General features: G+C 45.1%; 1 protein-coding gene and 1 pseudogene across 1 annotated transcript; one reads left to right on the top strand and one right to left on the bottom strand.

Annotated features, from left to right (window-relative positions):
* Positions 1 to 39,694: 39,694 nt before the first annotated feature.
* Positions 39,695 to 143,877, bottom strand: LOC141051017 (uncharacterized). The gene is given in 12 exon segments (XM_073547806.1): positions 39,695 to 41,995; positions 41,997 to 43,717; positions 96,177 to 96,267; positions 97,252 to 97,349; positions 97,433 to 97,556; positions 97,641 to 97,820; positions 97,950 to 98,099; positions 111,029 to 111,126; positions 111,210 to 111,333; positions 111,417 to 111,593; positions 111,723 to 111,875; positions 143,745 to 143,877. Coding segments are annotated over 11 exon segments (2,889 nt in total). The 5' UTR covers positions 111,798 to 111,875; positions 143,745 to 143,877; the 3' UTR covers positions 39,695 to 41,944.
* LOC141051116 (COP9 signalosome complex subunit 8-like) lies at positions 66,214 to 67,272 on the top strand (annotated as a pseudogene).
* Positions 143,878 to 144,179: the final 302 nt, after the last annotated feature.

Raw genomic sequence — 144,179 nt, 5'->3', positions numbered from 1 at the left:
CTTGTTCTATTGCAAGAAGATTGTGAACACCACAGCAGGGTTTTTTATACTTTCCTTCGTTATATAAGATTTGGTTCAGGTGACCACCTAATCAGAAGCACATTAAGTAGAATGAGGTGTACTCTGGTTGGAATTCAACTGACACTGGAATGGAATGGCTGTCAGACATGTAGAGAAGCTGGTTTTTATAAAACTGCAGTGGTCTCTTAATTTTTGCAAGAGCTGTATGTATTTTTTTTTTAAACGAGAACTACAGGCTGAATTTTCTTTTCTATAATTATAAATCTTGGTGTTACATTAGTGATGAGTAATTGCACATTTGATTTGCATCAGGGTGTGTTCACACATTGCTATTTGTTGGAAAACAATCTGCAGCAAAGTCCTCACATGTAGAGCTGCACTAAATCCTTCTGATCTCACCAACAATTTCTTTTGTTCTCAACATCAACCTTTAGAAAAACAAAACCTGATCCTCGCTTATGTGACTTGGCTTTCCATGTGGCCCCTACAGTCTGATAAGTCGTCCAGGTCAAATTTGGGGCAAAACATTTTTTTTGACAATTTTTTTTTTTTTTTTTTTTTGTAAAGAGACATAAGTTGCTTTTCGTTGAGGTGCTGGTGCCCCCTCTGTCCCTTAGAGAATCTGGGAGAGGTCACATTAAATATTTTACAGAGGGGTAAAAGTTCTCCACTTACAAATTGTAAGGAGAATTTTTAGCCAAGGACAAGTACATAATTTGCAGTAACTCAAATCTAGAGTACATGGATAGGTATACATAATAGTATTGATGAGTTGAAACTGTATCTTACAAAAATGCTGTCAAGCATGAGTAGAGAGAACTTGATTTCACCGGACAACCCTCTTATCTTCCTATCTGGCACTTATCGCCTATCCTACCTGGCAGAATGCTGCACTTTTATCACTTGTTTAATTGATTAGCAGGGCATATGATTTGTCTGACCTCCATTATTGTCCTATGGGGCTCTAAAGAGATGCTGTTTATTTCCGGCAGCTAAATAGATTGCGTGGAACAATGGTCAGATCTCCAACCTGGTGCTTAATTTTGTAACCGGGATAAAAATTATCCATTTTCCCAGTGAGTGTCGGACCCGCACTGATTGTTCAGCAAGTTATCACCTATCTCATGGATCGGTAATAACTTCTTTTCACAACACAAACTCTTTGAGGCCCATAGTCACCCTATCCTTACAATTGTTTGGTTGACAGCTCTTTCCTGGCTATCACATACAGGAGTACTTAGCCAAACGTTTTTGTGCTGTCTATTAGAGAGCAGGTGTCCAGCTCCTCTGGTGGTGGCTTATTTTCAAGAACAAAAGGATCAACTACTGGAATTCCAACAAGCCAGATCCTTCCCTCCCCTGACATCCATTATCAAGGGAGAGGGGCAAGAAGACCCTATACACGTCAGGTTCTTGGCTGATCCTGCCCACTTTGGCTTCATGTGTATTTGAGCCTTGCAATCTGTATAAGGGTTCACAGCTGTCCATATACATCAGTCTGATCTCAGCATTCAGTGTATGGACTAGCCTATGCTCTCCCAACAAGAGTAAATTAATAGTTCACTAGAACAACCATCAGTTGATAAACTGTGGGAAATAAGTATTTGATCCCATTCTGATTTTGTAAGTTTGCCCACTGACAAAGACATGAACAGTCTATAATGTTAAGGGTAGGTTAATTTTAACAATGAGAGAATATCAAAAATAAAAACAGAAAATCACAAATCGCTGCCATTGAGCTACATTACAAAGAAAGTAGCACGCTACCTACACATGCGCCATTGAACCCTGTTGTGACTTTTGTCATGTCCTATAGTGGTTGTCTGTTTTAATGGGATCTTGCGCATCACAATTAGTGATTCTATTATTAGCACAGGCGCTGTGAGATTTGGCAACCACTCACATCACGTTCCGAGGTGTTCATCCATTGGAGAAATTTCTGTTCACCCGCACATGCGCAATTTACACAGCAACCAGCGACGTCATCCCATGGTGATTCTCTTATTAGCACAGGCGCCGTGAGACTTGGCAACCACTCACATCGCGTTCCGAGGTGTTCATCCATTGGAGAAATTTCTGTTCACCCGCACATGCGCAATTTACACAGCAACCAGCGACGTCATCCCATGGTGATTCTCTTATTAGCACAGGCGCCGTGAGACTTGGCAACCACTCACATCGCGTTCCGAGGTGTTCATCCATTGGAGAAATTTCTGTTCACCCACGCATGCACAATTTACATAGCAACCAGCAACGTCATCCTTTGGTGATTTTTTTTCTATTGGACATATCGGGTATAAATACGCACGCCCCTACCTATTCAGGACACGCCACCCGAAGAAGTAAGGCAAAACGCGCGTCGGGGCCAGAGGTTTTCAAATTCCTGATAGCGGCACTTTATCAGATCACATCTAAAATGTAAGAAGGGACTGGATGCCTTTCTTGAAAAGTATAATATTACAGGGTATATACACTAGTTTCCTTAATATCGTGTTGATCCAGGGAGCTAGTCTGATTGACGTATATGGAGTCGGGAAGGAATTTTTTTCCCCAATGTCAAGCTTACTGTTTGCCACATGGGGTTTTTTTGCCTTCCTCTGGATCAACATGTTAGGGCAAATTAGGATAGGATATGGGTTGAACTAGATGGACTTAAATTCTTCCTTCAACCTTAATAACTATGTTACTATGTTACATCGACACCGAGGCAATCTCTCATGCCAAATTTTGGTACTATAGGATGAATCACTTACTATCTTTATCACTAGTTTCTCTTCTATAACATGGTTAGTCCAATATATAGATTTACTTACACCATTATCAGTGACTCGAGGGCAATGTGAATAGATAGCTTTAATGTAGATAGAAAAAGCTGATAATTAAGGAGTCTTTTGTATAAAAATTGTGCGCGCTTTACCTGGCAGCAAAAGCAATACTTGAAAATTACAAGACTTGATTTTTTTCTTTATAAGTGCAGGAGCACCATCTTGTGGTGAATCAACATATTGCAGTCTTCTCAATAATGTGTATATAACTGATTGAATGCGATTAATTTTGCACTAAAACATTTTAATGGTATGAAATATAGCCATATTATTTTATGGTTAATTAAAACTGCAGTTATATCATTTTGTGATACATTTATATGGATTAATTAAATGTGATTAATTTATCCTGGCACTTATCACTTTTCTGGATACTATACACAATTAACCATCATTTTTTGGTATTTTTATAAATCAAGCAAAAACTTATAATTTTAGTATTGTCTGCCATACTAATCTCAATATCAGGATTTTATAACAAAACCTCCATTTTTCAGTAACATATTTTTTTTTCATATTAGTGATGAGCGAACTTGCTCGCCACTACTCGTTACTCGCGCGAGTATCACGGTACTCGGTGTACTCGATGAGCACCAAGCATTTCTGTGATTATTCGGCGGGAAGTCGGATCTCCACCCAGCTTTTTTGGCGGTCTTTAGAGACCCATTCACAAAAGGATTGTCTACCAGGCAATGAAATGCCGTAGCCATCTTTGTTGTGATTGGCTGGCCGCACAGCATCATCAGGGGTGTAAGAGACCGAATGCCACCCTGCATTCACCTCCGAATTTAGATAGTGTAGGGAGAGCTGCTGCCGAGAGAGGGTCAGATTTGGGGATTTATTAGTCAGTGTGGGGTCTACCATCCTAAAGTACTCCTCAATCCAGCTAAACCAACAGTCCTTCTAAGGACTAATTCTGGAGTATATAGGTTGCAGTGTTTGGTAGGCAGGGGATTGTACGTCGCTCTATACATATCAGTGCAAGGCCTGCAGGAACTGTGTGTGTGTGTATATAGATATTGCATACATCAAGAGGGTTCATTCCCTTCCTGTCTGGTGCTACCTATAGCATATACATAAAAAACAAATAAAAAACAACAATAAAAAACAAATCTGAATTGAGAAAAGTAAGTTAATGTGTATGCACAATGTAAGTGCATATTAACACATGACCATTAACCAGAGAAAACAAAGAGCAAAAAACACAAATATCCTGAACTAAAAAGTAAAAAATATACTGCAAATAATGCATAAAGGTAATAATAATAATAAGGGTATTTAGTAAACATAATTTTGATCAAAATAATGTACAAGCCATCCCGCCACGTCACGGCAACCCTTGTGGGACAGTCCTACTCTAGTATTTATAACCTTTTCACTTGCCAAGTGGCGTGAATGTGAATAAGGGTCGAGCGGCTGAACCACTAGTAACAGCTTAGGCCATGTGGTCATATGTTAATATGCACTTACATTGTGCATACACATTAACTTACTTTTCTAAATTCAGATTTGTTTTTTATTCATTGCATTGTGCATTCAGTGCATATAGGGGTGTGACCGCCCTCTTTCTGAGCTGGGAAAGCCATCCAGTCTGGCCTAAGCTGTTACTAGTGGTTCAGCCGCTCGACCCTTATTCACATTCACGCCACTTGGCAAGTGAAAAGGTTTTAAATACTAGAGTAGGACTGTCCCACAAGGGTTGCCGTGACGTGGCGGGATGGCTTGTACATTATTTTGATCAAAATTATGTTTACTAAATACCCTTATTATTATTATTATTATTATTATTATTATTATTACCTTTATGCATTATTTGCAGTACATTTTTTACTTTTTAGTTCAGGATATTTGTGTTTTTTGCTTGTTGTTTTCTATAGCATATACAGTCATGTTAAAGTTTGGGCACCCCTATTAATGTTAACCTTTTTTCTTTATAACAATTTTGGTTTTTGCAACAGCTATTTCAGTTTCATTTATCTAATAACTGATGGACTCAGTTATATTTCTGGATTCAAATGAGGTTTATTGTACTAACAGAAAATGTGCAATCTGCATTTAAACAAAATTTGACCGGTGCAAAAGTATGGGCACCCTTATCATTTTCTTGATTTGAACACTCCTAACTACTTTTTACTGACTTCCTGAAGCACTAAATTGGTTTTGTAACCTCATTGAGCTTTGAACTTCATAGCCAGGTGTATCAAATCATGAGAAAAGGTATTTAAGGTGGCCACTTGCAAGTAGTTCTCCTATGAAGAGTGTTATCATGGGCTCCTCAAAACAACTCTCAAATGATCTGAAAACAAAGATTATTCAACATAGCTTTTCAGGGGAAGGATACAAAAAGTTGTCTCAGAGATTTAACCTGTCAGTTTCCACTGTGAGGAACATAGTAAGGAAATGGAAGAACACAGGTACAGTTCTTGTTAAGCCCAGAAGTGGCAGGCCAAGAAAAATATCAGAAAGGCAGAGAAGAAGAATGGTGAGATCAGTCAAGGACAATCCACAGACCACCTCCAAAGACCTGCAGCATCATCTTGCTGCAGATGGTGTCACTGTGCATCGGTCAACAATACAGCGCACTTTGTACAAGGAGAAGCTGTATGGGAGAGTGATGCGAAAGAAGCCGTTTCTGCAAGCACGCCACAAACAGAGTCGCCTGAGGTATGCAAAAGCACATTTGGACAAGCCAGTTACATTTTGGAAGAAGGTCCTGTGGACTGATGAAACAAAGATTGAGTTGTTTGGTCATACAAAAAGGCGTTATGCATGGAGGCTAAAAAACACAGCATTCCGAGAAAAACACTTGCTACCCACAGTAAAATTTGGTGGAGGTTCCATCATGCTTTGGGGCTGTGTGGCCAATGCCGGCACCGGGAATCTTGTTAAAGTTGAGGGTCACATGGATTCAACTCAGTATCAGCAGATTCTTGACAACAATGTGCAAGAATCAGTGACGAAGTTGAAGTTACGCAGGGGATGGATATTTCAGCAAGACAATGATCAAAACACCTCTCCAAATCTACTCAGGCATTCATGCAGAGGAACAATTACAATGTTCTGGAATGGCCATCCCAGTCCCCAGACCTGAATATCATTGAACATCTGTGGGATGATTTGAAGCGGGCTGTCCATGCTCGGCGACCATCAAACTTAACTGAACTGGAATTATTTTGTAAACAGGAATGGTCACAAATACCTTCATCCAGGATCCAGGAACTCATCAATAGCTACAGGAAGCGACTAGAGGCTGTTATTTTTGCAAAAGGAGGATCTACGAAATATTAATGTCACTTTTATGTTGAGGTGCCCATACTTTTCACCGGTCAAATCTTATTTAAATGCAGATTGCACATTTTCTGTTAGTACAATAAACCTCATTTGAATCCAGAAATATAACTGAGTCCATCAGTTATTAGATATATGAAACTGAAATAGCTGTTGCAAAAACCAAAATTATTATAAAGAAAAAAGGTTAACATTAATAGGGGTGCCCAAACTTTAACATATGACTGTATTGACCATATTATCCTAGCCCCAGGTCTAATTGGCTAGGACATTTTTTTTGCCATATTAATAGAGCATATTTTATTGCACAGCAATCCAGAGCCCTTTTTTTTTTTTCTCCATTTGCTTTATGACACTGCACAATACAGCCAGATCCTTTTCCTAGCACAGCATGAAAATCCAGCAATTTTAAAGGAGTCCTAAAAATCACTTTTGAGTGCGCAGAGAAATCTTTCATTTTTATGTAGTATGGTAGAGTAGAATTTTTTTTGAGTGTCTTACACAATTTCTTGACACCATTTTGCTGAACCCCCCAAAAAATATATACAGGCCACATATTTTACAGTGTGTATATTTGTGACACGCCTCATTCATCCGTCTGCTAAAAATTTGGGCATTTTAGGCCTAAATTCTATTTTTTTTGCTGTCTGTCACTGTAGTTATGTACAGCACTATTTAGCATAAAAAAGCCTAAAATACAGGCCACAGATTTGTCAGTGAGGTATCTCCGTGCTAGCTCATATATTTGCATGCTCCAAGTTTGCCCATTTTAGGCCGGTTTTCTATTTTTTTCCTGTGTGTCACTGTAGTTATATACAGCACTATTAAGCATAAAAAAGCAAAAAACACAGGCCACAGATTTGTCAGTGTGGTATCTCCCTAACAGGCCTCATTTATCTGTGCTAAAAATTTGGCCATTTTAGGTCTACATATTATAGTGTTTTTGCAGGCTGTTAATGTACTTATTGACACAAATTTGATAAGCCAGAATACATTTTTACCTACAGTCCAGATAGGTAAAAGTGGTTTTCCCACACACGTATCACATACAAGTTCGCTCCCAATTCAGCCATTTGTAGTGAACGTGTATAATATTCTAGTCCATTTAAATGGGGAAGTGGACGTGATAGTGCATGCCGAGGCTGTGGGCAAGCTGAAATTGGGCCACCAAAAACACCCACATCTTCTCGCTGGACCTTAGTGTCCGAAGTCCTAGGGGACCACAACAAGACAGCACTATTGAAGCCCGAGCAGTGTGAAAAGGTTGTTGGATAGCGGATAATACTTCCAGTCACTTATCCACCAGCACCCTGTCTTCCACACTGTCAAGTCAGAGTAACCGTGAATCTGGACCGCATATTCCTCACCGTGATCCTCCTTTCCACCATGCTGAGTGCCCTGAGACAACTTATCCCACACTCGGACACTCCAAAGAGCTGTTCAGTTTTTCATTTGTAGATTCGTGCTTCTCTCCTGGTCCACTTGAAGCGGGGCAAGATGATATACTATGTAGCGATGCACAAATATTTGAGCAGCCACGATCACAAGAGGTGGAGGATGATGAGACACAATTGCCGGAAAGTCAGGAGGAGGACCAGGGTGCGGAAGTGGAAGATGAGGTGGTGGTGATATAGTAACTGACCCAACCTGGCAGGAGGATATGCAGAGCGAGGACAGCAGCACACAGGGGGAGGGAGGCGTAGCACCTCTTCAGGCAGGAAGCAGTGTGGTGGCTGCAGACAATGCGTGCAACCGTTCCCCGTAACACCAACATGACAGAAGTTGCCAGTCTAACTGTTAGGTATTCCCAGGTCTGGTTATTTTTTAAAGACTCTGCCGATAACCCCAAACAGGCCATTTGCAACACCTGTCATGCCAGCATTAGCAGGGATAGCAAAACTACCAGCCTTATCACCATCAGCATGATCAGGCACATGGCAGCAAAGCACCCGACTTTGTGGGCCCAAGGCTCCAGGAACAGTGTCTGCGGGTGACACTACTGCTTCTTCCACTGTTGTGCGTGCAAGCCAATCCCATGTCCATGGTGCATGTGAAGATGCCTCCTGCCCTGCACGTGCCTATGCCCACAGTCAAATAGCACCATAATCAAGCACGTCCTTGTCCCAGTGCAGCCATCAGTTGTCCATACCCCAGTCATTGGAGCATAAGCAAAAATACGCAGCCAATGCCTCACAGGCCACAGTACTTAATTTTTATCATCTGCTTGTGCTTGAAATGTTGCCTTTTAGACTCGTGGAGACGAAAGCTTTCCGCAACCTGATGGCGGCGGCCGTCCCAAGGTACTCGGTCCACTATTTCTCCCGCTGTGCTCTCCTGGCATTACACAAGCATGTGTCCCACAACATTACCCGTGCCCTCAACAATGCAGTTACTGGGAAAGTACACCTAACCACGGACATGTGGACAAGTGCTTGTGGCCAGGGATGGTACTTTTCGTTGACGACACTGTCAAAGAAATGGTTAATCTTAGTTATCTAAAGTCTAGAAAAATATCAGAAAAACAAATCTGTAACCCATGACACCATTTTAATTATCATCTGTCTACATGGTTGAATACTTCTGCCAGTGGTCAGCTCCAAATTCCCCTCTTCTATATTTGAATAATATCTAAATATGTTGAGGCCAAATGTCTTCTTGGCCAAAATGCGCTAACAGGATATGGTTCCACAGATTGTTAAATTGACCTAAGGGAAATCCCAAATCCCCACATGTTCCCATCACCTCCAATTAACTAATATCTCATAACTCAATGATATAGTTGACATATCATTATATAACTTATCTTTCTTGCCCATTATTGTATAACCTCATCTGTATTTTGCCAATTGTTACACAATATTACGGAATTGTCCATATTTGTTCATTTCCTCTTCTGATGGGCTATAAAAGATCAAGCCTGACCCCTTTAATAAAGATTTACTTGATAGACAAAAGCCACCTGTCTCTCATTTTATTTCTCCACTCCTAGGTTCCTAGGTAAGAGAAGCTCCACCTGAGGTCCACCCGAGGTTGGTGACTAGAGAAAAAAAATCCTGACGCTGACAACTTGGAGGCCCACAGCTGGATTGCATTCCCCTTTAACTATCGATTTGGACTGAAAAAGATTGCCTTGCTTTTGTCGGAGGGAGAGGAGAAAGAGGACAAGGGTAAGAGAGCATCTTTGCTCGTATCCTTTCTTGTCTCCCTCAGACAAGGTAGGTAGGTCAGTCTGTCTGGATCTTTGAATGGGAATCCCCTCGGGTGACAAAATTTAGGTTTATTTTTATCTCTCTGCATTAATCTATTTTGTTTGTTTTTGCCTATTTGTATTTGTTTATCTGACTAAAAATACTAACCATCCTAACATCCTAATTGTGTGTGCTTAATTGTTGTTGCAAAGCAAGACCGGATAGACCAAAAGTGCTGCTAAAATTTTCTCTCTCTCTTTGATAGTCTTAAAAGACTGCTGAAATTGTGTGTTTGGATTACGGGAACAATTGTGTGTGAATTGTATGTTGTATGCAGTATGTAGAATTGAAATGTTATGTTACACATGTTCCACCTTTCTCACTTTGATTGCTATTTTGGTTTTTCTTTGGTTGGTGGATTATGTCATTACATGTTTTTGTTGCTTTGCTAAGTTGCTAAGCTGTAAAAGGATAAGAAATGGTTGATTGTTTAGTGTGAATCTGCAAGAATCTGCAAGAAATAAGATTGAAGAAGTTGAAGTATTATTGAGGGTGATAAATGTCCAGTGCTCAGTGTGTTTAAAGTATAGTTATAAAAAGTTTGCAGACAGATGCGACCCCACGTTACTTGCAGTCTGAGGAAAAAAACACTGGAGGTGTTGGCTGGTGGGCAGCTATAACGTGGCGTGGATCTGTGAGAGTGTATCTTCTGACTATAAATATTCATTTTAGAGTACCTCGAGATATTCCGGCTGGTTGTGAGTTAACAGAGATATTGCAAAGATTTGGAACTGCAGGAGGTGGATATTGTCCAGTAGCATTGAGACACTTTGTGACTTTGTGATGAATACTTGAAGTATAATGTGAACGTGGAGGAGACCGAATTCCAGAGGGAGGTAAAGAACAGACTGGCGTTCTATGGCCCAAACCCTGCAGTAGAGATCATACAAGAGGTGATGGCTGATGTGCGTACTGATCTGAAGGAAAAGATGGCCGAGCGGACCAGGATAGAGCTAGCCAAGATGGAGATGGCAGAGCGGACCAAAGTGGAGCTGGCCAAGATGGAGATGGCAGAGCGGAGAGAGGAGAGTCAGCGAGCAGGGGGAGCTCTGGCCTTCGACCAGGTACCTTCAACAGTAAGCCACAAAAAGATCCAGTACAATGCCTTCCGACAGTTGGGGGAGGCAGAGGAAGACATTGATAGCTTTCTGCAGGACTTTGAGCAGCAGTGTGCCCTTCATCAAGTAAAGCCGGAGGAACGGGTTCAGATCCTGGCCAGCAAGCTGACAGGCGTCCGGGCAGCGGACGCCTTTCGCACGGTACCTGATGAGGACTGTATGGACTATGAGCGGATCAAAGAAGTGATCTTGGCCCGGTATGCACTGACACCAGAGGCCTATCGCCAAAAGTTCCGCTGACTTATAAAACACGTAACCGATACCCACGCTGAATGGGCCTGTAAATTATGGCGGTCACTGCTACAGTGGGTACAAGGGAGCCAAGCAACCACTAAGGAGGACGTCCTCCAGCTCTTCCTGTTAGAACGGTTCTTTAATGGACTAAACCCCGAGACACAGGAATGGCTTCGGGACAGGCGGCCAACAACTCTTGAGGAAGCCGCTCGTCTGGCCGATGAACATCATGATGCCAGGAGGCCGCAGTTCTCTGGATCAAAGGTGGCCACTAGGGGCCTGCTCATGGACCTGGAGGGCCCCAAACCACCGAAGATTGTAGGGGGATCAGCTAGAAACCCGGCCTACCACAGTCCCCCTGGGGCGCGATGCCACACCTGCCATCAGCTGGGCCACCTGCAAAGACAATGCCCCAACTGGACTCAGCATACCCAGTGGCCAAAGGCGGGAACAGCTACCTTCAGCCGGGCTGCTGTACACTGCTACCAAGGCGAAGCTGACCCGGCATTGGGGGCTACGACTAACCAAGGGGTGGAAGAGATGGAGGAAGTGGTGCATGAAGTAGACCCCTTGCAGGCAGCCCGGGCAGATAATCGACAACAGCATCGACAGGTCGTGTGGGTTAATGGGAAACGTATGCAGGGACTAAGAGATTCCGGAGCAACTTTGACCCTTGTGAAGCCTCATCTCGTCCGGGACCAAGAGAAGACGGACTGGACAGTGGCAGTCCGTGTAGCAGGGGGAGCCATACATCGACTACCCACTGCCAGGATTCACCTGAACTGGGGAGTCGGGGATGGCCTTGTTGAGGTCGGCTTGATGGAGGATTTGCCTGCAGACGTCTTGCTGGGAAATGACTTGGGGCCCATGTTGTCTGCATTCTCGGTGGCCCCTCTGGCTGAGACCTATCCTGTGACCACCCGGAGACAAGCTCGAGCTGCGGAGGTGGAATCACACTCAGATGAGGCCCAGGTAAGACATCCCAGCCCTGCACGTATTCCCATAGCCAGACACATTTCTTGGGCCACCCCAGATGAATTTAAGAGGGAGTTACTTGAGGATCCTTCATTGGAAGGATATCATGGGAAGGCACAGGAGGGGAGAGGAGTACTAGAAGGGGAACAGTTTGTATGGAAGCAGGGACTCCTCTACCGGATCACAGAGCAGCACCACACAGGGACGAGCCCCACTATAAAACAGCTGGTAATAATAATAATAATAATAATCTTTATTTATATAGCGCCAACATATTCCGCAGCGCTTTACAGTTGAAGTTCCCAAGCTGTAGTTCCCAAGAAGTATAGGCAGGAGCTACTGCGAATCTCTCATGATATACCCTTGGCCGGGCACTTCGGCGTCAGTCGCACCAGGCATCGTCTGACACAAAACTTCTTTTGGCCGGGGGTAACCTATGATGTTCGTCAGTACTGCCAGACCTGTGTCAGTTGTCAGCACATTGACAAGAGGGGGGACTGATGCAAGGCCAAATTACGCCCCCTCCCCATTGTGGAGGAACCATTTAGCCGAGTAGCGGTCGATCTGATTGGGCCGTTAGCCAAACCCAGTCCGTCTGGGAAAAAGTATATATTGACAGTGGTAGATTATGCCACACAGTATCCAGAGGCGGTTGCGTTACCTAACATACTGGCAGAGACGGTGGCGGCCGCCCTGCTCCAGGTTTTCTCACGGGTTGGATATCCCCGGGAGATTATCTCGGACCAGGGTACCCAGTTTACAAGAGGTGACCAACCAACTGTGGAAGCTGTGCGGCGTAAAGTCCATTAGAAGCGCCCCGTACCACCCGCAAACCAATGGGTTGTGTGAACGCTTTAACGGGACATTAAAACAGCTCATTGGGACTTTTACCAGGACCTACAGGGACTGGGAGAAATTCTTGCCACACCTCCTGTTTGCCTATCGGGAGGTGCCCCAAGAATCCACGGGGTTCTCCCCGTTCGAGCTGGTATACGGGAGACGGGTAATGGGACCCCTAGACTTAGTGCTGGAACACTGGGAAGGGGAGGGCCTCATAGAAGGGGTACCTGTTGTACCCTATGTGCTGGAATTCCGGGACCGCCTACAGGAGCTGACTCAGGCTGTACGTGAGAACATGCAGGCGACCCAGCGGCGCCAGCGCATATGGTACGATCGGAGGGCCAGAGAGCGCACCTTGGAAATAGGACAGAAGGTCCTGGTGTTAGAGCCCACTAAGCAGAATAAGTTTCAAGCTGCATGGCAGGGGCCCTACCAGGTAGTGGGGAAAATAGCCGACACAACTTATAATGTCGCCAATTGTGACGACCCCAGGGTTATCCGCATGTTCCACGTGAATATGCTGAAGCCCTACCGGGAGCGCCCTGAAGAGGTAGTGGCCATCTGTGCACCTGAAGCAGAGGATTTAGCCAGACTTCCCTTGCCGGATGTCTTAGGGGAAAGGACTCAGTCTAAAACATGGGACCAGGTACACTTGGGTGAAGACCTAGGCCCCCGGGAGAGACAGCAGGCGGAGGCGTTGTTGAGGATGTTTTCACAGAGACCGGGGTACACTCGCCTGGCACAACACAAGGTTGAGACCCAGGATCAGACCCCCCTGCGACAAAACCCCTTCCGCGTCCCTGAGTCTGTACGAGAGGGCATGCGACAAGAGATACAAGAGATGTTGCATTTAGGGGTCATTGAAGATTGAAGAATCAGATAGTCCCTGGGCATCCCCCGTAGTGTTAGTGCCCAAGAAGGATGGGACTACACGGTTCTGTGTAGACTATCGTAAGCTCAATGAGAAAACAGTGACGGATGCATACCCCATGCCGCGTGTGGATGAGTTGTTAGACCGGCTGGCGGGGGCAAAGTATTTGACTACCATCGATCTATGCAAAGGCTACTGGCAGATTCCCCTTAGTCCTGACGCTATTCCCAAGTCGGCATTTGTCACCCCGTTTGGCTTATTCCAGTTTCGAGTTATGCCATTCGGGATGAAGAATGCCTCGGCGACCTTCCAAAGGCTGGCTGACCAGCTTCTGGATGGTCTCCAGGACTATGCTTGTGCCTACCTGGACGACATCGCCATCTACAGTGCGACATGGGAAGAGCATCTAAATCACCTAGAAACAGTATTGGACAGGATCCACCAGGCCGGAATCACCCTGAACCCAAACAAGTGTCACGTGGGCAAAGCAGAGGTTCAGTATTTAGGGCATTGGGTGGGAAGTGGGAAACAGCGACCAGAACCAGCCAAGATTGAGGCCATAGCCAAATGGCCCATGCCACGCACTAAAACCCAGGTCATGGCGTTTCTAGGGCCAGCGGGGTATTACAGGAAATTCGTTCCCAATTACAGTCGCGTAGCCAAGCCCCTCACTGATTTGACCCGTAAGAACCAACCCCGCCAGGTAACCTGGACCTCAGAGTGTGAGGAAGCCTTCTGCCAACTAAAGGACGCCCTCACCAATACCCCTGTATTGGCCGCACCCGATCCAACTACACGTTTCCTTGTTCATACAGACGCTTCTATGTTTGGATTGGGGGCAGTAATGAGCCAAGTCAGGCCGGACTGCCAAGAACACCCGGTAGCTTACCTGAGTCGGAAACTACTGCCCCGTGAAGTAAGTTATGCGGCCATCGAGAAGGAGTGCCTGGCGGTAGTATGGGCACTCAAGAAGTTGCAACCATATTTGTATGGATGACAGTTTTCCCTCCTAACGGACCATAATCTGGCTTAATCGGTTCTCTGGAGACAACGCCAGATTGCTGCGGTGGAGTTTAGCCCTACAACCTCTGGACTTCACCATCCACTACAGACCCGGCAAACAAAATGGTAACACTGATGGACTAAGTCGACAAACGGAACTTGTACCAACCCCATAAACTTCGGTCATCCCCAAACCGATCCGTTGAGGATCAGACTGTGTATGCCGATCGCGTCGCTGAAAAGTGGAGCCGTGTTACAGAACCACTCAGCACCCAGAATATGTTGTGCAGTTATATGTATATATAATAGGTTCCATGTGAGATGCATGTCCCTAATGTATCAGCAGTGTCTGCCCTCCCCCCACCTTTTGTAATTCCCACAGTAAACATCCGCAGGCTCCGGCCACCTGCAGCTTTTGTAATGCATGTCTGGCCTGACGCTTGTCTATTGGCCGGCCCTCTGTATCTGTGTGATATATTCTGTGTCCTGTGAGTAAAGTGTTGTCAGACTGGAAATACATGGAGAAGCAGTGATATTTTATATGCGACCATGCACTCAGAGGAATTCCAGCCAGCGTCATTCATTCAGACTCCAGCCAACGCAGAGCGGACCTCCGAAAATATGGGGTGGTACTGAAAGAGGTACCCCAGCTTGGAAGACCCCATTACACTGGGTATTATAAACAATGATCTGAGCTGACCCATATTATACATAAACATTGGGGAGTTTTGCTATCTGATCCGGTGATAAAAAAGTTGTTGCCAAAGCACCCTTCTATGGTACCTAGAAAATCAAAAAATCTCAAGGACTTTCTAGTGCATAGTCATTATTCTGGTGCTTCGGGTGGTTCCTCTGGTTCTGAGTTAAAAGGTTTTTCCCTTGCAATTCTTGTAAGGCGTGTGGTAACCATGTAAGGAATAGGACCTTTGAAAATCAAGATGGATCCAGGGAATTTGACATTCGCAAGATGTTGACATGCACCACTAAGGGGGTAATCTACCATGCTCGTTGCCCTTGTGGGAAAATATACATAGGATTAACCACACGGGAATTAAAACTCAGAACCAGGGAACATGTAAGAGATATCGAGAAGGTGGCGACTATTGATGACTTGGAAGGGTTAAAAACTCTCCCTAGACACTTTAAACAATATCACAAGTGTGACTCCTCAGGTCTTAAGATCAAAGCTATTGACCAAGTATGTTTAGATAGAAGGGGAGGGAATCTCGGCAAGATCCTTGCACAAAAAGAGAGCCGATGGATCTATTTACTGGGTACCATGACTCCGCAGGGTTTGAATGAAACTATGGGCTTCAGTGCGTTTTTATAGATGAATTAGTCCAATTTTCGAATCATCCATTTTTAGGGATCCTGTTTTTAGTTGTGTGTTTTGTTTGTTAATAATTTTATAAAAAAAATTTTTCATTATATTCAGCCTAGAAAATAACATCAGCATGCTGCATTCTTCCGGCAAATTATTCTATGGAAGATAGGCCCATCATCTTTGAATTTTCTGGAGTTAGACAAGACTTCTCAATTTTGACTCATTTGCATAATAGTTGAATAACTGCTTGGTCTTTGAATTAATATAATCGGGCGCTGGGATAGTATATTTGGTGTTTTGAGGCACTTTTGGTATCAATTTTTTGTATATGTAATCCTTGTTATAGTATGTCACATTGATTAACCCCTTCACGACCAATGACGCCACATAGGCGTCGTGAAACCTGGTACAAATCTGACCAGTGACGCCTATGTGGCGTCATGACTTTAAAGCCCCCCTGCGGGTCGGGTGACCGAGGTCACTGAAAGGTCACCCAACCCGCAGATACAGGGTGCTTTGTAATTCACCACAGGGGGCGTGACTTTGCCCCCACGTGGCTACGATCACTCTGATTGGCTGTTAAAAGTGAAACAGCCAATCAGAGCGATAGTAATATTTCATCAATGACAATTGATGAAATATTACAATCCAGCCATGTCCGACGCTGCTGTAGTATCGGACATGGCTGGAGACACCGATTCCACCCCCCCTACCGGCGATCGCCCCCCCGCAACTGAATGACAGCGGCGATCTGCCGCCGCTGTCATCATCTGTCCCCCCTCCCATTCCCTCTGCTCCCCGCCAGCTTCCGATCCCCCCCCTCACCCCCGGTACCTCCTGAGTCCCCCCGTCCCTCCCGGTGTCCCTCGGGTCCGGATGATGGGCACCGCCATCTTGGAAGATGGCGGGCGCATGCGCAGTGCTCCCGCCCGAATCTGCCGGCTGCAGATTCCATTATTTCATTTTGATCACTTTCACAGTGATCAAAATGAAAGAAAAAGTAAATAAACCCCCCGATTATCACCCCCATAGGTAGGCACAACTAATAAAATAAAGAAAATATTTTTATTTTTATTTTTCCATGAGGGTTAGGGTTGAAAAGAGGGTTAGGGTTGGAAAGAGGGTTAGGGTTGGAAAGAGGGTTAGGGTTGGAATTAGGGTTAGGGTTGGAAAGAGGGTTAGGGTTGGAATTAGGGTTAGACTTGTGGTTAGGGTTATGGTTAGGGTTGGGATTAGGGTTACGGTTAGGGCTGTGGTTAGGGGTGTGTTGCGGTTAGGGCTGGAGTTAGAATTGAGGGGTTTCCACTGTTTAGGCACATCAGGGGGGTCTCCAAACGTGACATGGTGCAACCATTGATTCCAGCCAATTTTGCGTTCAAAAAGTTAAACGGTGCTTCCTCCCTTCCAAGCCCCGACGTGTGCCCAAACTGGTTTACCCCAACATATGGGGTATCAGCGTACTCAGGAAAAATTGCACAACAACTTTGGGGGTCTAATTTCTCCTGGTACCCTTGGGAAAATAAAAAATTGGGGGCTAAAAAAATATTTTTGTGGAAATTTGTTTTCTTTTTTTATTTTCACGTCTCTGCGTTATAAACTTCTGTGAAGCAATTGGGGGTTCAAAGTGCTCACCAGGCAACTAGATAAGTTACTTGGGAGGTCTAGTTTCCAAAATGGGGTCACTTGTGGGGGGTTTCTATTGTTTAGGCACATCAGGGGCTCTGCAAACGTAACGACGACCACAGACCATTCCATCAAAGTCTGCATTTCAAAACGCCACTACTTCCATTCCGAGTCCTTACGTGTGCCCAAACAATATTCCCCCCCCATATATGGGGCACCAGCGTACTCAGGACAAACTGTACAACAACTTTTGGGGTCCAATTTATCCTGCTACCCTTGTGAAAAAAAAAATTGCTGGCTAAAAATCATTTTTTTTGAGGAAAAAAAATATTTGTTATTTTCACGCCTCTGTGTTATAAACTTCTGTGAAGCACTTGGGGGGGTTCAAGGTGCTCACTACACATCTAGATAAGTTCCTTGGGGGGTCTAGTTTCCAAAATGGGGTCACTTGTGGGGGGGTTCCACAGTTTAGGTACATCAGGGGTTCTGCAAATGTAACATGATGCCCGCAGACCATTCCATCAAAGTCAGCATTTCATAATGATGTCACTACTTCCCTTCCGAGCCCCGACGTGTACCCAAACAGTGGTCCCCACCCACATATGAGGTATCAACGTACTCAGGACAAACCGGACAACAACTTTTGGGGTCCAATTTATCCTGCTACCCCTGTGAAAAAAAAATTGCTGGCTAAAAATCATTTTTTTTGAGGAAAAAAAAATATTTTTTATTTTTACGGCTCTGTGTTTTAAACTTCTGTGAAGCACTTGGGGGTTCAAGGTGCTCACCACACATCTAGATAAGTTCCTTGGGGGGTCTAGTCTCCAAAATGGGGTCACTTGTGGGGGGTTCCACAGTTTAGGTACATCAGTGGCTCTGCAAATGCAACATGATGCCCGCAGACCATTCCATCAAAGTCAGCATTTCAAAATGTCACTACTTCCCTTCCAAGCCCCGACGTGTGCCCAAACAGTGGTCCCCCCACACATGTGGGGTACCAGCGTACTCAGGACAAACTGGACAACAAATTTTGGGGTCTAATTTATCCTGGTACCCTTGTGAAAATAAAAAATTGCGCACTAAAAAATAATTTTTTGAGGGAAAAATTTTTTTTTTATTTTCACGGCTCTGCGTTATAAACTTTTGTGAAGCACTTGGGGGTTCAAGGTGCTCACCACACATTTAGATAAGTTCCTTATGGGGTCTAGTTTCCAAAATGGGGTCATTTGTGGGGAGCTCCAATGTTTAGGCACACAGGGGCTCTCCAAACACGACATGGTGTCCGCTAACGATTGGAAGTAATTTGCATTTCAAAAAGTCAAATGGCGCTCCTTCCCTTCTGAGCCCTGCTGTGTGCCCAAACAGTGGTTCCCCCCACATATGGGGTACCAGCGTACTCAGGACAAACTGGACAACAAGATTTGTGGTCCAATTTCTCCTGTTAGCCTTGTAAAAATTAAAAATAGTGTGCTACAAATCATTTTTGAGGAAAAAAAATTATTTTTTATTTTCACTGCTCTGTGTTATAAACTTTTGTGAAGCACTTGGGGGTTCAAAGTGCTCACCACACATCTAGATAAGTTCCTTAGGGGGTCTAGTTTCCAAAATGGGGTCATTTGTGGGGAGCTCCAATGTTTAGGTGCACAGGGGTTCTCCAAACGTGACATGGTGTCCGATAGCGATTGGAGCTAATTTTCCATTCAAAAAGTCAAATGGTGCTCCTTGCCTTCCGGGCCCTGCCGTGCACCCAAACAGTGGTTTATGACCACATTTGAGGTATCTGTGCACTCAGGAGAAATTGCTCAACAAATTTTAGGATCCATTTTATCCTGTTGCCCATGTGAAAATGAAAAAACTGAGGCTAAAAGAAAATTTTTGTGAAAAAAAAGTTATTTTTTTTACAGATCAATTTATGAAGTACCTGGGGGGTTCAAAGTGATCACTATGCATCTAGATATGTCCCTTGGGGGGTCTAGTTTCCAAAATGGGGTCACTTGTGGAGGAGCTCCAATGTTTATGCACACAGGGGCTCTCCAAACACGACATGGCAACCGCTAAATATTCCAGCATATTTTCCATTCAAAAAGTCAAATGGCGCTCCTTCCCTTCTGAGCCCTGCCATGCACCCAAACAGTGGTTTATGACCACATATGAGGTATCGGTGTACTCAGGAGAAATTGCCCAACAAATTGTAGGATCCATTTTATCCTTTTGCCCATGTGGAAATGAAAAAATTGATGCTAAAAGAAAATTTTTGTTGGAAAAATTAAAATGTCCATTTTTTCTTTCCACATTGCTTTAGTTCCTGTGAAACACCTGAAGGGTTAATAATCTTCTTGAATGTAGTTTTGAGTATCTTGAGCGGTGCAGTTTTTAGAATGGTGTCACTTTTGGGTATTTTCTGCCATATAGACCCCTCAAAGTGACTTCAAATGTGAGGTGGTCCCTAATAAAAATGGTTTTGTAAATTTTATTGTAAAAATGAGAAATCGCTGGTCAACTTTTAACCCTTATAACTTCCTAACAAAAAAAATTTTGTTTCCAAAATTGTGCTGATGTAAAGTAGACATGTGGGAAATGTTATTTAGTAACTATTTTGTGTCACATAACTCTCTGGTTTAACAGAATAAAAATTCAAAATTTGAAAATTGCAAAATTTTCTAAATTTTCACCAAATTTCTGATTTTTTGACAAATAAACGCAAAAATTATCAACCTAAATTTACCACTAACATGAAGCCCAATATGTCAGGAAAAAACAGTCTCAGAATCGCTAGGATCCGTTGAAGCATTCTTGAGTTATTACCTCATAAGGGACACTGGTCAGAATTGCAAAAAATGGCCTGGTCATTAAGATCAAAATAGGCTTGCTCATGAAGGGGTTAATATTAATGCAATTTTGTGCATAATTTGGTATTTTAGGTGTTATAAATTCATGTTATATATGACATATTGTAATTAAAAACATATCACTAAAATATGGCTATACATATCTTAATGGTATTATGTATATTTATATGATATTGCTAATGGTATTATGTATATGTATATGATATTGCTAATTTTTTATATTGCATTGAGATGTATGTATATTATTTGTAGTCACATTATCCCTTTAGCTCACAGTATATGTGATTTTATCCTTCACTGGCCGCTCTATGGAGCCTTTTTGTTGTTTGCAATTAGTGCTCATTGCAGCGATTTCAGCGCTGGGCTGTAGCGCATGTGTGGGTCATGACAACCTCATGACTTTCTGCCCCGCTCTCCATGGTAACGTACAGTGTTTACACTGGCGTTCCCAGTGCGGTGAGCAGGAAGTCTCTTGTAAGGTGGAAGAAAGGGGGCCGGCGCAGGCGCAATGTGACGCCTGTGATGCTGACATTGCGATCAGCTGTAGGGAGGTGTATTTAAAGCCGGGCATTGAAGAGAACACACATGCCCCTCATGGAGGAAGCCTATTTGGCGAAACGGCGCTGTCAGGGGTGGCTGTGGGCGCTTATCTAAGAGGCATTGCACATGTAAGTGAAGGACTTTTTTTTTTTTTTATAATGTGGTGGCTAGCAAGTGTATTGCAGTAATGGAAATTCCCCTCACCTTTCTGGACTTGCATTATGTGCTTCTTTTGTATTGCAGCATTTAAATACACATGATCTGAAACATTGCTTTTGGTACTAGAGCTTGTAGTGCTGTGGATACAATTAATTCTCATTATGTGGAGATTGGACCAGTTGAAAAAAATGTTTTAGATCTAGTGTGGATTCACAGAAATAATCTCTTGATAATATGCATCTGATATTTTGTGGTGCTAATTTAATAGCTATGAAGTTTTTTGTTCGATTTTTCCAATCTCATTGAGAAATTATTGGTATTAGTCCTGTATACAATTTGGTCCTCACAGTGTTTCTTTATATGTACCCATGGCACTAATTTATGTGTACTTACCTTGTTGAATATGAATTTTGTGAAAATTGTTATGTAATAAACATTGTTGTAATTTGATCCGGGACATCATGTCTCGTTCCATCCACCAATGCCACATTGCACCACAGACTGTTCAGGAGTTGACTGAAACTTTAATCCAGGTCTGGGAGGAGATCCCTCAGGAGAACATCCACCACCTCATCAGTAGAATGCCTAGGTGTTGTAGGGAGGCCATACAGGCACATGGAGGCCACACACTACTCAGCATCATTTTCTTGTCTTCAAGCATTTCTACTGAAATTGGATCAGCCTGTAGTTTGATTTTCCACTTTGATTTTCAGTATCCTTCCAAATCCAGACCTCCATGGGAAATTAATTTTGATTTACATTGATCATTTCTATGTTTTATTGTTCTCAATGCATGCCACTATGTAATGAATAAAGATTTGCAACTGGAATATTTCTGTCATGATCCAGGATGGGCTTTGTCTTTGCCCCGTTCTGGTCAGACAGGGGTTAATTGTTTCTGCCTCTCTCTGGCAGAGGGCAGCTATTTAATGCTCACTTGACCTAGGTCCGGTATCAGTTATACTCCTGCCCTCGGCTGAGTTAGTTGACATTGTGCATACGTGTGCCTTGTGCCTGATATCTTGCTTGTTTGGTTTTGATCCGGTTCTGTCCCTGTTACGAGTTCTGCCTGTCCCTCTTGTACTGTGCTACCTCTCTGTGTGACACTCTGCCTGTAACTTGACTATTCTCTGCTCGTCCCTCTGGTACTGCACAGCCCTCTCCGTGTACGAACCCTAGCTTGTCTGACCTGCGTTTTCCTCTACTACAGTTTCCCTGCAGTAGGTACATTATATCATCTGCAGCAGTAGGACGCTAAGCCTCGCCCCCTGCAGTCACATGATCTAGGTCCTGGGACTCCTTACTATTTTCAGTGCCGCAGGTCCTGTTTGCTTAAACCGTCACTACTGTATTGGACCCCACGCTCTCCCATAGTGGGGGTAAGTCACCCTGCTCGGCGTGGCAGTTTGCCGACGCTGACAGGGTCCTGACATTTGAGTCCTGACATTATAACAGACCGTTACCATTTTTTTTCTCTGCTCCCTTTCTCATGTGTGTGTTATGGATCCTATGCACGCTCTTTCTGAGCAGGTAAAGCACCTGACTCAGATATCTCAGAGACTCCTGGGGGAACAACTCGGCCTGGCTCAGTCTCAGCAGTTGATCGCTGACACTGTGCAGGGGGTTTTATCATCGGGGGCTCAGGATGTTACATTAATTTTCCCTGAGTCTCCGGTTGAGTTACCAGATACCTTTTCTGGAGATAAAAGGGAATTCAAAGTGTTCAAGGAGGGCTGTAAGCTGTTTTTTTCATTGAGACCACACTCTTCTGGGGATGAAAGTCAGAGAGTGGGGGTCATTATGTCTCTGTTAAGGGGAGCTCCCCAGGCTTGGGCTTTCTCCCTTCTGACCACTGCCCCTGAGCGTATGACTGTGGATGCATTTTTTGAGGCCCTGGGGCATATTTATGATGAGCCTGATCGAATGCGTATGGCTGAGGACAGGGTGATGACTGTGTGCCAGGAGAAGCACTCAGCCGAGTGGTTTTGCTCAGAGTTCAGACACTGGGCTGCTGAGGTCTGCTGGAATGATGGTGCCCTCCGGGGATTGTTCCATAGAGGCCTGTCTGAAGGATGCCTTGGCTCTCCACCCTCCGCCTGATTCCCTGGAGGACGCTATGACACAAGTCGTCCGAATGGATCGCAGGCTACGGGCCAGGGGAGTGATGCAGATTGAAACCCCGTTATTTTCCCAAGGAAAGGGAGCCAGTCCTACATTGGAAACCATGGAGATGGGAACCATCGACGTCAAGGAGAAAAAAAAGAGACAACGGCGCTTGGGAAAATGCTGTTTTCACTGTGGTGATTCCGGACATTGGAAAAAGGATTGCCCCTCCTGTCCAATGACCAGCAAGCAAGCCCGGGTGATTGTCGTGGAGATCACCCAGGCTCTCAGGTACCTTTTACTCCTTTTTCAAAAATGTTATTGCAAGTGGAACTTTGTTGTGGGAGTGTATCCACACCCACTTCTGCTTTTGTGGATTGCGGATCGTCATTGAACTTTATTGTCTCTGACTTGGTGTCCAGGTGTAAGTTAGGGACAGTTAGGCTGGAGACTCCAATCCACGTTGTTGCCATTGACAAAACACCACTGGCTAAGAATGATGTCATATTTCTTACAGAGGAGTTTCTCCTTAAAGTGAGTTCCTTGCACCAGGAACATATTTCATGCTTTGTTATGGACAACCTGCCTGCGGGACTGGTGTTGGGGTTCCCCTGGTTACAATTACATAATCCAGTGATTAATTGGGAATCTCGGGACATTGTTAAATGGGGTCCCTATTGTTCTGAAAAATGTCTTGCTACTGTGTCTGTGTCGTCCGTGGGTCTGGAAGGTATTCCGGAGTACCTAAAAGACTATATGGACGTTTTTTCCGGAAAAGAGGCTGAGGTTTTACCACCACACCGCCCATTTGATTGTGCCATTGACCTGGTTGCAGGTGTTAAATTGCCCAAGGCCTGCTTGTATAACCTTTCTGGTTCCGAATGGGCTGCTATGAAGGAATACATTTCTGAGAGTCTCCATAAGGCACACATTCGTCCTTCTTTCTCTACCGTGGCGGCAGGGTTCTTTTTCGTAAAGAAAAAAGACTGTGGTTTATGCATATGCCTCGATTTTCGAGAGTTAAATAAGATAACTGTGAGAAATACGTATCCCCTCTCACTTATTCCTGATTTGTACAACCAGTTGGCCGGAGCTAAGTGGTTTTCGAAATTAGATCTATGGGGAGCGTATAACCTTATCCGAGTCCGGGAAGGAGATGAGTGGAAAACTGCTTTTCTCACTAGTGAAGGGTTGTTTGAAAATTTGGTCATGCCTTTCGGTCTGACCAATGCGCCAGCGGTCTTCCAAAATTTCATCAATCACGTGTTCTCTGATTTTATTAGACGTTTTATGGTGGTGTATTTGGATGACATACTGATCTACTCTCCTGATAAACAGGCTCACATTGGTCATATTCGAGCAGTCCTCCAAAGGTTTCGGGAGAACCGTCTCTTTGCTAAACTAGAGAAATGGTTATTTTTTGTACAGGAACTATCTTTTCTGGGGTTCATTGTCTGCTGAGGGGTATCGCATGGATCCTAATAAGGTGCAGGCCATTGTCGATTGGGTCCAACCTTGTGATTCAAAAGCTCTGCAGCGTTTTCTAGGATTCGCCAATTATTATCGCAAATTTATAAGGGGGTTTTCACAGGTGGTTAAACCCCTCACAGACATGACTCAAAAGGGGGCCAATATCAAGAAATGGTCTGCTCCGGATCTTATTTAACTGGACCCGTCTGAACCATTTATTGTTGAGGTGGACGCCTCAGAGGTGGGGGTGGGGGCGGTATTGTCCCAGGGACCTGCCACTTTGACTAATTTGAGACCTTGCGCCTTTTTCTCGAAGAAATTCTCCCCTGCGGAGAGAAACTATGATGTTGGGAATCGAGAACTTCTGGCCGTGAAGTTGGCCTTTGAAGAATGGAGGCATTTTTTGGAGGGGGCTGTCCATCCTATAACCGTAATTACAGATCACAAGAACCTAGCTTACATTGAGTCAGCTAAAAGGTTGACTCCTAGACAGGCTAGATGGTCACTTTTTTTTCCCGATTCCACTTCTCTATCACTTTTCGGCCAGGATCCAAAAATGTCAGAGCTGATGCCTTGTCACGCAGTCTAGATCCGGTTTCCCCCCCGAACCTTCATCCTCCATTCTTCAGCCCGGGGTGGTGGTGGCAGGTATTTCTAATATGTTGGAACGGGAGATTCGGGAAGCCCAGTCTCTTGCACCTCCGGCTAAGCGGTGGATAAACTTTTCGTACCAGCTCAGTTTCGTCTCAAGGTCCTCCGGGAGTTCCATGACTCAGTTCTGGGTGGACATCCAGGGATCTCTGCTACCTGGGAGGCCATTGCTAGAATATTCTGGTGGTCTTCTTTAGCCTCTGATGTGGGGGAATATGTGTCTGCGTGTGATGTTTGTGCCTGTGCGAAAACCCCCCATAACCGGCCGGACGGAGAATTGGTACCACTGCCAATTCCTGAGAGACCATGGACTCATTTGTCCATGGATTTCATCACCAACCTACCCCCCCCTCCAAGGGTAATACCGTCGTATGGGTTGTGGTGGACAGGTTTAGTAAGCAGGCACATTTTGTACCTTTGGCAGCTCTACCTAATGCGGAAACATTGTCCAGATTGTTTGTTGAGCATGTGGTGCGGTTGCATGGGGTACCCTTGAATGTGGTGCCTGATAGAGGAGTACAATTTGTTTCCAGATTTTGGAGGGCATTTTGTAAGAGGTTGGGTATTGGTCTGTCCTTTTCATCCGCTTACCATCCAGAGCCTAATGGGCAGACCGAGCGGACCAATCAGTCTCTGGAGCAAATTCTGCGTTGCTTGACCTCAGCCCGACAGGATGATTGGTGTACTGCATTACCTTTGGCCGAGTTTGCGTTTAACAACCGCATTAACCAGTCTACGGGTGCATCTCCCTTTTTCTGCAACTATGGGTTTCATCCTCATTTCGGAGAGTTTTCCCGTTTGGACTCTGGGTGTCCTGGGGCGGATGAGACTATCCAGCGGTTGGGGGAGGTATGGCGGGAGGTCCAGAGTAACATTACGAAGGCCCAGGATAAATATGTTTTTTGCAGACAAAAAATGGTCCGTGGGGCCGGTGTTCCAGATTGGGAATAAGGTATGGTTATCTACCAAGAATATAAGGCTCAAGGTCCCCTCTGTGAAACTTGGACCTAAGTTTATTGGTCCCTATGAAATTACCGAAGCGGTTAACCCGGTGGCTTTTCGGTTGCGTCTCCCGCCATCTCTACGGATCCCCAATATTTTCCATAGGGCCCTTTTGAAACCTGTGAGGTCCTGTGGGGAGGGATCATCATCTTCCCCACCACCGGTTTTGGTAGACCGGCAGTCTGAGTACGAGGTGGAATGAATTGTTGACTCTAGGTTGGTCCGTCGTGCCCTTCAATATCTTGTACATTGGAAAGGCTACGGTCCTGAAGACCGGTCATGGGTTCCTGCTCAATCGGTTCATGCAGATCGGTTGGTCCGGGCCTTTCACACCAAGTATCCTGAGAGACCCGGGGGTCCAGTGGCCCCCCCCATTGAGAGGAGGGTACTGTCATGATCCAGGATGGGCTTTGTCTTTGGCCCGTCCTGGTCAGACAGGGGTTGTTTCTGCCTCTCTCTGGCAGAGAGCGGCTATTTAATGCTCACTTGACCTAGGTCCGGTGTCAGTTATACTCCTGCCCTCAGCTGAGTTAGTTGACCTTGTGCGCACGTGTGCCTTGTGCCTGATATCTTGCTTGTTTGGTTTTGATCCGGTTCTGTCCCTGTTACGAGTTCTGCCTGTCCCTCTTGTACTGTGCTACCTCTCTGTGTGACCCTCTGCCTGTGACTTGACTATTCTCTGCTCGTCCCTCTGGTACCGCACAGCCCTCTCCGTGTACGAACCCTCGCTTGTCTGACCTGCGTTTTCCTCTACTACAGTTTCCCTGCAGTAGGTACATTATTTCATCTGCAGCAGTAGGACGCTAAGCCTCGCCCCCTGCAGTCACATGATCTAGGTCCTGGGACTCCTTACTATTTTCAGTGCCGCAGGTCCTGTCTGCTTGAACCGTCACTACTTCATTGGACCCCACGCTCTCCCATAGTGGTGGTAAGTCACCCTGCTCGGCGTGCAGTTTGCCGACGCTGACAGGGTCCTGACATTTGAGTCCTGACAATTTCATTGTGATATCAGGATGTGGTATTGTAGTGTTCCCTTAATTTTTGTGAGCAGTGTATATTGTGACAGGGTCACTGACACTGTGAGGAGAGATATGTGTCGCAAAGATTGTTTTCTTCCATGATCTAAAGCCCATAAGTTTCTCTCCAGCATGCTATGTGATGTGATGAAGGGGTTAACCAGCCATGATAAGGGACTGGGTTTTTGGTGAGGTGAGAGTTTGGCGGGATGTCTACTCACCATATCTCCAACGCAATTGTGTGTCTGGGGAGTTAAATGTTCAGCCACTGTTTTTATCCTGTGTTGAAAGTTTGTAGAGGAAGGTTTCCAGACTGTAGCTCCAGGTGAAACTGAAGACTTATGGTGTCCTCTGCAGGTGAATCCCACCAACATATGGACTTTGCTATACTTTATCGTTTGTTTTGCCAGAAAGGCCATGTTTATTTTGTTAAACGCTACCATGGTTTATGCTGACCCCGATACGATCACAGCCAACTGCACAATAGCAATAGGAACTTATAGCTGCTGCCACCATCATAATTTATACAGGCCGATTGGACACCTGTTACAGGTAGTATATGGCTTCAGGGGTGCGGTTTACAAAGCAAAAGGAACTGAGGCATTAAACTTTATATATTTAGTACAGAAAGGTAGGCAGTGTTTATTAAAAAAATTACACAAAGATGATGCAAAATAAAAACAGAACAATACAGTATATACAGTGGGTACGGAAAGTATTCAGACCCCTTTAATTTTTTCACTTTCATTGCAGCCATTTGGTAGATTCAAAAAAGTTCATTTTATTTTTGTCATTTTTGCACACTCTGCACCCCATCGTGACCGAAAAAAAGAAAAAAGAAAATATCACATGGTCATATGTATTCAGACCCTTTGCTCAGACACTCATATTTAAGTCACATGCTGTCCATTTCCTTGTGATCCTCCTTGAGATGGTTCATTGGATTCCAGCTGTGTTTAATTAAACTGATAGGACTTGATTTGTAAAGGCACACACCTGTCTATATAAGACCTCACAACTCACAGTGCATGTCAGACCAAATGAGAATCATGAAGTCAAAGGAACTGGCCAAGGAGCTCAGAGACAGAATTGTGGCAAGGCACACATCTGTCCAAGGTTACAAATGAATTTCTGCAGTACTCAAGGTTCCTAAAAGCAGTGGCCTCCATAATCCTTAAGTGGACGAGGTTAGGGAACATCAGAAGTCTTCCCAGACCTGGCCTTCGAGCCTTGGTGAGAGAGGTAAAGAAAAACCCCAAGATCACTGTGGCTGAGCACCAGAGAGGCAGTATGGCAGAGTGGCCCGACGGAAGCCTCTCCTCAGTGTAAGACATATGAAAGCCTACATAGAGTTTGCTAAAAACACATGAAGGACTCCCAGACTATGAGAAATAAGATTCTCTGGTCTGATGAGATGAAGCTAGACCTTTTTGGTGATAATTCTAAGCGGTATGTGTGGAGAAAACCAGGCATTGCTCATCACCTGCCCAATACAATCCCAACAGTGAAACATGGTGGTGGTAGCATCATGCTATGGGGGTGTTTTTCAGCTGCAGGGACAGGAAAACTGGTTGCCATTGCAAGAAGCATGAATGGGCCAAGTACAGAGATATCCTGAATGAAAACCTCTTCTACAGTGCTCTGGACCTCAGACTTGGCCGAAGGTTCACCTTCCAACAAGACAATGACCCTAATAACACAGCTAAGATAACAAAAGGATTGTCTTCGGAACAACTATATGACCATTCTTGAATGGCCCAGCCAGAACCCTGACCTAATTGGGTATTGAGCATCTCTGGAGAGCCCTGAAAATGGCTGTCCACCAACGTTCACCATCCAACCTGACGGAACTGGAGAGGATCTGCAAGGAAGAATGGCAAGGGATCCCCAAATCCAGGTGTGAAAAACTTGTTGCATCAATCCAAAGAAGACTCATGGCTGTACTAGCTCAAAAGTGTGCTTCTACTCAATACTGAGCAAAGGGTCTGAATACTTATGACCATGTGATATTTCAGTTTTTCTTTTATAATAAATTGGCAAAAATTTCTACATTTCTGTTTTTGTTCAGTCAAGACAGGTGCAGTGTACATTAATGAGATAAAATGAACTTTTTTCAATTTACCAAATGGCTGCAATAAAAGAGTAAAAATTTAAAGGGGTGTGAATACTTTCCGTACCCACTGTACAATCACATAAAATAACAGGTATAACAATAGAAAAGTACTTTACCTGTGTCACAGAAATGATTCAGAGCTTATAAGATGTAGGTACTCCTTGGGAAAACAGGCAGAACTACAGCAAGCTGTACCTTCCAGGACTGACAAATGACCAAACCCAAACTTCAATTTTTATTAGATCAAGGTTACGCAAATATACCTCCCCTTAGTGAGCTTATATGTGGGCTGATCGTGGAATGTGCTAGGTCTTTCAAAATTTTATGAGATCCCCAACTTTCAGGATATCTTCACCCCTTGGAGGTCCAAGGTGAGAGATATCATTGTCATTTTTCCTATAACGATTTTACCTTTCTACAGAGATGAAATGGCATAAATAGGATCATCCATCTTTCCGTTATTAGGTTGGAGGTTTTGTCTGGCCTTGCGGTGATGTGAGTGAATGCATTAGGATGATGCAAAAAGATATTTCCCACAAATATCAAATCAATGCAAACCCACCCAATATTCATCACTGACCACTGGATCCAGAACATCTGAGACAATTTGAGTATGTAAAACTTACGCTTGTTGTCCAGTTCTCATCAAATCCCCTGTGGTAATTGCCCATGCATGGCAGGCGGTCCTACTTCAATGGATGTTGAAGTATCAGCTGTTTCTCACTTCTCCAGTTGCAATAAGTTATACTGCAATGTCGCGTTGACCAAAAAAACAATTCTGGCGTTTTGATTTTTTATCGCTACGCCATTTAGCGATCAGGTTAATCCTTTTTCTTTATTAATAGATCAGGTGATTCTAAACGCGGTGATACCAAATATGCACTTTTATTTTTTTCATTTTTTTTAAAAAAACAACAGGATTTTTAGTTGCTTACTGTAAAATCTGTTTCTCGGAGCCTTCATTGGGGGACACAGGAACAAAGGGTGTATGTTGCTGCCACTAGGAGGCTGACACTATGCAAATAAGAAAGTTAGCTCCTCCTCCGCAGTATACACCCCACCGTCTGGCACTCAATTACTCAGTTAGTGAGAAAGCAGTAGGAGAAGCAATAGAATATAAAGTAAACCAACATTCAACTAGAACTATATTACATAGAACAAAGTACAGAAGTTGAAAACATGGGAGGGTGCTGTGTCCCCCAATGAAGGCTCCGAGAAACAGATTTTATGGTAAGCAACTAAAAATCCTGTTTTCTCTATCGCTTCATTGGGGGACACAGGAACCATGGGACGTCCCAAAGCAGTCCCTGGGGTGGGAAACAAACTTCCATCAGGTCAGCGGACTCACCACCTCCGCCTGCAAGATACTTCTTCCTAGGCTAGCATCCGCTGAAGCGTAGGTGTGGACCTTGTAAAATTTTACAAAAGTGTGAACAGAGGACCAGGTTGCAGCTTTACAAAGCTGCATCGCAGAAGCCGTGTGGTGCACCGCCCAGGATGCGCCCACTGCCCGAGTGGAGTGAGCCTTAATCCCAGAAGGGGGCACTCTGTTCTTTATCCGGTAAGCCTCTAAGATAGCCGATCTGATCCAGCGCGCAATAGTCGCCTTGGAGGCTGACAAGCCTTTTCGAGCCCCATCTGGGATGACGAAAAGAGAGTCTGTCTTCCGGAACCCATCGGTTCTAGCCAAGTAGACCTTCATCGCCCTGACCAGGCTCCGTCTGTTCAAGAAGCGTTCCCGGGGATGAACTGGAGCCGGGCAGAAAGAAGGTAGAGCGATGTCTTCATTCAAGTGGAAAACAGATACCACCTTAGGAAGAAAGGACGGCGGAGGCCGTAGAACAACTTTATCTTGGTCAATCACTAAAAAAGGTGGTTGACAAGAAAGAGCTGCCAACTCCGAGACACGTCAGATGGAAGTAATGGCCACTAGAAAGGCCACTTTCCAAGAGAGAAGAGATAGAGAAACCTCCATGAGAGGCTCAAAGGGGGAACCTTGTAGAGCCTCTAGGACTAAATTGAGATCCCAGGGATCCACTGGAGCCCGATACGGAGGGACTGCATGGGCCGCCCCTTGTAGAAAGGTTTTTACCTGCGGCCGAGAGGATAGCGTCTTCTGGAAAAGAATTGAAAGCGCCGAAACTTGCCCCTTTAGAGAACTAAGGGTCAGACCCCCGTCCAGGCCTACCTGGAGGAATGCTAGAATAGAAGGAAGTGAGAAAGACATTGGCGGAACGCGATTGGACTCACACCAATGAGAATATGCCTTCCATGTTCTATAGTATATTTTCGAAGACGAAGGCTTCCTAGCCCGGATCATTGTGTGAATTACCCGATCTGAAAACCCTGACTTTTTCAGTACCGCGGTCTCAATGGCCACGCCGTCAAATTGAGCGACCGAGAATTGGGCTGGTAAATCGGACCCTGAGACAGCAGATCTGGTCTGTCTGAAAGTGTCCAAGGAGCATCTGCGAGAAGGTTGACGATGTCCGTGAACCAAGACCTTCTGGGCCAATCCGGCGCAATGAGGATGACTGGTACCCCTTCTGCCTTGATCTTCAACAGCTTGGGAAGAAGAGGAAGAGGAGGGAACAGATAGGGGAGCATGAACTGTGACCAAGGAATGGTCAGAGCATCGGCGCCCACCACGAGGGGATCGCGGGCCCTGGATACGAACCGTGGAACTTTCTTGTTCAGACGGGACACCATCAGATCCACGTCTGGAGTACCCCAACGAAGGCAAATCTGTTGGAAGACTTCCTGATGCAGGGACCATTCCCCTGCCGCGAGGCCTTTGTGGCTGAGAAAATCGGCGGCCTCGTTTTCCACACCCGGATTGTGTACGGCGGATATCGCTGGGACTGACATTTCTGCCCAATTAAGTATCTTGGATACCTTGGCCAATGCCGAGGAACTCCGAGTCCCTCCCTGATGGTTGATATATGCCACCGTTGTGGCACTGTCCGTCTGAATCCGGATTGGCAGACCTTTGAGCAGCTTGTCCCAATGAATCAGGGACAGGAAAAGAGCCCGCATCTCTAGGACGTTGATCGGAAGAGTCGCTTCCTGCCTTGACCAACGCCCTCTACTATGAGATGGCGAAACACTGCGCCCCAGCCCAGAAGACTGACATCTGTCGTCACCACTTGCCAATGTACCGGAAGGAACGATCGGCCCTGGGCGATAATAGGAGATGTTAGCCACCAATTGAGGGACAGCTTGACCTGAAATGAGAGTCGAATTGGAAGATCCAGTGAGGAGACAGACTTGTTCCACTGCGACAGAATGGCCCGCTGAAGCGGTCTTGAGTGGAATTGGGCGAAGGGAATCTCCTCCGACGTTGCAACCATTCTCCCTAGAACTTTCATGGCTGATCGGAGGGAAATGAGTCGGGGGCCCTGAAGCAAACGAACATCCCGCCGAAGAGTTACTCTCTTGTCGTCGGGAAGGAAGACCTTTGCCCGACGAGTGTCGAAAAGTATGCCTAGAAACACAAGGCGTTGTGTTGGAACTAGGCAGGACATTTTTGTGTTGATGATCCACCCGAATCGAGCAAGAGTGTCACAGACAATGTTCAGACTTTTGAGAGCCTGGGGCAAGGATGGAGCTTTGATGAGGATGTTGTCGAGGTACGGGAAGAGCACGAGACCTCTGATCCTCAAAATGGCCATCAACGCTGCCATGATTTTTGTAAAAACCCTGGGGGCGGTGGCGAGCCCGAACGGCAGGGCGACAAACTGAAAGTGATCCTGATGTATCGCGAAACGTAGGAATTTTTGATGACCGAGGAAGATTGGGACATGTAGATAGGCGTCTTGAATGTCTATGGAGCACAGGAATTCTTGTGCCTCCATGGACGCGATTACAGAACGAAGGGACTCCATCCTGAAATGTCGCAGACGGACCCTTTTGTTCAGTTGTTTTAAGTCCAGAATGGGCCGAACCGTGCCTCCTTTTTTCGGCACTACAAACAGGTTCGAATAGAAACCTGTGAATCGCTCTTTTTCTGGTACTGGAACAATCACTCCCGACTTGAGAAGAGAGTCGATGGCTTAAAGAAACCCGGAACCAAGGTGGGGTCTTTCGGGGGTTGGGATTCGAAGAATCGATCCCGAGGACGAGAAACAAATTCTATTTTGTATCCTGAAGATGCAACTTCCCTGACCCAAGCGTCTTCCACCGAGGCAAGCCATACGTCCCTGAAGGCAAGAAGATGGCCGCCCACCTGGGAATATGCTCCGGTGTTCTGATTCCAGTCATGCGGAGGAAGATCTTCCAGGTCTAGGTCTGGTAGATCTATCCTGGGAAGAATGAGATCGCCAGGACGGAGTGAGCCTAAAGGAGACTCTTTTCCTATCTTGGCGTGGTTGAGGCCTCTGCTGGTGGGAAGACGCATCTGCTATCGTGAAGCGACGAAAGGGTCGAAACTGACGTTTCGGTGGAGGTCGATGAGATTTTGACTGGGGAAGAAGGGAGCTTGTGCCCCCAGTGGCATCCTTAATGATCTGGTCCAGCCTATCGGCGAAAAGAGGCGATCCCTGAAACGGTAAACTGGTGAAGGACTTTGTTGACGATAAGTCCGCTTGCCAAGCCTTAAGCCAAACTGTGCGCCTAATAGCCACCAAGTTGCTTGATGTCTGAGCTGCGCAGGATGCGGCATCCAGGGAGGTCGAGACCAAATATTCGCCTGCATGCGAAATTTGGTCGGCGAGATCCGCCAGCTGCTCTGGCTGGTCTCCAGCCAAAAGGCCTTGGCGGAGGTCCTTAGCCCATTTCGCTATGGCCTTTGAAGCCCAAGTAGAAGCGAAGGCCGGGCTTAGAACAGAAGATGCCACTTCGAAGGCTGACTTAGCAAAAGATTCTATGACTCTGTCATTAGTGTCTGCTATAGATGCTCCCCCAGAAATCGGAAGGACCGTGCTGTTAGATAGTCTTGAAACCGGAGGGTCCACGGTCAGTGAAGCTGACCAGTCTGCAATGAGTTCCGGCGAGAAAGGATATAACACCCCAAGGCGTTTTCCTCTTTGAAAACGCCTGGTCGGATTTTCTCTCTCTCTCTGGAAAGAATTTTATGGAACTCCAAATGATGAGCGAAGACCTTGGAAGGTGGTTTCGACCATCTGAAAGAAACCTCCTGGTCCGCGGGTTCCGCAGGAGAATCTTTGATATTGAAGGACTGGTTAATCGCTGCAATGAGGCTCTGAACTATATCCCTCATATCAGCGATTTGGTCCGAGTCCAGCTCCAAAACATCCTCGGAGGGTCCATCCGAGAGAGTCTCGCCTGACTCAGGGGAGGAAGATCTTGATAAGTGAGGCTGTTTGGACGGACTACGGGGCGATGTGGAACGGGAAGAGGAACCGGACCGGTGCTCCCATCTGACTCTTTTGCAGCTAATATTAACAGGCTTGACCGGAGCATCCTGTGACCTGCTGGGTCCTGCAGAAGTCTGTAGTGGCAACTTATCCAGTACAGACACCAAGGTTTGGGACATCTTGGTGAGATCCGCCACAGATTGAGACAGAGAGGAAGCCCACCCTGGGATAGGGGCCTCAACCTCACTTGGGACAACCAGGGGCTCCTGGGTGGTAGGTTCAGTGGGCTTGCTGCAGTCCTGACAGAGGTGAGAGGACTGACCTGATGGAAACTTGCATTTGCAAGAAGAACATGCAAAATGATTGACTACCACAGAGGAAGCAGAGCGAATTGGTTTAGAATTAGACATTATGAGCTAACCCACTAACAGTGCCAGATGGTTAGGGGACGGAGAGCTGAGGAGGGTGTCAGTCTGCAGCGCAGAGTTACTCACGGAACCTGTGTACACAGCACGCTGAAGCAGAGATGAGCAGCTCACAGGCTGAGGAAAAACAAACTGAGGTAAAACCGCGCTCCTGAATGCTGTGGGCGGAAATCAGCTCACCAGAGAGGGGGCGGAGCTAACCGCTCTGTCAGGAGCATAAGAAAACTCCACTCCCTCCTATACTGGGAGGAGTGGGCGGGCCCCTGTGAAGCCTCTAGCCCTCAGGGAAGCGGAGGGTGGCGCCAGATGGGTGGGACTGTTCCTCAGAAGAAAAAGCCCACCTGAAAATGGGGGTGTGGCCTCGCCTCAGAACTAGGCCCGAACTGAAGCCGGGGCCTGGATTAGAAACGGCGGCCGCCGGAGAATGCGGGGCGGCGCGAAGGTCTAAAGATAACCGCAGTTTTGCTGCGCTGGCGCTGAGAACGCTAAATACAGGTAATGCCGCTTAAGGAAGCTTGCCCGTTCCCCACCGCCCAGGGGGATTACTATCATGGGAAGGAGAGAGGGGTTCAGCCTACTGATACTTACCTCCTGCAGTCCTGACTTACCCCATTTCCAGTTGCAGACCGTGTCTCCATCCACCGACAGGCCCTGGTAGGCAAGTGGGTGAGACAGAAGGCGAACACGCATACGTGTTCCTGGTCGGTAGACATATGAGGATACGGGGTGGCAGTACACGCCGTACTCAGTCTCTTTGTGGGAGTACAGATGTGACTATTCATTCTGTATACCTCCGGAACCTGTAAAGAAACGACGCACACTGAGGTAGATAAGGGTCTAATGAAAGACCCGTGTCCACCTCCTACTGACTCTAAGCTAAACTGAGTAATTGAGCGCCAGGCAGTGGGGTGCATACTGCGGAGGAGGAGCTAACTTTCTTATTTGCATAGTGTGAGCCTCCTAGTGGCAGCAGCATACACCCAAGGTTCCTGTGTCCCCCAATGAGGCGATAGAGAATTTTTTTTTAAATTTTGGCATGCTTCAATAGCCTTCATGGGAGGCTAGAAGCTGCCACTTGATCGGGTCTGCTGCATATAGGCGATGAACAGATTGCCTACATGTAGCAGAATTGCAGCATTGCCATGAGCGCTGACCACCGAGTGGTGCTCATAGCAATCTGGCATCAACAACCAAAAGAGGTCTCTATGAGACCTCTGGTTATTATGCCAACACATCGCCGACCCCCAATCACGTGACGGGGTCGGCGAGGCGGGGATTTCCGGCTCAGTGGCAAGAAGCGCTGGTTAAATGCTGCTGTCAGCGTTTGACAGCAGCATTTAACTAGTTAATAGGCGTGGGTGGATCGCGATTCCACCTGCGCCTATTGAGGGCACATGTCAGCTGTTCAAAACAGCTGACATGTCCCGGCTTTGATGCGGGCTCACCGCCACAGCACTCATCAAAGCAGGGGTACTGCCATTGGATGTACTATTGCGTCCAATGGCAGTAAGGGGGTTAATGGTTGGTAGGGGGATCAAATACTTATTTCTCACTGCAAAATGCAAATAAATTTATATAATCTACACAATGTGATTTTCTGGATTTTATTTTTAATATTCTATTGCTCAATGTTAAAATTAACCTACCTTTAACAATATAGACTGTTCATGTCTTTGTTAGTGGGCAAACTTACAAAATCAGCAAGGGATCAAATAACTATTTCCATCACTGTAATGAGCCTATGAGAAAACTTGACCAGTAAATTTGCCAGAGGTGCTCTAACTTACGATTTTTTTGGCCTTCCTGATTGTGCAGATGTATTCGGCTGAGCCAAGTTCTCACCAATCTTTACTGTACACCACAATCATTGAATTTTGGCAAAACCAAATCAAGTTGACTAGACAACTGGGCCTCCTTTCATTACAATATGTAGGCATCCCAGTACTCCAGGTTTCTCAGCAGCAGTTCAGAAAGATAAAGTCAAATTCACAGCAGCTAAGAGGAAGCTTCAAGACCAGAATATCAAATATGCCATTTATATGACGGCAAGATTCGCTTAGCTCACGGAAATGCTGTGCACCTGTTTCAGAATGCAGAAGAGGTATTTCCCTGAATGTAACACTGAAGCTTGGGGAACCATTATCCACAGAGAAAATGGCCACTGGATGAGTGGAATATACAATGGACTACTTACCATTCAATTTGTATATCTTACTGACCTCCGTTATATGACTGCACCATGCACCTGCTCTGCTATATCACCTTTGCTGTCCACAATCAATCAAGAAGAGTGCAGTGACATCATATGTGTATTTTGGAGATTTAGTTTGGAACAGAGGATGTTGCAGGACCGTCCCTTTCAAACCAGCGACCTTATTACCTTGCAGCACAAAGACATTTAAGGTGTGGGTGAGAGGGACTAGGAAAAGAAGTTAGTGGTGACATCTTTCAATATCAAGTATATGGATTTATTATCTGCTTTGGAAAATGGAACATTTAATGAACTTTGGTCTCGACCACTTAGTGCTGGACTTATCCATAACTCTGTAAAGAAGGCCTCACTCTGTATACATCTGTGTGGAAAAACTGGACCCCACCTAAACTACTACATCTAGATAGGTTTCAAAATTGGATTTCATCAGGTATTACGAGATTCAGACGTCTATAGTCCAATAATGCTTTCTGCCAGTCTCAGCAATTACAGAAGGAATAGAAGCTCCTCATAGATGATTTTATCAGTGTATTTAGATATGACAAACCTTTGATGCACCAAACAGGATTAAGAATCCATAAATGCAGTCAGACACATTGCTAAACACAATAGCAAATTCAGGGAGAACGCCAGGTATGATTTCTAGATTTTATAGAATGTCGCCATCTAAATATTTGGAAAATGATCTTCTTGTAAATATTGGTAAATGGAAAAGGGACATTGGACCCATTACTGACGACCAATGGAAAAGCATCCTTGCAGTGGTCAGATCTATATATAGTACCTAAGGGAAAGTATCAGTCTGTCACAATTAAATAATCCATAGGGGATATATGACCCCTCTGTTTCTCCACAAGGCCGGAATACATACAGAGGTCTAAGGTCCAAAGTGCTTAGTAGAAGTTGCTGATCTTATACACATGCTGCGGGATTATAAATACATTTTTTTTTAAAGTTACCATATATACTCGTGTATAAGCCAATCCGTGTGTAAGCCGACCCCCCCTAATTTTGCCACAAAAAACTGGGAAAACTTATTGACTTGCGTATAAGCCTAGGGTGGAAAATGCAGCAGCTACTGGTAAATTTCAAAAATAAAAAGATACCAATAAAAGTAAAATTAATTGAGACATCAGTAGGTTAAATGGTTTTCAATATCCATATGGAATCAGGAGCCCCATATAATGCTCCATACAGTTCATGATGGCCCCATAAGATACTACATACAAAATACACCCCGTATAATGCTGCACAAAGGTTAATAATGACCCCATATAATGCTCCATAAAGGTTATGGCCCCATAAGATGCTCCATAGATTATTCCCCCATAAAATGCTCCATAGATTATGTCCCAATAAGATGCTTCATAGATTATGCCCTCATATGCTGCCCTATAGAATATGCCCCATATGATGCTCCATACATTATGCCCTCATATGCTGCCCTATAGAATATGCCCCATATGCTGCTCCACAGAATATGCCCCCATATGCTGCTCCATAGACTATGCCCCCATATGCTGCCCCATAGAATATACCCCCATATGCTACCCCATAGAATATGCCCCATATGCTGCCCCATAGAATATACCCCCATATGCTGCCCCATAGAATATACCCCCATATGCTGCCCCATAGAAAATGCCCCCATATGCTGCTCCATAGAATATACCCCCATATGCTGCCCCATAGAATATACCCCCATATGCTACCCCATAGAATATGCCCCATATGCTGCCCCATAGAATATACCCCCATATGCTGCCCCACAGAATATACCCCCATATGCTGCCCCCATAAGATTCTCCATATATTGTGCCCCCATTTGCTGCTGCTGCAAAAAAATACTTACCTCTCCTGCTCAGGACCCAGCACCTGAAATATTCACCTGTCCCCCGATCCATCGCTGCTCACCACTGTCTGCCACGTCGTCTGTCAGTGACGTTCAGGCAGCAGATGGCACGGCACGCACTAACCATGTCACCGTGCCCTCTGCTGGCTAAACGTCACAGAGGACGCAGCTGAGAGCGGTGAGCAGCGATGGACGGGGGGACAGGTGAATATCGCCCTACTTACCCCCTTCTGGCGAGCTCTCTGCAGCCGGGTTTCTCCATGTCTCCCGTTCTGCCTTCAGGTGATACCGCTCATTACACTCATGAATATGCGCATATTCATGAGTTTAATGAGTGGTACCACGTGACCGCTGAAGGCAGGAAGGAAGACCGTGGAGAAGCGGGGTGCTGCAGACTGCGCCAGGGGTGGTATGATCTCTGACACCCCCGCTCCCCCTCCCCTGCCGACCCCCAGTGGGACTTTCAGCCCAAAAAAATGGGCTGAAAATCTCAGCTTATACACAAGTATATACGGTAAATTATTACAATTGTGTAATCATAATTAGCAGGTATGGTTGAAGACACCAGGGTATTTTTTTATTAGGGAATGTAGAATAACTGACACTGGACACAAATGGTAAAACTGCGGTAGGACATTTATTGTTTCTTGCACATTAACCCCTTTACCCCCAAGGGTGGTTTGCACGTTAATGACCAGGCCAATTTTTACAATTCTGACCACTGTCCCTTTATGAGGAAATAACTCTGGAATGCTTCCATGGATCCCGGTGATTCTGACATTGTTTTCTCGTGACATATTGTACTTCATGTTAGTGGTAAAATTTAATTCATATAACTTGCGTTTATTTGTGGGGAAAAAAGGAGAAAATTTTGAAAATTTCGCAATTTTCCAACTTTGAATTTTTATGCCCTTAAATCACAGAGATATGGCACACAAAAAACTTAAGTAACATTTCACATATATTTACTTTACATCAGCACAACTTTGGAACCTAAATTTTTTTTTGTTAAGAAGTTATAAGGGTTAAAAGTTGACCAGCGATTTCTCATTTTTACAACACCATTTTATTTTTAGGGACCACATCACATTTGAAGCCACTTTGAGGGGTCTACATGATAGAAAATACCCAAAAGTAACACCATTCTAAAATCTGCACCCCTGACAGTACTCAAAACCACATTCAAGAAGTTTATTAACCCTTCAGGACCATCACAGGAATATTTTGAATGTTTAAAAAAAATAATGAACATTTAACTTTTTTTTACAAAAAAATTACTTCAGGTCCAATTTTTTTTATTTTCCCAAGGCTAACAGGAGAAATTGGACCATAAAAGTTATTGTGCAATTTGTTTTGAGTACGCTGATACCTGATATGTGGAGGGAGAACCACTGTTTCGGCGCATGGCAGAGCTCAGAAGGGAAGGAGAGCTTTTTGATGCAAAATCAGGCACCATGTCGTGCTTGGAGAGCCCCTGATGTGCTTAAACAGTGGTTACCTCCCACAGGTGACCCAATTTTGGAAACTAGACCCCACAAGGAACTTATCTAGATAAGTGGTGAGAACTAAGAATCCCCAAGGGCTTCACAGAAGTTTATAACGTACAGCCGTAAAATTAAAAAATCATATTTTTTCCACAAACATGATCTTTTAGCCTCCAATGCTTTTATTTTCCCAAGGGTAACAGGAGAAATTAGACCCCAAAAGCTGTTGCCCAATTTGTCCTGAGTACGTTGATACCCCATATGTGGGAGAAAACTACTGTATGGTCACACGTCGGGGCTCAGAAGGGTAGCAGTGATGTTTTGGAATGTAGACTTTGATGGAGTGGTCTGCGGGTGTCATGTCGCATTTGGAGAGCCCCTGATGTGCCTAAACTGTGGAAACCCCATATGTGGGGGTAAAACATGATCTTTTAGTCCCCAATTTTTTTATTTTCCCAAGGGTAACAGGAGAAATTGGATCCCAAAAGTTGTCCAATTTGTCCCTGAGTACGCTGATACCCCATATGTGGGGGTAAACCACTGTTCGGGAGCATGGTAAAGCTTGGAAGGGAAGGAGCACCATTTGATTTTTTCAATGCAGAATTAGCTGGAATTGAGATCAGATGCCACGTTGCGTTTGGAGAGCACCTGATGTGCCTAAACAGTGGAAACCCCCCCAATTCTAACCCTAGGGATAGTACGTCAGATGGCAGAAAGGGGTTAATTGATAACATTTAGATCGATTCAGACAAACCCTCCTACAAAACATGATTAACAAAGTCATTACAACAGGACTGTATGAGAAAGTGATTTAATCTAATGGAAACACTAGAGGTAAAAATTAGAGAATTCGGGCCCCATGGCTGGATACTTCAAGCCTGGCTTCCAGTGTATTAGTAGGAGATTGGGTCTTTGTCCCTGGAGCTTTTCCATTCGGCATAAGGAAACTCACTGATCTTGTTGATACACAAAGTGTTTGAGTAATATAGATACTGACTAAATATGAGGACCTTGTCTAATATATAAGTCATTGTATAAATAACGCTGAGATTGGCAGTTAAGAAGAAGGGGGAGGAAATATTGGGTATTTTTGGAAGATTTAAGGGGAGATGTTGCAACAGCATTGTCCATATAGTGAATAAATATGTAACTGTGAAATATTCAAAGGAATATTGCATTTAATTTTTAGATAACAAATGTATATGAATAACTTCATAAGTTTTAATTCAAATGTAAGTTCTAACTTTCTTGTTTATTTGTCATTTCTCTGACTCGCTGTTGTGTTTTCTTGTAAAGTTTGTCAAAAAATATATGGTTTATACCCGTGTAAGGATTCCTTTGCAGTCAACAAAATGTAATTTTCAAGCAAAACATTTCCCACCTTTTAGGTATGATAATGGCTTTTCCCTTGGTGAGATATGTGATGTTTATCAAAAATTCCATTTGTTGGTAAAATCTTTCTCATATTCTGAACATGAAAATTGCTTCTCCCCTGTGTGAATTTTCTGATGACTTACAAGATATGAGCTATCTGCAAAACATTTCCCACATTCTAAACATGAAAATGGCTTCTCACCTGTGTGACTTCTCTTATGTCTAATAAGAATTGATTTTTCTGCAAAACATTTCTCACATTCTGAACATGAAAATGGCTTCTCCCCTGTGTGAGTTCTCTGATGTTTAACAAGATCTGATTTACGTGCATAACATTTACCACATTCTGAACATGAAAATGGCTTCTCCCCTGTGTGAGTTCTCTGATGTTTAACAAGATCTGATTTACGTGCATAACATTTACCACATTCTGAACATGAAAATGGCTTCTCCCCTGTGTGAATTCTCTGATGCTTATTAAGAGATGATTTATCTGCAAAACATTTCTCACATTCTGAACATGAAAATGGCTTCTGCCCTGTGTGAGTTCTCCGATGCTTATTAAGAGTTGATTTATCTGCAAAACATTTCTCACATTCTGAACATGAAAATGGCTTCTCCCCAGTGTGAATTTTCTCATGTTTAGAAAGTTCCGATTTATATGCAAAACATTTACCACATTCTGAACATGAACATCTCTTCTCCATTGTGTGCATTTTCTCATGTTTAAAAAGAGTTGACATATCTACAAAACTTTTCTGACATTCTGAACATGAAAATGGCTTTTTGCCTGTATGAATTTTCTGATGTCTAATAAGAGTTGATTTCTGGTTAAAATTTTTCCCACATTCACAACATAAAAACGGCTTCTCCCCTGTGTGAGTTCTCTGATGTGCAATTAGTTTTGACTTAATTGCAAAACATTTCTCACATTCTGAACATGAAAATGGCTTCTGCTCTGAGTGAGTTCTCTGATGCTTATGAAGAGATGATTTATCTGCAAAACTTTTCTCACATTCTGAACATGAAAATGGCATCTCCACCGTGTGAATTTTCTCATGTTTAGAAAGTTCCCATTTATATGAAAACAATTTACCACATTCTAAACATGAACATCTCTTCTCCATTGTGTGCATTTTCTCATGTTTAAAAAGAGTTGATTTATCTACAAAACTTTTCTGACATTCTGAACATGAAAATGGCTTTTTGCCTGTGTGAATTTTCCGATGTCTAATAAGAGATGATTTCTGATTAAATTTTTTCCCACATTCAAAACATAAATATGGCTTCTCCCCTGTGTGAATTCTCTCATGTGCAATTAGTTTTGACTTAATTGCAAAATGTTTCCCACATTCTGAACATGAATACGGATTCGGACTTGCGTGAACTATTTTTTCTGTAACAAGCTCTATTTTTGGGTTAAAATATTCCTCACACTCTGAAGAAAATCTTTTCTCTTCTTTGTTAGTTTCTGGATGTGTAACAAAGGAAGTTTTGAGGGAAAAACTTTTTTCAAATTCTAAACTTGAAAATGGCTTGTTTGAAGTAAGAGAAGTTAGATTATTAACATCTCTTTTGTGACTTTCATTTTTCTTAATAGTCTGTGATGAATCATAAGCTAGGACCTGTTTAAAAGTATCAGATGACAGATCTTTGCTGTGAAACGATGACGGCATTCCTGGAATAGTGGCATAGACGTCAGTTATATCTTGAGTGATATCAAGGTCATCTGATTTAAAAACTGAAAATGTCACTTCTCCCCCTGTTATCTTGGTGCAGTCCCCTGCCAAGAATAAAGATGATTTTTTAATAAATTATGCTGTATTATATTTTTGCAACATTTCTAAAATACCCAAAGAAATTGCTATGTTATGTAACAAATGTAACGCTGTGATGGTCTTTAGTAAGGGAGAAGGGACGCAAACTGTCCCTGGTTTTGGGAACCTAACTATCCCTGTCCCAGGGGTATTCTTGAAGGTAGAGGCGCCCAGGTCTCCAACTTTACTATGCTCCTGTTAAACCCTGATCTGTCCCCTCCCCCACATCGAGGCATGATTTAGAAATGTAAAATAAACAAGACACAAACACAAAACAGGAATAACAGAAAACTACTATCCTACAAAAGCACTCACCAACAATAGGGAGGAGGATAAGGTGGAAAAAAGTAAATAAGAATAGGGATCAGGAGAAACTCCAGTTTTGGGCACCACATTTTAAAAAAGACATCAACAAACTGGAGCAAGTTCAGAAAAGAGCGACCAGAATGGTGACCGGTCTGCAAACCCTGTCTTATGAGGAAAGGTTGCAGGATTTGGGAATATTTAGTTTGCAAAAGAGAAGACTGAGAGGAGACTTAATAGCTGTCTACAAATATCTAAAGGGCTGTCACATTGTAGAAGGATCAACTTTATTCTCATTTGCACAAGGAAAGACTAGAAGCAATGGGATGAAACTGAATGGGAGGAGACACAGATTAGATATTAGAAAAAACTTTTTGACAGTTAGAGTGATCAATGAGTGGAACAGGCTGCCACGAGAAGTGGTGAGTTCTCCTTCAATGGAAGTCTTCAAACAGAGGCTGGACAGACATCTGACTGGGATGATTTAGCGAATCCTGCTTTGAGCAGGGGGTTGGACCAGATGGCCCAGGAGGTCCCTTCCAACTCTACGATTCTATGATTCTATGATTCTATGATTCTATGAAACTGACCTAAAACAGCAAACAACAGATCACTACTTCTACAACTTTGCTTCAACTACTCAGCTTTAGCACTTAGCACAGGAAGACAAATGTTTAACTGGCAAAGACTACATGCCCAGAGCCAGTATATACAATGCCTTGCGAAAGTATTGGGCCCCTGGAACTTTTCAACCTTTTCCCACATATCATGCTTCAAACATAAAGATTCCAAATGTAAATTTTTGGTGAAGAATCAACAACAAGTGGAACACAATTGTGAAGTTGAACAAAATTTATTGGTTATTTTAAATTTTTGTGGAAATTCAAAAACTGAAAAGTGGGACGTGCAATACTATTCGGCCCCTTTACTTTCAGTGCAGCAAACTCACTCCAGAAGTTCATTGTGGATCTCTGAATGATCCAATGTTGTCCTATATGACTAATGATGATAAATATAATCCAACTATGTGTAATCAAGTCTCCATATAAATGCGCCTGCTCTGTGATAGTCTCAGGGTTCTGTTTGATGCAGAGAGCATCATGAAGACCAAGGAACACAACAGGCAGGTCCGTGATACTGTTGTGGAGAAGTTTAAAGCTGGATTTGGATACAAAATGATTTCCAAAACTAACCCCTTTACCCCCCAAGGGTAGTTTGCACGTTCATGACCGGGCCAATTTTTACAATTCTGACCACTGTCCCTTTATGAGGTAATAACTCTGAAATGCTTCCATGGATCCCAGTGATTCTGACATTGTTTTCTCATGACATATTGTACTTCATGATAGTGGTAAAATTTCATTGATATAACTTGTGTTTAATTGTGAAAAAAATGGAAATTTGGCAAAAATTTTGAAAATTTCACAATTTTCCTACTTTGAATTTTTATGCCCTTAAATCACAGAGATATGGCACACAAAAAAACTTAATAAATAGCATTTCACATATGTTTAATATACATCAGCACAATTGTGGAACCAAAATTTTTTTTTGTTAGGAAGTTATAGGGGTTAAAAGTTTACAAGCGATTTCTCATTTTTGCAACACCATTTTATTTTTACGGACCACATCACATTTGAAGTGACTTTGAGGAGTCTATATGATAGAAAATACCCAAAAGTGACACCAATCTAAAATCTGCACCCCTCAAAGTGGTCAAAACCACATTCAAGAAGTTTATTAACCCTTCAGGTGCTTCACAGGAATTTTTTGAATGTTTAAAAAAAAAAAAAAATGAACATTTAACTTTTTTTCACAAAAAAAGGTCCAATTTTTTTTATTTTACCAAGGGTAACAGCAGAAATTGGACTGCAAAAGTTATTGTGCAATTTGTCCTGAGTACGCTGATACCTGATATGTGGGGGGGAACCACTGTTTCGGCGCATGGCAGAGCTCAGAAGGGAAGGAGCGCCGTTTGACTTTTTCAATGCAAAATTGGCTGGAATTCAGATCGGACGCCATGTCACGTTTGGAGAGCCCCTGATGTGCCTAAACAGTGGAAACCCCCCACAAGTGACCCCATTTTGGAAACTAGACCCCCCCCAAAGAACTTATCTAGATATGTGGTGAGCACTTTGAACCCACAAAGGCTTCACAGAAGTTTATAACGACGTACAGCCATACAATTAAAAAATCATATTTTTCCACAAAAATTATCTTTTCACCCCCAAATTTTATTTTCCCAAGGGTAACAGGACCCTAAAAGTTATTGTGCAATTTGTCCTGAGTACGCTTATACCCCATATGTGGGTGTAAACGACTATTTGGGCGCATGGCAGAGCTCGGAAGGGAAGCAGCGCCATTTGACTTTTTTGGCTGGAATTGAGATCGGACGCCATGTCGCGTTTGGAAAGTTCCTGATGTGCCTAAACAGTGGAAACCCCCCCACAAATAACACCATTTTGGAAACTAGACCCCCCAAGGAACTTATCTAGATGTGTGGTGAGAACTTTGAACCCCCAAAGGCTTCACAGAAGTTTATAACGCCCAGGCGTGAAAATAAAAAAATCATATTTTTTTCCACAAACACGATCTTTTAGTCTACAATTATTTTATTTTCCCAAGGGTAACAGGAGAAACTGGACCCCAAAAGTTGTTGTCCAATTTGTCCTGAGTATGCTGATACCCCATATGTGGGAGAAAACGATTGTATGGGAACACGTCGGGGCTCAGAAGGGAAGTAGTGACGTTTTGGAATGGAGAGTTTGATGGAATGGTCTGCGGGTGTCATGTAGCGTTTGGAGAACCTATGATGTGCCTAAACTGCTGAAACTCCCCACAAGTGACCCCATTTTGGAAACTAGACCCCCTACGGAACTTATCTAGATGTGTGGTGAGCACTTTGAACCCCCAAGTGCTTCACAGAAGTTTATAACACCCGGGCGTGAAAATAAAAAAAAAAAAAAAAATCAAATTTTTTTTTCCACAAAAATGTTATTTTTGCCATCAATTTTTTATTTTCCTAAGGGTAACAGGAGAAATTGGACCCCAAAAGTTGTTTTGCAATTTGTCCTGAGTAGGCGGATACCCCATATGTGGGGGTAAAACACTGTTTGGGCGCATGGCAGAACTTGGAAGGGAAATAGCACCATTTGACTTTTTCAACGCAGAATTGGCTGTAATTGAGATCAGGCACCATGTTGCGTTTGGAGAGCCCCTGATGTGCCCAAACAGTGGAAACCCCCCAATTCTAACTCCAATCCTAACACCGTGACCGCCCCTGACACATAGTGCCGGGTGTCAGCTGTGATAATCAGCTGACACCCGGCCGAGATCAGCGGCGCTCCCCCTGTGAGCGCCGCTGATCGCAATGACGTACTATCCCGTCCCCGGTCATAGGGGCCCGGGTCCCGTGGATGGGATAGCACATCAGATGTCAGAAAGGGGTTAAACATCCCAAGGAGCACTGTGCAAGCGATCATATTGAAATGGAAGGAGTATCATACCACTGCAAATCTATCAAGACTCGGCCGTCCCTCTAAACTTTCATCTCAAACAAGGAAAAGACTGATCAAAGATGCAGCCAATAGGCCCATGATCACTTTGGATGAACTGCAGAGATCTACAGCTGAGGTGGGACAGTCTGTCCATAGGACAACAATCAGTCGTTCACTGCACAAATCTGGACTTTATGGAAAAGTGGCAAGAAGAAAGCCATTTCTCAAAGTTATCCATAAAAAGTGTAGTTTAAAGTTTGCAACAAGCCACCTGGGAGACACACCAAACATGTGGAAGAAGGTGCTCTGGTCAGATGAAACCAAAATCAAACTTTTTGGCAACAATGCCAAATGATATGTTTGGCTTAAAGGCAACACAGCTCATCACTCTAAACACACCATCCCCACTGTCAAACATGGTGGTGGCAGCATCATGTTTGGTCTTGCTTTTCTTCAGGGAAAGATGGTTAAAATTGATGGGAAGATGGATGGAGCCAAATGCAGGACCATTCTTGAAGAAAACCTGTTGGAGTCTGCAAAAGACCTGAGACTGGGACGGAGATTTGCCTTCCAACAAGACAATGATCCCAAACATAAAGCAAAATCTACAATGGAATGGTTCACAAACATATCCAGGTGTTAGAATGGCCAAGTCCAAGTCCAGACCTGAATCCAATCGAGAATCTGTGGAAAGAGCTGAAAACTGCTGTTCACAAATGATCTCCATCAAACCTCACTGAGCTTGAGCTGTTTGCCAACGAAGAATGGGCAACAATTTCAGACTCTCGATGTACAAAACTGATAGAGAACTACCCCAAGCGACTTGCAGCTGTAATCACAGCAAAAGGTGGCGCAACAAAGTATTACGTTAAGGGGGCCGAATAATATTGCACGCCCCACTTTTCAGTTTTTGAATTTCCACAAAAATTTAAAATAACCAATAAATTTCGTTCAACTTCACAATTGTGTCCCACTTGTTGATTCTTCACCAAAAATTTATATTTGGTATCTTTATGTTTGAAGCATGATATGTGGGAAAAGGCTGAAAAGTTCCAGGGGGCCAAACTTTCACAAGGCACTGTATAGAGAGAGTAAATGATAAGCAGTTGCAGTTAAGAACGACCAGGCTGTATGGTCTCAGCCAGAATGTAAAGAGTCCTTAACCCTCTATGCACTGAAGGAAAGGAAATCCATTTAAAATCGGACATTAATCACACCATCTCTAACGAATACCTGTGATTCATTAGCCAACGTGACCGTCTAACTTCAGGTCTTCCAGGGGGATGTCACACCCTCGTGAGGATATCCCCTCTTCTATGAGGGACCACTGGACCCTCGGTACCAGGTTTTTCCGGATGGACCACATGGAATGACCAAATTAGTTTACTGTCATTAACCTCATAGGTACCCACATCCTCTCTCCAGCACCATACCCCTTCTAGTGCAACAAGTATTGTATAGACAGGCGATCCACATGGGAATCCACAATTCTTACCACCTGGAACTGCAAATTACTATCAACAATAACCGGTGGCGACGACAAGGGCGACTGCTCCACTGCCACAGGCTTAATTACGGTGACCACCTTGTAAGGGCCAATAAATCTAATAAATAATAATAAAACCTGATTTCCAGTAGGGAATTTTCTGATTTATATGTCATACCAAATCATTCACTCCCAGGTCAGAACCTGACAACCCTTTCTTATCCGCCATGCGTTTGTGTCTGTCCCCCATGATTTTTAAGTTGTTATGAAAACCTTGCTATACAAATGAAAGAAGAAAATCGTTCCTCACTGGAACATCTGAAGACCCCTCTTTACTGAAGGTACAGAACTGCGAATGGAAGACATATGCACCTAAAAATGGCTACTTACCAGTGGACTCAACCCAACGAATGTTCAAGGCAAACTCAACTAATGGTAAAAAAAGATTGACAATCACCTTGATTATCTATTACAAAACACTTAAGGTATGTCTCCAAAATCTGGTTTAACACCTTAATGACCGCCAATACGTGTTTTTATGGACCGGAGATATAAGAGAATAGCATCCCCATACAGGTGACAATCCAGCAGCTGTCGGCAGTACTCTATAGTAGACAACTTGCTGCATCAGCCAAAATCAGTGTGTGCACTGTCCATATCTGTTTAACCCCTTAAATGCTGCTGTCAATAGTGACTACATCATATAAATGGTTAACAGAGAGTGGGGGGCTTCCTCTCCATCCCAATCGGCACCCTGATATCATGATTGGGTGGTCCTGATGTTTGCCATGGCAATTCTCGGCCAAATAGTGGCCTTAGATCCTTCCGGCAACAGCGGCCTATTCAGAAGTTACCGACATATAGGAGGTAAAAATATACTTTTTCATTCCGGTCATGTCATTTTGCATTAATTCCTGAAATTTACCTGAAGGGTTGATCAACTACCTCATAGCAGTTTTCAACATGTTGAAGGGTGCTGTTTTTAAAATAGTATCACTTTTGGTGGTTTCCCAATATATAAGTCCCATAAAGTCACTTCAAACCTGGATAACTCCCTAAAAAAATAAATTTTACAAATGGTTCTGATTTAAAGCAGAAATGAGGGAAATGTTATTTATTAACCCCTTTCCTACATTAGACGTACTATTCCGTCCATGTGACCTGGGACCTAAGTCCCAAGGACGGAATAGTACGTCTAGCGGGATCAGGGACGCTCACGGGGGGAGCGCCGCTGATCGCGGCCGGGTGTCAGCTTCTTATCACAGCTGACACCCGGCTGTTATGATTGAGTCACCAAGGAGGAAAAAAACAAAATACAAGCTCAGCCCAGAAAAACAGAGAGGTTGGAAACTAGCGGATTGCAGACCCCTAATCCTATCACACAACTAGCAGTAGCCATGGAGTGTTCCTACGGTGATCCTAGACACCTTGTCACAACCGGAGAGCTACATAATCCCAAAGAGAGAAAAGGGAAAAACTGAATGCCCCAGAGCAGACCCCAAAGCAATAGGCAGCCCTCAACATATAATGACGGTGAAGCAAGATGAAAACACTAACACAGATAGAAAGATAGGTTGAGCAAACGATGGGGCCCAAGCTAACTAAAGGCAGGATAGAAAAGCTGCTGTCTGCAATCCGAGAAAACCCTGCTAAAAAATATTACCAAAACAACTGATAAGCAAAAAGGACCCTGAAGTCACTAGACTTCAAACCCTATATCAGCACTCAGAATATTCTGGAAGCAGAGCAAAAGAGAACACTGATCAAAGAAAAAGAATCCAGCACACCCCCGGCCGGGGATGGCTGAACTCCAAAAAACAAGGTAAACAAAACCAAAACTAATAAGTTCAATAGCAGAGCAAAAACTTATCTTTGGGAAGCAGGAATCAGACTGGTCTCCAAGAATCCAGCAGAGAAATCACCAGCCACTCAGAAGGGCGTCGGCTGCCTTATATCCAGTCAGAAGTTCCCGTTACCCAGTCACCATCCACCTCATCAGGTGTTTGGTAATCAGCCTCACTACCTTCCTTCACCAGAAGAGGGAAATCCTCGGACACAAAAGATGAATGAACAGATGAGCTCACAACAGTACCTCCCCCTTGAGGAGGGGTCAGCGAACCCTCATCCAAGCCACCAGGCCGATCAGGATGAGCTCGATGAAAAGCACGCACCAATCTTTCTGCATGAATATCTGAGGCAGAGACCCAGGAATTATCCTCCTGACCATAACCCTTCCACTTAACCAAATACTGGAGTCTCCGTCTAGCCAGACGGGAATCCAGTATCTTCTCTACCTCATATTCCATGTTACCTTCAACCAACACAGGGTCAGGAGGTGCCGCCATAGGAACCACTGGTTCAACAAACCTCTTCAACAAGGACTTATGAAACACATTATGAATCTTAAATGTGACAGGAAGAGCCAACCGAAAAGAGACCGGATTAATAATCTCCAAAATCTTGTAAGGTCCAATAAATCTAGGTTTAAACTTTGAAGAAGCCACTTTCATAGAGATATTCTTTGATGACAACCAGACCATATCACCCACCTTAAACCGGGGACCAATGGTCCTATGCCGGTTAGAAAACCGCTGGGCCTTTTCCTGGGAAAGAGACAACTTATCCACCACTTGGTCCCAAATCTGCTGCATTCTTTCCACCACAGTGTCAACCCTTGGACAGGCAGAATACTCCACCTGCCCTGAAGAAAATCGAGGATGAAACCAAAAGTTACAGAAAAAGGGTGACATCAAAGTGGCAGAACTATCTCTATTGTTTAAAGCAAATTCGGCCAAGCGTAAAAATGAGACCCAATCATCCTGATCAGCAGATATAAAACATCTCAAATAAGCCTCCAAAGTCTGGTTTGTTCTCTCTGTCTGCCCATTGGCCTGAGGGTGAAATGCAGAGGAGAAGGACAACTGAATTCCGAACTTGGAACAAAAGGTCCTCCAGAATCTAGAGACAAACTGAACTCCTCTGTCCAATACAATGTTCTCAGGAATCCCGTGCAAGCAAACCACCTGTTGCAAAAACAAGGGCACCAACTCTGAGGAAGATGGCAACTTAGGGAGTGGTACAAGATGGACCATCTTAGAGAATCTATCACAAATCACCCAGATAACAGTCATCCTCTGAGAGACAGGCAGATCAGAAATAAAATCCATTGAAATATGGGTACATGGCCTCCTGGGCACCGGCAAAGGCATCAACAACCCACTAGAACGAGAACAAGGCTTAGATCGGGAGCAAGTCCCACAAGACTGAACAAAATTTTTGACATCACGAGACAATGCAGGCCACAAAAAAGACCGACTCACCAAATCTCTAGTACCAAAAATACCTGGATGACCAGCCAACGCGGAGCAATGAACCTCAGACATCACTTTCCTCCTCCACTGGTCAGGAACATACAACCTACCACTGGGACAACGCTCAGGCTTATCCTCCTGAAACTTCTCCAGAGCACGTCTCAAATTAGGCGAGATGGCAGAAAGAACCACCCCCTCACCTAAGATGGTAGCAGGCTTGGTCACAATAGGAGAATCGGCCAAAAACTCCTAGAGAGGGCATCAGCCTTAACGTTCTTAGTGCCTGGGAGAAAGGAGACCACAAAATCAAAACGTGTGAAAAACAAGGCCCACCTGGCCTGTCTCGGATTCAAGCGTTTAGCCGACTCAAGGTAAATCAAATTCTTGTGGTCAGTGAGGACCACAACTTGATGTCTAGCTCCCTCCAACCAATGTCTCCACTCCTCAAATGCCCACTTCATGGCCAACAGTTCTCGATTCCCCACATCATAGTTGCGTTCCAAAGGAGAGAATTTTCGGGAATAGAAGGCACAGGGGTTCATTTTAGATGTTACAGGATCTTTTGGGGACAAAACAGCTCCTGCACCAGTCTCTGAAGCATCCACCTCCACCTGAAATGGAAGTGAGACATCGGGTTGTCGCAAAACCGGAGAAGTGAACCTCCGCTTCAGCTCCTGAAAAGAAGAAACAGTCTCTGGAGACCAATTCAGCAAATCAGCGCCCTTCTTAGTCAAATCAGTCAATGGTTTGGCAATAACAGAAAAATTGGCTATAAACTTACGATAAAAATTAGCAAAACCCAAAAACTTCTGGAGAGCCTTCAAAGAAGTGGGCTGCACCCAATCATAAATGGCCTGTACCTTGGCCGGGTCCATTTCAATAGTTGACGGAGACAAAATAAATCCCAAAAATGAAATCCTCTGTACACCAAAAATACATTTCGATCCCTTAACATACAGGGAGATTTCCCTCAAAATCCGGAACACAGTCCTAACAGGTTCCACATGAGAGTCCCAATCCCTGGAAAAGATCAAAATATCATCCAAATAGATGATCAGAAACTTATCCACAAAGTCCCGGAAAATATCATTCATGAAGCACTGGAAGACAGAAGAGGCGTTAGTGAGCCCAAAAGGCATCACCAGGTACTCAAAATGTCCCTCCAGAGTATTAAACACTGTCTTCCATTCATCCCCATGATTAATGCGAATAAGATTATACGCCCCCCTGAGGTCAAGCTTGGTAAACCAGCAAGCACCTTCAACTCTAGAAAATAGGTCAGAAATCAGGGGTAACGGATACTGATATTTAACAGTAATTTTGTTAAAGGAGCGATAGTCAATACAGGGCCTTAATGAACCATCCTTCTTGGCCACAAAAAAAAAACCAGCACCCAAGGGTGAAGAGGATGGCCTAATAATACCCTTCTCCAACGACTCCTTAATATAAGAACGCATAGCCTCATGTTCGGGTACAGATAAATTAAAAAGTCGACCCTTGGGAAATTTACACCCCGGACTCAGCTCAATTGCACAGTCATAACTCCTATGAGGAGGCAAAGATGCAGACTTACTCTCACTAACCACATCATAAAAATCAGCCAAATAGTCAGGAACCTCATGCGACGGGGGAGAGGTGGAGAAAACAGGAGTGTCACTAAGAGCACACCAACAACCCCAACTCACCACAGACACAGATTTCCAATCCAAAACTGGATTATGGATTGGCAACCAGGGGAACCCCAGCACGATGGTATCATGCAAATTATGCAACACCAAAAATCTGTAATTTTCTTGATGGTCTGGGGCGACCCGCATTACCACCTGGGTCCAAAACTGAGGTTTATGCTTCGCCAAAGTGTAACGGCGCCGGTCGTAACCATCGCTGTCCCCCTAGCTCCAGGCCCCCCCCCCGCGGCTAGTGCTTACCTGCTCCGTCGCGCGCTGCCGCTTCCTCCCTCCTCCGGTCCACGAACGCCTCCTTCCTCCTCCTGCTCTCGCACGCCCCGCCTTCCTGGTCTCCCAACGGCGGCGACCCCGCACATGCGCATTAGGGCGCGGGGCCGTCGGGTAGTTTAACCCTGCGGTGGGCGGTGGCCGATTAGTGGCCAGCCTATCGCCTACCGGCAGGGGATATATCAGGCGTCTCCCACAAGGGGAGGACGCCTGATTATTGTGTGTCCATTCCTGCTGTAATTTGGCCGCCTATAGGTTCCTATAGGTTTCTTGTCTTCCTTTACATTTCCCAGCCTTGCTGTCTCTTCCCCTGGTGTTTGCCCTGTCTTCCTGCCCGTCATCTGTCCTGCCTACTCCTAGTGCCACTACCCTTGTCTCCCCGGTTCCCTGTCTCTGTTCCGTCCTGCAGTGTCCGTTCTGTTCCTGCCCAGCATCCTGCCCGCAGTCCTCCATCCTCCTGCACGGAGTTCTGGTCCTTGGTAAGCCTCGCCAGCCGCTTGCCTTCTCCAGTCCCTCGAGCCGCCCCTCTCGGTTCCAGCAGTCGCGGTTCTGTCCTCTGCGGTCCTGCCCCTAACGATCCCTGTACAGGGGTCGGTCATCACCTGGTGCGCTCGACCCAGGGGCTCCGGATCCGCGACCCAGAGGGTCCACTCTCGGACGTTATCTCTTCCTGATCGTCACACAAAGGAGTAGCATCAATACCCCTCAAAAGAATAGGCGTCCGCAGGGGTGTCATAGGGAAGCCACAACGTTTAGCAAAATCTAAATCCATTAGGTTCAAGGCTGCTCCTGAATCCACAAAGGCTTTAGCAGAAAATGTGGACAGGGAGCAGATCAGAGTAATTGCCAAAAGAAACTTAGGTTGTACACCACCTACAGCAAATGTGTGTGCAAAACGTTTCTCTCGTTTAGGGCAGACAGAAATAATATGAGAGGCATCTCCACAGAAAAAACACAGCTTATTACGCCTTCTGAACTCCTGACGTTGCGCCCTAGACAAAACTCTATCACATTGCATAGGTTCAGACATTTGTTCAACAGGTGGCAGCATTTCCCGTATAATTTTACGTTCACGTAAACGCCGATCAACCTGAATGGCTAATGACATAGAATCGTCAAGACCAGAGGGAACAGGAAATCCCACCATAGTATCTTTTACGGTTTCTGATAAACCCTTCCGAAAGAGAGCTGCCAAGGCACCATCATTCCAAGTGGTGAGGACCGCCCACTTTTGGAATTTTTGACAGTACAGTTCTGCAGAATCTTGACCCTGGCTCAATGCCAACAGGGTCTTTTCAGCTTGATCAATCGCATTAGGTTCATCATACAACAACCCCAAGGCCTTAAAAAATGCGTTCACATTTGTTAGAATAGGATCATCTGGTACTAAAGAAAACGCCCAATCCTGGGGATCGCTGCGCAGCAAGGAGATAACAATCTTAACCTGCTGCGCAGAGCTCCCCGATGAGTTAGGCTTCAAGGCAAGAAATAATTTACAATTATTCTTAAAATTCAAAAATTTAGACCGATCCCCAAAAAACACATCAGAAGTGGGTATTTTTGGTTCAGCAGCGTGTGAACGAGCAAGATAGGTGGAAATTCCCCGCACCTCAGCAGCAAGCTGCTCCACACGATCAGACAATTGCTTAAACTCCATCAGAAAAAAAAAAAAAAAAAAATATTCCTCCTACGGCCTCAGATAAAAAGAGGAAAAAATATACACAAAAAAAAAAATTCTGACACCTTTTTTTTTCCTTTTGTTTTTTTTAAACAATTCCTTACTGCTTTTGAGTACCCTAGAATCTGCGGTATGGCTGGTGATTCTGTTATGATTGAGTCACCGAGGAGGAAAAAAACAAAACACAAGCTCAGCCCAGAAAAACAGAGAGGTTGGAAACTAGCAGATTGCAGACCCCTAATCCTATCACACAACTAGCAATAGCCGTGGAGTGTTCCTACGGTGATCCTAGACACCTAAAGAGAGAAAAGGGAAAAACTGACTGCCCCAGAGCAGACCCCAAAGCAATAGGCAGCCCTCAACATATAATGACGGTGAAGCAAGATGAAAACACTAACACAGATAGAAAGATAGGTTGAGCAAACGATGGCGCCCAAGCTAACTAAAAGGGACAGGATAGAAAAGCTGCTGTCTGCAATCCGAGAAAACCCTGCTAAAAAATATTACCAACACAACTGATAAGCAAAAAGGACCCTGAAGTCACTAGACTTCAAACCCTATATCAGCACTCAGAATATTCTGGAAGCAGAGCAAAAGAGAACACTGATCAAGGAAAAAGAATCCAGCACACCCCCGGCCAGGGATGGCTGAACTCCAAAAAACAAGGTAAACAAAACCAAAACTAATAAGTTCAATAGCAGAGCAAAAACTTATCTTTGGGAAGCAGGAATCAGACTGGTCTCCAAGAATCCAGCAGAGAAATCACCAGCGACTCAGAAGGGCGTTGGCTGCCTTATATCCAGTCAGAAGTTCCCGTTACCCAGTCACCATCCACCTGATCAGGTGTTTGGTAATCAGCCTCACTACCTTCCTTCACCAGAAGAGGGAGATCCTCGGACACAAAAGATGAATGAACAGATGAGCTCACAACACCTGGCACTATGTGTCAGGGGAGGTCACGGACCGCCCCCCGACACATTAACCCCCGACACACTGCGATCAAACATGATCGCAGTGTACCGGCGGCATAGGAGAGAAGCGCGCAGGGAGGGGGCTCCCTCCGTGTTTCCCTGAGACCCACGGAGCAGCGCGATGTGTTGCGCTGCTCCGGAGGCCTCCTTCCCTGCAGGTCCCCGGATCCAATATGGCGGGGACCTTCAGGGGCCTGCAGGGAGCCGGCTTCCTCATGCCTGCAAAGCGCAGGCATGAGGAAGCCTCCAGCGATCTGTAATGTGACAGATCAGCGATCTGTCACATGACAGTGATGCCCCTCCTGGGACAATGTAATAAAGCTTAAAAAAAATTAAAAATAACTTATAAAAAAAAAAGCTAAGGAAATTAAAAAAAAATATTCCCTAATAAATTCATTTTTTGAAAATAAAAAAAACAAAACAATAAAAGTACACATATTTGGTATCGCTGCGTCCGTAACGACCCACCCTATAAAACTGTCCCACTAGTTAACCCCTTTATTGAACCCCTTAAAAAATAAAAATAAAAAACGAAGCAAAAAATAATTCTTTATCATCATACCGCCGAACAAAAAGTGCAATAAGGCGCGATCAAAAAGACGGATATAAATAACCATGGTACAGCTGAAAATATCATCTTGTCCCGCAAAAAACGAGCTGCCATACAGCGTCATCAGCGAAAAAATAAAAAAAGTTATAGCTCGCAGAATAAAGCGATGCAAAAATTATTATTTTTTATATAATTGTTTTCATTGCATAAAAGCGCCAAAACATAAAAAAGACATAAATGAGGTATCGCTGTAATCGTACTGACCCGAAGAATAAAATCGCTTTATCAATTTTTCCGCACACGGAACGGTGTAAACGCACCCCCCCAAAAGAAATTCATGATACGCTCGTTTTTGTTCATTCTGCGACCCAAAAATCGGAATAAAAAGCAATCAAAAACTGTCACGTGCCCGAAAGTGGTACCAATAAAAACGTCAACTTGTCCCGCAAAAAATAAGACCTCACATGACTCGGTGGGTCAAAATATAAAAAAATTATAGCTCTCAAAATGTGGTGATGCATAAACTATTTTTACAATAAAAAGCGTCTTTTAGCATGTGACAGCTGCCAAACATAAAAACCCACCATAAATAGTAAATCAAACCCCCCGTTATCACCCCCTTAGTTAGGGAAAAATATTATAATAAAAAAAATGTATTTATTTCCATTTTCCCATTAGGGCTAGGGTTATGGGTGTGTTGGGGTTAGGCTTGGAGTTAGGATTGGGGGGTTTCCACTGTTTTGGCACATCAGGTGCTCTCCAAACGCAACATGGTGTCCGATCTCAATTCCAGCCAAAAACATCAAATGGCGCTGCTTCCCTTCCGAGCTCTGCCATGTGCCCAAATAGTGGTTTACCCCCACATATGGGGTATCAGCGTACTCAGGACAAATTGCACAATAACTTTTGGGGTCCTGTTACTCTTGGGAAAATAAAAATTGGGGGTAAAAAGATCATTTTTTTGGAAAAAATGCTTTTTTTAATTGTACGGCTGTACGTTATAAACTTCTATGAAGCCCTTGGGGGTTCAAAGTGCTCACCACATATCTAGATAAGTTCCTTGGGGGGTCTAGTTTCCAAAATGGGGTCACTTGTGGGGGGTTTCCACTGTTTAGGCACATCAGGAGCTCTCTAAACGTCACATGGCATCCGATCTGAATTCCAGCCAATTTTGCAGTGAAATAGTCAAACGGTGCTCCTTCCCTTCTGAGCTCTGCCATGTACCCAAACAGTAGTTCCCCCCCCCACATATCAGGTATCGGCGTACTCAGGACAAATTGCACAATAACTTTTTCAGTCCAATTTCTCCTGTTACCCTTGGTAAAATAAAAAAATTGAACCTGAAGTAATTTTTTTGTGAAAAAAAGTTAAATGTTCATTTTTTTTAAACATTCAAAAAATTTCTGTGAAGCACCTGAAGGATTAATAAACTTCTTGAATGTGGTTTTGAGCACCTTGAGGGGTGCAGTTTTTAGAATGGTGTCACTTTTGGGTATTTTCTATCATATAGACCCCTCAAAGTGACTTCAAATGTGATGTGGTCCGTAAAAATAAAATGGTGTTGTAAAAATGAGAAATCGCTGGTCAACTTTTAACCCTTATAACTTCCTAACAAAAAAAATGTTGTTTCCAAAATTGTGCTGATGTAAAGTAGACATGTGGGAAATGTTATTTATTAACTATTTTTTGTGCCATATCTCTCTGATTTAAGGGCATAAAAATTCAAAGTTTGAAAATTGCGAAATTTTCAAAATTTTCGCCAAATATCCGTTTTTTTCACAAATAAACGCAAGTTATATGAATTAAATTTTACCACTAACATGAAGTACAATATGTCACGAGAAAACAATGTCAGAATCACCGGGATCCATGGAAGCGTTCCAGAGTTATTACCTCATAAAAGGACAGTGGTCAGAATTGTAAAAATTGGCCTGGTCATGAATGTGCAAACCACCCTTGGGAGTAAAGGGGTTAAGGTTTTTCTATGGTATGAATACCTGTATTAAAATGATAATCAGTTTGAAAATTGCTAATTTTTTTAACATTTTTCTCAAATGTCTGATATTTTTGTAAATAAACACAAAACATATCTATCTAGATTTATCATTATGATAAAACGTAATGTGGCACAAAAAAAACAATCTCAAAATCACTGCGATTTGTTGAAGTGTTCAAGAGATATTAACACATAAAGTAACAATGGTCAGATTTTCAAACTTTGGCCCTGTCACTAAGGGGCTAAAGGTTCAGTCTGACCATTAGTTTGAAGATGGAATGCCGAAGAAAAGGATAAATGCATCTGCAGACGAGAAAAAAATGCCCTTTAGATTTTAGATACAAATTGGGTCCTCAATCTGACACCACATCAGCAGGAACACCGTGAAGCATCACGATCTCAGTGACAAACACCTAAGCCAGGGTCTTAGCATTAAGAAGAGCAGGAAAAGCAATGAAGTGCGCCATTTTACCCCCTTTCTGACATTGGGAGTAAATGTACGCCGATGTCGAACTCCCTCACTTTGATGTGGGCTCCAGTGGTGAGCCCACATTTTTCCCGGCACTTATCAGCTGTTTTGAACAGCTGACATGTGCCCGGAACAGCCTCTGGTGGAATCGTGATCCACCTGCGGCTATTAACCCGTTAAATGCCACTAACCTTCCTAGGTATATCTGTTCATTTTGTTGAAGGCATTGTGCATTAGAAATAGTTTAAAGATTATTTGATTCCCAATTTACTGATGGTCTTTTTCTTTTATATGGGGTTACATTCATTTAGTTTCATTTGTTTAAATGCAATGGGACCTACTCGCTCCCTTACTACTGTTTGGATTTTTTCCTCATACGCAATAAGAGTAAAATTACATGCTATTTCTATCTTATTATGATATGCTAGGCATGTATACCTATTACTACTTAGGCTAACCACTAGGGTATTACAGCAATACATTGGATTCAGGGCGTTAAAATTGATAAAGCACTTGGCACTTTCTATTTGCACTGATAACCTAATTATCTTAGTTACCATTCTGAGCTATATTGTTTCCAGTCATACTTATTTTTCAATCATGCTTATTATCTGGTGATGCCTTTAAGAATTGTATAGGTCCTATTTCTGATATACTTATTTCCATTATTAATTGTGATCTATTTATGGTCTGGACTCCTAGGTGAGGCACTGCTGTTTTAGCATTCATGCATTTAGTTTTAAATTACTAATAAAAGTTATTTTTTTAAATAGATCTCTTCGTTTCCCCATGTCTATTTTTTCACTAGGGTTTGTGGATAAGTTATGGTTAATTGTAGAAAAGCCCCAGAGAGACTTTGAACGCACATAGACAAAACAGGAAGACACAAAAGTCGACTACATCCCAATGCACCCTTGGACTCCAAAAACATTGAGAAAGTTGGCCCAAGGTTGTTTTACTACATGGATAACCAACCAGAGCCGAGCTATGGTGTGCCCCTAAAACTTTGAGGCGCAGATGAAATGGTACAATTTCCCTGAAGAGCAAGCAGGAGCGCCCCTCTGATCCTTCAATACTACTCCCTCCAGCTCAGAACACACGGTGGAGACAACCACTCCCTTCTTGAAAAATTGGAACAGAGTCTTCCAAACTACCACCATATGGAAGCTCTGAGATAAAGCATCAGCTTGGACTTTCTTAATTTCAGGACGGTAAGTGACAATAAACTTAAACCTGGTAAAAACTAGAGACCATCTAGCTTGTCTATTATTAAGATGTTTAGCGGATTTGAGGTTTAACAGATTTTTTGATTAGTAAAGACAGTGACAGGGTGGACTGCCCCCTGCCTCCAAAAAATGATGCCACTCCTCAAAAGCCAACTTGATGTCCAAAAGTTCTCTATCGCCTATGTCATAGTTCCTTTTGGCCGACGACAATTTTTTTGAGAAAAAGGCACAGTGACGCTGCTTAGCAGTGGACGATCCTTGAGACAACACAGACCTAACCGCTAGCTCAGATGTATCAACCTCAGCAATGTTTGGTAAACATCGGGTTAAAAAAGTGCAAGAGCAGTGGAAAAGCATTTCTTCAAAGAAGATAATGCCTGATGAGCGCAGTCAGACCACTTTGAGAAGTCTGTGATGGGTTTGACCATCGACGAGAAGTTTTTAATAAACGTCTGATAATAATTATCAAACCCCAAAAAGCATTGAAATGCTTTTAGATTTTCTGGCACATCGCATTTCCGAACAAGAAGGAGCTTATCAGGATCCATACGGAAACCTGCAACAAACACTAGAAAACCCAGGAACTGCACCTCTTGTATGGCAAATACATATTTTTCTAAGTTGGCGTAGTTTATTATCCTACAGAACCTGTAACACTACTTGCCTGACGTGTACTTGAGGTGACTTGAGATCAGGTGAGTATATCAAAATATTGTCATGTTACACCATGACAAACCTATCCACAGGGTGATGAAAAATGTTGTTAACAAAATGTTGGAAAATGGCTGGGACATTAGTCAATCCAAAGGTCATGACAAGTTTTTCATAATTCCCTTCACGTGTGTTAAAGGCAGTCTTCCACTCATCCCACTCCTTGATGCTAATCAGATTATAGGCTCCCGAGGTCCAAGATAGAGAAACATTTTGACCCAAAAATCTGACAATCTGATTAAAAAAAGTCGGGAATGAGTGGGAAGGGATACGGGTCTCGGATAGTAATCCAGATAAATTTACGAAAATTTAAACAAGGATCGCAGGCCCCCCATCTTCTTAACAGAGAAGAACCACACTGCTACGAGCAAAGAGGAGGGTCTAAAATGTACTTTAGGAAGACTCTCATAGATGTAATCTTTCATGGCCTGACTTTCAGGGTCAAACAAATTGTATAATCTGGTTTTGGGTAATTTTGCTCCAAGAAACAAGTTTACAGTGCAATCATATAAACGGTGAGGACGTAGTTCCTGGCACCCCTTTTCTACGAACACATCCACAAAATCAGCCAGAAAAGAGTGTATGGTTTTCGTAGAAGCAGTAGAAATGATGGTACACAAGCAATTACTTTTGCAGAAATCACTCCACTTAATTTATCTGTCCAGGGAAATCCTAACAGAATAGGAGTAGGGAGACCTTCTAAGACTAACAAGAAAGGAGCTTCCTGTGAAGAGCCCCTATGTGCAGGTTCACATTATGCACAGCGTAAAATTTCCCTGACCGAGAGGTGCAGTGTTAATAGCAAATATGGGGATGGACTTCACCAGCATACCACAGGAGAGACCATGGTCCCTGGCGAACCGAGTATCCACCATATTAGCTCCTGCCCCACTATCCAAGTGGATAGATATCTTCTCAGTTTTTGTACCGTGGTAGGTCAACTCACTCAACTTTTTAAAGACGTAGACACAGGAACAGTTTCTATTTAAAGACCGCCTAGTTTATTGCAATCCTCATAAAGCACATCACCAGAAATACAAATAAAGTCTTTGTCCGGCAGAAGGTAAAGCAAAAAGTGACAAGTCCATGCAGTAGTGCTGGTTAGCCCACCTGGCTTAGATTCCAGCTTTCATGTCCTTTAGCGGGAGATCTGCAATCTCCATAAGTCCAGCGCTCCTTAATACAAAAGCACATCTCTAGAGCTTGCACCTCCAGACTCACCCACACTCAAATGCTCTAGAAAACTGGGTATTTATCCTCTGGACTCCTCCCACTCTACAGATGTTCAATCATCCTAGCACTAAACATGGCTGATTAACACTAGAACTACGGATGGATTCATTTTGACTCCTCGCAATTTTTAAGTTTCTTCTGTGTTTACATTTTTCCGAATTCTGGCTTGAGACTTGGTGACTTTTACTCATTTAGGATGCAAAAAAAGATTTTGTGACAATAAATAATTTTTGAACAAAAAGAGTACCTATTTTGCAAAATGTACCTTTAATTACCCAAGGGAGTGACTCCCTACTATAAATATAGTAGGGACTGGGAGTCAAAATGACTCCCTTTGGTAATGAAAGGTAAATTTTGAAAAAAAGGTACTCTATTTTTTTTTGCTAGTCTTTGTCGTTAAATGTTATTCTTTCTTTTAGTTTTCATTTACTTGTATGTTTAGAATAAATGTTGGCTTAGACTTATAATAATTAGCATTTTTGCAAATATACTTGACATACACATCCATCAGTGAACTCTTGAGTGGACTACATCATTTCTGTAGAATACATCCTGCAGTTATGCTAATATGGCTAGAAGAAGTGCGCTAAAGCCTGACGATATTCTTGCTGTCTTGCATTCTATACCATTCTATAAAATTAAAGTTACAACAACACCAGGAGCAAGAAACTCTAAAAATAAACGAAAACAAGCCAGAAGTCAAAATGACTCCATGCGGTAGTTCTAGGGGGGGTGGCCAGTCCGGTAGTCCTAGTGTTAACCCCTCTGATCACTTAGGTTGGGTTCACATTGAGCTAATGGCAATGTGCTGACGGCATCCGTTATATAGCGGCACTAACGCTATGTAACGGATGCGTTAGCGCAGCCATAGACCGCCATTATGTAGCGCATGGCTAACGCATTCCATAATCCGCATGCGTTAGCGATGTGCCCGTCATTCTGCGACGGACCCTCGGACGCGGTCTGCAGCGTTCGGGTGTCCGTCACCACAAGCGCAGATAAGGAAGCTGCGCTAGCGTGATCGCTAAAGGCAATCACAATATGACAGTAGCGTTAATGCAGTCCATCAACGCTATGTGTTGAACGGACTGCATTAATGCAATGTGAACCTAACCTTAGTGCACTGGATGATTTTTTCCAAGTTTATATTACTGGAGCTAACAACCTCAATGCTACATATCTCCCCTATAGTACCTTGAAAGTGAAGTTGTCACAGTACATATAACCACTTCTGGAGGTAAAAAAAAAACTGAGATACACATGCGGAGGAGATATATACAGCCAGGTTGCTATCTTCCATTCAACCTGGGGTAAGAAGTTTTTTGACGACTTTCTGGTGCCTTGGTAAAGAACAGATCTCAATAAAATGACCTTTTTGACCACAAAATAAAACACAACATCGTTTGACGGCGAATAGCTGGAGGCTCATACCGAGGGAAGGCCCCTTAACTGCATCGGTTTTTCAGAGCACATTGGAAGGACTTTGGTTTTAGGGAGTACTAAAGGGAATTGAATCACAACAGGTCTATCCCTGAGGCGCCTATCTACACGTATGGCCATGGCAGCCTCCAACAACTCAGGAATTTCGCAAAGCATCCTTTAATCTTTCAGACAGGAACTGACTCCTAAGAGCAGGATTGTTCCACCAGGTGTCAGTAGGTCACCTACTCAACTTTGAACAAAATTCCTCTGTTGGTTTGTCTTCCTGCTGGAGCTTATATAGCTTAGACTCAGCAAGAGAGACACAGTCCGGATCATGATGCACGAAGCCTAGAGCCTCAAAAAAACATCAACTGACCAGAGAAACAGTGAGTCGTACCAGGATTGAGGATCTCCCTGAAGTAGTGAAGTAAAAATCTCAACTACTTACTCCTCACTCCCAAATGAACATGGACAAAGCCTAAAATAAAGCTTGTAGACTTCACGGAAAGAAATTCACAGTTTAAGTGATAAGAAAATGTCCCCAATATTAAAATCATAGAAAATCATAGAATGGTAGAGTTGGAAGGGACCTCCTGGGCCATCTGGTCCAACCCCCTGCTCAAAGCAGGATTCACTAAATCATCCCAGACAGATGTCTGTCCAGCCTCTGTTTGAAGACTTCTATTGAAGGAGAACTCACCACCTCCCATGGCAGCCTGTTCCACTTTTTGATCACTCTGTCAAAAAGTTGTTTCTAATATCTAATCTGTGTCTCCTCCCATTCAGTTTCATCCCATTGCTTCTAGTCTTTCCTTGTGCAAATGAGAATAGAGATGATCCTTCTACAATGTGACAGCCCTTGAGATATTTGTAGATAGCTATTATGTCTCCTCTCATTCTTCTCTTTTGCAAGCTAAACATTCCCAAATCATGCAACCTTTCCTCATAAGACAGGGTTTGCAGACAGGTCACCATTCTGGTAGCTCTTTTCTGAACTTGCTCCAGTTTGTTGATGTCTTTTTTAAAATGTGGCGCCCAAAACTGGACACAGTATTCCAGATGAGGGCAATAATGACTTCACGTGATCTAGACTGTATGCTTCTGTTAATACATCCTAGAATTGCATTTGCCTTTTTTGCTGCTGCATCACACTGTTGACTCATATTCAGTCTGTGATCTATTAGTATACCAGTCTTTTTCACATGTACTGTTGCTTAGTCCTATTCCTCCCATTCTGTATATGCTTTTTTCATTTTTATTGTCCAGATGTAGTACTTTGCATTTTTCCGTTAAAAACCATTTTGTTAGTTGCTGCCCACTGCTCCAGTTTATTTATATCTTTTTGAATCCTCTCTCCCTCTTCTCTAGTATTAGCTATCCCTCCTAGCAAATTTAAGCAGTTTACCCTGAATTCCTTCATCTAAGGCTGGTTTCACATTAGCGCTTTTTAAGCGCACGCACGGCCGGGGGTAGCTCCGCCCCCGAGCCGGCTCTCTGCCCGGCGTGCCCGCCCCTTGCTTGTAGCGCCGCCTCCTAGCGCACAGCGGCGCCTGCGATCGGCGCACCCTATCTTTAGCATAGGGTGCGCAGATCGTGCGCAGGCCGTGCGCTAGTTGCGCTTTGACCTGCGCTGCGCACTTTTGACAGTGCGCCGTGCGCGCCAAAATCAAACTTTTCGGAATTTTACCAAATGCTTCAAGAGCAGTGTGAGGAGCAGGAACTGGAGGCCCCAGGAGGTGTTGCTACTCCTCAAGTCTACAGTCAACTTTTAGTCCTCTACCTCTTGCATAATGACATGAATAATGCTCGCTATTTGTGGAAAAGAATCCCGCCTGCTGGCAGATCTTCAAGTCCAGAGATTGGTTGGATCTGGGAGGTAGGAAAAAGGATCTGGCAGAGAGATTTCCCAGGAATCTATTGTTCAATAGTTGCCCATCAGTGGTCAGAAAACATACAGCCCATCATCGAGGCTGTAAGAGATGCTACATGACGGCGCGCATTTGGCCTGGTAGCACAAGCTTATGCATCAATTTCTGCTGACGATTTGGCAGCCTTTGTTGGACTTTCTGTAGAAGACGCTGTTAAAGGTGTCGTAGAGCAGGGTTGGCAGGCTGATTCCACCACATGTATGGTGATGCCCAAGAAACCCGATTCTGCTCCCCTGTCTCTTATCCCCAACAAGCAGCAGCTGGCTAGACTGACTGCTACACTGACTACGTGGCTTTCCTGGAGAACTAGCTCTGCCTCCCAAGCCTTACATCAAGAAGGCACAGAAACGAGAGCAGTAGGCAGTTTGGGAAGGATTCTCCCAACTTCATTGCCTCCTCTTACACTTTGCAATCGCTGTTCTCTTACCGGTCACCCAAGTCTGGGTTTGGACAGAGTTAATGAGAATGGGAGCAGGCACCAATAAACTGACCTGAAATTTGACTTTGGTGGGCATCAACCACTTTTCTGCCAGAAAGGTCTTAATCCTATGCACCATATTATATGATAGGTTGTTCTGGCATTAAAGTGGTTTGAGCTTTTTAAAAAAAAAAGTTTAGTAATAGTTATTGAATTTGTTTCTTTCTGATGTGAATCAATAGGTTAAATTACCTGTTTAGCTTACGACTGGACTTCTGAGCCTGCATCACAAGACTTATTATTGCTGTTTTTGTGACTTTTTCTAGTCTTGCTAGTAGTGGAACACGTTGGCATCTTCTTTCCTTCTAGTAATTTCAGACATGCTTCCTATTCTTCCCTCTTTTCAGAATTGTTAACAATTGTGCTTTGAGAATTTCATTATTTCAAGATTTCCCATCCATCCTGGACATTTTTGACCTTAAGGATATCCAGGCATTGGATCCCTCCAATTATCTTTCTGAATCCCTTAAAATCTGCCTTTCTGAAATCCAACCTTGACGTCTGAGTCTTCACAGGTCTTCCTCCTCTAGTTATCCAAAATTCTAAAATAGCATGGCCGCTACCTCCTAGGGTCCCAGCCACTGTTACCTCCTCAAACATTTTCTCACTGTTTATAAGGATTAGATGTAAGGTAGCAGTTCCCCTTGTTTTCTCCCCTACACTTTTGGAAGATAAAGTTGTCAGCAAGAGAGGATAAGAATTAACCCCTTTACCCCAAGGGTGGTTTGCACGTTAATGACCGGGCCAATTTTTACAATTCTGACTACTGTCCCTTTATGAGGTAATAACTCTGGAACGCTTCCATGGATCCTGGTGACACTGTTTTCTCGTGACATATTGTACTTCATGTTAGTGGTAAAATTTCATTGATATCACTTGTGTTTATTTGTGAAAAAAACAAAAATTTTGAAAATTTCACAATTTTCCAACTTTGAAATTTTATGCCCTTAAATCACAGATATATGGCACACAAAAAACTGTAACGGGGTCTTCTGTGCTGTAATACCTCTTACATTACCACCCCGTGTTTCAGGAGGTCCACTTTGCTTTTCCTCACTTCTGAATGAAGGATGCTGGTTCGAAAGGCTTTGTAACATGGGAACATATAAAAGATGACAGCTCTCCACATATTTCCAGTGTGACAACATTTTACTCATCGGTCTCAGAATATATATATATATATATATATATATATATATATATATATATATACAGTGCCTACAAGTAGTATTCAACCCCCTGCAAATTTAGCAGGTTTGATAAGATGCAAATAAGTTAGAGCCTTCAAACTTCACACAAGAGCAGGATTTATTAACAGATGCATAAGTCTTACAAACCAAAAAGTTATGTTGCTCAGTTAAATTTTAATAAATTTTAAACATACAAGTGTGGGTCAATTATTATTCAACCCCTAGGTTTAATATTTTGTGGAATAACCCTTGTTTGCAATTACAGCTAATAATCGTCTTTTATAAGACCTGATCAGGCCGGCACAGGTCTCTGGAGTTATCTTGGCCCACTCCTCCATGCAGATCTTCTCCAAGTTATCTAGGTTCTTTGGGTGTCTCATGTGGACTTTAATCTTGAGCTCCTTCCACAAGTTTTCAATTGGGTTAAGGTCAGGAGACTGACTAGGCCACTCCAACACCTTGATTTTTTGCCTCTTGAACCAGGCCTTGGTTTTCTAGGCTGTGTGCTTTGGGTCGTTGTCTTGTTGGAAGATGAAATGACGACCCATCTTAAGATCCTTGATGGAGGAGCGGAGGTTCTTGGCCAAAATCTCCAGGTAGGCCGTGCTATCCATCTTCCCATGGATGCGGACCAGATGGCCAGGCCCCTTGGCTGAGAAACAGCCCCACAGCATGATGCTGCCACCACCATGCTTGACTGTAGGGATGGTATTCTTGGGGTCGTATGCAGTGCCATCCAGTCTCCAAACGTCACGTGTGTGGTTGGCACCAAAGATCTCGATCTTGGTCTCATCAGACCAGAGAACCTTGAACCAGTCTGTCTCAGAGTCCTCCAAGTGATCATGAGCAAACTGTAGACGAGCCTTGACATGACGCTTTGAAAGTAAAGGTACCTTACGGGCTCGTCTGGAACGGAGACCATTGCGGTGGAGTACGTTACTTATGGTATTGACTGAAACCAATGTCCCCACTGCCATGAGATCTTCCCGGAGCTCCTTCCTTGTTGTCCTTGGGTTAGCCTTGACTCTTCGGACAAGCCTGGCCTCGGCACGGGAGGAAACTTTCAAAGGCTGTCCAGGCCGTGGAAGGCTAACAGTAGTTCCATAAGCCTTCCACTTCCGGATGATGCTCCCAACAGTGGAGACAGGTAGGCCCAACTCCTTGGAAAGGGTTTTGTACCCCTTGCCAGCCTTGTGACCCTCCACGATCTTGTCTCTGATGGCCTTGGAATGCTCCTTTGTCTTTCCCATGTTGACCATGTATGAGTGCTGTTCACAAGTTTGGGGAGGGTCTTAAATAGTCAGAAAAGGCTGGAAAAAGAGATAATTAATCCAAACATGTGAAGCTCATTGTTCTTTGTGCCTGAAATACTTCTTAATACTTTAGGGGAACCAAACAGAATTCTGGTGGTTTGAGGGGTTGAATAATAAATGACCCTCTGAATAAACTTTTCACAATTTAAAAAAAAATTAAACAAAGAAATAACATTCTTTTTTGCTGCAGTGCATTTCACACTTCCAGGCTGATCTACAGTCCAAATGTCACAATGCCAAGTTAATTCCGAATGTGTAAACCTGCTAAATCTGCAGGGGGTTGAATACTACTTGTAGGCACTGTATATATATATATATATATATATATATATATATATATATATATATATATATATATATATATATATATATATATATATATATATATATATATATTCAAATTTTTTTTGTTAGGATGTTAAAAGGGTTAAAAGTTGAATAGTGATTTCTCATTTTTACAACATCACTTTTTTTTTTAGGGACCACATTACATTTGATGTAACTTTGAGGGGTCTATATGACAGAAAATATCCAAAAGTGACACCATTCTAAAAACTGCACCCCTCAAGGTGCTCAAAACCACATTCAAGAAGTTTATTAACCCTTCAGGTGCTTCACAGGAATTTTTTGAATGTTAAAAAAAAAAATGAACATTTAACTTTTTTTCACAAAAGTATTACTTCAGGTCCAATTTTTTTTATTTTACCAAGGGTAACAGGAGAAATTGGACTGCAAAAGTTATTGTGCAATTTGTCCTGAGCACGCTGATACCTGATATGTGGGGGTAATCACTGTTTCGGCGCATGGCAGAGCTCAGATGGGAAGGAGCGCAGTTTGGCTTTTTCAACGCAAAATTGGTTGGAATTGAGATCGGACACCATATCGCATTTGGAGAGCCCATGGTGTGCCTAAGCAGTGGAAACCCCCCACAAGTGACACCATTTTGAAAACTAGACCCCCCAAGGAACTTATCTAGATGTGTGGTGAGAACTTTGAACCCCCAAGGGCTTCACATAAGTTTATAACGTACAGCCGTAAAATTTAAAAAATCATTTTTTTTCCACAAAAATGATCTTTTCACCCCCAATTTTCATTTTTCCAAGGGAAACAGGACCCCAAAAGCTATTGTGCAATTTGTCCTGAGTACACTGATACCCCATATGTGGGGGTAAACCACTGTTTGGGCGCATGGCAGAGCTCGGAAGGGAAGGATCGACGTTTGACTTTTTCAACGCAAAACTGGCTGAAATTGAGATTGGGCGCCATGTCGCATTTGGAGAACCCCTGATGTGCTTGAACAGTGGAAACACCCCCACAAGTAACCCCATTTTGGAAATTAGACCCCCCCCAAGGAACTTAACTAGATGTGTGGTGTGCACTGAACCCACAAGTGCTTCACAGAAGTTTACAACGCCCACGCGTGAAAATAGAAAAATCATATTCTTTCCACAAACATGATCTTTTAGTCCCCAATTTTTTTATTTTCCCAAGGGTAACAGGAGAAATTGGACCCCAAAAGTTGTTGTCCAATTTGTCCTGAGAACGCCGATACCCCATATGTGGGAGAAAACTACTGTATGGGCACAAGTCGGGGCTCGGAATAGAAGGAATGCAGACTTTGATGGAATGGTCTGTGGGTGTCATGTCGCATTTGGAGAGCCCCTGATGTTCCTAAACTGTGGAAACTCATCACAAGTGACCCCATTTTGGAAACTAGACCCCCCAAGGAACTTATCTAGATGTGTGGTGAGCACTTTGAACCCCCAAGTGCTTCACAGAAGTTTATAACGTAGAGCCATAAAAAGAAAAAAATCATTTTTTTTCCACAAAAATATTTTTGCCCTCAATTTTTTATTTTCCCAAGGGTAACAGGAGAAATTTAACCCCAAAAGTTTTTGTCCAATTTGACCCGAGTACGCTAATACCCCCCAATTCTAACTCCAACCCTAACACACCCCTACCCTAGCCCTAACCCTAGCACACCCCTAACGCTAGCCCTAACCCTAATCCTAACCCTAACACACCCCTAACCCTAATTCCAACTCTAACCCTAACCCTAGCCGTAACCCTAACACACCCCTAACCCTAATCCCAACCCTAACCCTAGCCCTAACCCTAACGGGAAAATGGAAATAGATACATTTTTTTAATTGTATTATTTTTCTATTCTTTTTCCCTAACTAAGGGGGTGATAAAAGGGGGTTTGATTTACTATTTATAGCGGGATTTTATGTTTGGCAGCTGTCACGCTAAAAGACGTTTTTTATTGTAAAAATAGTTTTTGCATCACCACATTTTGAGAGCTATAATTTTTCCATATTTTGACCCACAGAGTCATGTGAGGTCTTATTTTTTGCAGGACGAACTAATGTTTTTATTGGTACCATTTTTGGGCACGTGACTTTTTTGATCGCTTTTTATTCCGATTTTTGGGAGACAGAATGAACAAAACACAGAAATTCATGAATTTCTTTTGGGGGGGGGCGTTTACACAGTTCCGCATGTGGTAAAATTGATAAAGCGTTTTTATTCTTCAGGACAGTACGATTACCGTGATACCTCATTTACATTTTTTTTATGTTTTGGCGCTTTTATACAATGAAAACAATTTTATATAAAAAATAATTTTTGCATTGCTTTATTCTGCGAGCTATAACTTATTTTTTCGCTGATGACGGCTCATTTTTTGCGGGACAAGATGACTTTTTCAGAGGTACCATGTTTATTTGTATCCATCTTTTTGATTGCGCGTTATTGCACTCTTTGTTCGGCGGTATGATGATATAGCTTTGTTTTTTGCTTTTTTTTTTTTTTTAAGGCATTCACTAAAGTAGTTAACTAGTGGGACAGTTTTATAGGGCAGGTCGTTACAGATGCGGCGATACTAAATATGTGTATTTTTATTTTTTTAATTTGCAAAAAATGAATTAGGGAATTTTTTAAAAATTTTTTTTATTTATTTAGGATCTTTTAAAAATTATTTTTACACGATTTTTTTTTTCACTTTATTATATTGTCCCGGGGGGGGGGGGGGGGGGGACATTATTATAAAGTTTCAGATCGCTGATCTGACACTTTGCAGTGCACTGTATCAGATCAGTGATCTGACAGGCACTGAAGAGACTTTCTCAGTGCCTGCTCTCAGTAGGCACTGAGGAAGCCACCTCCCTGCAGGACCCTGAAGGCCCCCGTGGCCATATTGGATCCGGAGGCCTGCAGGGAGGAGGCCCTCGGAACAGCGCGATCACCTGCGTGATTCTTCCCTATGCCCCCCGGTACACTGTGATCATGTTTGATCGCAGTGTGCCAGGGGTTTATGTGTCAGGGAGGTCCATGAGCCGGGTGTCAGCTGTGATAATCAGCTGACATCTGGCCGCGATCAGCGGCGCTCCCCCCGAGAGCGCCGCTGATCGCATATGACGTACTATCCCGTCCTTGGGAATTAAGTCCCAGGGCACATGGATGGGATAGTACGTCATGTGACAGAAAGGGGTTAATTAACAAAATTTCACTCACTAATTCAATTGGAGTAATTTTAAAATTTAACTTTTAATGATTATTCCTAAGATTAAAACTTATTCGCCGTCTTAACAATTTTCTAATATCAAACAATCGAACCACTGACAGAGTGATTACGGTTGCGAGTGTGGAAATGGGAGATTATCAATATCCGGAGTTTACAACTGTCTTATTTGGGACACTAATCAATGTCCACAAATTGTTTCATCACACTCAATCCGCCAGTGGAGCTTTCCTAATTGCAGGTGTGGACCCGGAAATATTATCAATATTCATAGGCTGCAGCTGTAATATATGGGATATTATTCAAAATCTATGAGCTTTTAATCTGTTAGCATAGAAAAAATTCAAAAAAACTCATACCACAAGATATGGTGTTCCCAAAACCCTGTCTGATGACAAATGCACATATAGCAGGAAGCAACAGGCCTCCACTGTTGTGAATTTGCTTTCTGGCCTCCCTCTGGTTATTACTGAAGGTAGTGAAACTGGTCAAATTGACAGAGTGGTTGCGAGTTCTCTTTCTGGGCTCCCTCTGGTGGTTACTGGAGGTAATGGAGCTGATCTGATTAACAGAGGCTTGCCACCTGATAATGAGGACGACGATTGGAGATCTGGGGTTTCAGATTGGGATTTAAGACAGCCGACTCCCTCTAACCCTGCTGGTGATTTTCTTCCTGCCTCCTGAGGTCTATGTTCCAGCTCAGTCCCTGCATGTTCAGCTAAGTGTTCATTTGCTATTCTGCTTACATTTGATCTGGTTTTGTCTATTTCAGTTTTGTGTGGGTCAGCCAGCTCCGGCTGGGGCTGTGCTGAATCACCGTCCATATGTTACTGCTTGTGCCAGTTTGTTTTTGTCCCTTACGTGTTGGACTTTTTGCAGGGTTTTTTGCGTGATTGCAGACAGTGTCTTTCCTTTCCTGTCTAGTCAGTGTGGGCCCCATAATAATAATAATATAATCTTTATTTAGCGCCAGCATATTCCGCAGCGCTTTACAGTTGAACAGTTTCAAACACAACAGTCATAAGTAATAACGTTAACAATACAATAATTAAAGCGAAATAAGACGACCCTGCTCGTGGGAGCTTACAATTTACAATGAGGTGGGGGCGATACAAAGCACAGGTTTGCATTTACAATTATGTATTTACAATGATGGTCCAGCCATCTTCAGGGGGTGGGGGATAGATGGAGAAAGTGAATGGGCTACACACACACACACAAGCATAAAATGACTGATTACTGAATGTGATAGGCCGCTCTGAACAAATGTGTTTTGAGCGAGCGCCTAAAACTATGCAAATTGTGGATGGTCCTAATATCTTGGGGTAGAGCGTTCCAGAGGATTGGCGCAGCACGGGAGAAGTCTTGGAGTTGGGAGTGGGAGGTACGGATTAGGGCAGAGGTTAGTCGAAAGTCATTTGCAGAGCGCAGTGGTCGGTTAGGCCGATAGACAGAAATGAGGGAGGAGATGTAAGGGGGTGCCGCACTGTGGATAGCTTTGTGGGTGAGAACAAGTACTTTGAATTGTATCCTGTAATGAATGGGCAGCCAGTGTAACGACTGGCGAAGAGCGGACGCGTCCGAGAAACGATTAGCCAGATGGACAACCCTGGCTGCTGCATTAAGGATGGACTGGAGAGGGGAGAGTCGAGTAAGTGGGAGGCCAATTAATAGAGCGTTACAGTAGTCCAGGCGGGAGTGGATCAGGGCGACAGTGAGGGTTTTTGTTGTTTCCATGGTGAGAAAAGGGCGGATTCTAGAGATGTTCTTTAGGTGTAAGCGGCACGAGTGGGCAAGAGATTGTATATGGGAGGTGAAGGAGAGATCGGAGTCAAACATAACGCCCAGACAGTGCGCCTGCTGTCGGGGTGTTATTATGGTGCCACCCACGGAGAGGGAAATGTCAGATTTAGGGAGGTTAGTAGATGGCGGGAGCAGAAGAAGATCATTTACTTAGTCTATTTTCCTGCCTGCGTTTGTGTTTTCATCTTGTCTCACCAACAATATATGTTTGGGGGCTATCTATTCCTTTGGGGTCTGCTCTAGGGCAGTTTAGATCTCCCTTTTCTGGCTTTAGGCTTAGTTAGCTCTCCGGCTGTGCCGAGGCGTCTAGGATCATCGTAGGCACACTCCACGGCTACTGCTAGTTGTGTGGATAAGATCAGGGGTCTGCAATCCGCTTAGTTACCAACCTCTCTGGTTTTCTGTGGCTTAGCTTGGGCCTGATCTCCTCCTCGGTGACCCAATCATGACAGAATCACCAGCCTAACCGCAGACTCTAGGGTACTCAAAAGAAGGAAAGAATTGTTAAAAAAAAAAAGTGTCAGAATTTTTTTATATATATTTTCCTCTTTTTCTTTACTGGAGACTAACCAATTGTCCGATCGTGTTGACCAGCTCGCTGCTGAAGTGCGGGGAATTTCTGCCTATCTCGCTCAATCATCTGCTGTTGAACCAAAAATTCCTACTCCTGATGTGTTTTCTGGGGATCGGTCTAAATTTTTGAATTTTAAGAATAATTGTAAACTATTTATTGCCTTGAAACCTAACTCATCAGGGAGCTCTGTGCAGCAGCCTGCTGCGTGGCGATCCCCAGGATTGGGCCTTTTCTTTGACACCCGGAGATCCTATTCTGACCAATGTGGACGCATTTTTTCAAGCCTTGGGGTTGTTGTATGATGAACCTAATGCTATTGATTAAACTGAGAAAACCTTATTGGCATTGAACCAGGGTCAGGATTCTGCAGCGCTATATTGTCAAAAATTCCAAAAGTGGGCGGTCCTTACTCAATAGAATGACGATACCCTAGCAGCTCTCTTTCGGAAGGGTTTGGCAGAAACCGTAAAAGATGCTATGGTAGGATTTCCTGTTCCCTCTGGTCTTGACGATTCTAAGTCATTAGCCATTCAAGTTGATCGGCGTTTACGTGAACGTAAAACTACACGAGAGGCGTTGCCGCCTTTTGAATGAACGTCTGAACCCATGCAATGTGATAGGGTTTTGTCTAGGGCGCATTGTCAGGAGTTTTTAAGGCGTAATAAGCTGTGTTTTTTCTGTGGGGACGCCTCTCATACTATTTCTGTCTGCCCTAAACGAGAAAAACGTTTTGCTCACACATTTGCTGTGGGCAGTGTACAGCCTAAGTTCCTTTTGACAATTACCCTGATCTGCGCCTTGTCTACATTTTCCGCTAAGGCTTTTGTAGATTCAGGAGCTGCTTTGAATCTGATGGATTTAGACTTTGCTAATATAAACCCCAGTTTTGGACCCAGGTGATAATGCGGGTCGCCCCGGACCACCAAGAAAATTGTAAATTTGTGGTGTTGCACAATTTGCATGAGACTATTGTTCTGGGTTTTCACTGGTTGCAGACTCATAATCCTGTTTTGGATTGGAAATCTGTGTCTGTGGTGAGTTGGGGTTGTCAGTGTGTTCTTAGTGACACTCCTGTTTTCTCCACCTCTCCCCAGTCTCATGATATTCCTGACTATTTGGCTGATTTTTCTGATGTATTTAGTGAGAGTAAGTCTGCATCTTTGCCTCCTCATAGGAGTTATGACTGTGCAATGGAGTTAATGCCCGGGTGTAAATTTCCCAAGGGTCGGCTTTTCAACTTATCGGTACCCGAACATGATGCTATGCGATCTTATATCAAGGAGTCGTTGAAGAAGGGTAATATTAGACCATCCTCTTCACCTTTAGGTGCTGGGTTTTTTTTGTGGCCAAGAAAGATGGTTCATTAAGGCCATGTATTGACTATCGTTCCCTTAACAAAATCACTGTTAAATATCAGTACCCGTTACCCCTGATTTATTTTCCAGAGTTAAAAGTGCCTGTTGGTTTACCAAGCTTTACCTCAGGGGGGCGTATAATCTTATTCGCATCAAGCACGGGGATGAATGGAAGACAGCGTTTAATACTCCAGAGGGACATTTTGAGTACCTGGTGATGCCTTTTGGGCTCACTAATGCCCCTTCTGTCTTCCAATCTTTTATGAACGATATTTTCCGGGACTTTGTGGATAAGTTTTTGATCATTTATCTAGATGATATTTTGATCTTTTCCAGTGACTGGGATTCTCATGTGGAACATGTCTGGACTGTGTTCCGGATTTTGAGGGAAAATTCTCTGTATGCTAAAGGGATCTAAGTGCCTCTTTGGTGTACAGAGGATTTCATTTTTGGGATTCATTTTGTCCCCATCTGCTATTAAAATGGACCCGGCCAAGATACAGGCCATACTATATGATTGGGTTCAGCCCACTTCTTTGAAGGCTCTCCAGAAGTTTTTGGGTTTTGCTAATTTCTACCGTAAATTTATAAGTATTTTTTCTGGTATTGTCAAACCACTGACTGATCTGACCAAAAAGGGCGCTGATGTGGTGAATTGGTCTCCAGAGGCAGTCTCGGCATTTCAGGAGCTTAAGCAGAGATTCCCTTCTGCTCCGGTTCTACGGCAACCTGATGTCTCACTCCCATTTCAGGTGGAGGTAGATGCTTCTGAGATTGGTGCAGGAGCCGTTTTGTCCCAAAAAGATCCGGTGACTTCTAAAATGAATCCCTGTGCCTTCTTTTCTCGAAAATTCTCCCCATCTGAACGTAACTATGACGTGGGGAATCAGGAATTGTTGGCCATGAAATGGGCATTTGAAGAGTAGAGACATTGGTTGGAGGGAGCTAGACATCAAGTTGTGGTCCTCACCGACCACAAGAATTTGATTTATTTTGAATCAGCCAAACGCTTGAATCCTAGACAGGCTAGGTGGGCCTTGTTTTTCACGCGTTTTAATTTTGTGGTCTCTTTTCTTCCGGGCACTAAGAATGTTAAGGCGGATGCCCTTTCTAGGAGTTTCTTTGCGGATTCTCTTATTGTGACCGAGCCTACTACCATTCTAACCGAGGGTGTAGTTCTTTCCGCCATCTCACCCGATTTGAGACGTGCCCTGGAGGATTTTCTGGAGGACAATCCTGAACGTTGCCCTATGGGAAAATTGTATGTCCCTGACCAGTGGAGGAAGAGAGAAATGTCTGAAATTCATTCATTGCTCCGCGTTGGCTAGTCATCCAGGTATTTTGGGTACCAGAGATTTGATGAGTCAGTCTTTTTGGTGGCCTGCCTTATCTCGTGATGTCAGGAATTTTGTACAGTCCTGTGGGACTTGTTCTCTGTCCAAGCCCTGTTCTCGTTCTAGTGGTTTGTTGATGCCCCTGCCGGTGCCCAGGAGGCCATGGACCCATATCTCAATGGATTTCATTTCCGATCTTCCTGTCTCTCAGAGAATGACTTATCTGGGTGATTTGTGATAGATTTTCTAAGATGATCCATGTTGTACCACTCCCCAATTGACCAAGCCAACAGAAAGAGGCCCGGCTACATCCTGCAAAAACTGATATAAGTGCAAAAACTTAATGCATACAATGAGTACATTGAATGAGGTATTGGTTAATATTTTGGCCAAAATAGATTAAGCCCGCAAGCCGCGTCAAGGCTCCTCATGTTTGCGAGTCCTAACACTAATATCAAAACAGCTAACATAGAAAAAATTAAAAAAAACTCATACCACCCGATATGGCCTTCCCAAAACCCTGTCTGTTGGCTTGGTCTATTGGGTGTCTGTCCCTGTGTGTTGCATACTAAAGTGCTGGAGCAGCCTGCCTGATAATACTGTGGGCGTCATTAATAGGTTGCAAGCCAGACACTTTGTATCACACTTGCCTGTGTGACTTGCATCCTATGCAAGCCATATCTATGTGCATTTTTTCTACTAGGCAGCCAAACCCTCCATGGTCTGGTAGGTGTGGGGTGGTTGTTTTTATCAGTAGTTTGCACCTGTGCTGCCCCTTGCCTTTATTAGTGGAGGCCTGCTGCATCCTGCTAGTGCATTTGTCATCAGACAGTACCATGGGCCCCCAAATATGGCTCCCTCACTCATCACTGTTTTCAACTGTGTCGGCACTGGTACTGGGGCTCCACGACTTACAAGCCCCGTAGCATGCCATGTCCCTGAGGGCTTGTGGACCTCTGCACCTGCCAACTTGCGACGAGTGGTGATGTCAGCCCTGATATTTGTGTCATAACTGAGCACCACCAAATATTAAGTGGTGGGTGAAATACTTTTAGGACACACACCCTTAAATCAAAGGGATTTATAAAAAGAAAATAATCAGCACACCGATTAAAAAAGAGAAAAGTGGAGGACTCTTTATTAGCCCACTTGGTAACATTTCAATTCCATAGCAGAGAAACGTTCTGTTATGGATCTGAAACGTTGCAACATGGGCTAATAAAGAGTCCTCCACTTTCCACAATTAATCGGAGTGCTTCTTATTTTCATACACACACACACACGCAAATGCAGAGAGGCCATTTCAGCGTGTGCACACGAGACAGCGCAGGGAAACAGGACTTCAACAGTTTTAAAGGGCCCACGGCCACTTTCCAGCTCAGTGCCACCTGCCCACCAGACAAATACCCGCCTCGGCAGATTGCCAATCCGGGCCTGTACATAGACACATATACATTCACACACACACACACTACCACTCACACAAACATTATATAGGTGAAACTGCGACTGCGGTATGTACGTTATATAGGTTATACCACTGTGTAATATACTGCGACCGCTGTGTATAGCCCGTACAGGCCTGCCACAGTGTGTGTGTGTGTGTGTGTGTGTGTGTGTGTGTGTGTCTCTATAATAAATAAATATATTATATATTATATATATACACACATACACACACACACACACACACAGTGCCTTGCGAAAGTATTTGGCTCCCTCGAACTTTTCAACCTTTTCCCACATATCATGTGTGGCGTGGCTAAGGGTTGTATAATCGATGGGAGATATGTGTCTCATAGATGGCTTGTCTCCATAATGTAAGGCATAACAGATATTGCTGTATTATTATTGTTTTGCAAGGACCTGTGGTGAGGTCACAGTCAGGTGACCAGTCAGCTGTTGGGTTCATGGGTGCGGCTACACCCTTATAATGTGGCCTGCTCCTGAACCAGGCATCTGTATGTGAGGAGGGACAAGCCTCGTGTGTGTGCTGGGGCTCCAAGACATAGCCGGAAGGAATGGACATTTATGTTTTTTTTCTCTTGAACTGAAGGCTGTTTCTTTTGGTGATCTGCTGCTTTGGTTTATGAAGCAATAAACCCTATGAACTTTACATGGAACGTGCCTCCTGATTGTCTCCCGCTGCACCTGAGCGAGTGAAGTCCCTACAACTGGTGCTAGACGTGTGGGCAGCGTTCCCAGCAGAGCCGTGAGACTGTTACTGCAGGTCCCGGGTCAAGTTTGCAACAAGCCAGCAAGCATTGCCTGGAAAAATGGAGGACCTGCTGAAACACCTGGTCCAGGCACAGTCACAACAACAGGAGACCAACAGGCTGTTGTTACAACAGATCCAGCAGAGCCAGCAGGAGCAACGGCAGCAGATGCAGCTTCTGGCAACCACCATCCAGGAGGGCAGGACGAGTGCCCCAACCCCAGGTCTGGCTGATGACACCCACGTCAGGAAGGCGGTAAGACGCACATTGGGTGGCTGAGAGGGAAAAACTTCAGCCAGAGCAGTGGGCAGTGGTACTGGCCCCATACCTGACGGGGGGAGCCCAAGAAGGCGCACTATGATTTGACTTTGCAAGATGCCAAGGAACATCCAAAACTAAAAGCCGAGATTCTCGCACATTTGGGGGTGACAATGACTGTCAGGGCACAGAGAGTTCACCGCTGGGCTTATCACCGGGACAAACCGCCTACTCCCAAATGTTCAATAATAATCTAATTCACCGCACACTCAGAGGGGTTTATGCAAACAAGTGCTCATTTTATTATATACAAAACATGTGGGAGCCAAACCGCCAGTTTTCTTGTGAACCCTCATCCAATTACACCGTTTTTTTTATGTACTACCCAAGATACATAAGTCTTTACAAAATCCACCAGGCAGACCGATTGTTGCATCTACGGATTCGGTTCTATCTCCACTATCAATTTTTCTTGAGAGAATATTCACACCTCTAGTCAAACAGACAAGGTCTTTCCTCTTAGACACGGGACATTTTTTGAAAATCATTCAAAAATTGGGCAAAGTACCCCCGGGTAGTATCCTTACCACCCTTGATGTCAATAGCCTATACACCTCGATCACCCATGATAAAGGAATTGAAGCCGCAAGATTTCTACTTAATTCCTCAGACTTGTCCACAGATTCCATACAGTTTTGTATAGACCTACTTAAACTAGTATTACATGAAAACTACTTCTTATATGAGGACACCTACTATATACAGAGGTGCGGGACTGCAATGGGCGCGAACATAGCACCGGCCTATGCTAACGCTTATATGAACCATTTTGAGATTAATCATGTTTTTTGCAATACCCTTTTTTTTACAATATGCTACCGAATATCACCGTTATATCGATGATATCTTCTTCGTCTGGACAGGAACGGCATCATCATTGCAGGATTTCTATCTATATCTCAATTCCATTTATCCAGAGCTACAATTCACGCTACATTTCAGTATGGAATCAGTTCCTTTTTTAGATACAAGAGTTTTACAGGATAGCGAGGGTACTCTATCAACGGACCTATACTGTAAACCTACTGATAGCAACAGTCTGTTGCATTACTCGAGTTGTCACCCAAGGGCCACTAAGAACAGTCTACCACATTCACAGTTCAACAGAGTAGCACGTATTGTAACGGATCGGGACGTCCGCAATGAGAGACTAGATACAATGGCTAAGAAATTTAAGGACAGACGGTATCCATCGAAGTTGCTTGAGGTTGAAAAACAACGGGTACTAACTCCTCCATCCCCTCCACCCACAACATTCTCTAGAGAAAGGATTCCATTTGTTCACACCTTTCATCCGCTGATGCCTAAAGTATACTCTATTATCAAGAAACACTGGCCTCTCCTTTTTAAGGCTTACCCGGACATCAGTTCCTTTGAGGCCCCGGTATTAATTTGTACAAAACGTCCCACTAATGTTCGTGACAAGGTGGTAAGGGCTGACATAGGCAGTAAAGTTTCTACTACTACCCAGAGGTTACTCGCCCCTCGTCGCTGTGGCACATTTCCCTGCCTTAACTGTCCAGCCTGTTCGAATGTGATCAGGTCAGACAATATCACACATCCAAGGACAGGCAAGTCTTTCCCGATACGGGGCTACTATACGTGTAATTCGAACTTTGTGGTTTACTTGGTGAAATGCCCATGTGGCCTCCTCTATGTAGGGGAAACAACTCAACATGTGAAGGACCGTATTGCCAGCCACAAGTCAACGATAAGATGTCAAAAAAACTGGTTACCCCTGCCTGAACACTTCACTAAATACCGACATTCAGTTGCACAGTTGAAATATAAGGTGATTGAGCATGTACCTCGTCCACGGAGGGGTGGTGATCATGTTAAATTATTAAGAGAGAGGGAAACATACTGGATACATAAGCTGGACACTTTAGCCCCTAGAGGGCTTAATAGAGAAATAGACTGGCTTATATAATGACTAATAACCTTTTTTCTGTTATTTTGCAGACTCGTTAGTACACTATAACCCTAGGTGAGTTTGCTCCGCCCACTGGACTGTCTCAAATTGAGTTATTTACACTCCCTTTAGAGCTCCATCTACCCACCATGTGTGTATATATTATATATATATATGTATGTGTGTCCATACAAATACATGCATAAGGAATTTTACACGAGCTTATAGTGTTTTTGCTTACTTTTTGTTCATTTACCTCCATTTACCATCTTCTATTTTTTATTTTTCCTTTTTATTTTTTATTTTAATTATCATTATTTTTTTACCTTTTTCATATGTGTCCAGATGCCTCATTAATTACACTCATGCATTTTTTACTTATTACCGCATCTTGATTAATGTTATATCCACTTAGTCTAGATCCTGCACATAATGTTAGCATTACCCCTCTTTGCCTATCACCAGGGCAACCGCTGTGTACATACAGCTCAAGGGTATAGTCCTTAGACATGCGCAGTGCTTACATTAAGACAGCGCGACATCACTTCCGGTTCAGAGGTTTCACTTCCGGTCGCGCGCTGCCACCGGGTTCTCATATAAATACCACCTAACCCTGATGGACATAGCATGACGCCATTTCAGCTAGGCGTGGGAGCACCGCTGTATAGCACCCTATCAACAGGTATTGTACACAAGTCCTTTTTGGATAGCGCTATGTAGGGATGCTTTAGCAACCAACTGTCAGCAAATAAGGTACACGCTATATATAGCACATGTCATCCCATGGGAGCATTGCTATCATTTAAACATGCATGTAGCAACTTTCATTTCCTTATGTGCTGTATCACACTACACAGTACAATGCGTACTTAGAATTGTATGGACATCATGGACTATATATTGCCCATCATGGGGATCAACTTATCACATCCCCTCTATAGCACATTTGTATTATAGCAACACACTATACTCCCCTTATTCTGATGGCCTGTTGTATGACCTTCTAGAGACAGTAGGGTATCTACACATAAGAATCTACTAACCATGATTTTGACAATTCCTTTCAGTCATCTTTCTTGGGCTATTCTCTTGGGAGTTCTATTCCTCTTTATTCAAAGATCCGAATTTCAATTCAGGTAATCCCTTTTCTCCTATTCTACCTAAGATGGTGCTAGTTTACTGAGACTTGTCTTCTTGTATATCCATGTTTTCCATGTATATTTGTATATATCTTGTATATATTTTTACTACTGTAATATATTGGGATTATTTTGAATTTTGTATGGTGTTGTAATCTCCTCTCTCTATGTTTACATTTTCTGATGGATTTCTTTTTATTTGCAGCGATAAAAGTGATAAAGGCTCGGACTGAGCCGAAATGTCGTGTTAATTATATCGCTTCTACTTCGTGCTGTATATTCTTGTTTGGCTCCCACATGTTTTGTATATAATAAAATGAGCACTTGTTTGCATAAACCCCTCTGAGTGTGCGGTGAATTAGATTATTATTGGTAATAGGACCTACTGGTCCGTTACACCTGCACCTCGCTATTGGACTTGAGTGCACGCTAACCTCCTGGTTACTCCCAAATGTTCGACCTGTTGCACCTGGTCCAGAAATAGCTGCAGCCCGAGTCTTCTACACCTGCGCAGATGGTAGAGCGAGTGGTGATGGATCAGTTTGTGCATTCTCTCCCGAGACCCCTACAGACTTGGGTTGCCCAGGGTGATCCCCAAAATGCCGATGAACTGGTTGGGCTGGTCGAGAGATACCAGGGAATGGAAGGTTCCTTGGGGAAGCAGCCCATTCCGTATTGGGAATCCCAGCAGGGGGCGGCGTCACAAAAAGGGGTGGCGCTTCTTAGGTCAAAAGGGGCGGGGGAGGAGGTGCCCAAGGTCCCCATGGGTGATATTATTTGCTGGAAGTGCCACGGGCCAGGACATATAGCTGCCCGTTGTCCCCAGACCACCGAGCAGATGGACTGCAGCATGGGACGCCATTCATACTATGCATATCCAGCTGGCAGTGTGAACTCGCCACCTAACGAGGGAACACAAGCGTGTCCCGTGAAGGTGAACGGTCGAGCAGCAATGGCGCTTCTGGACTCCGGGAGCTTGGTGACCCTTGTAAGGGCCAGTTTTCCTCTCAACCTACTCCCGGGTAAAAGGGTTGGCGTTCGGTGCATACATGGCGATGCAAAAGACTACCCTATGGCCAGGTTGCACATTGAAACAGTGCATGGCACAGAGTCCCATGAAGTTGGCGTCATTCGGGACTTGTTGCATCTGATAAACGAGGAGGGGGTGTCGCATTGTATGTTAGAAACGCGTATATCTGCACAGAGATTGAAGCTTCAGAGACTGGGAGTTCTGTGGAAACTGTTTGGGTAAGAATACAAGGACAGAACAATGGAAAGGACACCATTGTAGGCATTTACTACAGGCCGCCTGTGCAACCTGAAGCTATGGATGAACTCTTTATGCATCAAATGGCCAAGTTCTCCAAAAAATATGACATAGTTGTCATGGGAGATTTCAACTATCCAGACATTTGTTGGGAATCTCTCTCAGGCAAAACTAACAGGTCAAGGAAATTCTTATCCTCTCTTGCTGACAACTTTATCTTCCAAAAGGTAAGGGAGAAAACAAGGGGAACTGCTACTTTGGATCTAATCCTTATAAACAGGGAGGAAATGGTTGAGGAGGTAAAAGTGGCTGGGACCCTAGGAGGTAGCGACCATGCTATTTTAGAATTTTGGATAACTAGAGGCGGAAGACCTGTGAAGACTCAGACGTCAAGGTTAGATTTCAGAAAGGCAGATTTTAAGGGATTCAGAAAGAGAATTGGAGGGATCCAATGGCTGGATATCCTTAAAGACAAAAATGTCCAGGAAGGATGGGAAATCTTGAAAAATGAAATTCTCAAAGCACAGTTGTTAACAATTCCGAAAAGAGGGAAGAATAGGAAGCAGTTAAGGAAACCAGGATGGATGAACACAGAACTTAAGCACATGCTAAAAAGGAAGAAAAAAATGTTTATAAAATGGAAAGAGGGAGGCATATCTAAAGAAGAATATAATGCTGTCTGCAGAACCTGCAGGGCACAAATCAGATTACCTAAAGCTGAAAATGAATTGAGGCTTGCAAGAGATGTCAAAAGCAATAATAAAGGATTTTGGGGATATGTCAAAAGTAAAAGAAAAGTCAAAGATGCCATAGGATTTTTACAGGATGAAAATGATGAAATGGTAAGACAGGATGTTGAGAAGGCTGAACTTTTAAATTCCTATTTTGCATCTGTTTTCTCTCAGAAAGGAAATGTAACATCAACTGTTATTCACTGTCCTATTAAGGGAATAGAAGAATCCAGGATATCTATAAACAGAAAGATAGTGAGGAAACACTTAGCTAGCCTAAATGAATTCAAGTCTCCAGGTCCAGATGAATTACACCCCAGAGTACTGAAGGAGATAGCAGAAGAAATTTTTGAACCCCTCTCTATAATCTTTGAAAATTCTTGGAGAACAGGAGAAGTGCCAGAAGACTGGAGAAGAGCAAATGTTGTTCCTATCTTCAAAAAGGGGAAGAAGGTGGACCCAGGTAACTATAGGCCGGTGAGTCTGACTTCTATACCAGGAAAGATCTTTGAACAAATTATTAAACAACATGTATGTCAATACCTGGATAAGAATGCAGTGATTAAACAGAGTCAGCATGGGTTTGTAACTAATAAGTCATGTCAGACTAACTTAATTTCCTTCTATGACGGTATCACTGATTGGGTGGATCAAGGAAATGCTGTAGATATAGTATATCTTGACTTCAGCAAAGCATTTGACAAAGTCTCTCATACAATCCTTATTGAAAAAATGATTAAGTATGGAATGGACAAGGCAACTGTTAGGTGGATTCATAACTGGCTTAGTGATCGGACCCAAAGAGTGGTCGTAAATGGCTGCACATCCAGTTGGAAGAATGTCTCAAGTGGGGTACCACAGGGCTCTGTCCTGGGCCCTGTATTGTTCAACATCTTTATCAACGATTTAGATGAAGGAATTGAGGGTAAACTGATTAAATTTGCTGATGACACAAAGCTAGGAGGGATAGCTAATACTAGAGAAGAGAGAGAGAGGATTCAAAAAGATTTAAATAAACTGGAGAAGTGGGCAGCAACTAACAGAATGGTTTTTAACAGGGAGAAATGCAAAGTACTACATCTGGGCAATAAAAATGGAAAAAGCATATATAGAATGGGAGGAATAGGGCTGTGACAGCACATATGAAAAAGACTTGGGTATACTAATAGATCACAGACTGAATATGAGTCAACAGTGTGATGCAGCAGCAAAAAAGGCAAATGCAATTCTAGGATGTATTAACAGAAGCATACAGTCTAGATCACGTGAAGTCATTATTTCCCTCTACTCCTCTTTGGTCAGACCTCATCTGGAATATTGTGTCCAGTTTTGGGCACCACATTTTAAAAAAGACATCAACAAACTGGAGCAAGTTCAGAAAAGAGCGACCAGAATGGTGACCGGTCTGCAAACCCTGTCTTATGAGGAAAGGTTGCAGGATTTGGGAATGTTTAGTTTGCAAAAGAGAAGACTGAGAGGAGACTTAATAGCTGTCTACAAATATCTAAAGGGCTGTCACATTGTAGAAGGATCAACTTTATTCTCATTTGCACAAGGAAAGACTAGAAGCAATGGGATGAAACTGAATGGGAAGAGACACAGATTAGATATTAGAAAAAACTTTTTGACAGTTAGAGTGATCAATGAGTGGAACAGGCTGCCACGAGAAGTGGTGAGTTCTCCTTCAATGGAAGTCTTCAAACAGAGGCTGGACAGACATCTGACTGGGATGATTTAGCGAATCCTGCTTTGAGCAGGGGGTTGGACCAGATGGCCCAGGAGGTCCCTTCCAACTCTACGATTCTATGATTCTATGATAATTATAGGCCGGGATTTCTGTCTGTTTTGGGATCTGTGGGGTAATGGTTCTGAGATTGCTAGCAAGAGCAGGGAACCCATGAACTCTAATAAGGTATTACCACCATCAGAGGCAGACGGGTTTCCTTTATGTGTCCTTGTTGGGGATGAGGAGGAAGGGTCCCCTGTATCTGACATTCTGGAGTTAGGGGTGGCCGGTGAGAATTTTGGGACTGCCCAACATAGGGACCCCACGCTGAGGAAAGCTTTTAACAATGTCACCGTCATAAATGGTGTTGTACAAGAGCCAGGAGCAGACACAAGGTTTCCCTATTTTATGTTGAGTGGGGAATTGTTATACCAGGTCACGAAAATAAGGGAGGAGGTGGTAGAGCAGTTAATAATACCAGGCCCCTATAGAAAGTGTTGGACATGGCCCACTCACACATCTTGGAGGGACACCTGGGGGTGGAAAAAACGCAGGAACGGATTGTACAGAGGTTCTATTGGCCTGGGTGTCACCGGGAAATAGCAAACTATTGCAGGTCCTGCTTGACATGTCAGTTAACTGCCCCACATCTCATTTTCGGAGCCCCCTTGTGCCACTGCACATTATTGAGGTGCCATTTGAGCATTTGAGAGAATTGCCATGGATTTGGTCAGTCCCTTAGTTAAATCAGTTCGGGGCCATCAGTACATATTAGCCATCCTGGACTATGCCACACGCTATGCTGAGGCAATTCCCCTGAGAAACTCCTCCGCGAAGAGTATAGCCCGCGAGCTGGTCCATGTGTTTTCCCGGACGGGTTTGCCGAAGGAGATCCTGACCGACCAGGGGACACCTTTTATGAGCAAGGTGATGAGGGAATTGTGCAGAGTCCTGCAAATCTCCCAGTTGAGGACTTCAGTGTACCATCCGCAGTCAGATGGCCTTGTTGAGAGGTTTAACAAGACACTGAAGAGCATGCTAAGAAAAGGCATAGAGAAAGATGGTAGAAACTGGGATTGTCTCTTACCGTATCTGCTGTTTTCTATCCGTGAAGTCCCCCAGGCTTCCACAGGGTTCTCGCCCTTCAAGCTACTATAAGGCCAACATCAGCGAGGTCTCCTAGATATAGCTAAGGAAATCTGAGAAGCCGAAGTCACGCCCCACAGAAGCATCATTGAGCAAGTGGCACTGATGCAGCAGAGGGTTGCGAAGGTGATGCCCATTGTTAAAGAACATCTCCGCCAGGCACAAGAGGCTCAGGCCAGGGTCTACAACTGGACAGAAAGAGTGAGGCAGTTCAAGAAAGAGTGAGGCAGTTCAACCCGGGGGACCAAGTTCTCGTGCTAATCCCGACAGTGAAGAGTAGGTTCTTGGCCAAGTGGCAAGGGCCGTATGAGGTGATGGAGAAGCTTGGAGACGTAAACTACAAGATCCACCAACCTGGAAGACGGAAGCCATACCAGGTTTACCATGTCATCCTTATCAAGCCGTGGCAAGATAGAGAGCCAGCAGTAACTCCGTGCCTGCTGGGCAACCTAGAAGGGGAGCTTGGAGCAGTTAACATAGCGGAGACGCTATAGAAGGCCCAGAAACAGCAGTGCCGGGAGTTACTCCAAAAAAAACAGGGACCTGTTTTCAGAGTTGCCGGGGTGCACGAAGGTTGTGGAGCACGAAGTTCTGACCGAGCAACATGTGTGGGTGAACGTGAAGCCTTATCGAATTCTTGAGGCCCGTCGAGAGGTAATCTCCAAGGAGGTGCAGCATATGTTGAAGCTCGAGGTCATTGAGGAATCCAAGAGCAGCTGGTCGAGCCCGATTATCCTGGTCCCAAAACCTGATGGTGAATGGAGGTTCTGCAACGATTACCGGAAGCTGAATGAGGTCTCCAAGTTCGACGCTTATCCCATGCCACGCGTTGATGAGCTCATCGAGAGACTTGGACCTGCCAGGTACATAACCACCTTGGATCTGACAAAGGGATATTGGCAGATCCCCATGGCACAGGCAGCCAAGAAGAAGACAGCATTTCCCACACCAGACGGGTGCTTCCAGTATGTCCGGATGAAGTTTGGCCTGCAGGGAGCTCCGGCAACCTTCCAGAGGGCTATGGATAGAATCCTTGCGCCTCATAAGCTATACGCTGCCGCGTACCTGGATGATATCGTCATCTTTACCCCGGACTGGGAGACTCACCTGGAAAAGGTAGGTTCAAGCAGTGTTTGATGCACTAAGAGAGATGGGGTTTACAATAAACCCGAAGAAGTGTGCCTTCGGTAAAGAAGAAGTCAAGTACCTCGGATATGTAGTGGGGCGTGGCGAGAACAAACTCCAAATCAATAAAGTGGAGGCAATTCAAACATGGCCGAGGCCTCTGTCAAAGAAGCAAGTTAAAGCCTTCCTGGGGATCGTGGGATATTACAGGAGGTTCATCCTAAACTTCGCCACAATGGCTGCACCTCTAACTGATCGGCTTAAGGGGACAAAGTCAGTGATGGTCAGATGGTCCGAAGAGGCAGAGTCAGCCTTCCAAGAAATGAAAGGACCTCTATGCAAGCAACCCGTTTTAGTGGCCCCAGACTTTAAGCATGAATTTGTCCTCTAGACAGATGCCTCAGATATCGGGGTAGGAGCAGTCCTTTCCCAAGAGATACGTGGGGAGGAGCATCCTGTTCTCTACTTGAGTAGGAAGTTGTCTTCTTGTGAGAAAAATTACTCAGTTGTAGAGAAGGAGTGTTTGGCCATAAAATGGGCAGTGGATATATTACGGCACTACCTAGTGGGACGGAAGTTTAGATTAATATCCGACTCAGATGAGGGAAAGAAAGGGTAAGAATGCTAGGGTCATCCGCTGGTTCTTAGCCCTACAAGACTTCAGCTTCCATGTAGAGCATAGGGCCGGGAAGCTACATGGGCATGCCGATGCCCTCTCAAGAATCGCTTGCCTGGTAGGTGAAAGTGCCAAGCCCCATGGCTTTAGGTAGAGGGGGGAGGTATGTGGCATGGCTACGGGTTGTATAATCGATGGGAGATATATGGCTCATAGATGGCTTGTCTCCATAATGTAAGCCATAACAGGTATTGCTGTATTATTGTTTTGCAAGGACCTGTGGTGAGGTCACAGTCACGTGACCAGTCAGCTGCTGGGTTCGTGGGTGTGACTACACACTTATAATGTGGCCTGCTCCTGAACCAGGCAGCTGTATGTGAGGAGGGACAAGCCTCCTGTGCGTGCTGAGGCTCCAAGACAGAGCCGGAAAGAATGGACATTTGTTTTTTTTTCTCTTGAGCGGAAGGCTGTTTCTTTTGGTGATCTGCTGCTTTGGTTTATGAAGCAATAAACCCTATGAACTTTACATGGAACGTGCCTCCTGATTGTCTCCCGCTGCACCTGAGCGAGTGAAATCCCTACACATGCTCCAAACACACAGATACCAAATGTAAATTTTTGGTGAAGAATCAACAAGTGGGACACAATTGTGAAGTTGAACGAAATTTATTGGTTATTTTAAATTTTTGTGGAAAGTCAAAAACTGAAAAGTGGGGCGTGCAATATTATTCGGCCCCCTTAACGTAATACTTTGTTGCGCCACCTTTTGCTGCGATTACAGCTGCAAGTCGCTTGGGGTATGTCTCTATCAGTTTTGTACATCGAGAAACTGAAATTCCTGCCTATTCTTCCTTGCCAAACAGCTCGAGCTCAGTGAGGTTGGATGGAGATCGTTTGTGAACAGCATTTTTCAGCTCTTTCCACAGATTCTCGATTGGATTCAGGTCTGGACTTTGACTTGGCCATTCTAACACCTGGATACATTTATTTGTGAACCATTCCATTGTAGATTTTGCTTTATGTTTGGGATCATTGTCTTGTTGGAAGAAAAATCTCCGTCCAAGTCTCAGGTCTTTTGCAGACTCCAAAAGGTTTTCTTCAAGAATGGTCCTGTATTTGGCTCCATCCATCTTCCCATCAATTTTAACCATCTTCCCTGTCCTTGCTGAAGAAAAGCAGGCTCCAACCATGATGCTGCCACCATCAGGTTTGACAGTGGGGATAGTGTGTCCAGGGTGATAAGCTTTGTTGCCTTTACACCAAACATATCATTTGGCATTCTTGCCAAAAAGTTCAATTTTAGTTTTATCTGACCAGAGCACCTTCTTCCACATGTTTGGTGTGTCTCCCAGGTGGCTTGTTGCAAACTGTAAACTACACTTTCTTGCCACTCTTCCATAAAGGCCAGATTTGTGCAGTGAACGACTGATTGTTGTCCTATGGACAGACTGTCCCACCTCAGCTGTAGATCTCTGCAGTTCATCCAGAGTGATCATGGGCCTCTTGGCTGAATCTCTGATCAGTCTTCTCCTTGTTTGAGATGAAAGTTTAGAGGGACGGCCGGGTCTTGGTAGATTTACAGTGGTATGATACTCCTTCCATTTCAATATGATCGCTTGCACAGTGCTCCTTGGGAAGTTTTGGAAATCATTTTGTATCCAAATCCAGCTTTAAACTTCTCCATAACAGTATCACGGACCTGCCTGTTGTGTTCCTTGGTCTTCATGATGCTCTCTGTGCTTCAAACAGAACCCTGAGACTATCACAGAGCAGGTGCATTTATACGGAGGAGACTTGATTACACACAGGTGGATTATAGTTATCATCAATAGTCATTTACGACAACAATGGATCATTCAGAGATCCACAATGAACTTCTAGAGTGAGTTTGCTGAACTGAAAGTTAAGGGGCCGAATAATATTGCATGCCCCACTTTTCAGTATTTTAATTTCCACAAAAATTTAAAATAACCAATAAATTTTGTTCAACTACACAATTGTGTTCCACTTGTTGTTGATTCTTCACCAAAGATTTACATTTGGTATCTTTATGTTTGAAGCATGATAAGTGGGAAAAGGTGGAAAAGTTCCAGGGGGCCGAATATTTTCGCAAGGCACTGTATATACATACAAATCTACCTACTGCGGCTGACTTATTTGAGCTATACACAGCGGTTACAGTATATTAAACACAGTGGTATCACCTATATAACATACATACCACAGTCGCAGTTTCACCTATATAATATACTAGCTGAAGAGCCCGACGTTTCCCGGGCATAGTAACTAACTGTGGTTAGTTATAACAAGTTATAATGATTATCCTCCATCCCATAGTCCCGTGCCCATATACCCAACATACATTTCCTCCATCCCATAGTCACATGTCCATATACTCAAAATACATATCATCCATCCCATAGTCCAATGCCCATATATACCCATCACATCCTCCATCCCATAGTCCAGTTCCCGTATACCCATCACACATCCTCTATCCCATAGTCCAGTGCCCATATACCATCCCACATCCTCCATCCCATAGTCCCATGCCCATATACACATCCTCTATCCCATACTGTAGTCCAGTGCCCAATTACTCATTAGACATCCTCCATCCCATAGTCTAGTGCCCATATACCCATCACACATCGTCCATCCCATAGTCCAGTGCCCATATATCCATCATATATATCCTCCATCCCATAGTCCCGTGTCCATATACCCATCACACATCCTCCATCCCATAGTCCCGTTGTTAGTTATAACAAATTATAATTATCCTCCATTCCGTAGTCCAGTGCCCATATACCCATCATACATATCCTCCATCCCCTAGTCCCGTGCCCATATACCCATCATACATATCCTCCATCCCATAGTCTTGTGCCCATATAAACATCATACATATCCTCCATCCCATAGTCCCGTGCCCATATACCCATCATACATAGCCTCCATCCCATAGTCCTGTGCCCATATACCCATCACACATCCTCCATCCCATAGTCCAGTTCCCATATACCCATCACACATCCTCCATCCCATAGTCCCATGCCCATCACACATTTTCTATCCCATAGTTCAGTGCCCATATACCCATCACAAATCCTCCATCCCATAGTCCAATGACCATATGCCAAACATACATCCTCTATCCCATAGTCCCGTGCCCATATACCCATCACATATCCTCCATCCCATATTCCCGAGCCGGGTGGCGCTGAGCAGGGAGTTCCTGGAGATGTGCTATTATGTAACCTGGAGGATGCAGACCGGGGACTGGTGAGGAGAGTGATGTTCTGGTACTGTCCAGCGTCAGACAGAGTGAGGCTCAGGCATCCTGTGCGCGCCACAGTGGCGGCCTTTTCAAACTTCTGCACAGGCCCTGATGCACGCGCTCTCCTGCTTGCCTGCACTGACTAGGCTGCAGATGCGCGAGCAAGCACGAACGAGGGCCGCGCTCACACAGGTCGCCACGGCATTGGTTAGTGCCTGCACCAAGAGAGCGCGCGCAACAGGGCCTGTGCAGAAGATTTAAAGGGCCAGCAACCTATTTTGTAGCTCGGAGCCGCCAGCAGCCGGATCCACATTATATGACTGCAGGGCAGCTGCCGCCCTCTGTCTCCCTGCTGCCTGAGGCCAAATGTTCAACCGGCCTCATTATAGGCGCGCCCCTGATGGTACTCCTTAATTTGCTGAGAGATAGCACAAAATTATGGAACCTGATAACTCCCAAAAGAATATTGATGCTCCCCTGATGAGTCTGCCCACATTGGTAGATGAAATGCATTGGGAGGTGTTAGATAGCGCTTACTGTTTGTGTCGGGGGACACTCACTTGGCTGCGATATTGATATGGTCAGACACGGGTTTTTCCACATAAAAACAGTCCATACGGTTTATTTTATACAGCATAAACCGCACCGTAGGTCATGTTGGACATCACATACCTAACTCATAGTCCATAGTACTTCACAATACACGACATTATATGGCAGACTCTAAACACGCCAGAATTCTCACTTCGTCCAGTTGCCGTGGGAGACCGCACGCCGAACAGTTCAGTAACCTCCACGGAACATCACAAGCACCAACAGGTTTTTCCCCAGGTCTGAGGCTACCCCTCAGGAGCTCCTGCTCCAGATGCCAACTCTTTGTTAGTCCTCTCTCCCGGGGAAGCTGCCTTGCTGGGATCACTGTCCTTGTGACCAGGGCACTCCAGATAGTCCAGACCCTCAGAAGGTCAGTAGCTCCCCCAATGCAGGCCATCACAGACTCTGCTCACACATTGCCACTCCGAGTGCTATTCAGGACGTCTGTCCCCTCCTACTCCCAGGATCTCCCAACACACAGGCCTCATCGGGTGCTATTCAGGGATCCAATCCTATTCCCAGGATCTTCCAACACACCGGCCTCACCAGGTCCAAAGCCTACCATGTGCTCTTCAGGAAAGTAGCACACCTTCCAACACCTAGGCCTTCCATGACCTTCCACACAAACCAATCAGATCCTTGCACTCTCCCCCATGTGACCAGACCTCAGGTACATTATATGGTACATAACCACACCCACAGGTGAGGTATGGATCACATGGTCATGACCTCACTACAGGTCTTTTTACACACCCAGCCACACACAGGCTTTACTTTGAGTGTTGAGACACACGCCCCTGGGTGGGTTTGTAGGTGACTGGACCCACCCATCTCTCCAAGTCACCTGGAAGTCTCCCCAATGTAGAACAAAATACCATCAGCAGTAGATCTGCTGATTAACACACGTCTAGGCTTCCATCACAGGGCACCCACCTCTGTGATACATATCGGCCATTTACAACCCTGCCGCTCACCATTTCCCCATCACAATAAAGGAAACGCCTGCATGCATGTCCTGGGAAGCCCATACAGCGCCCCCTAGCTGTCACAGGGGTCACTGCATCATAGAGGGAACTACAAAACACTATAGGGGACAAGACCACACTCGGGTACAGACCTTGTTAGGACAGGAGACTTGGCACGAGGCATAACAGTTAACCTCAAGCATAAGAATAACCCTCCATAGTCCAGTTTTCCCGTATTATACTTCATTTAATCAACGTGTGACAGCTTATTCAGGACATCTATGGGTAAGACTGTACCATTTTATCAATGTGAACTGGTTTCCTGAGCACTTTGATTTGTATTATATGTGTTTATTTACTGTATTTGTTGGTTGGTGTGGAGTCAGACCAAGTATAAACAGGAGCAGAGTGAGGTCGGAGACTCGGGCCTCTCTACCATCAAGAGTACCCAAAGGTCAGGGCTAGTTTGGGGCCCAGTTACAGGGACAGTTTGAGGCCCCCCACCACTACCTAAGACCTTCACAGAGTGACATAAGCATAAAGGCAGAAGCACGCTGGGGACCTACTTTGCTGGGCCGGGGCAGTGAGAATGCTGGCGTCTCTGCATTGAAAGGGAAGGGGACACTATGCATGTGGTGCCAGCCATAGTGCCACATTGTAAATGTCATAGTTATGTGATATTCTAAGCTCAATAACTTTACCTGTTTTTTGTATTCATGTAGTTTTTCCACAAATACATTTCAATTCTCTACATCCATCCACTGACCAATAAACAAGTTAGACTACAGAGAAAGGTCTTCTTATTTTGGAAGACAGTAGAGGCTTATGATGTATGTCACATTGCCCAATGCGTGAACGTGTAAGAAGACAGAACACAGATTCAAAATGGATGGCTCCAGTAAAATTTCTTATATAAATGCTCAAACTAATAGGGACAGTTTTGGGTGGAGGAGCATGCAGTGTTATAGAGGCAGATTTGTGACTTTTCAACGTGATATGGTCAGACTACATCACTGATAAAGCAGTGACAGCCAGAGATGGAGGAGAATCTGTGATTTCTCTGCATTTAGTGATTACTACTCACCTGGGTAGTCGTATGTCTGAATCTCCTCTTTACACCACTCATCACCCCTCACATATGTCTCTGTAGTATTAATATGGGTCAGATATTCTCCCTGAAACAAATATTGTAAAAGTCACAGACAGATGGAGAAGTCACATCTATGATCAGCTCTAATCCTGCCATCTCCACCGTTCTCATTACACAAGTATAAAATATACTAGATTATGGCCGATGCCATCGCATCGGGAGGATGCGATAGCATCACACCTCTTGCCATGTTAACCCTCAACACACACACTCCTCTCGCCTTTCACCATCTCCACTCACGTCCACTCACTCCTTCACTCCACATACAACCCCTTCTCTCACTCCGTCTCTCATACTCACGCCGTCATTGCCGCTGCTCCACGATCCCCGACATCTTCTTCCGCCGGCGCCATCCTGGATCCAGACGTCCTTCCACGCCGGCGACATGTTCTTGCGGCGACGCCATCTTGAGTATCGTGAAATCCCGCGATACTCAAGATGGCGTTGCCGGAAGAACATGTCGCTGGCGTGGACGAAGTCGGGATCCAAAACGGCGTCGGCGAAATCTCGCGAGTTTTCGCCGACGCCATTTTGGATCCCGATGTCGTCCTCGCCGGCGACATGTTCTTGCGGCGACGCCATCTTGAGTATCGCGGGATTTCGCCGATCCAAAATGGCGTCGCCGCAAGAACATGTCGCCGGCATGGAGGACGTCTGGATCCAGGATGGCGCCGGCGGAAGAATATGTCGGGGATCGGGGATCAGCAGCGATGACAGCGTGAGTATGAGAGACGGAGTGAGAGAAAGGGTCGTATGTGGAGTGAAAGAGTGAGTGGACGTGAGTGGAGATGGTGAAAGGTGATTGGAGTGGTGTGTTGAGGGTTAACATGGAAAGAGGTGTGCGGTGACGTCACCGGTTACAACTGGACGGAAGTTGTTACAACCGGAAGCTGCTTAGGACATTTATTATTATAGATAATACTGGTGGATAAAACAAGACTGAGCACAAGACCTTCACAGCCGTCTACATATCATAGGGGAGATCTCATGACACCTTCTCTCCATCTACCTGATGATCCTGAGGAACATTGGGATTTTCTTGCTTAAAGTCCTGTGGAAGAAGAGGACGGGGACATCTCTCTGGTGTTGTCCTCTCACTGGATAGAACTGGAGCAAACACATACATGGAGTGAATTCATTCTTTCCATACAGATAATTATAGGCCGTGTGTATTTAGTCCTGTCTATTACCTGGTGATGTGAGGGGCTGGGGAACCTCCATCATGACGTCCTTGTACAGATCTTTATGTTCTTCTAAATACTCCCACTCCTCCATGGAGAAATAGACGGTGATATCCTGACACCTTATAGGAACCTGACACATACAATGATACCGTCATCACCCTCGATCCATTCACAGCGTTACTGTATAATGTCCCAGCATTCCCAGCAGTGTCACCTCTCCAGTCAGCAGCTCAATCATCTTGTAGGTCAGTTCTTGGATCTTCTCTTCATTGATGTCCTCATATATAAGGGGGTGAGGTGGAGGCCCAGTAATAGGGTTCGGGGTTCTTCCCCATCTATTAGACAATGGGGTCTGACAGCGCTCACTAGAGGTCTTCTTCACTACTGTGTAATCCTGGTTATGGAGAGACACATTAATAAATCTCACTACAGACATTTCCAGAGTCCTCACCTCTCCAGTTCTGTCCATCTGTTATTCCCATAGATAAGAATGATGTAATGTGACGTCATCAGAATCTCTCACCTCTCCAGTAAGCCGGAAGAGGATCTCTAGGGTGAGGTGTAATATCCTCTCCGCCATCTTCTCATTGTGAATATTCAGCCTTGCCGGGTCAATCATGAAATGTCTCTTCCATAGAAGATCTCCACTGAGAGGATCCACTATTATATGGACCTAAATTGGAAGAAGGTGACAATGTAATATCATAAAGATCTCATGTAATAACACAAATTCCAGGAGATAATAACAGGAATATATGAGGAGGTAGAACGTGTAGATGTTGTATTCTCAGATCGTATAAACTAGAATATCATATATATCACCCACTTGCTGCACTCATGGCCTAGATGTGACTGTAAAAGGGGGTCTCCAGTCACATCTATGATCAGCTCTAATCCTGCCATCTCCACTGTTCTCATTACACAAGTATAAAACATATAATACTGGCGGTTACTTACTCTAAAATTTGTTTCTCGTAGTCTTCATTCGCGGACACACAATCATGGGACAGTCTGCTGCCACTATTATTGCATTTAAATAAAATTGGCTCCTCCCCAGCAGACTATACCTCGCCTGCTGGAGCCAGGCTTCCTCAGTTTAATGAGAAAGCAGTAGGAGGGGAAAAGAAAAGAATTGAGTCAAGAATAAACATAACTGTACTCCCAAACGGGCAACCAATGGATGATTGCCAATGAAGACTACGAGAAACAAATTTTACAGTAAGTAAAAAATGTATTTTCCTCATTTGTCTTATTGGGGACACAGAATCATGGGACATCCTAAAGCTGTCCCTAGTGATATAGTATTAAATATAATGACGTTACCACCTAGCTTTCTGACGTAACTCAAGCAGAAGTCTGGTCTACTGCCATCTGCAATATCGTCCTACCAAGACTTGCAACTGCTGAGGCAAAAGTGTGCACCCTGTTAGGCTATGTACCCACGTTGCAGAAATGCTGCGGAAATTTCCGCAACATTTCCGCACTCCCGCCGCAGGTAAAACGCATGCGAATTTGCATGCATTTTTTCCTGCGGAAAACAAGCGTTTTTCGCTTGCGGAATGCTTGCGCATTCCAAGAGATTAGCATCGCTTGGAATGTGATAAGTAGGATGTTAAAATAATTAAAAAAATAAAAAATATTGTTATACTCACCCCCGATCTGCTCTGCGGCGCTCCCGGCATCTTCCGGTCCCAGTAATGCTTCGCGCAAAGCATTACTGGGACCAAAAGATGCCGGGAGCGTGGTGAGAGGCGGTAAGGACTCCGGGGGTCGCCGGAGGGTGAGTATATCACTATATTTTATTCTATTTTTTACAGGATTATGGTACCCAGGGCCTGGAGGACAGTCTCCTTTCCTCCAGGCCCTGGGTACCATCCGCACATGAGACATTCACTTTACGCATGGTGGGCATGGCCACATGCGTAAACTGAGTGTTTCACTGCAATCCTATGGGTGTTGAATCACCGCGATTCCACAAAAAGAATGGGCATGCTGTGAATTTTTTCACTATGCGTTTCCGCAGCGGAAAAATCGGCAGCATTAGCGCAGCATTGCGGAATCCCATAGGATTGCATGGAATGTGTTTTTTTTGCGTTTTCACTGCGAAACTGCAAAGCTGATGCCTGCTGAACCGCCCAGAAAGCACCTACCGCTCGCATAGGGTGCGCCCTAATCCTAAATGAGGCAACCCTTTCCCTTGCCTTACAGGCCTGGATAATAACCATCTTGATCCAGCAGGGAATGGTTGCTTTAGAAGAGGCCCCTACAAGGGCCCTGTGGTATAACAAAAAAAATCAGAATGCATGAATGAGACAGTATCCGATAAATGTTACCTTATGGCTCTAACAGCGTCCAACCTATGCAGAGCCTTCTCAATAGGATGAGATGGTGCCGGACAAAAGGAAGGTAAAATTATATCTTGATTAAGGTGAACACTCGAAACTACCTTTGGGAGAAAAGATGGAACTGACCTCAACAGTAACTCATCCGGATGAAGAATAAGGTAAGGGGCGCAACAACAAGACAAAGCCACAAGCTCCGAGACCCTCCTAATAGAAGTGATGGCTATAAGGAAAGCTACCTTATAAGAAAGAAAAAGTGTAGAGATCTCTCTGACAGACTCAAAAGGCAGAGACAGAAAAGCCTCTGAAACAAGATTCATATCCTAAGGGTCCAGGGGAGCCCGGTGGTTTAACATGTACCACTCCCTGAAGAAAAGTCTGGGGTATAGAGGTCAAATCCTCCTGGAACAGAACAGGGTAGATAAGGAAGTAAAGCGTCGGACACCCTTCTAATCCGGACTCTTAAGAAGGAGAGTAGCACTAGAGAGGAAAAAGATATTGGTGACGTACTAGTAGACTCATATAAATGAAAACAGGCCCTTCAAGTACGATGGTAAACTCGCACAATGAGGATGGCTTCCAAGCTCTTATCATAGACTTGATGACTGACTCAGCCAGACCTGCTGTTCTCAAAATTGCAGCTTCAGCAGCCACGCTGTCAAATTGAGCGCCCGTGATATTCAGATGGAACAATGAACCCTGGGACAGAAGGTCTGGAAGAGCTCATGGGACATCCGCCAGGAGATTGGCCTTGGAGGGTCTGGTATTTGGATGTGATCAATCTGGAGCAATGAGAATGACTGGAACGCATTCTGACGTGATCTCCTTGAGAAGTCTGTGCAAAATTGCTAGAGGTGGAAAAAGATGAGGCAGAGTGAACTGGGACCAAGGGATTACCAGGGTGTCTACGGCGATCGCTGGGGGTCCCAGGAACTTGTCACAAATCTTGGCACCTTGTGATTTAACCTGGATGCCATTAGACCTGGCAACAAATATGACTGAACACCTCTCTGCTGCTCACTCTACTCCAGGTAACTCCAAGTGTCAGAATATTGCTCCCCAGTCAGACAGGTTGGTATCCATGGTGAGCACATGCCTCTTAAAGGGAAGGTGCCATAAAAAAAAATTCCGCAATTGAAAAAATGTAAAGAATTAATGTTTACATTTTCTTAAAAAAATTTTTTCATATGCTTATAATTTAGTAAAATATGAAAAATAATTTTAAAAGTTTAGGTATTTCCACTTTTAAACACTAGGAGGGGCAGCTACTGAAATTTGACACAAAAACCTAGTGTACAACTAGCTCACATTACTGCACTGCAATAAAAATGGGCCGAGTCTGCTGACATGCGTGTGATGTCACTCCTCTCCTCCCCTCCTGGGTGTTTGCTAAAAGATGACATTTAGGATCACAGTGCGGAGCCATTTTGCTGGTGACTGCAAAGTTATACTGACAAGTAGACGGTCACCGAGGATGGCAGGCAGCAAGGATTCTGGGAGATATATGGTGGAGGGAGCAGAGTGACAGCAGCACAGAGTATTTCAGGAGAACAGTGTGCTGGTTTATGAGGGGTCACAGAAAGATATATGGTGGAAGGAGCAGAGTGACAGCAGCACAGAGTATTTCAGGAGAACAGTGTGCTGGTTTATGGGGGGGGGGGGGGGGGGGTCACAGATGGAGACATATGGGGGAATGAGCAGGGTGACCGCAGCACAGAGTATTTCAGGAGAGCAGTGTGCTGGTCTATAGGGGTCACAGAGGGGGATATATGGTGGAAGGAGCAGAGTGAAAGCAGCACAGAGTATTTCAGGAGAACAGTGTGCTGGTAAATGGGGGGGGATGTGCTCACACTCATGCTCACACTCGCTCACTTTGACACTCACGCTGATTCTCACACTCACACGCGTCTCAAATCTAAATTGACTGATAAAAGAGTGACAATACACTGCTGTGCAAATTAATTGGGACAAAGCATTTTTTTAAGTAAAATCGTAAGATGGTTACCAGTCAGTGATTCAAACCAGTTTTAACTGCTTTGAACAGGCACTCACACCTGTTCAAAGCAATTAAAACTGGTTTGAATCACTGACTGGTAACCAACTTTCGATTTTACTTAAAAAAATGCTTTGTCACAATTAATTTGCACAGCATTGTAGCTCCCCCTCCCCACACAACCATTAGAGAGGCTGATAAATAACATGTAATATCCAGAAATAGTCAATTTTACAGCGGAAGTGGAAAACCTGATGATATAATTTGCAGATTTCATGTCTGACATTGGAATAATAGATATATTAAGCACCTCCGGAGCATTGGCCGCGCTCCTCCACGATGCATTGCGCCCTGTCAGGTGCAGAGCATAGGAACGCCGCTGGTATTCAGCCCAGGAAGGATGTAGAAAATGTAAATATGGAAACAGATTGTTCCCAGAGTCAAAGCCTCGTCTGACAGAAACATTACTGAGCACAGACAGAAGGGATGGGGCGATTATAGGCGCTATAACAGGACAGGTCGTGGTGGCAGTGAGCGTAGCGGGTGCAGAGTAAACCAGCAATGGCCTATGAAGCACACCGGACACCAAGAAGCACAAACAGCTGAATAGAGCTGCGCTGCAATACCAGTCACAGCCTGTAGACAGAGGTGACGCTGTTTTTCTTCAATATAGTACCATCCATCCGCCGCTCACATAATAGAGGATGGCACTGCCTCCCCCCAGCAGCTATAATTGAACTGCAGAGATGCGAGTAGACTGATGTACCATGTTTACCAGAAAGGGGGCAGTACAGCTCAAAAAGAATGAAAAACATCTATAATGTGACCTTTACAAAAATGCAGCAATGTCCGTATATTTGGTCCCAGACGATACCCACTGGCTGACCAGTGTCAGAATCAGGCGTGACTGTGGCACCAATGCATAGGAAAAAAACCCATGTACTTACCTTCCCTCCTCTACCAGGAAGTGCTGCATCCTTTCAGGGCAGAGCAGTGTGACGATCTCCCTGATGTGCTCTGAACAGGTCGGCAGTGACCGGTGATCGCAGCCTGTACTGTCTGGGTGTGTGCACACACTGCAGATTCACCGGCGGATTTTTCCGTGCGGATTCGCAGGTAAAATCGCAGGTAAAGTGACCTGCGGATTTGCCAGTGGTTTTCCCCTGCGGATTGACACCTGGACAATGGAACAGGTGTCAAACCGCTCCGGAATCCGCAGAAAGAATTGACATGCTGTGGATTTAAAACCGCAGAAAAATTCGCAGCATGTGCACTGCAGATTTGAAATCCCATTGGCCAACATTGTACTGTACACTGCGGAACTGCTGCGGATCCACAGGGCCAAATCCGCTGTGGATCCGCAGCAGAATCCGCAGTGTGTGCACATGCCCTAATACTAATTACAGGTTGTGATCACCGCTCTCCGCTGCAGTTACTTACCCCGGACCCTCGCTTCTCAGCAGCTTCTCCCTGGCAACTCCTGTCTGCACACACTGAGCAGTGTGTGCGATGACAGGGGAAAATAAAGCCCACAGCATATGCTACGGGATACAACAAAATGGTGGCGATCTCCTCCCACAGCTGTGACCTGAACAGCCCAGTGGGCATGCCCAGGTCACAGCTAAGAGGCAGGAGGAGCGGCTTCAATGTAAGAGATGCTGTCGGTGTCCATGGCTGCCATAAGTGAGGTGTGCAAGTGTGGTGCCCAGACACTTATGCCCCCACTAACGAAAATGGCAGCCCTCAGTGGCAAAAGTAAAAGTTAATAAATAAAAAACTATGAAAGTGAGTGCCGAAAAATCGCCACTGATTGGTTGCAAGACTGGCCTTGCTGATAAGACAGGAGTAATCCGGCCGCTGATTGGCTTGAAACGTCCAACCCAGTGATTGTCTCTTTTCCCACAGGCGCTATGTGGGGAGGCGGTCAAAACATGGATTTTTGTGAGTACTCACCGTAAAATCCTTTTCTCCGAGACGCTCATTGGGGGACACAGAGACTGTGGGTGTGTGCTTCTGCCGTCTGGAGGCTGACACTAAGTATATAAAAAAAGAGTTAGCTCCTCCTCCGCCGCATACACCCTCGCCCCCAGACCGGGCGTAACTCAGTTTAGTGCATAAGCAGTAGGAGAACGCGCCTTAAACTCAGGCAAGAAATTATACGTCTGGAAAAGGGACCACCCTGATCCTTACATAAGGATTTGTATAACTTAAAATAAGCAAAAGCCAACTGGCTAGTAGGGTGGGTGCTGTGTCCCCCAATGAGCGTCTCGGAGAAAAGGATTTTACGGTGAGTACTCACAAAAATCCATGTTTCTCCTTCGTCTCATTGGGGGACACAGAGACTGTGGGACGTTCTAAAGCAGTCCCTGGGTGGGATCTTAGCTCACCCAATCCATGCTATTTTGCGCCCCTGATTAGAGGTGCGCAACTGCTGCCTGGAGAATCTTTCTTCCCAGGCTTGCATCCGAGGATGCCTGGGTATGTACGTTATAATGTTTGACAAACGTATGCAAACTGGACCAGGTAGCTGCTTTGCACACCTGTTCCGCTGAAGCTTGGTGTCGCAGTGCCCATGAGGCACCCACTGCTCGAGCCGAGTGTGCCTTGATCCCTGCCGGAACCGGCGTGCCACTCATTTCATAAGATTCTTGAATCGTCAGGCGAACCCATCTGGCCAAAGTCGCTTTGGACGCAGCAAGCCCCTTCCGCCGCCCTTCTGGGATCACGAATAGAGAGTCTGTCCGGCGGAAAGATGCTGTCCTTGTCACATACCTCCTAAGAGCTCTTACCAGATCCAGTATGTGCAAAGCCTTTTCTACCCTGTGCACGGGTGCCGGGCAAAACGAGGGTAAGACAATGTCCTCGTTGATATGGAATGCAGAGACAACCTTCGGCAAGAAGGGAGGAGCTGGCCTTAAAACTACCTTATCCTTATAAAAAGTCAAGAACGGCGGTTTACAAGATAAAGCCGCCAATTCCGAAACCCGCCTAATAGACGTAATAGCTACCAGAAAAACGACCTTCCTGGACAGGTAAGGTAAGGAGACTTCTTGTAAGGGTTCGAAGGGGGGCTCCTGAAGGGCCCTGAGCACCAAGTTCAGGTCCCATGATTCCGTCGGCACCTTATAGGGGGGTACTAAATGTGCGACCTCCTGCATAAACGTCTTAACCTGCCAGACCGAAGCGACCTTTCGTTGAAAAAGGACCGACAGGGCCGAGATTTGCGTCCTGAGCGAACTCGGAGCCAATCCTGCGTCCAGCCCTGCCTGCAAAAAAGCCAGTACGTTGGGGATTGAAAAAACCAGAGGAGCCACTCCGCGATCCCTACACCAACGGAAAAAAACTTCCCAAGTCCGATGATATACCTTCGCCGAGGAAGGCTTTCGGGCACTCACCATCGTGGCCACCACATCGCGCCTGAATCCTGCCTGTGTTAACAGCCAAGATTCAATGGCCACGCCGTCAAACACAGGGCCCCTAAGTTCGGATGGTAGATCGGCCCCTGGGACAGCAAGTCTGGCCGATCTGGTAGACGCCAGGGTACGTCCACCACTAGCTGAACCAGATCTGCATACCAGGCCCTCCGAGGCCAGTCTGGAGCTAGCAGAATTGCTGGAACCTTCTCTCTCCTTATCTTTCTGATGACCCTTGGAAGCAGAGGTAGCGGGGGGAACAAGTATGGGAGACGAAACTGGCTCCATGGAAGCACCAGAGCGTCTGCTGCGATCGCCTGCGGGTCGAGGGATCGAGCGACGAACCTTTGCACTTTGGCGTTCTCTCTGGATGCCATAAGGTCCACGTCTGGTGTCCCCCACCGTTGGCAGATCTGTTGAAAAACCTCGGGGTGCAGGGACCATTCCCCTGCCGCGACCCCCTGTCGGCTGAGAAAATCTGCCGCCCAGTTTTCGACTCCCGGAATGTGCACCGCTGAAATTACCACGTGGTTCTTTTCGGCCCAACGCAGTACCAGTCCAACCTCGCGCATGGCTGTTTGGCTGCGCGTGCCCCCCTGATGGTTGACATATGCTACTGCTGTAGCATTGTCCGACTGAATGCGCACCGGCCGGTGTCTCAGGAAACACTGAAAATGTTGCAGGGCCAATCGTATTGCCCGTATCTCCAGAATGTTGATCGGGAGAATTATCTCCTGAATGGACCACCGCCCCTGGGCTGTGTGACTCTGGAAAACTGCTCCCCAACCTTGCAGGCTTGCATCGGTCGTCACCACCAACCACTGTTCCGGGGGAAAGTGTTTCCCCTGGACCAGAGACGAGTCGCGAGTCCACCATCGGAGTGATCGTCGGACTAGCGGAGACAAATTGCACCGATGACTGAGGGATAGCAGCCTTCTGTCCCATGCTGACAAGAGCGCATGCTGAAGCGGACGGAGATGGAACTGGGCAAACGGGATTGCCTCCATCGCCGCCACCATTCTGCCCAACACACTCATGCCGTACCGGATGGATCTGGAGCCTGGCTGTAGAAGGTTCCGTACCCCCTGTTTGATCTTTCGCGCCTTGTCCTGAGGGAGGATCACCAGCCCCCGGGAGGTGTTGAAAACCATGCCTAGGAATACGATTCTCTGGGCTGGAACCAAGGACGACTTGTTCCGATTGATCAACCAGCCTAGACGCGCCAGGGTATCCAGCGTGATACTGACATTCTCCTGGCACGCCTGAAACGACGGCCCCTTTACCAAAAGGTCGTCCAGGTAAGGTAGTACCGTTATGCCCCGAGCATGCAGGATGGCCATAACCACCGCCATTATCTTCGTAAAGACTCTGGGAGCAGTGGCCAGACCGAAGGGCAGAGCAACAAACTGAAAATGTCGCCCTCCGATCGCAAAACGCAGGAACCTCTGGTGTGGAGGAAAAATCGGAATGTGCAGATATGCATCCTGCACGTCGATCGAGGCCGGGAACTCCCCTGGATCCATGGCTGCAATGACCGAACGGAGGGATTCCATCCGGAACCGCCTGACTCTGATGAATTTGTTCAGGATTTTTAGATCTAATACTGGCCTTACTGTCCCGTCCTTTTTGGGGACCGAAAACAGGTTGGAGTAAAAACCTTGTGTCTCTTCGCTTTTCGGTACTGGGACAATGACCCCGTTGCGCTGTAGCGTCATTATGGCCTGTAACAAACTCTCCGCCTGCGATTCTGTTCCGGAAAGCCGGGAACGGAAGAATCGCCGTGGCGGGAGTCCGAGAAACTCTATCTTGTACCCGGACGATATCAATTCTGCCACCCAAGCGTCGCGTGCCACTGCGACCCAAACGTGGCTGAACCTTAGTAGGCGTCCGCCCACTCTGTCGTCCGTAGGTACGAAGCGCCTCGAGTCATTTTGCTGGAGGCTTTTGGGATCTGGCCCCCCTTGTTCTGGGCAAACGGCCTCGGCCTCTACCCAGCGGATTGGCTCTGTAAGAGATTTGCCTTTCCCTAATCTGACCAACATTTGCGGAGGTGGATGCTCTGGCCGAAGTCCCCCTCCAGGGGTTACGAAAGGGCCGAAAACGCCTCTGTGTCTGCCTGAATGCTGGCCAAGTCCTCTGCTGCGGGAGGAAACTACTCCTCCCCCCTGTGGCTTCTGAGATAAGCTTATCAAGCTTCTCACCGAACAACCGATTGCCCTGAAAAGGCAATGAGGTCAAGGACTTTTTGGAGATAGAATCCGCTTTCCACAATCTCAGCCATAATGCTCGCCTAATGGCGATCGCATTTGCTGCTGCCACCGCAGAACACTCGGCCGCGTCCAGAGAGGCGCTGACGAGAAAATCACTTGCCCCTAAGATCTGATTTGTCACCTCCAAGACCTCCACAGGCAGGTCTCTGTTTTGGAGGGCATTCTGCAGAGCGTCCGCCCATGAAACCATGGCCTTAGCCACCCAAGTAGCCGCAAAGGAGGGGGCTAGGGCCGACCCCGCTGCCTCATACACCGAGCGGGCAAGCCCCTCTATAAGGCGATCAGTTGGGTCCTTGATAGAAGAACCACTGGGTATCGACAATAGCGATCTTGACGCTAAACGTGATACCGGTGGGTCCACTACTGGCGACTCCACCCATCCCTTATGGAGTTCAGGAGGAAACGGATACTTAGCTTGCAGCGCTTTTTGCATTGCAAAATGCTTATCCGGGTGTTCCCTATGTTTCTGAACTAGCTCCTCGAACTCCGGATGCGTGGCAAACCTTCTATGCGGTCGCCTGGTCTTTTTGAAGGAGACCTTGTGACCTGAGGCCGTGGACACATCGTCCTCGATCTCTAATGTCTGGTTGACTGCCTCAATGAGGCTGTCCACCGAGTCTTGGTATCCCAGGCTTTCTGGATTCCAGGCCTCCTCCTCCTCCTCATCCTGCTCGCTTCCTGAGCTCGGCGACGGGGAACGAGATACCCTAATACCCGCCACCGAAGCCCCAGAGGGTCCGGCCGACGGGGAACGAGCTCTTTTGCTATGAGCTTGTCTGGTGCTGGAGCGGCCTCTAACGGTCGGAGGGTCCTGAGACGTGGACGAGCTGTCTTCCGCTGGCAGACCACCATCCTTGTCCCTGCCTGGGCCTTGGAGAGACTCAATTGCCCTTGTAAGGGACATCATAGAGTGTGATAAAGACACCGCCCATTCTGGAGGGTCCTGACCTCTGGGCTCTGCAACAATGGGGGGCTCCTGGGCTCGCTCCGACTCGCAGGATTCACAAAATTTACCCGGCTGTGCTTTAGGCAGCCTGACCCCACAGGAAACGCAAACAGCGTATAGGAAAGAGTGAGCTTTCCCTTTGCCAGACATATTGCAAGGTAGGGTAGGAGGAGGAGGATAACCCCTTCCTTGACTACTAGTGCGGCACTCGCAACGGGGATGCACTTACCCACCGGTAATGTCCCACCTTGCGTCTCTTCCACGGGGCGTGCGGCGTTACTCACCGGGGCACTCGCACTCCGGGAGATAGGGGGCGGCTTCCGGCCCCACTTCGGCGAGGAAATGCAAGGAGGGGGGCGGGAGGTCCCCGGTAACTGTGCGCGCCCGCCGCTCTCCGCCCCCGGAAGTTAGTGGGCGGGGCTTCCGCTACCCCCGGAAGTCGGCGGGCGGGCGCGCAGACTCCGGACCTCCCCATACAGCGGGGACCGTGGCCGCCCGCGGGGCTCTGGCTGCACTCCACGCGCGGCGTTCGAGGGAGGGGGGCGGGAGCTCCCCGGTCACTGTGCGTGCCCGCCGCTCTCCGCCCCCGGAAGTTAGTGGGCGGGGCTTCCGGCTATCCCCGGAAGTCGGCGGGCGGGCGCGCGCTCACGGATCTCCCCATACAGCGGGGGCCGCGGCCGCCCGCGGGGCTCCGGCCGCGCTCCGCGTGCGGCGTTACCCGCCGGGGGCAGCGCCGGGTGAGAGGCGGACTACCTGGTCCCGGCCTATTAACAAAAGGTGAGCCGGGCCGCCGAGGGGGCTCTCTAGAGGTGCTTCTCAACCCCATCCCTGGGCAGGGAGGGGGAGGCTACTGTACCGCTCTCCGCTCTCCGCTTCAATCCCTGGCTTACCTGCGCCTCCAACTCCACCCCTGGACTCACTACCTAGGGGTGGTAGGGGCATTTCCACGTTGCAGGAGAGAACAACGTGGAGGATCACTCACACGTGCTCGCCCGTTGGGGACGATGGGGAAACCGCAATCCTCTTATCAGGATGCGTTGCCGCCTCTTTACAAAATAAAAAAGAAAAATGGTTGTCTGGGGAAAAGTCCCAGATGTGTCCCTCGGTGCGGGAGAGAAACACGTGGAGGGTTACTCACACGTGGTCGCCCGTTGATGATTTGGGGAGATCGGACCCTCTCTATAGGATCCGTCGCCCCTGTCTTATCTTCACAGAAAAAAAGAGGAAAAAAAAAAAAAAAAATCTAGTCTGGAGCTCCAGACTGCGTGTGCCTCCATCAGACACTAAGCAAAAAACTGAGTTACGCCCGGTCTGGGGGCGAGGGTGTATGCGGCGGAGGAGGAGCTAACTCTTTTTTTGTATACTTAGTGTCAGCCTCCAGACGGCAGAAGCACACACCCACAGTCTCTGTGTCCCCCAATGAGACGAAGGAGAAAGTTAGTTGGCTTACACACCTCAATACCAGTTCTTGCACCGACTGTGTCAAGAAGCCTTAGGCTAGGTTCACATTGTGTTAGGGGATCCGTTAAACGTATGCGCTAACGCTGATTTCATTTTTGACATCTTTAGTGACCTAGCGCTAACGCTAGGTGGCGCTCAAGTACCATGTGCTACCTAGCGTTCGCCCATACTGTTCTATGCACAGCGAACGGGTCCGTTCGCTGTGTGTTACTGCCAACGCACCCAAAAACGCTGCAAGGAGCGTTCGAGGGTGCGTCATGAATTAACACATACTTTCTAACGCATGCCGATTTTGGCAGGCATTAGTATGCGTTAGTATCATTGCGGGCAATGGGTGCATTAACGGATCCGTTACATAGCGTTAGTGCCGCTATGTAACGGATCCGTCAGCGCATTGCCCCCTAACGCAGTGTGAACCCAGCCTTAGTCCGGCCACACCAACGAGAGAGGATATGGACTGCACAATTACAGTCTGTACTATCTGTCGCTACATGGATAAAACCAAGTGCACAATTACACTTTGTTACACTGAGACATCCATATGAAAAACAAAAGCGAAATCATAGAATCGTAGAGTTGGAAGGGACCTCCTGGGCCATCTGGTCCAACCCCCTGCACGAACCGCTGCACGACCAGCTCTACCCCCGCCTACTGTATTATCACCCATCCCTTGAAGATTGTGAGCCCTCGCGGGCAGGGTCCTCTCTCCTCCTGTACCAGTTATGACTTGTACTGTTTAAGATTATTGTACTTGTTTTTATGTATACCCCTCACATGTAAAGCGCCATGGAATAAATGGCGCTATAACAATAAATAATAATAATAATAATAATAATAACCCCCTGCTCAAAGCAGGATTCGCTAAATCATCCCAGACAGATGTCTGTCCAGACTCTGTTTGGTTAGCGCCAAACCTAAGACAAGTCTGAGACAGAAACTGCCTCCAACTGACACTACAAAGAACAGAGGAAGCCTGGCTCTAGCAGGCTGGGTAGTATGCTGGGGAGGAGCCAGTTTTATTTCAATGCAAGAATAATGTCAGCCTCCAGGTGGCAGCAGACTATTCCATGATTCTCTGTCCCTCAATAAGACTAACGAGAAAACCAGACTGAACACAAGATCTGCACAGCCGTCTACACTTCATAGGGGGATCTCATGACACCTTCTCTGCATCTACCTGATGATCCTGGGGAACATTGGGATTTTCTTGTTTATAGTCATGAGGAAGAATAAGACGAAGCCATCTCTCTGGTGTTGTCCTCTCACTGGGTAGAACTGGAGGAAACATATACAGGGACTGAAATCATTCTTTACATACAGATAATTATAGGCCGTGTGTATTTAGTCCTGTCTATTACCTGGTGATGTGAGGGGCTGGGGAACTTCCATCATGACGTCCTTGTACAGATCTTTGTGTCCTTCTAAATACTCCCACTCCTCCATGGAGAAATAGACGGCGACATCCTGACACCGTATAGGAACCTGACACATACAATGATACCGTCATCCCCCCAATCCCTTCATAGTGTTACTGTATAATGTCCCAGCATTCCCAGCAGTGTCACCTCTCCAGTCAGCAGCTCAATCATCTTGTAGGTGAGTTCTAGGATCTTCTGGTCATTGATGTCCTCATGTATCAGGGGGTGAGGTGGAGGCCCCGTGATTGGGCTCAGAGTTCTCCATCTCTCAGACACAGGGTCCTGACAGTGCTCACTAGAGGTCTTCTTCACTACTGTGTAATCCTGGTTATGGAGAGACACATTAATAAATCTCACTACAGACATTTCCAGAGTCCTCACCTCTCCAGTTCTGTCCATCTGTTAGTCCCATAGATATGAATGATGTAATGTGACGTCATCAGAATCTCTCACCTCTCCAGTAAGCCGGAAGAGGATCTCTAGGGTGAGATCTAATATCCTCTCCGCCATCATTTTCACCTTGTCCATAGCAAACCTTGATGGGTCAATCAGGAAAATCCTTTAATATAGAAGATTTTCACGGAGAGAATCCGATATCGTAGGGACCTAAATGGGAAGAGGATGAGCTAATATAACATCATAAAGATCCTATGTAATAACACAATTAGAGGAGATAATAAGGGAACATATGAGGAGATAGAGCGTGTAGATGTTTTATTCTCAGGTATAAATTGGAATGTCATAAACATCACCCACTTGCTGCACTCGTGACTTGGATGTGATTGAAAAGGGGGACTCCGCTTCACACAATCAATTGTCCATTCAACTTCCACAATAGGCTAAAAATGAGCTAAGCGCCCCCCCACAGTCATCTCGCACATTCATACACTTCTCGCAGCTACCACTCACCATCTTGATGGCCACAAAGACACCTGGGTGGCACACTAGCTCACATGCACAGCTAACTTTTCAAAGCATTAAATAGGTACTTATTGCACTTTGCCATGCACTGGGTAAAAAAAAAAAAAAACAAGTTATATTTTTCCCCTTTAATGTGCGTACGTTTAGAACAACAAGGACAGACTGGAGAGGTGTGATGATGCAATGGGGGATGATTAGTTCCTAGACCCCACATGAAGTCAAGGCCATATGAGTGACAAGGTAAGTTCAAAGGATAAGGTGGTAGTCACTCTGCCTCCTCCTGCACCCTCTTCTGCTTCAGTCTCAACCTATTCCTCATGCTCCCAAGCAACAGGGCCACCTAGCGCCCCATAAAGAGAAGATCTGATAGCGCCACCACTAGCAGGGTCAACGAGCATCTCCACACCTTTCCATTGAAGAATTCAGCTGTACATACCTGAAACTCTGGATCCCATTTTCCACATGTGGCCTCACAAGTGATTTTGAAAGGGCTAACAATACATTAGGATCAGAGGAACCAAATATGTGGTTCCCAGCCGCCATTACTTTTCCAGGTGGGCCGTCCCTGTCCTGCACATTCATGTTGTGGACAAAATCAGATGTGTGTTGGATGCTTTTTGGTTGTTTCTCTGTTCATGTTGCCTCCTCCTCCTACTCCGCTTCCTCCACCGCCTCCTCATCCGGTCAATGTAACATCTGCAAAAACAACTTCAGCAGGCTGTTCTTAAACTCATCTGTTTGGGGGAAAAAATCCCCCACCACGCAGGAGCTGTGGACAGGGATCAAACAACAGACCGATGATTATTTGGTGCCGCTGAACCTCAAGCCCAGTCTGGTGGTGTGTGATAAAGGGTGAAATCTTATAGAAGTTCTGGGCCTAGCCTATTTGATGCACATCCCTTGCCTGGCACGTGTGCTGAATTTGGTGGTGCAGATCTTCCTGAAAAATTACTCCGAGATGTCAGAGCTGCTGCAGAAAGTACGGGCCATCTCTGCCCACTTTAGGTGTTCTCACTATGATGTTGCTCGCCTGTCTGCGCTGCAGCGTTACTTCTACTTTCCCTTTCACCACCTCATATGCGTCGTACACACAAGGTGGAACCCCACCTTGCATATGCTGGAGAGACTATGTTAGCAGGAGGAGACAGTAGTGGAGTTTCAGCAGTAGCACAAACGGGCGATACGCTCTGCGGAATAACAACACGTCCCAACCAACGAATAAGCCTCCATGCAGGACGTGTGTGCCATGTTGTGCTGCATTGAGGACTCCATGAACATGGCCAGTGGTGATGACACCACCATTATTAGTGTTACTATCCTACTTCTACACGTGCCTGAAAAAACATTTCAAGTGATTATGGAGGTGGTGGCACAGGAGGAAGAGGACGATGAACAGGGACCATTCACACCATTAGAAGGCCAGTCGTCCACACATGGTTCGGAGAATGGTTTCCTGTACCAACAGAGGCCAGGTACACAACTATCCAGCCAGGGGACATTTTTTGAGGATGAGGTACCATGGTCACAGCAGAGTGGCACTCAAAGCAACTCACGGGCATCAGTGCAGGGTGGCTGGGGGACCCAGACGACCCACCTCCCAAAGAGCATAGCTTGTCATTTCTTCTTGGCAGCCTGGCACACATGACCCAATACATGCTGCTGTACAAGCGGAACAAGAGCGAAGTTGCCTGGATTGTTACAAGTGCTTATTACTGGGTGTCCAACCTGTTGGATTTTTGCTATAAGCACAATGTGCCATCCTTACTTCCATCACTGAAGCGTGATGATAAAATGCGGGAATACAAGTGCACGCTGGTAGACACACTACTGACGGCATTCTCCCCTGACAGTGAGGACTTAGGTGAAGCTCAGGGCAGAGTAGGAGGAAGTTGCCAACGCAGATGGGCATTGGCACCACTTTGAAAGGGAGGGTTAGTGTGGAAACACGGGAGTCAGCAGGTGCTGTTTTCCGCTAGCCCAAAACCAAATGGACCAGGCCTGATCAAACTAAACGCCCTCTCTCCTTTTACCATGAGCGTAATACTACTCAGACAACACAGCGTGAGGGTAAAACAGTGTGACAATAGTTTATGGAACCACAAAACAGGCAAATAACAAATAGAACAGTCCCAGCAAAATACCCAAGATGGTGCAAAATTACAGAGTCTCACCCATTCGCTGACTCGCCAGGATAAAAGCAGCTGTGACTTCAGAGCTTCCAGGGCATGCGTGAAGTCGCACTCCTGTGAGCTCCGGTCCTTCAACATCTAATCTGCCATCTCCCAAAAATGCGCAAATCATCTAAATCTGCCAGAGCCTGGTCTGCCTTAAGACCCCTCCAGGGAGACACTGCTACCCTCTTCACCCGCTCCAAGCATCTGACATAAGAAGATGCCACTCGGCCCCCAGCGGAAACCGAGCGAAGCACGCATCCCGACGTCACTCATCCAGGGGACCCAGAGACCCGACCGCCACTGCTGATGTGGATCATGAGGACTCATTGCATTTCCTCCCTGTCTCGACAACCACGCTAACACCAGCAGGAGAGTGAGGTAGGCTGCATTTACCTTCACAAGATGGATGCCGACACATGCAGGAGGAAGAAACAAAACCTTACCTACAATAACCAACCAATCTGAATTATGCCAGATCTTTCCAGTTTTACTTTGGCACAAAGGTCTGCTCTGAAACCTCTCCTAGATCTCCTGTGAGATAAGACAATTCTCTTCCGTTGGGGCTTTCCCTTTACCCTAACGGTTCGGAGGGGTACCAGAGCCTTTGTTCTACGTTCTCCTGAAGACCTCGCTACTTTTCTTTCTGGACTGGACCTCCCAAATCTGTACCTTTCTGAAAGACCTGAGCTATCATCTGGGGCCCTAGATGCAAGGGACCAACATAGACGTTCTTCTGCTATCCCCACATCTGGCCATCACAAAGGCTTTCCGCCTAGAGACATGCCAGAATGGTAAGCAAGGTGAACAAAGGAGTGAAGGATTCCACCTGACTTTGAGCTGTATGGCTCATCTAAATACACTCAACATGCAGGAATGTGACATTCCTTGTTTGCCTTCACCTGCCTAACAGTTAATGTTACATTTGAAGGTTAACTTTTTTTTTATTTCATTTATTAAACAACAACAAACAGATGTACACATTTTGCAAATAACCAATGCAATGTATACACAATCATCATAATATCTGTAAAGGGAGAAAACCCAACAAGTTTGCATTTGTACAGATCTCAATTTCACAGGTCCTCACTCTCTTGCGAGGCCTATGGATAATCTAGGAGTAGTTACAAGAACTCGTTATTCATCTATACAAATGTTTGGCTATGCATAACCCAGAATGATACATTATAACCAACATATCTAACATAATACAAAAAAACTATTACTGCTAACCTGTTGCCAAAACAACCTCCATAGCACTGATGACATTATAAACCTATAAAGTATTTCAGTCAATATATTCTTCACTACAGTTATTATGCTAATAACAAACCACTATCTACGCGTTGTTATAGTAAGGTGAGATGTATTCCATACATCCAAAATTTTATTGAACTTCCATAAGCAACCCCTATTCTGGTACAGTGTCCGCTTGTAAGGTATAACTGAATTTACTAGTTCAATCCAAATTCTGAGAGAAGGATGTTGATTACCCATCCAGCGTAAGGCCAATATCTTCATGGCTAAAAAAAAAAAGTGACTCCCGCAGGAAAATTCTAACGTGGTGTCCTCATATCTCATCCTCTAGCACACCAAACAGACATACCAATGGAGTGAGAGGAACAGGAGTACCTACAGTTGTAGCCAAAAGTATTGACACCCCTGCAATTCTGTCAGATAATACTCAGTTTCTTCCTGAAAATGATTGCAAACACAAATTATTTGGTATTATTATCTTCATTATCTTCATTTAATTTGTCTTAAATGAAAAAACACAAAAAGAATTGTCCTAAAGCCAAATTGGATATAATTCCACACCAAACATAAAAAAGAGGGTGGACAAAAGTATTGGCACTGTTCGAAAAATCATGTGATGCTTCTCTAATTTGTGTAATTAACAGAACCCTGTAATTTACCTGTGGCACCTAACAGGTGTTGGCAATAACTAAATCACACTTGCAGCCAGTTGACATGGATTAAAGTTGACGCAACCTCTGACCTGTGTCCTTGTGTGTACCACATTGAGCATGGAGAAAAGAAAGAAGACCAAAGAACTGTCTGAGGACTTGAGAAACCAAATTGTGAGGAAGCATGAGCAATCTCAAGGCTACAAGTCCATCTCTGAAGACCTGAATGTTCCTGTGTCTACCGTGCGCAGTGTCATCAAGAAGTTTAAAGCCCATGGCACTGTGGCTAACCTCCCTAGATGTGGACGGAAAAGAAAAATTGACAAGAGATTTTAACGCAAGATTGTGTGGATGTTGGATAAAGAACCTCGACTAACATCCAAACAAGTTCAAGCTGCCCTGCAGTCCGAGGGTACAACAGTGTCAATCCGTACTATCCGTCGGCGTCTGAATGAAAAGGGACTGTATGGTAGGAGACCCAGGAAGACCCCACTTCTTACCCAGAGACATAAAAAGCCAGGCTGGAGTTTGCCAAAACTTACCTGAAAAAGCCTAAAACGTTTGTTCTCTGGTCAGATGAGACAAAAGTAGAGCTTTTTGGGCAAAGGCATCAACATAGAGTTTACAGGAGAAAAAAAGAGGCATTCAAAGAAAAAAAACATGGTCCCTACAATCAAACATGGCGGAGGTTCCCTGATGTTTTGGGGTTGCTTTGCTGCCTCTGGCACTGGACTGCTTGACCGTGTGCATGGCATTATGAAGTCTGAAGACTACCAACAAATTTTGCAGCATAATGTAGGGCCCAGTGTGAGAAAGCTGAGTCTCCCTCAGAGGTCATGGGTCTTCCAGCAGGACAATGACCCAAAACACACTTCAAAAAGCACTAGAAAATGGTTTGAGAGAAAGCACTGGAGACTTCTAAGGTGGCCAGCAATGAGTCCAGACCTGAATCCCATAGGACACCTGTGGAGAGATCTAAAAATGGCAGTTTGGAGAAGGCACCCTTCTAATATCATGGACCTGGAGCAGTTTGCCAAAGAAGAATGGTCTAAAATTCCAGCAGAGCATTGTAAGAAACTCATTGATGGTTACCAGAAGTGGTTGGTCGCAGTTATTTTGGCTAAAAGTTGTGCAACCAAGTATTAGGCTGAGGGTGCCAATACTTTTGTCTGGCCCATTTTTGGAGTTTTGTGTGAAATGATCAATGTTTTGCTTTTTGCTTCATTCTCTTTTGTGTTTTTTCATTTAAGACAAATTAAATGAAGATAATAATACCAAAGAATTTGTGATTGCAATCATTTTCAGGAAGAAACTGAGTATTATCTGACAAAATTGCAGGGGTGTCAATACTTTTGGCCACAACTGTATGAGGCAGGTTAACAACAAGGTCACCTCGCTCCAAAAAGATAGAATAGTTGGGCATCCCCACACCATATGTATAAAATCCGCATCCATTGTATGACATCGCAAACATTCTGAGGATTGGGACCACTCCATCCAAAGTATCCGTAGTGGAGTCAGATAGGACTGGTGCAGTATATACATTTGAGACATTTTATTATTGGCTGATGGAGACACCCCGGTTGGTGAACCAAGGATCTCTTCCCAATCTTCATTTTGGATATCTGGAACTAGAAACCTCCACCTCTCCCTTACTGACGATAAAGCAGAGTCAGAGCCCGTGGACAGCATATAAGTATATAAGGTAGAAATAAGACCCTGGGGGCCTTGTGATTTGAGAATCCCTATCAAAGGAAAGGACGATATTGCTTGGGTCGTATTTCTGTTACGCAAGTGTGATTGAACTGCTGATCTAAGCTGTAGGTATCAAAAAAATTGGGGCCTCGGGACACAGTGTTTAATTTGCATTTGCTCAAAGGACATTAGGACATTGTGATCATATAAATCAATAATCGAGGAAACATTATATGAGATCCAGAATTGAGTGGACGGGTGGTTTAATAGCATCAGAAAATAGGAATTATTCCATAATGGCATTTCAGCTACAATGTCGACAAAGCAAACCACTCGTTTAACCCCTTAAGGACCAAGCCATTTTGTAGGTTAAGGAACAGGCCTTAATTTTGAAGTCTGACCACTGTCACTTTATCGGGTTATAACTCTGGAACGCTTCAACGGATCCCGCTGATTCTGACATTGTTTTTTCGTGACATATTGTACTTCATGTTGTGATTGGTTAAAACTAAAATCAGAGCTGAAGTTTCGTTTTCTCCATTCTCTGAAGGTTTCGTTTCTCCATTTTTGTTGCTGTAAGATAAATTTTTGTAATTGGGATGAAAAGTTCAGGCTGTCATGAAACCACACTGTTCCTCATCAGGTGCAAGATAAGGGACCCGGGGGTATATTACTCTGAAGAATATGCCATTATACTACTTTCTATACTATGTAAATACGGGCATATACGCAGTTTCCCGGTTTTCTTGCAATATTATTGGCTTATAAAGTGAAATGATGCTATTGGTAGTTGAGAACTTTGCATAATTAAACAAAATATTATAAAAGTAGTGACTAAAATAAATGGGTTTAGCGATCTCTTTGGATCGTCCCGTACAGAGATCCCCGTCTCCGTGTGGTCATTTGAGTTGCTAGCAACACTTTGTGGAATAATTTGGAAATCACTGGATCAACCGTGAAGGGTTAATTTAACCCTCTCCCTATCAGCTGGCGGCCCAATGTGGGGGCCCCCGAACAGGTACGCCTCTGCCCCGGAGGACAACAAGAGAAAGGACCCTCGGACCGGACACAGGTGCTGAAAAATTGGGACTGATCATCCCCCACGACAACCACGGTACATTGGCAGCTATACTGTTCAGACTGACCGTTGGTGTGGTTTTCCTGTGTCTGATGCTGCAAAGAAGATCTGAGGTTTGTCCCCGATAGTGGGTTGATTCTTGGGTGGAATCATATAGAGGTGCAGTCCCGTTGGGGGCCCAGTGCTCGAACCGTACCTCATAAGGGACGGACACCCCGGATTGACCAGTGATTGTGACTCTCTTTATAGTCAAAATATCCTGAAATCCTGATCACTGTTAGTATCGAGCGTGGTGAGGTGATCGAAGATTGGGTAGGATACGTAACTCAGGAATATATATATATGTAACCAGAGGTGTCCGGAATGATAGTCTGAGACGCCCTCCTCCTTTCACTGAGTACCGCGTTGAATTTTGGGCTTCCCAGAGGGGGTTGACTCTGTGGAACAGAGACTGATACAGCCACCAGTACTGTGCACAACTGAAGTAAGGATATTTAGCTTTAAAGGAGAGAATTATGTTTCTGTGGAAGAAGAAGAAAAGTTTGGAATTGTGTGAAGGATCGGATACTGTTAGACTTATGATTCAAAGACGAGGAAAGAAATCTGTCAGGAATGCAGAAAAAATATTTTCGATTCTGGGATTTCCTAAGGGCGGGAGGCTACAGCCTACGCTATGGGACGAAGTAGTTAAAAAGAATAAAGGGAGGTTGACTGATGATGGATTACTTAAACCCGCTGAGGAATTCCGTGGCTTGGCACATGAATTGTATAATGAAGGCTATGTGGAAATTGAAGAGCAAGTGAATTCTGATTGTTTTTATTGCTATGTGGAAAAAGGAAAATTGTCTACCACTGTGGAAAAGACTGGAAGTTTTGTGGTACAGGAAAGAATTGAGGAAGTGGTTAAAGAAGAAACTGAGATCGAGACTAATGTGTCAGGCAGACAAATAGTTAAGAATGATTTGAAACAAGAAGTTTCCCTGCTAGATGATAAGGTCCCTCCCCAGGAAATCAAGCCTCTCCTCCCGACTGTAAGCTCTGTGCCCCTTAACCCTAAGGCACCAATATATCCTGGACTACCAAAACTCAGTATGCCCCCACCCTATGATCCTGCTGGGTGGGTCTGTGCTGTATGCGGAGTTACTAATCCTCAGTGGAGAGAGGTCTGTTACAATTGTGGTACGAGGAGACCGGGAGTAGCGGCCCCCACCTTTCCTTTGTTAAACGCTGATGGTACCTATTATCATCTGCCGCCAGCCTCAGTCCCCGTTATGCCTAATATTGCTAGTGGTTATGAATATCCACCCCCTCTTACTTCAGTCACTCAGTCTGAGACAGGATACTCAGAGGAGATAGAAGATTTCCAGGAAATGTATTCCAATATTATTCCTGGACCCCACTGTTATGATGTGCTTTTTAGGATAGGGGCAGGGAATCTTAAGAAGCAGCATGTTGGGGCCATAGTAAATACCGCGAATAATCAACTCCTCCATGCTGGAGGACTCGCCACAAAAATTTTTACAGAAAGGCGGACCCATGATACAGGAAGAATCTGATTCGTATATACAAATGTATTGCCAGGTAGAAACAGGACAGGTCGCAGCAACCAGAGCAGGACAGCTGCCGTGTCAATATGTAATACATGCAGTGGGACCACGATATGATCCTATCAATATTCCTAGATCCCAACAATTGCTTACTGAGGCTGTCCAGAATGCAATCCTGTATGCCTCCTCTGTTCCCCCTGGTACGATTCCTCAACGTACAGTGGCTATACCATGCCGGTATTTTTCAATATCCCAGGAAGGATGCTGCGATGGTCATAGTATCAGCAATAGAGCGGTGTATACAGGAAAACCCCATAAAATTGGAAGAGGTCCGATTTGTTCTCGACAGCCGCCATCAGGCAATACAATCTCTAACTGTAACAGAGCCTCCTGCCCCCTCCCACAGCAGATGCCTCTTGTGCCCGTACTACCTCTACCTCCTCCCCCGAGTTGTCAGTAATATCTGAATTTGAAGAAGATAATGTGGAAACCACTCCTGACAGGTCAAAGTATACTCCCTTCACCCCATCCCAAATAGACACTCTCTGCAATCAATTACCCGATCCAGAGACTTCCCCCCTGGCTTTCTACAGGCAAATGGCAGCAAATCGAGAGATTTATTCCACTCCCCGAAGAGATCTATTACACATACTTCGAGTAAAAGCTGGGGAGGGGTATTTTCCAATTATTGAGGGTGGCATAATGTATAATGTGAACGTGGATGGGAGAACCTATGAGAGTGGTGTTGATTTCTGCAATGCTTTAAAGGTTTGGGCACAAGATAGACTAGCGGACCAGGCTACCTCTCTCACAGATGTCACACAGGACAAGGGGGAGATTGCCGAGAAGTTCTATGGGCGTCTTATGGTAGTATTTAGAGATCTGGGATTCTCACTGTATAATAAAGCCCATACACATCTTTTTGTGGCAGCTTTGATGTCAGGCCTTAAACCCGAATTGCAAGAGGAAATAATGTCTGTTAGTACAGTGTCCAGTCCTAAAATGGACACTGTACACTCCGGATGATGCATTGAAAGTAATAAAAAGTTTTCAGAAGAATTTATCCCGTTCTCCAGCAACAGGGAAACAGAAAAATAAATCAACAGCGGCAGCTGTTTTAGCCCCTGCTCTAACAGCAGCCCCCACCATCGCACCCAGCATGGCTGCGAGTACACAGCTCTTCCCTTATCAGTGGAGCACACAGCAAACTCTGCCCCCCCAGACTTCAGCTCCCTACTCTCCTAATCCTATGACTAGGAACCTTACTCCCCACCTCTGCCGTGCCAATTCTCGTCTGCAATGCTGGCACTGTGGCCGACTCGGTCACTTTCAGAGAGACTGTCACACTCCCGCTGATAGATGCTACCCTCAAGTTCCCTCTTCCAATCGTAATCTAAATGCTGGGAACCCTAGAGGATACCCCGGTTACGGACAGCCCCAAAATCCTGATAATTGTCCATACTGAAGGGGTGGCCAACCAGGGTCTGCCATCACAATGTCCTCCACCAAACCTGGGGCATGCTCATCCGTCACGCTGCCTGTAGGGGACACCCTTGTTAAGTTCAATCATCAGATGTACCTACGGATATCCCTATTCAATTCTCAGATCAAGAGCTTGTTTTAATTGGAGTAGATGGCAGACCCAATAAACATACTCTTACAAAACCCATCACTGTGGGACCCTTCCCCGAGGTTACTGCTCAGTTCGTAATCTCTCCCACATGTCCAGTAAATTTACTGGGGGTAGATTTATTATCACAGTTCCGCTCCAGAATACAATTCCAAGGTGATGGTCGGATGGTTCTTACATTACATAACCCCTATGCAGATGAAGACAGTGAGGAAATCTGTATTTTGCATGTGCTTCCCACAGTTTTGATGGCCTTGATAGGCCCAGATCCACCCCCAATATTGCCTGAGGATCAACGACTCACCCCATACCTCTCAGACTCTCAGAAATACCATCTAAACTTTGGTCAAAAGGGCCAAATGATATAGGGAAAATGCCTGTAGAACCAGTAAAAGTGTTTCTCAAACCTGGTGCCCCTTTTCCCAAAGTCCATCAATACCCTTTGAAACATGATCAGGAGCGGGCCTTCAGGAACAAATACAAACGTTACTTGATAACGGTGCTTTGGTACCCTGTGTTTCTCCGTGTAATACGCCCTTGTTTCCCGTTAAGAAAAAGACCCCACCTGGCCAGCCCCCTGTGTATCGGTTGGTACAAGATCTACGGGCAGTTAATGCAGCTACTGTTCTGGAAACTCCAGTGGTGCCTAATCCACATACTCTTTTGTCCCAAATACCCCAGGACGCTGCTTTTTTTTTACAGTTATTGATCTTACCAATGCCTTCTTTAGCATTCCGTTACACCCAGATTGCCAGTTTCTGTTTGCACTCACTTATCAGGGGGCGACAGTTAACATGGACAGTTACGCCACAAGGGGCCCAAAACAGTCCCAACCAGTTTGCAAAAAACATGAGCGAGTGTCTCTTGCCCTGGCAGTTAGATCACCCCCAAGTTACGCTGCTTCAGTATGTGGACGATCTTTTGTTGTGTGCACGGACGGAGCAGGAAGCCATTGCTGCCACTGTTAGCCTCCTCAAGCATCTGGCAGCACTGAACTGTCGGGTTTTGGCCTCGAAACTTCAGTTCTGCCTTGGTCAAGTGATATTTTTGGGTCATGGTCTCCTTCAGGGTGTCAGACACCTTACAGAAGAAAAGAAAGAAAAATAGCTATCAGCTCCCTTCCTTTCCTGAAACTGAACTCCAGCGTTTTCTTGGATTATGCACCTATTGTCGTCAGTGGATACCGGATGCATCCCGCATAATGCAACCTCTTTACAACGCCTTGAAAGACGGAATAATGAGCTACAAGGAAAGATCAACGGTTTGCATGGAAAGCCTTTATCATGCCTTCTCTGAGTTAAAGAGGCTCATTGCTTCCGTCCCTGCCTTGAGCATCCCGGACTATACTCGACCGTTCCATTTGTATGTGTCTGAGAATGAAGGACACGCAGCAGGGGTACTTACACAATCACATGGCAATACGCAAAGACCAGTGGACTATTATTCGGCCCGCCTCGACCCAGTGGCCCGAGCATCACCAAGATGCATGAGGGCAGTTCACGCCACTCATTCGTTGCTTGACAAGACTGCAGACATAATTCTTGGACATGAAACGCACATTTTTGCCCCACATGATATTGCAGCGATACTGACACTTCAGCAACCAAGACATTTGACTGTGCAACGACACTTACGGCTGCAGTGTTCACTCCTTTTGCCTGATTATGTCAAGTTGCATCGCTGTACAACAATCAACCCTGCTACTTTACTGCCGGTCCCCAAGAAAGATGGCAGTGATGAGGATTTTCTCCAACATAATTGTTCCCAACTTTTGACTGAAGAAACAGCTACTCCACCAAATGTCAATGAGAATCCACTTCCAAATCCCGATCTGGTGTTATACACGGATGGTTCAAGATATGCTGACGAGTTTGGTAGATTGCACACGGGATATGCTGTTACCACAGAGGACACTGTAGTGCACGCAGCTGCACTCCCGCCATCACAGTCAGCACAAGAAGCAGAACTCCTAGACTCTGTCTACTGCATGTACTTTGGCCAAGAACAGACGGGCTAATATATACACAGACTCACGGTATGCATTTGGTGTTGCTCATGATTTGGGGCTCTATGGGCCAATCGAGGATTTAGTACTACTGCCGGAACCCCAGTTAAAAATGCTGAAGCTGTTAAAACCCTCATGGACTCAATCAAATTACCTACTCAGGTGGCCATTATCAAAGTTAAGGCGAACGGTCCTAGGAACAGTCCACAGACTGTTGGCAACGCATTTGCGGATATGCAAGCAGAAGCCGCCGCTCTCTTACCCCTTGAACCAACCATACCAACTATGGTGACCACACGCTCTCAGCGTAAACAGTTACAAGCATTGGCCCAACAAGAACTTGATGATCTACAACAGACTGAAGTTTTCTGTCGGACCATGTGAGACCGCTTAATGACGATGCAGAGAATGTCTCCAAAGGAAGAGGTGAAGCAATGGAAGACTGATGAGGCACGAATGGATAATGGTCGCTGGAAAAAGGAACAACTCGTGTGTCTCCCTAAGCGGATATACCTTGCTATTGCCACATGGGCACATGGACCTACACATCGAGGAAACAATTAGGCCCTCGCACTGGTGCAAAAATTCTAGTGGGCCCCGGGAATTTCCACAGTTTTGACAGCGCTCAACCATGCCTGTAATATCTGTCAGACTTGTAATCCCGGTCAACTTCAACGTGTACCCCCGAAGCATCTTGCTAAGCCCGACTATCCTTTCCAAAGGCTCCAGGTGGACCATATCACGTTGACCAAGTCTGGAAGGTATGAATACTGTTTGGTTGTTGTTGACATGTTCTCAAGTTGGCCGGAAGCATTCCCTGTTACCAACATGACTGCAAAAACCACAGCAAAGAAACTGGTGATGGAAGTCATGGGGTTCCAGAAGTTGTTGAAAGTGATCAAGGTCCGGCCTTTTCTTCTCATGTGTACCAAGAAGTTCTGACAATGCTTGGATCCACTGTAGCCCTCCATACTCCGTACCACCCACAATCCAGTGGGAAAGTTGAGAGGCTGAACGGCACACTGAAGGGACAATTGACCAAAATGATGCAGGAGACTACGGCTCCATGGCCAGAGCTCCTACCCATTGAACTATACCGCATCCGTACTACCCTTATTGCAAAACATGGCCTGTCCCCATATGAGATATTGTTTGGTACTAGGCCCCCAGTTGCAAATTTCCAGCCTCAGCAGTTATCAGAAGAAACTGACCGTGCTGTTCAATATGTTATTCAGCTTAGAAAAAATCTTGCCAACACCCATGCTCTAGTTTCTTCTTCTCTTCCAGATTCAGCAGAAACCAATATCTGTCATAACCTGGTGATTTGGTAGTCGTGAAAAGGCATGTCAGAAAGCACGAACTAGAACCCTTGTATGACGGTCCCTATCAAGTCCTCCTCATCACCCCTACATCAGTGAAACTAGAAGGAAGACCGACTTGGATTCACGCATCGCACTGCAAGCTGGTTAAACAAGCAAATAGCAAATAAGGGGGCATAATGTTTTGGTCTTTCACATTTTCCATATTATTATTGGTAACTGCATGGGACAGCCTAAATTCCCCAACATCCTTGAATAATAAGTTTGTACAACATCATGAAAAATTACTGTGAGATTTGTTGGACAATTCCCAGTCTCTGGCAGACTGTTGGATCTGCACGTATTCACCAGTGTCAGCCACAAGCATCTCCTTTTTGGCAATCCCTGCTCCACCTGAGGAGTTATTTGCTTGGACTAACTGTTCTGACACACTCGCTAATAATGCCACAGATAATGCTAAGTCATGGAATTTGACTGTTGGTATACCTATTGTGGGATGGATGGGATACCCCTGGTGGCAAGGTAAGCTTTCAGGAAGCAATACACACCTTCAATATTTGGCCTATAAAGGAGGGGCTTGGGTCCCTAAGAATAAGACTAGTCTAACCAATCTAGGGCAAATTCCAACATATGGTTTACAAGTCAGTTTCAATGTAACTTCACACTCTACTGATGCCTTCAAACCAATGTTGTTAGAAAGAAGGTTACATAATACGTCATGGGAATTTTCTAATTTGTTTCCCCAGGGTTCTAACGAAACCTGTGCCAGTATTCCTGGCAATATATCTTGTAATGAATCCTCTGAATATGTACCAGGAACCCCCACTTGTGGAAATCCTGATGTAGGTTATTGTAGCCCTTTAGGACAATCTCCAGCTTGGTGTATGCTTCAGAATGCATCTGCATTCATAAACTTAGTTCATAGATTGGTACTGCAACATTCAGCCCTATGGGATTTACCTGATATGTTCTGGGTATGTGGAGACAATGCTTATAAATGGTTGCCAGTAAGGGTAAGAGGTACTTATACTTTGGGTCGCTTTACCCCGGCCACCTTTGTTATTCCGAACAAACAGTTGGATACACAGGCTATACCCAAACATACATTATACAAAAGAGCTGCGGACAATTCACCCCACCCTTCAGGGAGACCACATATAGTACAGATGAGTGTGGCCAATAAAATGGTCAGTTCTATTTTCATTTACCCTATGATTACACAAATGAGGGATAAATTGGTTAGGGCCACAGACTATCTAGATGATCAAATTTGGGATATATTGGATATACTTAATACTACTGTTGCTGTCCAACATCAACTTATTATAGTCACTAATCAACATACTATAGTGCTGGACTACTTAACAGCAGCACAAGGTGGTATGTGTCAGATCATTGGACCCGCTTGCTGTCATTATATAGATCCTAACACTACTATAAAGTTAAAGTTAGAAGACATTCAAAGACTCAGAGATCAATACGATAAAGACAATGATCGTAATAAGGACAGTTGGTGGTCAGACACCTTCTCCTTTCTCAATCCAGCCAATTGGTTTAAGGGAATTGGGGCTGGATAGCTGGGATCTTACAAAGCTTGTTACACATTGCTGCCTGTATCCTTGTTGTATATGTGATACTAAAACTTTGTTTTTTGGTGTATTTCTGCATGTATTAGGAAATTCTGCACTAAGACAGCTAATGATGATACCAAAGGCGTCGTTGCCCCTGCTCTTCTCTGCACCGATCTCAAAAGGCTACTTGATTAAGATGTTGAAGCCAAGCACACGGCTACCTACAAAAGATCTCCACCACCGTTAACAAAAATTGTTATTCGTGAATTGCAGTATACAGGGGGGACGGGTGCGCCGCGACAGCCATGACTGGTAACACGGCATCAGTCATGTGAAGACCAGTGCCCCTCAAGCTGTTAGCTTGGGATAGCACCTCTGATGCTGCATATGTGTTAAAAAATTTATCTAGGGGGGATTGTGAAGGGTTAGAACTAAAATCAGAGCTGAAGTTTCGTTTTCTCCATTCTCTGAAGGTTTCGATTCTCCATTTTTGTTGCTGTAAGATAAATTTTTGTAATTGGGATGAAAAGTTCAGGCTGTCATAAAACCAGACTGTTCCTCATCAGGTGCAAGATAAGGGACCCGGGGGTATATTACTCTGAAGAATATGCCATTATACTACTTTCTATGCTATGTATATACGGACATATATGCAGTTTCCGGTTTTCTTGCAATATTATTGGCTTATAAAGTGAAATGATGCTATTGGTAGTTGAGAACTTTGCATAATTAAGCAAAATATTATAAAAGTAGTGACTAAAATAAATGGGTTTAGCGATCTCTTTGGATCGTCCCGTACAGAGACCCCTGTCTCCGTGTGGTCATTTGAGTTGCTAGCAACACTCTGTGGAATAATTTGGAAATCACTGGATCAACCGTGAAGGATTAATTTAACCCTCTCCCTATCAATGTCAGTGGTAAAATTTCTTCGATATGACTTGCGTTTATTTATGAAAAACAGAAATATGGAAAAAATGTTTTAAATTTTGCAATTTTCAATCTTTTCATTTTTATGCCCTTAAATCAGAGTTAAGTCACAAAAAATAGTTAATAAATAATATTTCCCACATGTCTACTTTACATCAGCACAATTTTGAACCAAAATTTTTTTTAGGAAGTTATAAGGGTTAAAAGTTCACCAGCAATTTCTCATTTTTCCAACAAAATTTACAAAACCATTTTTTTAGCGACCACCTCACTCACAAGTGAGTTTGGGGGGGTCAATATAACCAAAAATACCCAAAAGTGACACCATTCTAAAAACTGCACCCCTCAAGGTGTTCAAAACCACATTCAAGAAGTTTATTAATCCTTTAGGTACTTCACAAGAATTGAAGCAATGTGGAAAGAAAAAACTAACATTTAACTTTTTTTCCCCAAAATATTTCTTTGGACACAATTTTTTTTTATTTTGTCAAGGGTATCAGGAGAAAATTGTCATGCCTGCTATGTCTGTTATGCCGATTGACCCCTGGGGCAGTGTGCACGCGCACCGAACTGTCATACCCGCCATGTCTGTTATGCCGCATGACCCCTGGAGCAGTGTGCACGCGCACCGAACTATCATGCCTGTTATGTCTTATGCTGCAAGATCCCTAGAGCAGTGTGCACATGCACCTCGTGACTGTTGTGCTGCAAGATGCCTGGAGCAGTGTGCATGCGCACCTCACCTTATGGCTGCATGCCATTGCTGTGTGACCACCCGTCTCTGCTCTACCTGCTGTGATCGTCACTATGGTCCAGCAGAATCTGATCCAGCAATTCTTCCTATGGTTCTGAACTCCCTGATCATGTGACCCTCTCTATGTCCAGCAGTATCTGATCCAGCAATCCTCTCAATGTTCCTGGAGGACCTGATCATGTGACCCTCTCTATGGTCCAGCAGAATCTGATCTAGCCAGCCTCTCTATGATCCTGGAGGATCTGAACCGGAAGTCCTCTCCTTGTCCTGACCCGGAAGAGCAGGTGCTAATGCCCTATATCAGACCGCCCCTTCCTATGGTTGGGGCCTGAGTATCGTGTTACTTCCCTGCATGGCTGCTTGGTCTACTCAGATGCTCTCTGTATTCTGTGCCCCTGCACTATGCCCTGTTGTGCGTCTCTGCACACGCTCTGTGCTTGTATTCTGCCTCTTGTCCCGTGTCATGTCTTGTGTTGTCTTTTGGCCATGTCTTGTCTTGCTATTCTTTGACTTGTAGTACTTCCTATGTTCTCTGCCTTTGGCTGTTTTTGCCATGTCTTGTCCTTGCTATGCTTTGCCTTGTAGTACTTTCTATGTTCTCTGCCTTGCCTGTTTCACCATGTCTGGCCTTTAATATTCTGAGCCTTGTAGTACTTCCATGTTCCCTGTCTTTGCCTGGGTTTCCTTATTCTGTCTTCTGGTGCTCGCTAGCACATTCCATGTCTAGTCTTAAGGTTCTGCCTTGACCCGGCTCTGGGCTTCGGCCTACACGCCGCTACTAGACTCTGTCCTATGGTGCTCTCTAGCACATGTCATGGCTAGTCTCAAGGTTCTCCCTTGACCCGGCTCTGGGCTTCGGCCTACGCTCCACTGCTAGCCCTTTACTCTCTCTGACCCCGCTCTGTGCTTCTGCCTATGTTCCGCTCCTTGTTCTGTACCTTGCCTAGCTTTTGCCTTGTTTCTTGCCTTGCCTTGTTTCTTCACGTGCCCTTTGCACGTGCCTGGCCTTCCCTCGCCCGCCTGTTTGTGCCTCAGCCGTGCCACGCCATACGTGCCCGCTTGTCTGTGCATCAGTCGTGCTCGTCGGCCAGAGCCTAAGCTGTGTCCACCTGTTGTGCTTCAGCCGTGCTCGCCACAGTCTTGCCCGCCGGTCTGAGCCTCAGCCCTACCAGCTAGCCAGTGCCCCAGCCGTGCTCTGTGCTTCCTTGCACCCACGCTGCCTAGCACTGTGCATTGCGTGCTTCTCTAATAGCATGTGCAGGCCCTAGCCTGCTCCTTGGCATACCTCCCCGTGCTTCTCTAAAAGCACGCGCAGGCCCTGCCATGTACCCTGTCGTGCCCTCTTACACGCACAGGCCCTAGTCTGTACCCTGGCGTGCCTCCTAGCACACGCAGGCCCTTGCCTTAGCCTGAACCCTGGCGTGTCTCTTAGCACGCACCCTGACTTGACCCTAACGTGCCCCTCTGCACACACAGGACTATGCCTTGAACCCTGACCCTGGCGTGTCCCTCGGCACGCGCAGGACCATGCCTTGAACCCTGACCCTGGCGTGTCCCTCGGCACGCGCAGGACCTTGCCTTGAACCCTGACCCTGGCGTGTCCCTCGGCACGCGCAGGACCTTGCCTTGAACCCTGGCGTGTCCCTCGGCACGCGCAGGACCTTGCCTTGAACCCTGGCGTGTCCCTCGGCACGCGCAGGACCTTGCCTTGAACCCTGGCGTGTCCCTCGGCACGCGCAGGACCTTGCCTTGAACCCTGGCGTGTCCCTCGGCACGCGCAGGACCTTGCCTTGAACCCTGGCGTGTCCCTCGGCACGCGCAGGACCTTGCCTTGAACCCTGGCGTGTCCCTCGGCACGCGCAGGACCTTGCCTTGAACCCTGGCGTGTCCCTCGGCACGCGCAGGACCTTGCCTTGAACCCTGGCGTGTCCCTCGGCACGCGCAGGACCTTGCCTTGAACCCTGGCGTGTCCCTCGGCACGCGCAGGACCTTGCCTTGAACCCTGACCCTGGCGTGTCCCTCGGCACGCACAGGACCTTGCCTTGAACCCTGACCCTGGCGTGTCCCTCGGCACGCGCAGGACCTTGCCTTGAACCCTGACCCTGGCGTGTCCCTCGGCACGCGCAGGACCTTGCCTTGAACCCTGACCCTGGCGTGTCCCCTAAACACGCACCATGCCTAGTGTGTTGAACCTTGCCATGTCCCTAGCATGCACCCTGCCTTGCACCTTGCCTTGGACCCTAGTGTGCCCTAGCACGAATCCTGCCTTGAACCTGGAACCCTGCCTTAGACCATGGCGTGTCTCCTAACATGCTCCATGTCTGGAGCTCTGTCGTGCCTCCTTGCCTGAACCCTGCTTTGCCTGCCGGATGCCCAGAACCTGCCGATCGCTGCCAGAGATCGTAAGCCTGACGACTGTGGCCTGATGTCCGGAGCTAATGTCCGGAGCTAATGTCCGCAGCCTGATGCCCTGATCCTGTCGATCGTTGCAAGCTGTCCGGAGTCCGATGCCATCGAGCCTTGCTTGTACCTAGGCGTGCCATCTAGCACGTACCCATGGACCTTGGCGTGCCACGCACGCACCTTGCTGTGTTTAACTGTTATCACGTTTTGCACCTGTTGTTACCCTGAGTTCGCCTTAATGAAGATACCTTGAACCACGCCTTGTCTTGTTTCCTGCACGTCCCTTGTCGTCAGACACTTCACATTGTGTCTCCTTGAGCCGGCCGTCTGGTTACAGCAGTCGTGGTGGCTCACCCCCTTGGTCTTGCCCGTGACACTCCCTGTATAGGGGGTGGTTCCTCACAAGGTCAGCTCGCCCTCGGTGGGTGGTGCCGCGACCCAGAGGGTCCACTCTAGAAAACGACTCAGCTGAAGCTGACTCCGTCACAAAAATGAAACACAATATTTGTTGTGCAATTTCTCCTGAGTACACTAATACCCCATGTGTGGAGGAAGACCAATCTTTAGGCGCACGGCAGTGCTCAGAAGGGAAGGAGCATTATTTGAGATTTTGAATGTCAAATTGGCTGGAATCGAGAGCGGACGCCATGTCACGTTTGGAGAGCCCCTGATGTGCCTAAACGTGGAAACCCCCCACAAGTGACACCATTTTGGAAATTAGACCCCCCCCCCCCCCAAGGAACTTATCTAGATGTGTGGTGAGCACTTTGAACCCCCAAGTGCTTCACAGAAGTTTATAACGTAGAGCCGTGAAAATAAAAAAACAACTTTTTTTTATCACAAAAAATGATCTTTTTGCCCCCAAATTTTTATTTTCATAAGGGTAACAGGAGAAACAGGACCCCAAGAGTTGTTGTACAATTTGTGCTGAGTATGCTGATACTCCATATGTGGGGTGGATCCACTGTTTGGGCGCATGGCAGAGCTCAGAAGGGAAGGAGCGCTGTTTTGGAATGCAGCCTTTGATGGAATGTTCTGCGGGCGTCATGTGGCGTTTCCACAGCCCCTGATGTGCCTAAACAGCAGAAACCCCCCACAAGTGACCTCATTTTGGAAACTAGACCCGCCCAAGGAGCTTATCTAGATGTGTGGTGAGCACTTTGAACCCTCAAGTGCTTCACAGAAGTTTATAACATAGAGCTGTGAAAATTTAAAAATCATTTTTTTCCACAAAAATGATATTTAATAAACTATAATTTTTCCATATTTCGGCAGACAGAGTCATGTGTGGGCTTGATTTTTGCGGGATGAGCTAACTTTTTTTTGCTACCATTTTTGGGCACACAACGTTTTTTGATCGCTTTCTATTCCTATTTTTGTGGAGTCAGAATGAACAAAAACCAGCAATTCAGGAATTTTATTTTTCTCCGTTCCGCGTGTGGGTCACTACGATTACAGCGATACCTCATTTATATTTGTTTTTGCGCTTTTTACACAATAAAAACTTCTTTAGAAAATATATATATTTTTGCATCACTTTATTCTAAGAGCTATAACTTTTTTATTTTTCTGCTGATGGAGCTGTTTGGTGGCTTGTTTTTTGCGGGACAAGATGACTTTTTCAGTGGTACCATGTTTATTTATATCCCTCTTTTTGATCGCGTGTTATTGCACTTTTTTTCCAAGTGGTATGATGATACCGCTTGGAAAAAGTATAATTTGCTACTTTTTTGTGTTTTTTTTTTTTTTCACTGAAGGGGTTAACTAGGGTTACACTTTTATAGATGGAATTTTTACGGATGTGGCGATAGCAAACGTGTTTTTTTTTGTTTATTTTATTTTTTTTAAATAAAAATGTGTATTTTTAGGGGGATTTTTTAAAATTATTTTTATTATTTTTTTAATATTTTCTTTTTACGTTTTTTAAAAAAAATTTTTACCTAGTCCCTTTATGGGACTTTCACTTTTTTAACTTTAATTTGCCGATATAATACATTGCAATGCTCCAGCATTGCAATGCATTATACCTATGCAGAAAGCTACTGAGACCATGCTGTGAGCATGGTCTCAAAGGCTTTCCGTAGCTGGATGACCTACAGGTTGTCATGACAACCCCTGGGTCATCATGGCACAGGTCGGGTCCCGCAATTACATCGTGGGGATGCCGACCTGAGGCAGAGGGAGCCCCAGACCCTCTGCCTCACCCACTGAATGTTGCGATCGCTCTCGATCGCAGCACTCAGGGGGTTAACAGCCAGGAGCAGTTGGGGCGCCGCTCCTGGCTGTAAGTGCAGGAAGCTCAGCCACTGCAGCACTGAGCTCCTGCACTGATCGGGCAGGAGATGATGAAATTTCAGCATCTCCTGCCCGATCGCTGCTGTGTTTGGTCAGTCAGATTGAATGACCAATCACAGCGCTCGGGGTGCAGGGACTGACTGCAAGGGTCCCTGCACCCCTTGCCATGCCGCTCAGCTGTCTATGACAGCTGTTGGCACTGAACTACCACTGTGTGTTTACACGCAGTGATAGTTCAAAGGCATGATGGGGACAGCCGGTCATGATGTGGGAACTGACATCCTGCCATGATGGGCTATCCCCGTCAATGGACGTTAAGGGATTAAGTTGTCTCCAGACTGACCTTGCCAACTGGAGTAAGGGTAATAATCCAGAGACATTAGGCTTGTCTACTTCTAAAATCCCCAACAAGCAATCAGTTCCTGCAGCATGAGCCAGATGGCTCTCCGAGTTAGGCAAACAATTATTGGGCATCCATCTACTCAGGGCTCTGACTTGCCCAGCCAAGTAATATTAAAAGAAATCCGTCAATGCCGCCCCGCCCAAGTATTTAGACCAGTGGTTCCCAATCTCCAGTCCTCACGGACCCCAACAGATCATGTTTTCAGGATTTCCATAGTGTTACACATGTGAGAGAATTCCTAATGCCTTGATGATACTTCCATCACCTGTTGGGGTCCGTGAGGACTGGAGTTTGGGAACCACTGGTTTAGACCTATGTAAGGTAGACAATTTGAGCTTAGGTCTAGTCTTCCCCCATATAAAGGATGAGAGTAATGAATTTAGGCCTGAGAAAAAAGATTTATGGATCAGTACTGCATTATGTTGGAGGGAGTAAATGAGTTTGGGGCGTAGGATCATTTTAATCAGGCTAATGCGCCCGGAGACAGATAATGGCAATTTACTCCAGATAGCAACTTTAAGTTTAACAAGATCTAACAACGGGAGAACATTCATTTTTAACTTGAGTCTACTATATTTTTAAATATTTATTCCCAGGTACTTAAAGTTAATTAGAAAAGGCAATGGGGATAACGTTTCAAGGTGATCCATGGACCAAGGGAGAGAGGCATCAAGGAGGATTTATCCCAATTTATGTATAATCCCGAATAATTACTAAATTTGTCTATAGTAGCAATTACATGGGGTAGTGTTTTTTCTGCGTTATCCATAAATATCACCATATCATCAGCATATAAGCCAATGGTGTCTAAACGGCCCGCTATTTCGATACTTTTAATGACTGGAGTGGATCTTATACGGATCGCCAACGCTTCGATTACAAGCGCGAAAAGGGCAGGGGAAAGGGGGCACCCCTGGCGTGTTCCTCTTGCCAAAGAGAACAATTCGGATACAGAGTTATTTATTATTATTCTGGCTTTTGGTTTCATGTACATCGCGCAGATCCACTTCCTAAATTTGGAACCGAATTCATATTTTTGTAAACATGCACAAAAAAAAAAATGACCACTCAAGAGAATCAAAGGCCTTAGCCGCATCCAGCAAAGACTAGGCCCATTCATTATCTGCCACTAGAGAACTGTACTGGACCACTGACTGAACTCTCCTAATATTAATAGATGCATTTTTCCAGGGCATGAAACCGGTCTGGTCTGGATGTATTATTTCTAGTATCACCGAATTTAATCTAGTGGCCAGGATTTTAGTGAAGTCCACATTTACCAACGATATGGGGTCATATGATCCAAATTCAAGAGGATCCTTCCTAAGCACTATTATATTTGCCTCATAAAAGGAGTCCGGTAAAGAACCTTCCTTCCAGGTCCTCTGAAACACCCTTAGAAGGAGTGGTGCCAAAACATCCCGATATTTCCTGTATATATCTATGGGAAATCCATCTGGCCCAAGCGCCTTCCCAGAGGCCATATCCGCAATGGTTTCATTTATTTCCTCTATTGTGAAGTCTGCATCCAGAAAGGCTTGTTGAGTGGGACTCAGTGTGGAAAACTTTACATCAGATAAATACTCAAGGAAGTCCGAAGTGCTAAAATCCCCTCTGGAACTATATAACTTTTTATAATAGTCATGAAGACTTTGGAGTATAGGATACTATTGAATCATCTAGTTTTCAAATTTAAAGTATGGTATTAGATGTGTTGGCGCACTATAAATGCCAATAACTTGCTGGACTGATTTCCTAGTTCAAAATATGACTGACGAGTAAAAAATAATTTACGTTAGATTTGGTATCCATATATTGAGTATATAATCTATGGGAGTTTAGCCACTCATTTCTATTTTCATTTGTTTGATTAGCTATATAATTTGCTTCCGAATCCCTCAATCGCTTCTCCATCTCATCATCTTCCCATTTAATATAGGAAATTGTGGAAAACAAACATCCCCTTAGATACACTTTAAGGACGTCCCAAAACAAGTTAATATACTGGGGTTCAGGGTGGGACGAAATGAAGCAGTTTAATTGGTCTAGAGTTCTGTTATTGGGGCCTATTAATTTCAACCTAAATGGGTTCAACTTCCAAAATCGATTATGACTACTTTGGTCAAATCTAAGTGTAAGTATTATCGAGCTATGATCTGAGATGCCCCTGTTCCCATGTTCCACATCCCCCACCCACATTGCCAGGTTGCTGGAACCAAATATATAATCTATACGAGATCCAGCCAACCACTGCCCTCGATTAGCAATGATAGTGGAGATGGAGAGCAGGCCGTCCCGGATACACCGTCATATAGTCTAAGTCTATCAAGACCGTTATCCATGACAAGGATAAAATCTCCCATGCACATAACTAATGCATCTGGATAAATTAAGGGAAAGCTTACCGCCTTTTTAACGACTGATATATTGGCCGGGGGTGTGTTATAGACACACATTATGACGTAGTCTTTCAAATTTATCGACGCGTGCACAAAAACAAAGCGTCCCTCAGGGTCTTTCCGAGCCTCCTTGACCGCCCATCTAGTGTTCTTATTGATTAACAAAGAAACCCCTGTAGAGTAACTGGTGTGTAATGCATGTATGAACCATGGTACCCATGGTTTCTGCACATAACGAGCCGAATCTCTGGTCAAGTGTGTTTCAACCAGGGCCACAATGTGAGGATGATGACGTTTAATCTGGGAAAAAAAAAAAAAAAAACTTAATTCTCTTTCGGGGAGACCCAAGACCTCTCACATTCCAAGTCATGCATATTAATTCAGACCCCATGGTCCTTTGTCCTAATATGGTATACAGTGTCACACAGACTGAACCTTACAGTCAGCATAATTAGTATCTTGGCAGCAGTATCTATATAAACATCAACTAACAATACTGAAACAAGAAAAAACAAAATAAAGTTCAAAGAGGAGCACAGTCCCAAGCTCCTGTCATATGCCCAAAAAGAGGGTACCCTCACTGAACACAGTGTCCGGTATCGGGGGGTTACATTGGACATTGGCGGAAAGAGCCCCCTTTTTCCCCCTATGTACCCATATAGGGGACGGCAGCAGTCAAATCAGTGTGACGTTCCAGTTGCTCACGCGTGGGACCGCAGTTATTCCACAGCCTCCGCCAGGGTTGTGCAGAATATGGTAGAGCCCTTGTAAACAATACGGAGATGAGTTGGTTAAATCATTGAGTATAAGATGTTCCTTTCTTTGAGTTGCTTTTTGATCTCCATAAATTGAGCCCACTGGTTCTGTAGCTCCATTCAAAAATCTGGAAAAATTGATATTGTGGCATTATTGAATTTAAAGGGAACCTGTCACCCCCCAGGGCGTTTTTAAGTAAAAGAGCCACCTTCAGCAGCACTAGGGCTGCATTCTGTGAAGGTGTCTCTAATGTTTCTGATCCCTAGTAACGCCGAAATACAGACTTTTATAAATTCCCGTCATACCTCTTGCGTGTCCGGGAGGTGTGTTTTCTCTCCCGGTGTCCAGGGTCTTAGAGCCATCCATCATCCCCCTCTTGCGTTGTTGCGCCCCCTCCTCTGCTTCTTACATGCTCGGCATCTGCGCTCTGCAAACACACCTCCCAGACACAAAAGAGGTATGGCGGCTTTTTTTCCTTGCCATGCGTAGGATAGCGTCTCTGTCCCTGCAGGTTAGGAGACGTGCCAAAAAAGGATGTGGCGGATTGCCTGGGGGGAGAGATTTTGTTGGGACCCTATGGGCCCTTTCTACAGAAAAGGTTGAAGAGAACTCATCTCCCAGAGATTTTCCAAAAATTGCTCCGGCTATTGACCTTCAGAGTGTTCTAGTAATCCAATGATTCGGATACTATTCCGGCGTGACCTGTTTTCCAGGTCATCCGCCTTCTGCCTCCAGGCATTCATGGAGCCACTTACTTTTGTCAGTTTAATTTCCAAGGGCGTAAGGGTATCCTCCAGGCTGGATACTCTCGTTTCAACTTCCGTAATGCGCCCTCTCATGGCTTGCATTTCCTGCCGAAGACGCCCCACTTCCGAATGTATCTCCTCTATTTTCCCAGTCAGGGATGTTCTACTTAGAGATATGGCTTGCATTATTTGTTCAGACGCCTGCCTTAGAGTCAAGTCTTCTTGATCCCCTCCTCTCCGCCGTCAGAATTGCGATTTTTACACTGGTCCGCAGCTTTAACATTTGATGGAGTATTTCTGCAGGATCTTGAATTATCAGAGGGGTCGGGCCTTGCAAATTCTTTTAATTTTTCAATCGCCCCTGAACTCTTCGGCGGGCTCATGATTAAGATTTATGTGGTATAGCAAGTTGGTGAAGTAAATTGTCCCTTTCCTTTGTCCCTAATTTACAGCTGCTCTCTTGTAGTGCAGGATCTTAATTTGCCTGAATTTACTATAGTGAGACAGAACAACCAAACTTATCTGGTCAGTTGTGCAGCTCTTTTCCAGCTATAATATGCTGCTCTGTCAGCAAGTCGCTGTGTTAACCACCCTTCCAGCCTCAGGGAATTGAGGAACTGAAAGTGAAAGTGCAGAGATATCAGCACAGTCTGTTATGTCATTTTATCAGCAAGGTATAATACCCAATGCGATCTCAGCAGTGAGATCGTATTATAAAGATCCTACAACAGACCCCGGCGTGCGATCAGTAAACTGCCGGGGAGACCGCGACCCCAGTCCAAAGCAACTGAGAGGTGCTGAATGTAATCAAGATGGAGGGTGCAAGCGGGCAGCGTATATCTTCAAAGAGGGAGCACGGGGCTCATTTCTCAGAGCTCACACCGTGCGCACCCTCCTGTGTACCTTTATGAGTCCTGGGCTCCGTCCAACCCGCCGCACCTGAGATGAAGTCTTCCAGGCTGCGTCTCAGTTCATCTACACAGTAGAAAATGGCCGCCACCTCCTTGCAGGCTCTGCTTTCCATCCGGGTCTCCCTGGATCTGCCCTAACCAGAGCCGCACTCCGCACCTCCTCGGAAGCCAGAGGTTCCCCGGTGCCCAGGGGGTCCACAGTATTATCAAGGTGGGTCTTTCGGGTGATATAAAGGCAGGATGAGTCAGGATCGTAGAAGCTCTGCCTAAAGCACGTCCTCTCAGCTCCTCTGCATCGCCATGCCCCTACATGTCAGCTGTTTTGAACAGCTGACATGTGCCCGCAATAGGCGCAGGAGGAATCGCGATCAACCTGCGCCTATTAACTAGTTAAACGCCGCTGTCAAATGCTGACAGCGGCATTTAACAAGCACTGCCGGCCGCGCGGCTGGAAATGTGCGCATCGGTGACCCCCGTCACGTGATTGGGGGTCAGTGATGCGTTGGCATAACAACCTGAGATCTCCTGGAGACCTCTATGTTGTTGATGCCACATTGCTATGAGCGTCACCCGGTGGTCGGCGCTCATAGCAATGCAGTAATTCTGCTATATATAGGAGATCTGCACCTACGGAGGCTATTGAAGCATGCCAAAATTTAAAAAAAAAAAAAGTTTTGAAAAAAATTAAAAATATAAAAAAGTTTAAATCACCCCCCTTTCACCCCATTCAAAATAAAACAATTTAGGTAATGACCTTTATTTTATTTTATTCCAATGGCTATGAAGTGATAGCATGTATCTTACTGCATTGTGCTCGTTCCATATTGAACCTAGCCACAATAGATTCCATATAGTTAACCCCATGCTAGTGCATACTTGCATGAGTATACAGGAGGAGTAATTGCACACTCATGGTAGCATATTGGCTCCACAATGAATTAGCAGGGTTATGGTATACCTCTTTGTCTATTAAGTCTCTGGTTCTATATCATGCTTCCATATTAGCATATATTATATTATGATGAATTTGGTCTGATAATACACAGTTGTGATTGTCCATGTGGATATTGTCCCTAGTCATTGGATTCTGAACCTTTTCTCTATCGATTTTAAATTGTTAAATCAATAAAATATTAATTAATAGTACCTTCATTTGAGGCCTTTATTTAATTATATTGTCTTCCACTTGTGGTTATAGATTCCTATAGTTGTATGGTAAATAAAGACACAGCCAGAATAAAGTTGTACTTTTGAAAGACACCATGGGTTTTACCATGTCATGTACTAGAAATTGGGGAAAAAAAATTCCAAGTGCAGTGAAATTGCAAAAACTGCAATCTCACACGTTTTCTTGTTTGACTTTTTTGCTAGGTTCACTAAATGCTAAAACTGACCTGCCACTATGATTTTCCAGGTCATTACGAGTTCATAGACACCAAACATGTCTAAGTTCTTTTTTTATCTAAGTGGTGAAAAAAAAATCCAAACTTTGCTAAAAAAAAAAAAAAAAAAAAAAAAAAATTGTGCCATTTCCCAATACCAGTAGCGTCTCCATTTTTCGTGATCGCGGGTTGGGTGAGGGCTTACATTTTGCATACCTGGATGATGCTTGAAATGATACCATTTTGGTGCAGATACGATCTTTTGATCGCCTGTTATTGCATTTTAATGCAATGTCGCGTTGACCAAAAAAAACGTAATTCTGGCGTTTTGACTTTTTTTCTCGCTATGCCGTTTAGTGATCAAGTTAATCCTTTTTTTATTGATGGATCGGGCGATTCTGAACCTATATCAAATAGGTGTGTGATTTTATTTTTGTTGCTTTATTTTGAATGGGGCGAGGGGGGGGGGGGGGGTGACTTGAACTTTTTATCATATTTTTAAACACTTTTTTTTATCTTTGGCATGCTTCAATAGTCTCCCTAGTCTCCATAGAAGCTGCCATAGCCCGATCGGCCCTGCTACATAGAGGCAATGGTCAGATTGCCTCTATGTAGTAGAATAGCTGATTTGCTATGAGCACCGACCACTAGGTGGTGCTCACAGCAATCCGGCATTGACAACAATAGAGGTCTCCAGGAGAACTCGGGTTGTCATGTCGACACACTGGTGACCCGTGATCACGTAACGGGGGTCACCGCTGTGCGTATTTCCGGCGCAATTGCAGGAAGTGACATTTAAATGCGATTCCACCCACGGCTATTGCAGGCACATGTCAGCTGTTCAAAAGAGCAGCCATGTCCTGTGAAAAATGTGGGCTTACTGCCGGAGCCCACATCAAAGGGAGGTAGTCCGACATCGGCGTAAATATACGCCCGATGTTAGAAAGGGGTTAAATAATAAAAAAAATAAAAGTGTGGGGGCAACTTTATTCTTGATAACCAACCTTGCTGAAGCTGAGGGTTGCAGCCCCCAGCTGTGAGTTTTGCCTGGCTGTTTATAGAAAATTGGAGGAACCCACAACAGGTTTTTATTCATTTATTTAGTTATAGTGCAGGCAGCGGATGAAGAATACCCCCATCGTCCGCTCCTGCTGTCATTGTAATTAGCAGCAGCAGGAGTAGGCTGATGGGAGTAATAGAGGCCCGTCACACGTAGCGAGATCGCTGATTTTGTGATGCAACAGCAAAATCACTAGCGATCTCGCTGTGTGTGGCACGCATCAGCGACCAACCCCCCGCCGGGTATCGCTGATCGTGCAGGAATGTCCTGGGTAATTTTTTGATTGTTGGTCTCCCGCATGCCAGCGCGCATCGCTGCGTGTAGCAGCGAGAGAGCAACAATCAGCGAGCTCCCAGCGCTGTAAGCAGACGTTGGGAGCTGGTATCCAAAGTAAACAGCGGGTAACTAAGTGACGCATGTGCTTAGTTACCCGATATTTACCTTGGATACCAGCTCTCAGCGCGAGCACGCTGTTATCCAAGGTACACAGCGGGTAACTAAGCGACGCGGGCGCTTAGTTACCCGCTATTTACCTTGGATAACAGCATCCTCGCTGGTCCTGATCGCTGCTGTATCTGCCTGTTTGGCAGCTCACCAGCGATCATGTAGCGATGCACCGGCGATCCTGACCAGGTCGTATCGTTGTCGGGATCGCCGGTGCATCGTTTGGTGTGACGGGACCCATAGTCCCATCAGTCGCCACCTGCTATCTTTCATCACTTAAATGTAACTCTCATCATTCTCCCCTGCTCGTGCCGACCACCGGCTGTATTCAGCATCCGGCGCCTGGGAACAGCGCTTAGGCTATGTGCACACGTTGCGGAATTGCCGCAACTCCCTGCCGCGGGAAATACGCTAGAATTCCGCATGTGTAATTCCCGCATATTTCCCGTGTTTTAACTAGCGTTTTCCAAGCGATCTGTAGCATCGCTTGGAAAACTGATTGACTGGTTGGTCACACTCGCCAAACATAGTGTTTGACAAGTGTGACCAACTTTTTACTATTGAGGCTGCCTATGCGGCATCAGTAGTAAAAAGATATAAAGTTAAAAATAATTTAAAAAATCTTGATATTCTCACCTTCCGGAGTCCCTCGCAGCCTTCCCGATCCTCGCGATGCTCCCGGCAACAATGACCTTTGATGACGTAGCATCACGCGAGACCGCTACGTCATCACAGGTCATTGTCACAAGGCATCGCTGGGAACGGGACTTGCCACTGGAAGGTGAGAATATCACGATTTTTTATTTTAATTCTATTTTTTACAGGGATATGTTCCTCTCCTCCAGACCATGGGTACCATCCGCACATTTTCCGCTTACTTTCCGCATGTGGCTATGCCCACCATGTGCAAAGTAAGCGGAACAATGCATTCCTATGTGTGCGGAATTCCCGCGATTCTGCACAAAGAATGAGCATAATGAGCGAATGTTTCCGCAGAAAAATACACAGCATTAGCACAGCATTGCAGAATGCCCTTGAATTCAATGACTTGCTTATTTTATGCCTTTTTGCGGCGAGAAAATGCGGCAAAAACGCATAAAATCCGCGTGAATTCTGGACGTGTGCACATAGCCTTACCGTAACGCTTCTTCCCTGCCGGCTGTCCGTGTGGTATTGATGTGGCACACGTGTAGCAAGTATTAGGGCTGTCTGACATGTCAGTGTCTCCGGTACGTGTAGTGACAGTTTTCTCACGTACCGGGGACACTGACACACGTAGACACATTCTAATGAATGTGTCTATGCAGATGTCAGCGTGTTTTCACAGACCGTGTGCCCATGTGCAAAATACGCTGACATGTCCGTTTTTGTGCAGCAGCACGGATCACACAGACCCATACAAGTCAATGGGTCCGTGTAAACACGTACCGCACACGGATGCTGTCCGTGTGCGTTTTTAAAAGTCAAAGGGTTAACATTGAAAATAATTTTTCAAAAAGACGGACACACGGATGGTACACACGGACATACGGATAGCTCCGTTACCGGAATTATCTGGACATGTGAAACCGCCCTTACACACACGGATACGGGTCTCTCCAGTACAGGAAATAAATTGACGTGTGAAATCAGCCTTATTCATAGTTGGGTCGTCTGTGTCTATCAGAGGAGAGGGAAGAAAGCGTTATAGTTCCTAGTAATGGGGAATCTCCAGCACCTACCTCCACCTGCAGGGGGCGCTATCTCCGGGAATGGAGGGGTTACTGCCCCCTGTGCAGCCCAGTAATGGGGAATCTCCAGCACCTACCTCCACCTGCAGGGGGCGCTATCTCCGGGAATGGAGGGGTTACTGCCCCCTGTGTAGCCCAGTAATAGGGAATCTCCAGCACCTACCTCCACCTGCAGGGGGCACTATCTCCGGGAATGGAGGGGTTACTGCCCCCTGTGCAGCCCAGTAATGGGGAATCTCCAGCACCTACCTCCACCTGCAGGGGGCGCTATCTCCGGGAATGGAGGGGTTACTGCCCCCTGTGCAGCCCAGTAATGGGGAATCTCCAGCACCTACCTCCACCTGCAGGGGGCGCTATCTCCGGGAATGGAGGGGTTACTGCCCCCTGTGCAGCCCAGTAATGGGGAATCTCCAGCACCTACCTCCACCTGCAGAGCCGCACTCCACATATATGGTGGGTAAAGGACCTTTGGTGTCGTCATGCCCATGTGACCGGATGTTGTCACAGGAAGGGGCGGGGCCTCCCAGTACAGCCCTGATAGCAGGAAGTTGTGGTGCTGATGACCCTGAGAGGGCTGAGGGATCCCGGTGTGAGGGAGGGGGTGATGTTACATGGCGCTGCGCAGGATAATGTGTGACGTCCCTTGCGTGGGCTGCATGTGGGGAGTGTTACTTGTATGGGTCTCCATGTGGTGTGTGGGAGATGTACAGGGAAGGGGGTGATGTTGGGGGACACATTGATATTACCTGAGACTCTACCTGAGGGGGCTGCAGACTGAGTCCTGTTTTGTACATAAATGTTCACACTGGGCGTTTTTTATGCCCTTTATTTTCAGCTGCTTTTTATATTGCCAGTA

This window comes from Dendrobates tinctorius, unplaced genomic scaffold, assembly GCF_039654945.1.
Source record: "Dendrobates tinctorius isolate UK_male_01 unplaced genomic scaffold, ASM3965494v1 ptg000155l, whole genome shotgun sequence".
Taxonomy (NCBI): domain Eukaryota; kingdom Metazoa; phylum Chordata; class Amphibia; order Anura; family Dendrobatidae; genus Dendrobates; species Dendrobates tinctorius.
This window is presented reverse-complemented; position numbering and strand designations above follow the sequence as displayed.